Source organism: Stegastes partitus, unplaced genomic scaffold (genome assembly GCF_000690725.1).
Source record: "Stegastes partitus isolate 25-593 unplaced genomic scaffold, Stegastes_partitus-1.0.2 Scaffold166, whole genome shotgun sequence".
Lineage (NCBI taxonomy): Eukaryota > Metazoa > Chordata > Actinopteri > Pomacentridae > Stegastes > Stegastes partitus.
The window spans coordinates 310,445-454,623 of record NW_007577897.1 but is presented as its reverse complement, the minus strand read 5'-3'; the positions used below and the strand labels follow the sequence as shown (position 1 = coordinate 454,623).

General features: G+C 42.4%; 3 protein-coding genes across 6 annotated transcripts; 2 read left to right on the top strand and 1 right to left on the bottom strand.

Annotated features, from left to right (window-relative positions):
* The first annotated feature begins 10,590 nt into the window (after positions 1-10,590).
* On the top strand, positions 10,591-20,828 carry enpp5 (ectonucleotide pyrophosphatase/phosphodiesterase 5). Its single transcript, XM_008279623.1, has 4 exons — positions 10,591-10,733; positions 13,159-14,061; positions 15,413-15,589; positions 17,046-20,828. Exons 2-4 carry the CDS (start codon positions 13,182-13,184, stop codon positions 17,462-17,464), a joined length of 1,476 nt encoding a protein of 491 aa, XP_008277845.1. The 5' UTR covers positions 10,591-10,733; positions 13,159-13,181; the 3' UTR covers positions 17,465-20,828.
* Positions 20,829-33,998: 13,170 nt separating this feature from the next.
* clic5b (chloride intracellular channel 5b) lies at positions 33,999-44,989 on the top strand. The gene is made up of 6 exons (XM_008279622.1): positions 33,999-34,104; positions 39,968-40,077; positions 40,178-40,303; positions 40,890-40,996; positions 41,186-41,367; positions 44,184-44,989. Exons 1-6 carry the CDS (start codon positions 34,054-34,056, stop codon positions 44,346-44,348), a joined length of 741 nt encoding a protein of 246 aa, XP_008277844.1. The 5' UTR covers positions 33,999-34,053; the 3' UTR covers positions 44,349-44,989.
* A 10,059-nt stretch (positions 44,990-55,048) lies between these two features.
* Positions 55,049-101,136, bottom strand: runx2b (RUNX family transcription factor 2b). Of its 4 annotated transcripts, none has more exons than XM_008279619.1 (8): positions 100,589-101,136; positions 100,243-100,366; positions 82,586-82,848; positions 81,083-81,239; positions 79,295-79,399; positions 65,986-66,153; positions 61,837-61,998; positions 55,049-58,365 (listed from the first exon to the last, which is right to left on the bottom strand). In XM_008279619.1, the coding sequence occupies exons 2-8, from the start codon at positions 100,298-100,300 to the stop codon at positions 57,887-57,889; spliced, it is 1,392 nt and encodes a 463-aa protein (XP_008277841.1). In that variant the 5' UTR covers positions 100,301-100,366; positions 100,589-101,136; the 3' UTR covers positions 55,049-57,886. The 4 variants fall into 4 exon arrangements, with proteins under 4 accessions (XP_008277841.1, XP_008277840.1, XP_008277843.1 ...); XM_008279618.1 differs by having other exon boundaries at positions 100,593-101,136; XM_008279621.1 differs by lacking the exon at positions 61,837-61,998 and having other exon boundaries at positions 100,593-101,136.
* Positions 101,137-144,179: the final 43,043 nt, after the last annotated feature.

Genomic DNA, 144,179 nt, shown 5'->3' with positions numbered 1-144,179 from the left:
TACACATTAATGAGAATGAAGTTTTAATTCTGTTGCTTTTCTTGGAGGCAATGACCACAAATGTATGTCTTTGAAGCAGTTCTCTCATGTGCAAATGGGAAGAACACTCAGTGGACAAAGTGGATAAGTGGCTAAAGAAGTATTTAGATTATTTATTTAAGTAAAAGCACCAATACAGCACTGTAAAAATACTCAATTACAAGTAAAAGTGATGTATCATGAGTACAAAAGTGCATAGTGCTGTAGCAAATGTAGTCTTGGTTTGGTCCCTCTGACTGATATTATATCTGCCATCATTAGATTATTAATAGTGAAGCTGCTGCAGGTTTGAATTACTTTATATCCAGTTTTATGTACAGGAACAGCAGATAAATGTGAAGGCTCCAGTCCTGATTAATAGGATAGGAAAGAAGAAATGACAAGTTCTGATCCACAAATCTGGTTTTGGTTTTTCTCTAATCTTTGATATTTGCTGAGATCATTTAGACATTTGTTAAAACGAAACCATGTGAGAAGTTTAGAGGGATAAATCACTGCTTGGTGGAGCCGTTAACGACTCATAACATCAGAAATGTGACTCAGACTACGCGCTGGTTTAATCTTCGACAACGGGTCGTGTTTAGAAAGCTTGTTATGTTAATCACTTTGTCGAATCTTTGTCTTAAACGTGATTGTCGGATAAATGTAGAGGAGTTATAAAGCAGCAAGTACAAGTAAAATAGTGTCTAAAAACAGTACTTGAGTAAATGTGTTTAGTATCTTAGTCCTAAGATTTTAACTACTCCACAACAACCAGACAACCTCATCGGCTGATGAAGATCATGTGTTATAATAGAAAGATCCAGAACAGTTGATAAATGGACGTCAAGCTAAAACTATTTGTCAGCTGCAGTTACCAATCTCAACAAGAAACTCATTTTATTTACTCAGATATTCAAGTGTGACCCTCCAGTGTGTCCAAACCGTGTTTAGGTCGAGTACTTGAGTAAACGTACTGAGTTACTTTCCACGATTGTAAACTCTACCCGTACAAACCAAGGTCCCAATATTCAATGGAGCTTCCCCCTGCAGCCCAGAATAAATGAGTGCTTGTTATTGTGATTTCATTTGTCATTTCTGGTTTTGTATTTAGTTTTTTAAGCAGATTGGGACACTTCCATCCATTAAACTGTTCCCTCTGGAGCCACAGCCCAGATTACGTTTTGGTGAACTTTAGATGCCCCTAAAGGAGCCTCAAGTTCTTCTAGTAAAACTTAGTGGGCTCCAGGTCAGTCGAAATGTCCCAGTAGGTGGCCAAAACCAACTTCTGATGGCCACCAAGTACCAAAACTGCTTTTCTTCCAAGCTAGCAGGCAACATTCCCACAATAATAGTCAACCGACAATTTCTAATAAAGTGGTGTATAGATAATGGATGGATGGATGGATGGATGGATGGATGGACGGATGGACGGATATTAATCTAGTTCAAGAAGCATTTTAAGGGTATCTATCATTTCAAATAATGTTTGTATGAGGTTAACAATTAAGTCGGTTTAACTACAATGGTAGCTCAACAGTCTTTGGGCTGGGTTGGGTTCAGAAGGTCAGAAGATCAAACCCCAACGCTGCCATTGCTGAGCCCTTGAGCAAGGCCCTTAACCCTTCCTGTACCACGGCTGACCCTCTGCTCTGACTCAAACTGGGATATTTGGAAAAACAACATTTCATGATGCTGTAATGTATTTGTGACAGTAAAAGGCTTCTTCTACAACACTCAGAGGATGTTTGGATGACATTATGAGCTCCACAGATTGGGTTACATGATTTCAAAGGAAGCACAAACCAACATTCAAAAAATGTTCAAGATGTTATCGAGGCCTCAGATGACATGTTTTTTATATGACGTTATATTAACAAAGGGGGAACATTTTGCCAGCAATATTCAGAGGATAGTTTGAGGATGCTCTAAGGGCCAAAGATACACGATTACGAAGGAAGAATGTTCTCAAACCAACGTCAGAAAAATACTCAAATGACGGAATGCTTTAAGAATGGTACTTTAACAGACGGGGAACATTTCACCTACAATATCTGGACGTTTTGGGGATGTTGTCGGGGTAATAAATGGTGATGGAAGAATGTTCTCAAACCAACATTCAGAAAACCTTTTCAGTTGACCTGAACAACGTCTGAACGTTATGGGGACGTTGTCAGGGCCACAGATTATATTGCACGATTACGAAGGAAGAACGTTCTCAAAGCAACATTCAAAAAATGTTTTTAAGATGTTATCGGAGTGCCAAATGACAGAATGTTTTTTAAAATAATGTGTTACTCAAGGTGGAACATTCCCTGCAGCATTTAGAGGATGTTTTAGGAATGTTGCCTTGGCCATAGATTATGTTACATGATTACAAAGAAAGAACGTTCTCAAACCAACATTCAGAAAACGTTTTTAAGATGACGGTAACAATGGCGGAACATTTTACTTGCAGTGTATCAAGAACGTTTTGGGGACATTGTCAGGGCCACAGATTATGTTACACCATTACGAAGGAAGAACATTCTCAAACCAACATTCAGGAAACGTTTTTAAGATGTTGTCAAGGTGTCAGATAAAGGAATGTTTTTTGATAATGTTATAATAACAAAGGTGAAACATTTTGCAGATAATATTGTGAGGATGTTTTGGGGACGTTGACAGGGCCACAGATTATGTTACACAATTACAAAGAATGAACGTTCTCAAACCAACATCTGAACAATATTCTCAAAGTATTTTCAAGGCCTCAGATGACGTAACGTTTTAAAAATATAACAACAAAAGGTGAAACTTGTTTTCCTACAGCATTCTGAGGATAGTTTGAGGACACTGCCAGTTCATAGATTATGTTACATGACTACGAAGGAAGAATGTTCCCGAACTAGCTTTCAAAAAATGTTTTAAAGATGTCGTCAAGGCCTCAGATGATCTATTGTTTTAAAAATGTTATGATGAGAAAAGTGGAACATTTTCCCTGCAGTATTCTGAGGATGTTTTCGGGATGTTGTTGAGGTAACACAGTACGAGTTAGAACATGCCCACAATGTTACATGACAAAGGAAGAACGTTGTCAATGCAACATTTGGTTATAAGAAAGTTGGAACTTGTCTGACAATGTTATCCCACCTTTAAGAGGAACATTCTGGGAACTTAAAAGCATCCTAATGAAAACACTATTAGAGCTTTGTGGCACATTTTTTAGAACAACAACATTCTAGCAGGGTCAGTGTTATGACCAGCAGCTCTATGGGGGAAAATGAACCCCAAAGTCAGAATCCTGATGCTAATTTAACCCCTACTGTTTATGATTCTCTGTTAGAATCATTGAATACTTTAAAAAGACGACTGATAGAGGAGGAAATCTGAGGTCTACAGAATTTCCTTTGCTGAATCTGGATGGATGGGCCCCATAAAAAGCTCAATACTGTGCTGCTGGAACATATTCTTTCTCGATGTATGTGTTTGTGCTGATAACTAACACTTTGGCTCAGTTCCTGCTGTTCAATATATGCTAAGAGTGATTTAACTTGACTTCACTGTCAAAGCACTTTGTAAACTCTTGTGTTTGTTAAAGTGCTACATAAATAAATTGAGATACTATTATAGTTCTGTCCATAAAGCTTAAACAAAGGTGCACTTTTCTACCAAACTGACAATAATTTTCTCAACTTAGAGATGAGTTACTATAGACAGTTATGAGGGATGTATTTACATCCTTTACTTATGTAAAAGTATAAATATCACACTGTAAAAGTGCTGTTACAAGTATAAGTCCTGCATTGCAAATGTTAAGTAAAAATATGTAAGTTTACCAGGAAAGCATACTTAAAATATTGAACGTATTATCACAGAATAGTGAAAAGGCAAGATTTTACTGCTGTAGTTAATTAATGTGGAGCTTATTTTTAATCACTATATAGATGGATCTGCTGATTATGTTCTAATAATTGTTTGGGTTCTTAAGTTAAAAAAAACAAACATGAAATTTACATCTTATTTTCCTGTCAGTCGACTAATAATTTTAGCTGCACTTGTATAATCCGTTGGGTGGCTCAATTTATAAGAGAACACTGTATTTTATGAGTTCCTCCTGTGTTTTATCTTCAAAAATCCTAATTTGTAAAGTAATAAAGCTGTCAAATTCATGCTGTAGTGAAGTAAAAGCGACAATATTTCAGTGGAAGTATGAAGTAGCATGAAAAGTAAAGACTCAAGTGTAGTACAAGTAGTTTAGATTTGTGCTAAAGTACAGTATTTGAGTAAATATACTTAGTTACATTCGAATACTGGTGGTTGTCTGATAATGTCAATACTCAAAAGTGGCACTGACAGAGCCCAAAGTGATGTCTGCAAACGGTTCAAATCCAAAAGATATTCAATTTTCTGCATAATAACAACAAATCTTCAAGAGAAATTGTCACTCGTAAAAGTTTTTGTTTGCGAAACGATTAGAAATTAGCCACAAATCAATCTTCTGTTACTCAACCGATTGTTTCAGCGCTACTTAATAATTTAGCCGACCGTATTTTCTGCCTGCGAAAGGCTCAGTCATCCTCAAAAGTCTGGATAAATCTTGTTGTATCATAAATAACTGCTGCCACAACATGCTTATCTTTTTAAAACTCATTCATAACCAAAGGAATATGGTGCTATTTGCTCACACACAGCAATCGGTTCAACAGCGAACATCCAGAACCTCTCCTACGAAACAATGACTTTCCCTTATGTTGGATAATATTTCAACCTCACAGCATATATTACACCATTTTTAACCTACAATAAAAACAAAAAAAAAAATCAACTTCCACATTCTCATGTAACCTGACAATAGACAGAAGCAGAGAGACCGTCAGAGAGCTTTCCCGCCCGAACAAACAAAACCCGTCATTTCTGCGTGGACGTGAATACGCGACCGTTTCAGAACTTAACCCAGAACACACAGGAGCAGGTAGCTTCATGGCAGCTCCACTGTTCTCACAGATTCCCACCGTCAGCTAAACGGAGGACAAAGCACAATGAGGAACACCTACAGCACATACAGTACATACATGAAAGGCACGAAATGAAAGAAGGGGATTGAACAGGTGAACCGATGCTGTTCTGTTAAATTCATGCATTTTCTCATTTGTCACATCCTATGCGTGGACACTAGTTGTCTTTCTTTTGGATGCTTTTGCTTTGTAGGGTGTTTTTTTTTTTTTCATTTCTGTCTTCACACCTGAAACACTTTTGTTGACAGAGAGCATCCAAAAAATATGCACACGCGCACAAAAACGCACAATGCAATCGATAAAATCCTGCCAGTTCGGTCGACTGCACACGATACGGCATAGTTTAGCTTTTACGAGTGTCAGAATGTTGTTCATTGTGGCAGAAAAGTTCCTCAGTTGCACTTTGGAGTCAATATTCTAGAGTCTCTGTGACAAACGCTATTATTTTATTTCTCTTTCTCATTCAGCCAGTGTTCGCTTATGTCCTCTTTTTTTTTTTTTTAATTCTTGATGGTAGAACATAGATCCCCAATCACGTTAGACACAGTTTAGCTTGTAAAATTAAATATAACTTGTACATATCAGACCATCATCTAAGTGTCTTATTAAAGTTATAGGCCACTACTTTTTATTTTGTTATACAACATTGTGTTGAGATACAAATCCACAGGATCCCTTCCCTGCAGGGGTCAAGGGATCAGGTTTTTCCTTTAATTTGTCCCCCGCCTCTACAGCAGACCTGCTATGACACATGTCCAAAAAAATCCAGAGTAAAGATATGTTTCTATCCTATAAAGACACTGATTGTTTCCTATTGTGTCCATAACAGCCATGTTTCCTAATATCAAACATACTGGACTCCTCATCAATTATAGGAAGCAGCTTTTATTTTATGATGTTCAAAATGTGCTCTAAAATTTAACTCCAGATCCTAATCTGATATGAAGACTGTATAGTCAGTGATAACATGGTTTGAGTCTGTGTGTGCGCTCGCTGATGAAAACTCTAAGATATACAGATACGATAGGTGACGAACTGAAGGATAAACTGATCTAAATTAAACAACATGTGGCTCAAGAGATTCAGTGATTTTTCTGTGAAGGCATTTTTTTTTCTCTAATTTGTCATTTGTGTTTTAAATAAATACGATCATGAGGTCAGTCTAATAATCCAAATGCTCATTCTTGCTTTTTTTTTTTTTAGCGCCCTAACCTTTATTAGCACCATTGCTTTTTATCTCAAATAAAATTAGTTCAGTCGTGACCTTGGTAACGCTCGCTGACAAAACTATTCCAGCTCAAGGTCCCTTTATCTTTATCTGTTCCGGAGCTTTATATCACAACACATCTTGCAGTCGTGTAAATTTCCCTTTTTCTGGGCACTTTAAGGACTCGACAGAACGGGGATTTTACACAATGCATAAAATAACAAGCTGTTAAAATACAACACACTGTGAAGGATTAAGGCAGTAGACGTCTTCACTAAATGGTGCATCTTCCTTCGAAACACTTTATTTTTCCACCAAAGTTCAAATGATCAAAGATTAGAGAAAAACTTGTGCTCATGACCAGTAATCTTGTCATGAGCTCTCAAATTTATCGTCTGGCCTTGTATATAACAATGGGGTATTTGAACATTGCTGTATTGGTGCTTTTACTTCAGTAAATGATCTTCCACTCCTGACTTTCCATCTGTGTTCACGGCTAATTAGCTAATCTGTTTTTTGGAGGGGTTCTGTACGTATACGCTACATATAAAGTGTCTATTTAAACACATTACCAGGGACCCAAAAGGATTTTTTTGCACAGGGTCCATCTTACCAGATTAAACCAACCATGTCTTAAAATGTGAGCTTCTAAGTTCATACCTGACCTGTAAAAAAAGCAGCTAGCAAAACCATTAACCCCAGATCTTATTAATTAGCTTCAGATTTAAAATGGTGCATTCAAGCGTCCGTAAAGGAATCTGGCCCATCTGTACGGAGATGGAAGTGCTCGTCATGCTCATAAATAGTCTCACTATCACCACGCAGCGACATTACTGAGATGCCATTTCTCTTTACAACAGAAAGACAAACTCTGGCCTAAATATGGCTTCATTTAAAAGGACTTGAGTGACACCTTGTGGGTGCTTTTGGTCATGACTGTTGCAGGGCTGCGACTCCATCACACTGTTCCAACATCTGAGGGATTTATAGCAGCAGTACATTTGAATTTCGGCATTTCTAGTAACGTTATTGTTTTAGTTGTGATTGCAAAATCAATTGTTACATCCATCACAGTGATCTATTTCATCAGGCAAAACCATAGGGTTGTGCTTTAGACTATGTTCTTTGTAAGATTCTGGTGTTTTTGTACCTTCTTCCTCCACTAGCTTTCATCTTGTCCCTCAGTACCTTCATACAGTACAACAGAAGTGACTATACCCCTGTGCAGTATCACCTAAATGTCAAACGGATCAAAATAATATCACCTTTCAATAATCGCATCACTTCTAACTTGCCAAGTAGAGTATCCTTACTTAAGAATATAAACAACAAACATCGGTTCAATTTAATCCCAATTAATAACAGATACTCTACAAACACTCCTTTCAAAATACAAGCTCTAAAGTAGGAACTCAACGCAACAAAAGTGAATACACCCATGATCACTGACACACAAGTTAGAAAACCTTTGTTAATGAAACAAAACTAAATGAGCACAGCTGAGAGTTTCAGTCAGCCTGAATGCATGAATTATGGTTATAAAATGATCTTTGAACACCAAATGAACTGTGTCTATCTGCATATCTGCATCACGGCTCCGACTGGGAAAAGAATTTCCAGAGGAGCTGAAAACTCTGATTCACAAAGATGGAAATGGATACAAGAAGATCAGCGACCAACTAAAGATCAATGGACACGGCTGTAGCAGGAATCAGGAGGTAAAGAACGAACAATAGCACCACTAATCAGCGCCCCTGTGACCATCCTCCCTTAAAATGGCACCATGGACAGTCCACTATTTGTACACTCTAGCTCTGAAAAACAGACAAGCAAGTGCTTCAGATTTGGCACAGAGGTGGAAATCAGAGTGACAACTCACATAGTGTAAAGGACAGTTCATAAGGTCAGCTCCTGTGTCAAAGAAAAACAGCCCCGCTTGCTCTTTGGCACAAAACTGTAAGAGGAAACTTTACAGCAGAACTTAAGAACCCTGATGAATTTTGGGAGTGCATTCTTCGGAGACCAAGACAAATCTGTTTGGCTCCGATGGGGTCCAAAATGTTTGACGTAAACCTGGCCAGAGCTACAATAGTGAATGCATAGTTCTGTCAGCGAAGCACAGAGGTAGGAGTGAGTGAATTGAAAGGGTTTGCAGAAGTGCAAAAGGTGCTGGGGAGATAACATTTATAGATGCATCATGAAGGCCTGTGGGTACATGAAACTACTGGCTGACAAGATCCCATACTGAAATACTTTAGCATGATAATGATCATCACAAACACACTATTGTCCCTACAAAGCATGGAGGTGGCAGCGTCATGATGTTGGACTGCTTCTTGGCAGCAGGATCTAAAAGGTTTGTAAAGATAGATTGATAGAATGAATGACTCAGAGTATAGGTACAGTTTGTAAGACAGCCTGGTGTAATCTGGGGAAGATGTTCCTCTACCAGGCAAAGAAGCTCCTTCATCTTACTTCACAAGTCATTTTGACTGATACAAACATATTACTTATGTATGATATTAACGATATTGTCAAGTTTTGATGTTGCTCTGACTTTCACTGCAACATAAATGTTAGATAAAACTTACAGAAGTTATCTTTTGGATTTTTGAAAAACTGGTTAGCACTGCTGCCTCATAGCAAGAAGCTCGCCGGTTCGCGTCCCGCTGAGGACAGCCGGGATCTTTCTGTGTGGAGTTTGCATGTTCTCCCCGTGCAGCGTGGGTTCTCTCCGGGTTCTCCGGCTTCCTCCCACACAGTCCAAAAACATGTTGAGGTTAATTCTAAATTATCCGTAGGTGTGAATGTGAGTGTGCTTGGTTGTCTGTCTCTAAGTGTAGCCCTGTGATAGACTGGTTACCTGTCCAGGGTGTCTCCTGCCTTCACCCTGAGTCAGCTGGGATAGACTCCAGCTCCCCATGACCCTAGTGAGGATTAAGCGGTGTATAGATGATGGATGGATGGAATTTACAATTGCGGGGCCTATAGGACAAAACTTTTATTTCATTTATTACAATTTAGTGTCATTCACATTTAAATTCATGGCATTAAAACGATGCCAAATCAACACGAATGTTTAGTAACTAATTCAAGTTAGTGCATTATTAGCGTAACACACTATCAACTACTTAACTAGTGCTGCTGCAAACTAATAATGTGTAATGTATTAGCCTAAAATAAAGTCAGCTGGTTCCTCGTTAAGACAGATGTTTTTTTTTATTGCTGGTTAGCTATTGTGTTACTGTATTAGATTAGAACGTACTTAATTTATCAGAAATCTACCATTAGTACAGTATTCATGTGCATGGGGGGCTGTCTTCCCTTTAAAAGTAATACTCTTATATTATCACATATTACAGAAAAAGGTTAAGTTGTTTTTTGTTCAAAATAATGTGTAACCCTCTACACAACTATAACGTTAACAGTTAGACTTTACAACCAGCACTGCTCCCAGCAGACCCCTTGCAAAATCTGTTTTTCTTCATACACAACAATTTATGCTATTTAGTTCATTTTCTGTTTACATACAATCTGGGCAACAATAATACTCGGTTGGTATTTTTGCAACACCACTGATATGTGCAATAATATTATTTCTAGAACTACTACGTACATTCCTTATATATTTGCACCGTCTGTAACATTACAAATTTCCTCACTGTGGGATTAATAAAGGCTTATCTTAACTTAAAGAAAAGTTTGTATATGTATATTTTTACTAACAAAAGCCCCACAGAGGTTAAGTTGCTTGAATATTACTTAATATTATCTCAAAACCATTTGTTTTGACTTGCCCAAGACAGTAAAAAAAAAATAAAAAATTAATACTATTTAAAGATTACTAAGGCCACTATCGGCCAAGGAAAGACCTCAAATAAAAATGATAAATTCTACAGATAAAAAACAATGTGTAGTTAAAATTGGGTATGTTATTAATAGTTAGGTAGAGAGAGATATGAGTTTGTATTTTTAATTCATTGACATTACTTTGTGGAAATCTGTTTTCATTTTGACATTAAAGAGTCTTTTGTTGTAAATTCTTGGTCCCCAAAAAAGGTCAAATTAACCCAATTATGGCTCCATGTAGAAAAGGGGAAACTTGCAACCAGGATGAATACTTTTTATCCGTACTGGTGCACAGTTGGTACCAAAGACTAATATTTTTTCTCTGTAAATCAAAGTGAAAGCACCCTGACTGACACCAATATGTCTATTTATAACACCCCCCCACCCTCCTCCTCCTCTCCCACATTACGTCATTGGGACCCGTGCACTTGGTGAGTCCTGCAGCTCCTCATGAGGCGAAGCATGCAGCTGCAGGAGACACCGGACCGCCTTTTGTCTTCGTGTGATCCGGTTCGGTTCCATGTCAGTAAATAAGAAGCAGCAGCAGCAGAAACGCAGCAGCAGCAGCAGCAGCAGGTTAATAGGCGGGACTTCCTCCGAGCTGTGTGTTTATCAGCTGGGTGCAGCGCAGGGATCGAGCCAGTGCAGGATCTGATAACGAGGTAAGCTGCTTGTTGACACAACACTGTTTTTTTGCATTTTGAATTTGTGCATTTTTCTCCGCCGTGATGTCGCTTCGTCACTGCGAACCGGACTCGCTGCTGTTCGTTGGGTTTTTTTTTGTGTGTGTTGTTGCAGCCACAACTGCGCGTTTGAGCGGTTAGCACTGCAGCACAGATGCTACAACACGGTGTCAGTGTCAGAGACAGGGCTCACTTTAATTAATGTGTTTTTAAGTCGCTCCCGCACAGATGCACTGCGGTCTCTGCTCTATCACCAATGACATCATTGTCCTGAGCTGTCAGCGTCTTCACGGATGATGCGCTTTTGTGCCAAACTGCTGCGTAATGTACAGCTGGATACATCCAACTAATAACACCAATGTTGTGGTGGAAAACTGGTTATTAAGATCACTTAAACTCAACCTGCGCTTTGTTGTCACATCCGGGCTACTGTTTTTAATATTTTTTCATCTCTTCATTAGTTTTCTGATTAATAAATTAGTCTTAATTATGCTCCAAACCCAAAGATATTTAGTTTGAGAGGTGGAACAAGTACCTTAGATGTGTCACTTAGTACTACAAAGTGGAAATACTTCTAGAAGTAGAAGTCATTCAGTAAAAATAAAAATGGGTAAGCATGTAAATACACCCACTCATTAAGCAGAATATCATATTATTGGGTTGTAATTATGACTGTGTAACTCAGGGATCAGTAGTTTTATCTATAATATTACACCATGATAGATTTGTTGATTATATTTTTGTATATGGGCTGAGCTATTTAGGGAGAATGTCTTGTTGCATATTTTGTGACAGGAACTGCAATGTGATTTGCGATATTTATTTATTTTTAAATGTCAAGCTCCAATTCCAGATTCGCTGTGTGTTAGATTTAAAACGTGGTGGAGCATTATTACCTGAAACATCGCCCAAAATATCAACTGATCCATATTCAAGTGCAAAAATGAGAACTTCAAGGTGTGAATCTCTTGTATTTTGGGCTTAAAAAAAAAGTGGAATAAAACAGACTAATTATCATAACATCCATGATTGTGTTAAGTTAAAAATTAAACTATATTATTAAGAAAACAATGGACCCTTTTTGTAAACAATCTGACATTCAGGTAGGTAGGTCATTCATGTGTGGCTCAGGAGCAGCTTCTAAGTATTGCACATTTTGCAATCAATGTAAATAAAGAAATAGCACAAAACAAAGTATTTCACATAAGCTGCAGAATGCGTGTTCTAAATTGCAGCCTTTGTGATTTACAATTTGATTTTTTTTCTCAAATTGCAATTTTGATTTGAAACTAATTAACTTGAAGTCCTGTTTTCTATTATTAAATAAATGTAGAGGGGTAAAAAGTACGCCTGAATGGTACAACTCAAAATTACACTCAAGTACAGGACTGTCCACTGTTTGCTTTATAATAATGTAAAACAGAAATAAGCAGCAAATTCTGACATTTGAGACAGAAATGTCGCTGATTTTTTGCTTAATGACCAAATAGTTGTCAATTAACTTTCTATCCGTTTGTCAGCGAGTAGATTTATTGCCTCGGAGCCAATTAATATAAATGTCTTTAACCACCGAAATGATGAGTAGTTCCCCTAAAACAATTGTCACGTCATTGGTGCACTGCTATTAGAGAATAAATGGACACTATATCGCTAAAAGTATACGGACAGCTGATCAAGGAATGTAGAAGTTAGACCTGTATGTGATGACTGAACATCTCATTTCTTTCTCATGAGAAAGTATAAAGGGCATTCATGCTATGTTCTGGCCTTGCATTGACAAATAAAATCTATTATCTGTCAAGTGGAGTCACGTCAGCATCACTTGTATAGTACATTTGAAACGACAGATGTTGAGCTCAGGTGCTTTCTATAAGAAAACATAAGACTGACATTCTGGATTTACCTGACAAGTTTAAATATTAAGGCTAAGAGCCTACAGTATTATTTATTGAATAAATGTACCTGACTAAATTAAATATTAAGGTTAGGACCTTACAACGTCTGACATGGAAAAATGCCACAAATCTGAAAATTCTCTTTAGATTAAATTAATCTTAATTCACAACATGTCATCCAATAGCACTTCACATGTTCGAACCGTACAAGTTTTAAACAGAAAAACCCTGCAAACCTAAAGTTCCCTTTGAGCAAGCATACGGCAACAGTTTGAAGGAACAAAAAACATCCCCTTTTATCGGGAAGGACCCAAAAAAATAACAACTTCTGACAGAACCAGGATCAGGGAGGGGGCCATCTGCTTCCACCGGTTGGGGTGAGGATGGGGATCAGTCATTCAAAAACCTCTAAAGTGTGTTTAAAGCTGCTGCCGTAACTGGAGGCCATATAGTTTATTCTCCTGTATAAAAGCAGGTTCATCTTTAGTCATTTTTGTGTGTGTTTGTAGGTTGCGTCGTCTCCCGCCACACTATGCTGGGCCTCTTGCTGCGAGGAGGCTGCGGTCCTCTGCTCGGCCTGCTGGTCCTGCTGCTGCCTCTGGTTTCCCTCCATCGCCTCAACCACCACCAGCGCAGGGGGCAGAGCGCCAAGGACCGACCCAAGCTGCTGCTCGTGTCCTTTGACGGCTTCCGTTGGGATTACATCGACCGCGTCCCGACGCCCAACTTCCACAGCATCATGGATGAAGGGGTGCAGGTGGAGTACGTGGAGACCGCCTACATCACCAAAACCTTCCCCAACCACTACAGCCTGGTGACGGGGCTGTACGCCGAGACGCACGGCATCGTGGCCAACGAGATGTACGACCCCGTCATGAACATGTCCTTCTCCATGGAGACGGACAGCATTTACGATTCTCGGTGGTGGGAGGAAGCCGTGCCTCTCTGGGTGACCGTCCAGAAAGCTGGAGGCCGGAGCGGGGCGGCGATGTGGCCGGGCTCCGATGTGAAAATCCACGGCATGTTCCCCAATCAGTACCTCCAGTACAACGCCTCGGTCTCCTTCGAAACCAGAGTGGAACGGATTATCCAGTGGTTCTCCGCTCCTAAAGAGGAGGCGGTGGATTTTGGAGTTCTGTACTGGGAGGAGCCCGACGAGAGCGGCCACAATTTCGGGCCTCAGAGTTCCCTCATGGACGTCGTCATCGCCGGGGTCGACGAGAAGCTGGGCTTTCTCTTGAACGAGCTGAAGAAGGCCGGGCTGTACGAGAGCGTGAACCTCATAGTGACCAGCGACCACGGCATGGCGCAGCTTTCTGCCGACAACATCATAGAGCTGGATGAGTATGTGAGCAGAGACGCGTACACGTGGGTGGATAAGAGTCCAGTGGTGGGAGTCCTGCCCAAAGAAGGTAACAGACACTTGTTTCCTTACCAGCAGGCCAAGTTATACGAACTGGCTGCTTGCTGTAGCTTCAGATTGACCATACAGACAGAGAGCGGTACTGGTCTTTTTCTTTCTGAACCTTTTAGTTGACAGTTAATTGCCACAAAAACAATTGCAATTAATAACTTTTGACTTTTTCTTTTCATTTCATGCCTCCATTAGGTTATTTATTTAGCAAATCCAACAAATTGGCTCCTCCAAGTTACTAGGTTCTCCTTCTTTATTAGCTTGAAAAACAAAATTGCGCCTATAACTGTGCTACTAGATTCTTGAGTTACGCCAATAGAAGTTCATTAAAATGACTGTGGTTGAATATAAGGAGTGCCTTGAGGTAAACATTTTAAACCACAGCAGAAGAAGTGGGAAAATGTGGATATGTGGCATTTCTGTTAGTTTCAGCCAGCTGTTTTTATACAGGTGAATAGAAACGATTATGTAAAAGTGCAATCAGTAATAAATTCTAACAGGCTTACTGATTCTTTCATGTAACTCTCAACAAGACAGGAAAATCAGCTTATTCCTAAACTAGGCCGCTTGCCGTAGCTTCATATTTACTGTACAGAGATGATGGAACTGATATTTCTTCTTTTTAAACATATCACTTGACTTGTCACTCAAATAATTGCAATTAATGATTTGTCGTTTTCCGCTCACTTTATGCCTCAGTTAGTCTTAGATTAGCGCAAATCCAACAAATTGTCTCCTCCAAGTTTTTAGAGTTGCCTTTTTCCTTTAGCTAAAAAGCGGTCGCAACTAAATCCGCGTGTCAATAGACGCTCGTCGAAATGCATTCGGTCAAAAATGCGACGTTAAGCGCTTTGAGATGAACATTGGGCACCATTAAACCAAAGAGGGTACAGTGGAAACAGTTACTGATATGACATTTCTATTAGTTTTATCCAGCAGCTATATTTATACAGTTTAATGGAAGCGTAAAAGGACTGCAGTCAACTCAAATAACTTCAATCAGGCGATAATGTAATAATTGTAACGGGCTTACTGATCTTTTCATCATCTGAGTCTCGGCAAGACAGAAAAATCAGCTTATTAGTAAAAAGCCGAACCGTTCTTTAAATGTGCATTAAAGGGATGAGTTTGCAATCAGTACAATAAAAGAATTAAGCACAAGTGCATATTTAAATAGATTATTTTTTGCCATTATCTGGTAATTGAAGTTGGAGAATAGAGATTTCATCAAGAATAAAATGGGTTTTGTATAGATAGAGACTCCAAAATGTTGAATTTCTTGCTTATCCTGCTATATTATATTTGCATTTGCACTCATTTCCTACTGTTTCTTGTTATTCATCTTGCAGGGAAGTTCGACGAAGTGTATAACTCGCTGTTGGACGCAAACCCCAACATGGCGGTGTACAAGAAGGACGACATTCCCGAGCACTTCCACTATCAGCACAACGTCCGGATCATGCCCATCCTCCTGGAGGCCAAGGAGGGCTGGACCATCGTGCAGAACAGAACCGGACCCTTCATGTGTAGGTTCTCGTGAAGCTGCGCCGAGACAATAGCCTGCTTCAGGGCTGAACACATTAAACGAGAGCTGGTTTAAACAGCCTGCTTTTGTCTGCTCTAATAATAACTTCACAGGAGATTTATTTTAGTCGCTCAACCAAAGCTAGCTCATGTTATACCAGATGTAATTAACAAAGGAAGCCTGATTTGTTTTCCCGTAGGGGCGGCAGCAGGAATATGTGTGTGTGGGTTTGGAGGTTTTTGTCGCATTGCCTTTAAGTGCAGATATTCTTTTTTTAAATCCAATCCTAATCAAGCACCTTCTCTTTCTCTCCATCAGATAAATTGATTGCTTAATGCCTCCTCTCTCGTTAAAGGCTTGTTAATTAGTAAAATGATGAGGTGGAGTCTGCAGCTGGAAGGAAAACCTGTCAGTGTTCAGTGAGAATGTAATGCGAGCCTGCTTAGCTACATATGAGTGATATGATGTTATAAAGACGATCAAAAGCGGTAGTTTAATAGAGAGCAGCGCACCTCAATGACAAATTGTTACCGTCTAGCAGTGGGCCCCTTTGCCTCTTACAATAAAAATGTAGCACAAATAATGCTGTAGATCCATTTGTTGATAATTCTATTCGTACTTATTGATGATGATGTTTCAGGTCATGTAAAAATGGGTCTGCACTGGTGGCTGAAAATGGAAGTACTGCTAAATGAATCTTCACTTTTTACTCCTGCAGGATTTAATTGTACACAAGCAGATGTTATAGTGCATTATAGGGTTGGACATTTTGTTAAACTTAATTTAATTAGCAAAACAACCCCAAAGCAATGGACTCGGTCAGTCGTCAAAAGCCGATATATTCAGTCCAACCCTCCTGTATTATTATTTTTTTAAAACTTCCTTGCTTATTTCCCTCATCATAGATCTGCAGTTAGTGTTGAACCACTGGCAAAATGGATGCACATATGCCTGCCTGTGAGCATCCTCGTGCATGTTTCTGTTGAAAACTAGGTTCCTCTATTGTGCTACTGCCAATCAAAAAAGTCCACAAGGTATCTTTCAGGCACAGATTCATCATCTGAACCTGACTGGATGGTTGTTGCCGCCGTCACAGGCAGCTCTGATAAGCTGTATTGATTTTGCACACAGCACACTGAGAATCAGGTCAGGCACTCAGGAATATAATAGCACTGATATATATTTTAGGAGATGCAGTTAGTCTGTCGAAGCTTTCATCTAAAGTCTTTGTGCTTGTATTGTTTGATTTAATTCTCGGTTTTGTTTGTGATTGATTTGCTCGTATCCAGTCAGCTGGACCGAGCACTGATGGTAGTAAATCACCAGATAGAGCAGCGGCGCCAGATCCCATAACTATGTGAACAAACAGAGCTGCTGCAGATTAACAATGCAGGAATAATTAACTTCAAAGCATTGCACTGCCTCATGCAAATGTATTTCCTGTCTCTTCTCTGCAGTGGGAAACCACGGCTACGACAACACCTTACGCAGCATGCAGCCCGTGTTTGTGGCCCGAGGACCGGCCTTTCGACAGAATTACGTCAAAAGCTCCATGCGCTCCGTCGACCTTTACCCGCTCATGTGCCACATCCTGTCCATCCGCCCTCTACCGAACAACGGCTCCCTCTTGAACATTCAAGACCTCCTCTCCTCCCTACCGGCTCCTCCCACACCCATCCCAAACCACCCACCTACTCCTCCCAAGGCCGGCGGGTACTCCTACGCCCCCGTCGTGGGCTCGTTCCTCGGCGTGGTAATGGTGCTGGGCTTCCTGGTGGTCTACATCATACTAGTGACGCTCAAACAGCGGCCCTCGCTAAAACACAGAAGCTGGGAGATGTCGCAGCCCTTGCTGCAAGAGGACTTGCACCTGTAGCTACGAAAACAGAAAGGATGGCCGACATAAAAGAAGAGGAGTTATCGCTCCCCAAGGTACTACCGCTGTGTCCAGGAGCTTCCCCTAAACGCCTCCCTTACACCACCGAATGCAATTGCTCTTTTTATTGGATTGAGATCAAGGGAGTCTAATATAACCTCCAAATCATTTACATCAAGTGTAAGGGAAATGTCTCGGGCTTGCTCCTGGTGTAGGCTTAATCAAAATAATGAACCTTTACATGGGTTGTTTTTTTGGTTTTTGTTTTTTTATAGTGGCTTTGCTTTGATTGTGAATTTTACCTATTATCTTTAACATGTTCATCGTCACTTAATAGGAAAAGATTCAAAGCTAAGAGTGAAATTTTAGCCTGTGATTTTGACAAGTGTGACCTTTTGGTTGTCAAAAGTGTGATAATATGAAGGTGTCCGTATGTTCAAAACGCAAGTGTTCACTCCTGGGCAGGTTGGAAAGCTTGTAATCACAGAGAGAGGCGGGAAGCAATAATTGTTGAAATGCGGATAACTGCGCAAACCTTCAGACAATCTTTTACCTTGATGGCATTCATAGTGTTGCACTCATTTGTACATAGGAAAACTGCAGTAATGAAGTGTGAGGAGAAGTTCAAACCCTGCTTACTTTCTCACCTCCGCACGCCTGGATAGTAGCGGCGTGAAGTGAGCGTGAGTGAAAGTTGCGAAAGCTGTTATTCGATCTTTGGAAAAGCACTTTTCTTTGAAGCATACCGACACCTTCACACAGCAGCTGTGGTCTTAGATAGCAGCCAATTTGCTTTATTTGACATTTTCAAATCTATGCAAAACGGATTTGTGTGTCATAAAGTAAAGAAGAATCAAAGTCTTGTTAAGATTTTTCTTCCACCACTTGTTCTACTTGTGGTTTCGAGCACTGAATAAGATGTTACTTTGAACTTCAAACGCTGTGATTATTCTAAAGTATTTAAAACGCAGCTCGTTTCACGGGATTGGCGTTACTTTTGAATGTTACTTGAGCCGCGTTTCCACCGCAAAGTCGAGGAACCTTTGGCAGAACTTTCCACCGAAGCGACCAGGATCTAAACTAAGTTATGGAGACTATTATTATTACACCTCTGGGGGAGGGGTAGTACTTTCTAAAAGTTCTGGAACTTTTGGGGGTGGGTGTAGCATTAGACATTTCCGATTGGTCGAGTATTTGAAGTATTTTTTTTTAGGTGGTACATCTGAGGCTGGTGCTATATTTCGTAAATTTCGCCATCTCTCAAAAGTTTGCACAGATGCCCACGTGCAGTCCAGAATTTTTCTTCCATGCGGCTACAATATAAAGGCAGCATGTTCGGCGATAGCGTGTATGTACAACCTATTGCACATATATGGAATGGAGTCTTCCAAGTGGACTCCTGCAGTTATTATGCATCAGTCTGTGTCTAAAGCTGTCCATGTCCAAGTATAATCAATTCTTTGGTCATCTCATGGACCGTCTTTGCAGGAAGGCTTCCCTAATCGTACCTTTTCGCCTTTCTAATTCCATTGTGGTGTAAAATCTGACAACTTCGACTGCAGTGTCAACTTTGAGCGCACCAACATAATGACAAATAGTACTTAGTGAACATAACTCCAGTTCTATGAGCATGTAGGAAATAGGATTTGTTATGTGAGCCTATATGGCAGATCTTCCACTGTTGAGATGTTAAGAGAGAAGATAGCTACAGAATAAGGACATGAAGAGGACAGAACAAATTGTTGACCTCTCCGAGTTTAAGTAATCAGCATCTAGATTCGACAAACAGTTTTTCAGGAACTACCCTAGTGTAGGTACTTTGTTGACCCACCACAACAACCCTCAAAGAGGTTCTACAGGGGCGGTTCTTGCAGTTGGAATGCAATGTTTGGACCTGCAAGTTGTCTATTAGTAGCTCGTAAAATCAGTCTGCTGACTTGCATTTCAGGCATTTTTAATCCACTTTGCTCGTCTCTTTTCCTGCACTGACTCAGTAAGCCCATTTACAAAGCAGGGAATCCCGATTAAAAGTAGCACAACCTGAATCCCCTCGATGCTTCCAGTTGTTGCAGTGTCGCCTGTCCTTCGCGTTATATAGCCTCATTGCTGTCGTAAAGTCTTCAACATCACTGCCACCTGTTGGACTCGACTACAGCAGTTTTTTATACAGTAACTTGCAAAAATTACATTAAAACAAGAGTGTTTTTGGGTCTTTGGACTGCGGTGGAAACTCAAACAACCAATACCAATGGGAACCTTGACGTTCCTGGAAAAGGTTCCCAGGACTAAATGTTCTCTTAACTTAGGGTGGAAACGTGGCTTTGGAAGCAAATGTTCCACTAAAGACTCACTCAATGTGCCAAGCTACTGCTCATACTTGTGTGTCATTCCATGAGCTAATCACACCACAACCTTGCTCTTAAGTAGTCAGTTACCATTTGCCTTTTAACTTAACAGAGAACATCTCTTTAAGGTGTGCAATTGTTTGTGTGTCGGTCTGTTTTTTGTAGTTTGTGTAGGTAGGGCATTATTTCCTGTATAGCTGACTGTGTACTGCCCTCCTCCTCATATGTCATAACCATGGCCATTTGTTGGTGAACTGTGAAGTGCAATTGCTATTGGTCAGTATTTCGTCTTAGGGATTTAAGGGTTTCGTTGTTGTTTGGTTGAGAAGACTATATCGGTATGACTTGCAAGAACTGTTCCCCTAATTTGCACTACAGGATTGAAACGGAACAGAATGAAGGGGCAGTAGTTGGATGCATTCAAGTCATGTGTAAGTTGCACTTCTAGTCGGTAGTTGCTATTTGAAAGAGTAAATAGAGTTAGGTGCCTCTCGCCAAAAAGCTTTTTAATTAGCATAATCATAGAAAAAAAGTAGAAGACGTAGAATCCAAATCTGCAAATAAATTAGAAGAATATTTTTTCAGCATCTTTTGAGAAAGAATTGGTTCAATTTTCTCTTTTTGCTTTTTGATCCATTGACTAAATACCTGTGCCCAAAAATAATGACAGACATCACTGTGATATATACTTTTTACAAAAATTTAAATTCATAAATTGAAAGCATTTATATGGAAATTGTTAATTTTTCTGATAATTGTATGGTTTTATGAAAGAAAGGTGCTGTCTGATAATTTTCCCCTGACTTGTAAACAGAGACGTAAGATATATCCATGTTATATTTAAAAAAAGGTTCATTTGAAATTGCTAGAGAAGATGAATATTAGATGAGGTTTATCTCAGTTTATCTTAACTTGGATTTAAAATGTGGATATTTCATATGATTTACAAATTAACTATCTTTGCCATGTTGATGCATTTAAAGAGTCTTCTGAAAATAAAGGAACTTATGTGAAACAAACTGCCCTGTATTTTATTTGTGTGTGTGTGTGTGCAAGAAGTTTCCCCATTCTTATTTTATTCTCCATGAATAACAGATTAGCCGAGGAAATAGTTTATGTATGCAAACCTGTTGAGTTGATTGCTGACTTCTTGAGCAATTTGATGACTAAAATGCCTTTGTATAATCTGCTATATATATATATATATTGTATATACATATATATATAGCGCTTAACAAAATTATTAGACCGCCGCCACTGTAAGGTTTATGCCATAGCTGCCCTAAATTATTGTTAATCACCAAAATCATTTTTTATGTTTCTGTAACAATAATTAATTAATAAAGTTTTATTCTAATTCAAATTATACTTCTTCTAATGGTTAATACACCAGTATGTAACTGGTGTATATAGTATCATTTAACCAAAATGATATTTTTATTGCTAAAATATAGTTATTATTATATATTCTGAAATTTAAAATGTATTGTTTTATTAAAAAAAACTGAAAAAAACAGGAAAGCACATCATTATTTCTTGATTTAGATGTCAAATTGTAGTTATCTACTTGCATTACTCAACAGGAAAAAACAAGTTTTGTGGTTGAATGCCGTGCTTGATTAATTTTGTGGTCTAATAAATCAGTTTAAGCACCGCACATGCACGATACGGCGCGCATGTCCGCCCGTGTTCCGCCCGGACGCTTATTTCCGGTGCACAACGCGCTCACTTCCGCTTTTGAACGCGCATGCGAAGCGCGGAATCCAAAAATGGAGACAGACAGAGACGAAAGTGGCGAGTGGCAAGAAGAGCAAAACAACCCGCGGAGAAAACGACAGAAACTTTCCAAAGTGTGGGACCATTTTCAGTTAAACCGGAAGCAAAGCACAGTGCAATGCGTCTACTGCAAAACGGAGCTAGCTTACCACAACAGCACTTCTTCTATGCTGCAACACATGATCAGAAAACATCCGCTGTATGCGCCCATCAACAGGTAATGTCAACGTCATGACGTATTTCATTTAGATTACGGCTTGTAATTAACGTAGAAGTAGCTGAATAGTAGCTGATTAACAGGAGAAATAACTAGAGTGCCCAAAAGTGTATTACGTGTTATTAGAAGATGACACAGAAATTACAATTCTGCTGTTAATTTAACGCTTCATTCACGTTGTTATTATTGTGATTTAATTTGATTTATTGGTTTAGGTATGTTATATTAACTGGCAACATGTTGGGTTTATTAATTTCATTTGTACTGCAGTGAGTCGTTGTAGATCACCCTTCTCTATAATATGTACATTAGCCATTAATTTAGGCTTAGTAATCAATTAATAAATAACAAAACTAATTATACTTTTTTTTTTTTCCCCTCCAGTAAGTCGCCGAGCGGTACTTTGGACAGCTTCGTCCAGACGGCTCCATCATGTTCAACCGCTCAAGCTGCCGAGTTGACAGACAGCATTCTGAACATGATGGTCACAGACATGCGCCCGCTGTCCATGGTGGAGGACGAAGGCTTCCAGAAGATGATCTCCACTTTCAATCCAAAGTATGCGCTTCCTTCAAGAGCCCACTTCGCGAAAATGATGGAGAAAAAGTACGAGGACATTAAAGGCAAGTTAAAGAACACGCTGACAGAGATCGACGGCATCGCCCTCACAACTGACATCTGGACGAGCGTTGCCGCAGAAGCATATCTGGGCGTGACGTGCCACTTTCTAGGGGAGGATTGGGGAATGAAGTCCCACAGCCTGACAACAATGCCACTTGAAGAGAGACACAGCGCTGAAAATATTGCAGATGGCATTAAGGATGTTATTGCAAAGTTTGACATCCCACCAGAGAAAATCAAAGCTGTCGTCCATGATAATAGTGCTAGTGTTGTAGCAGCAGTGGAGATTTTGGCAGAAGAGCATGGATGGGCATCAGTGCGATGTGCAGGGCACACCCTGAACGTGGTGGTGCAGGACGCTCTGGAGAACAACCAGTCTATCTGTAAGTGTGTAGTTGCTGCAAGATGCCTTGTCGAGCACTTTAAGAAGAGCGAGCTAGCTTGCGCCAAACTAAAGGAAAAGCAGCAGCAAATGTGCACACCATTACACATGCTGGTGCACGATGTGAGTACTTGCTGGAACAGTACTTTCCACATGCTGTCCAGGCTGCAGGAACAGAGGTGGCCAGTAATTGCTGCATTATCTGACCCAGCAGTGACACCAAGAGGAAAACACGACCTTGACCTCAAGCCTGAACAGTGGAATGTGATTGAGGAGCTGAACCAGGCCCTCGAGCCATTTGAAGAAGCAGCTGTGTTTCTGAGCGGGCAAGAATACGTTACGCTCTCCGCACTTCCACAGCTCGTGCACAGCCTTAAGAAGTCCATAGAGACTCCAGCCTTTGAGACTGCACCAGTCAAGTCATACCAAACTGATGTGACAGGACAGATCACAGCAAGATGGCAAGGACTATCTGTGTTTCAACCTGAGTCGAACCATGCCCTACTCGCTGCTGCTTTAGATCCCAGGTTTAGGAAACTTAAGTTCCTGCCTCCTCAAGAAGTTTTCAAGGTCCAAATCACAGTACAAACCATGGCACTTGCTGCAAAAAAGGAAGCAAGGCAGAATAATGCAAGTGACATTGCTTCTCCTAACACGGCACAAAACAAGCCAGTGACACATCAGAAGGAGGCTAAATCATTGCTCGAAAAGATACTGGGTCCGTCATACTCAAGGACCAGTGAGGAAGAGGATGAGGAGCAGCAGCTGAGTCAAACCGTCCAGACAGAGGTGTTGATGTACTTTGGAGAACGTCCTCTAGCCACCATGCAGAATCCACTGTCGTGGTGGAAAGCGAACGCAGCGCGCTATCCAACACTGTCAAAGCTAGCAAAGTCCTTCCTGTGTATCCCGGCAACATCTACTCCATCAGAGCGCCTGTTCTCCGCAGCTGGGAACGATGCATCGATGCGCCGGGCGAGCCTCAGCTCTGAGCATGTTGATATGCTTACGTTCCTTCATTGCAACCACAGGCTCCTTTAAAGAGTGGAGCAGAGACATTTAATGTTTACTATTATACCTCAGTTTTATTTTTTTTACTTCTTAAAAAGTAATGTGAAATTACTGTCACTACATTTTGTTTACACTTTAGAAAAAACAAGAGCACTGTAATCTGGAAATATGTTTACGTATTATTGTCATCTTTTAAATTCCAGAATGACTCTTAAATGCAATCTGTTCTTTCTTTCCAGAAGCAGCTACCAGTGCACTTACCAAAGTCTGCCAATAAAAATGTTTATTTTAACAGGAACTGAATCCATTGTTCATTTAACTCACTTTTATTATTTTCTCTGTCATGTATTACTATTAAATTTAGCTAAAGTAATTTAATTAAATCGTTATTTTTAAAAAATCAGATTAATTGCCAGAATAATCAATAGAACACTCGATTAAAATAATTGATAGCTGCAGCCCTACATAGTTGTGCATTTACAGTCCTGTTTTCCTAGGACATATCCTGTTTTCATGTCCTGTCCTGGACGTCCTGGTTGTTTTTATAAAATGACAATTTTCTATAATTCTACAATTTCATTTAGCAGACGCTTTTATCCAAAGCGATGTAAATCTGAGAGCAGATGCAACACAAGCAAGGATCTAGTCAGGAGAAAACAATCTAGATAAGTGCCATAGAGCAAATTAGTGTGATAGGGCGTTCATACCAATAGCAGGCTGTGTGGGAGGTAATAGGATTATTTTATTTTTTGTTTGTTTTCAGCCTGTCAAGTGCGAAGGTGTTCAGTGAAGAGCTGGTCTTTGGTCTTAAAGACTGAGAGGGAGTCAGCAGATTGAACAGAGTTTGGTAACTCGTTCCACCACCAGGAACCACAGAGGAGAAGAGTCTAGCTATCAACCTTGGGCCCTGTTGTGGTGATTGTATTAGGAGGTTTTTGTTGGTTGAGTGTAGATCTGAATGAGAGAGTTCAGGTAGGAGGGAGCTGTTCTCATTGTGGTTTTATAAGCAAGTGTCAGGGTTTCAGGCAGCAACTGGAAGCCAGTGAAGCGATCTGAACAGCGAGGTGACATGCTGTTTTTGGCTGGTTGAAAACCAGACGTGCTGCTGGTTCTGGATCATCTGCAGAGGTTTGACCGTGGATGCAAGGAGGCCTGCTAGTAAGGAACTGCAGTAGTCGATGCATGATATTATGAGATCTTGTACCAGGAGTTGTGCTGCATGTTCAGACAGGAAAGGTCTGATCTTCCTGATGTTGTACAGGGTGAAACGACACGACCGAGCAACAGAGGCCACATGAGCCTATCCACACAGAGGAGGCATACTTTAAATGTCTTGACATTGTAAGGCATCTCATAGCCGGGCCGAGTGTCCTGGTTTTAGGTAAACAAAACATGGTCATCCTATTTACAGCAGCTAAACTGTATGCATCACGTTGCTACGAAACCCACATGCACTCAGTTGGTGATGCAGAAAATGCAAAAAATGTGTCTGTTTTACACTGCTGGTGCTGCAGCTAATCGTCTACTGGTAATAATCACAGAGAATATTCAGTCGGTTACATTAATTTCAATTAAATGGCCCAAAACATATCCTTCATGATGGGACAGTGTCAGACCTAAATGCACATCTTCAATATTATCTTGAAACATATGAAGTTTAAGAGCTCAAATGTGCAGCTGTCACATTACAAATAAGCATTTACATTGAGTTTTCACCAAGGGTTAATAAATATAACGACTTGTAGCATTAACAATGTTCAACCAGCATTTCTAGCTTGATGTTGTTGTAAATTTCTGATTTTTCACAGCTCTCCATTATAACAACTTGTTTCTTCTTGAGTGAAGTAGGCGGAACAACTCTTTTTTTGCAGAATAAGTCAAATTATTCATCAAACGAGTGTCAACAGAGCTTAATAAAAAAAAAAAAGAGAGATAACCGGGGCTGCATGAACCCATGTTTTCCACTGTGGACTAACCTGCTAGTTGTTTTCTTGAGTAATCGATTAGTTGTCGATTAATTTCTCAAAGCTTATTTTCAGTTTGCTGTCATCGAAGAGAACAGAAACCAGGAAATATTTCAAAAAGCTGAAATCTGAGAATTTAGACAAACCTAATATTCAGTGATCAGAATAGTTGGCAGGTAATGTAGTAGTTCATAACTAATAGATTAGCTGATTATTGGTTGCAGCTTTATGATTAATGAAGGAGGGACTTTTCATGCCTTCAGTTAGTCTGTCATCTGTGACTTTACTTTCCTCATGTGCAGAAAAAGGTCAAACATTATCATGATTTCTGCTTTTAAAGGCTGAAAAGCTACAAACAGAAACTGACCTGAATGAAGTTCACAGAAGTGAAAATTCTAAATTCTGACAATTGTTAATGAGTTCATGGGACTGAAAAAAAGTTGGAGAAACTCAAAAGGTCAGACTTTATTAAGCTGAATTGACTAACTTTTTGTTTTTAGTTTCTTAATATGTACTGGGGTTTTTTTTGGTTTTGTTTTGTTTTTTTAAATTAGTGGAAAAAGGTTGTTTTTAAATTAAACTAAAGCCTATCAGTGCACTTTAAAGGGGACTACCAGCTCTCCCTCTACGTCCTTGAAGGCTCAGGCCTCCTCTTCTGCTTCATTCACTCGTTAACTTTGCAGGATCAAAGGTCTTTTATGAGTTATCGCTGGAATTTGCCCGGACGCTCAGTCAGTCAGAGGCAGGCGGACTGTGCGCCACGACTTCCAGCTCTCCAGCACATTTACCACCAAAGTCTGCCCTCGCATAGAATTAAATACAAAACCAGCCAACATGGATCACATCTATGACACAATAGAGCCGGTAAATGCGCACGAAGAGCGCCGGGAAAGAGCCGACAGCCCCGATTCAGAGCCCAAATTCGAGAGCGCAGGTGAGCCGCTGTACAGCCAGGTGCAGGTCCACGCCTCCGCGGAGCCAGAGCGCAGCTCCCCGGACTACATGGCCATCACGAACGAGGACAAGCACAGCTCGTCTTCTTCTTCTTCCAGTGACGATGAGGAGGCTAAAGAGGAAGAAGTGAAAGTAGAAGTGACGGTGGAGGAGCCGCAGCCGGCGGTGGAAGAGGTGGAGACGCTGGAGGTGAGCGTCGAGACGCACGACGGATCCAGGCGCTCCTCGTCCTCCTCGGACTCCTCTGCCTCCCCCGGTGACCCGTGCGACGACCCACCGATCCAGCGGAGCATCCACGAGGAGGACAACGCCGAGGATGGGCTGCTGATGGCCTACACTCACACCGACATTGACCCGAAGCCGGCGGAGTCCGTCGACTACAGCCTCAAAACTCTGGAGAGTGTCAGTCTGGATGAGAGCAGCGCAGCGCCGGCCGATCCGAGCCAGCCTGACGTGGCCTTGTTCGTCAAGGTAAGACGAGGAAGTCCAAAAAGTCTCAGCAGGTTCGATCCAGATCAGAGTTTGTCTCAGAGTTCAACATGAGGCATCAGATCAGAGAAGTCGTTTCTTCACTTCTGTTACTGATGAAGTGATGCATTTTGGAAACAGTCTCCAAAAACCATGTGTTCAAAGTGTCTTACTTATTATGAAAAGCCATTAATTCTCATTTTAGTCAACTGTCATGTTCTGTATTTGTGGATAATAAATATACTGCTTGCATCCAGCCAATGACTGCCACAGAGGTGACTAATGAGGAGCTAATGTGGCAATAAAACATATCATTTGGCTTCTGTGCATTTAGGCTATAAATGATTTCAGCTGCAATAAACTTGTGGTATCTCACACTTATCTGACACATTAACTATGAGTGCACAATCATATGAGCATCCTAAAGTGTATTTCCGGCCTTCGTTTTGTTGCCTGATTTCTGTTGGAGCCATTTTTTTTAAAGGTCAAGGCTAAAAACATGATAAATCCCCACATTAACCTCATTATCGTATAGGATTATCTTGATGTGATGATTGCATAAGATAACGTGGAGCAGCACCAGCCCTGCATTATGATGCTAAAGGTAAAAATGTTGACCGCTTAATTACACACACGCTTTATTGCAGAAGCATAGCAAAATATACGGGTTCGTCTTGTGCAGAATGTGTCTGGAGTACTGATTTCAGAAGGAAGCAGCAACCTTTTTTTTTTCATCCCGAACCCTTGTCTGTGACTTTAATCTGGAGGCCGTCCGATTTAATAATTAACCTGTTTACTGTAGGGTCATAGAAACCAGGGGTGAACTCCACGCCTGAGCAAATCCATGTGTGTGTTTTGCTGCTTTTTGGCGATAGCCGGTCGGCGGTTTGTGCTATCAGCTCACGCACGGGTCACTTTGCTGATTGGGCTGCCCAGATTGAGTCGGCGGGTTTGACTCAAGGAGCCCCGTTAGGTAATGACGTCTGGGTTTTGGTAAATCTCTGGTAAATACTGACGTGTCCTTGTGTGGTGTCAGCAAAGGAAGTGGATTTAAAAGTGGGGGTAGACAATCAAAACAGACACAAATAAACCAAATGCAAACAATTCAACCTACAGAATAAGTTCTCAAAATCTATCTGATGAAAATAACACTTTTTACCTTGTTAACATGTCAATATGTCGTTAATTTTAGATGCTAGAACACATACCACGAGCAGTCAACACCATTGCTGAGCATTTCCACCTTCAAAATGCAGTGTACTGATGATGATCTCAGAAACACGGATTTACACTTCTGTGGTTTTACAAGCCACAAACTTGAGTTCTAGTCATATTTCACAGTTGGTTTCCGGGTTGAACATGCATGGCTGAATGAGCGATTTGTTATTGTGAAGCACAGAGTAGGTTTACAGTGTTTGAGCAGAGTCACAGGTAAGCCAGTGTGCTCGAGCTGCAACGAGTGGTGGAGTGGTAAATGGAGAAAGAGGCTTCACAGATCTGAAATTCTACAGGATGCCACAGCGTAGAGTCACATCAAAGTCATTTTAAGTCAGGAACGGATTATTTTCAAGGAAAAAGACTCCAAATTGGTAAATTTCTAACACAGATGAGTTTTTAGGGGTTTAATCAAAGACTTACTTAAAAACAGTCATGTTTGTATGTAGGCCTTGGCTAAAAATGGATGTATACAATCAGCACAGTGATTGCTTCAATCTCACCTGAATGATGAGGCCTTAGAACAATGGAGCGTCTTGGGAGTCGAATGGTTTCGCAACTGCAACTGGTTTGATTGCAGCTGGAGGCCAGTCAGAATCTTCTCTCTCAGCCCCATATTTCCTCTCCGAATCTTCACCATACAGGCGAATATCCTTCCTATAATGGACACTGGGACAGGAGTGACCCACAGGAGGGGTGTTAGTTTGCAAACATCTAATCATGTTTGGTTCTGAGAAACTTGGCTTCATTTCTCTGCTCTTTTCATTGTCGATTAATCTGTCTATTGTTTTTTCTAACCACTGATTAGTTGTTTGGCCTGTAAAATGTCCAAAAAGGTGAACAATGTCGAGCAGCATGTAAAGTTTTAACAATGGTATTCACCTTATACTTAAGTGGCAGCAGCAACGTAGCAGCAGAATGAAGAACAGCATCCAAACTTCAGCAAAACTTTGACTTTTACCAGATTCTGACACTTAAAACAAGTACACTTACACAGCATTGAGTGACAAAGGTTCCCCTTGACCCACAACCAAAACCAGAAAACAGTGCAATCCAACCAGGATGTAAAGGCTTCATTCTATACCATTCCTAAACAGGAAGAGGGGCCGTCTCGAAAAAAGACTACCGTTATTTTTCTTTATTATGTTCAATGATTTAAAGTTACCCCGGCACAGTTCTACCAAACAGAACATTCACTCCTCACTCAGACTAACTGATCCCACTTAAAACAGAAACGATAAACATAACAGAACAACTCATTCCCAAAATCCCCCTCTCTCCTCAGTCCACTTGGTTTGCTCCCATGAGGCTGATTGAAACCACCAGGCCTCCATGACACTGCTGATCCCTTAGAAATAACCTCAAGAAAGAGAGTCATCAGAAACAAGAACGCATGGCCAACTAAACAACTAATAAAAATAAAGTCAACTAATGTGTCAGTCAACTAAAGAGGTTTAATTATTAGCAGATCAACACATTGAAAAGCAATCATGAAACAGACTGAACATATTTAACTAAATTAATGTTCATTTGAGTGGATTGAGTGTCAGAACTTGTTCAGTGTCTGCAGCTGTTTTCACACAGTGTTTTATTAGATTATATATACATTATTTTATTTTATTTTAGCATTCGTCCATTTGTTGATTGCTTTCTCAACTAATCAATTCGTTTTTAAGACTATAAAATATCAGAAAATAGTCAAAAGTGTCGATCAGTGGTTCCCAAAGATAATAAATGTCTTGTTTTGTCCACAAACCACAGTTGAACTGTCACAGAAGAGACAAAAAAACTAGAAAATATTCACAATTAAGATGCTGGAATCAGATCATTTGGGCTGTTTTTTGTTTAAAAAAATACTCAGAAGTAGTTGCCGATGAATTTACTAGTTGATATCTAACTGATTAATAAGTGCAACTCTACTCCTTCCTCACCCTAACTGGTTGAGGTGGATATCAATCTTCTCTGAACCTGGTTAGGATTCTTCCCACTGCTGCCAATTCAAAGAAAATGGTTGTATTTCTCTCTATAATAAAATATTCTAAGGTGTTGAAATGACCAGGTGAAGAGCATAAATTATGTCCTGGATTGGTGCTATATAAATAAGTAGAACTGAACACTGCACAAAACACATTATGGATGAAGTAAAGCGTCCACGTTTTGCAGTATCGTCTATTTTCTTGATGATCTTGATGAGCATAGGTGGGCTTTGAGAATTCACCTCAGTCATGTAGTACCGCAGTTATGATACTCATCGACCATAGTTCACTGTGGAAATGACAACATCCTTTTCTCCCTGATGTAACATACTACTACGCCCTCGATGTCCCAACTGTTTAATCTTCAACGCTGCCATAAACCACACTGAGCTGTGCTATAAAACTAGGGAGGAGGGTTTGGAGATCATCTTTCTGTTCTGCATGCTTTGGTGACTCCTCCCGGTTGTTTGGGATAAAGGGGCCCAATATAGAACAGGATATCACTGCTATCAGTAAGAAGCATTTTCACATGGACGGCGTGTTTTTAGTGCTGCATGATAAGATAGCTCTTCCAGCAGTTGCTGAGGAAGTCAGGATGCCCATTTAGTCACATTCATCGGGATAATTTCCACCGATGGTTCACGTCAGGACCTAAACGTAAGATAATGCTCATAAGACTGTTTGGCTAACACATTTGGTGAGCATGTGTCAATACATGAGAGTTCAAACACCCCCCTTCACCTTGGCTCGGGGAAAGATACAGGTTTCTGTTACTGTTTGATGTTGATGGTGAATGATTAGCCCAGCAAGTCAGTGATTTGAGCTTCCTTTTGTCTTAAAGGGATACAAAAACCAAGGCCTTGCAAGAGAGGCCCCGAATGGTTTTATTATCATCATGTGTTGTGAAACCCTTCAAAGACAAGTTCAACATACTGGGATATTTATGTTTTTGCTGTTTTGTCAGAAGTAAGGTGATTAAAAATGGTGCAACTCTTGTGTTTGTTCACTGAAAATAAGGCGACAGTCAGCAACTGCGCGGTACAAAGGCTGGAAACAAGGAAACGGTTAATCTGGTTACTCTGTGCACAGCCTGTATGTAAAAGATGGATGTAGCCTCAGAGTCTGAAGAGTAAAGCCAAAGCGTCTTTCTGCTGCATTTTTTTCCTCACAGCTAGCAGAGGGTGACGAAAAAAAGTCTGATTGTATAGAAGTCAATGAGAAAATGACCCTACTTCTGACATGATGTGTTACCTCATTAAACATTTTCCAAATTAGTTTATGGTCTCACTTGCTAGTTTTCAGGTCTAACAGACAAAAAAGCAGCTTAGAATTTGGGTGTGTGGCTACATTATGATTGACAGTTCGCTACCTTATGAGCAGTTCCTTAAATGGCCACTAGAGGCTGGTTTAATAGAACCCCAATGTCCAGCTTTCCAGCAGAAATAAACATGATTGAACAGGACTAGTGGTGGGTCGAGAGGAGTCAGGCACTGCTGGAGCCAGCACTCCGAGCTTTGAAACTAATATTTGGGAAACCTACAGGTAGCAACACAGAGGGTTGATCCATCTTTATAGACAGTCAATGGTAACATCTTGGAGTTCTCAGTCAGATCAACACCTTGTTTGTCATGTCTGGTTTCAAAAGGCTAATATGACAATTGGCGTAGTTCCAAACTGGCTTCAAAATTGAAGTTCACAAACCAACGGAGGATGTCTCCGTGGCTATGTCCATCTTTTACATACAGTCTATATTCTAGTTCTGTTCTGTTTTTAAACTTGTTATCTGTCTTTTAACCAGTTTACGGGAGATTTTCAAGCTATTAGTAATAGTCTGGTGGTGGAAACAGTTCCTTAAAAGAGTAAATAATGGAACTATGAAAAAAGCTTTTGATATACCAGACTGTTTATTGGCATTTTGACAGAGCCATGTTTGCTGTTCCCAGTCGTTGAACTTTGCTAAGCTTCTCGCCTGCTGTTGTAACCATATATTCCACCATCAGATACGATATCGTGTCGATTTCCTCGTCCAAATCTCAAGAAAACATGCATCCATCCATTAGCTGTACCTCAGGGTCATGGGGGGTTGGAGGTAGGTGGTCACAAGTTCACCACATGGCTAACATGAAGACACAGAAGCTCACACCTACAACGAACCTACATTCCCCAGTTGACCTGCCATGCATTTTATAGACCGTGTGAGGAAGCTGTGGTATCTAGAGGTTCGAATCCAGAGCCTTTTGGTTGTGAAGAAACAATATTAAGCACTGTTGCATCATGCTGCTTGCATAAAAACAAATAAGAGTGTCTTAGGAAGTTGTCTTAAGAGGAGTTTATTCTGAGGTCTTCTTAGAAAGATGCTAAAACACGAAGCTTTTTCAAACCTGGTTCTACTTTTCTTTTAACGATTCCATATTTAGCAGCTGAAAAACTGTTAAATGCGATCCGAAGCCGAGGAGATGTTTGTGCTCCGCTCATTATCGTGTGTTGTTTTCATCACGTGGGTGCTGTTGTGGAGTTTTTAACTTTGCAAATTAACTCACCAAACCCCTAATAGAACACATTTGGAGCCTGCTCAACACTTTCCAACATGAACACCGATAATGAACACCTCTACTTCTTCCTCAGCGGCTCCTTAATTGGTCGGCGCTGCATGTCGGTGTGTCAGCCAGGAGAGGGAGCTGCTCTATAAATAGAAACAGTTCAAAAAATGTGCTCCAGCCACTCCATCTGTGTCCCTTTTTCTGTTTCATTTGACTTTCAGACGATGAGGCTATTTTTTCTGCCAGAATCTCTTCCAACAAGCCAATTTCTTTGCTTTGTGTGTGTGTGTGTGTGCCGAATGTACCTGCTTTTATTTGCTGTCCTACATAACTTCTCTTTGGAAATAAATGCTAATTCCTGCCTTAAAACCAAAGCCAAGCATCAATAATTCACAGAGGAATCTTCTCCAGGTCTGCTACTAGTGATCAAATATAACCTGCCAGAGTCAAACACATGTGCACATGAATTAAATATGAACGCCGCTGCTCCGCTACTCAAAAACTGACAGCTACAGAAACTAAAAGTGGCACAGATATCTCATTTTTGACAGTGGTATGGGATGTGATGCTATTTTTGATATGAGTTTGTGTGTTCTGGAAAGGCCTCATTGGACTTATTCTAATAGGCCACATGCAATTGTGAACAATAATAAAGCAAAATAAAAAAAGTGTGAGATTTGGGACAGATCAGAGGGTGAGTGGTGGCACTGATGCGTTTCAGTGGAGGTTTGGTTGCAGCGGTGGGAAGAGAGAGATGCGGCTCCTCCCCCCTGGTATGAACTGACACCTGTTTTGCACTTTGTGTCAGTGAGAGCTCGCTCTGCTCTCCATCTGTGTCTAAATCAGAGCGCAGGGCTCCAGCTGCCACCTGGACCGACTCTCAGCCTCACCTGGAGGATAGAAACGAGGGAGGAAACTGCTTCTAGAGGAGCAAACTGTGGTGAAAATCCTGAAAGTGAGCAGAATTTCCTCAGGTGTGAGCTGTCACTCCCACTGGAGAGAGGATAATCTTTTTTTTGTTTGTTTTGTTTTGTTTTTGTTTTTCTGGAGGATGTAGATCTCCACGAATAAAAAAAAAAAGGATTGAAGTTTTAAAAAAAACAAGACTTGAGGTGACGTCATGTCCACAAACGGTCAAGACAGAGACCCTGATATTGAACTTTTCGTAAAGGTAAGACACAGAATAAACTGCGATTACAGTATTTTTTTTTAAAGTTTAGAGTCAATATATGAGCAGAATTTTCAGCCGAGCATCACCGTGTGTTATGGAAAGCTCATGTAACCCAATAGTGGAGGTAGAGTTACAGCGGCACCGGCACACTGAGCTCTACGTTGACCTGGGATTTCTGTGACAGTGATACTGAAGCTGCTTGTTGAAGGTGGGAAGCTCGAGTCCAGGCGCTGTGCTGGTAACATTAATTCAGCTTTTCTACAGGCATTATGCAGTTTGCTGTTTTTAGATCACAGATATCGGGAGAATTCTCTCAAAAGTGAAAGAACTGGGTTTTTATTCACTTGTTATTCTCTCTTTCAAACACTGGTGTATTCACCGATGACTAGATGCACGTTAAGAGAAGCGCAAATGACAAAAGAGATGTTTTCAAAGTGCCACCTTCGCTCGTGTTTTGTTCTCGATAAAAACATGCCCTTCAGCTCCCCTGGGCGATGTTAGAGCCACATGAATTTACCTGAGGCAGGTGAGGTGGAAGCAGGATGCACTGACCCAATTAGCTGATGTGGCTTCATGCAGCCGCCTCCAAGGAAACAAGTCTGCTTAAAGTTCGCTGACATCGTCACCCTTAGGCTCTGCCGTTTACACTTTGGTACACAAAACTGTTATTTGTAGAAACACTGCAGCAAGATAGTATGATAGAGCTTTAAATAAATGTTGGTCTAAAGTCACTTTCGGCCAGTTTTGTGCACAAATGTATGACTACTAGAGGAAGAGAGTGGTTTCCATAGTAGCTGCCATCCTAATATTAGTTTTTTCCTCATGCTGTCATCTGAGATGTGACCTACATGGACAGAGACGAATCCTGCAATACCAGACGACAGCCCCACATAGAAGAAGAATTAGATTTGGGGGGTTATTGAAGCATTCTGTGCACGACAGGCCTGAATCATTGCTAATTTTAGTTTAAACTCCATTGCAGATGTGAGAAAATATGCAGGAAAGCATCACGATCACAGCCTGTGCCAGTAACTGTCAGTGCCCCAGTTATTAAAAACTCAGGATTGAGACACTTCTTGAGGCTTTACATAGTGATAAAAAGGGGCACCGCATTAGTTTTGCACATCAAAATCTGAATACTGAGGTCCATAAATGCACAAAAATGTAAAAAATAAAGAATGTTGAATGCTGAAATTAAAAAAGCAACATAACATTTATTCAAATTTCCAATCTGAGGCCAGAAAGCTGATATTTCTTAAGGAGGAAAGTGTATTTTTTTAGTCAAATTGACAGATTTAACAGCAGAATATTGCAATTTAAATTAATTATTTGCAGGAGAATTTTAAAAAGTAGTCAAACCAAGAGCTCCAAAACCCAGTTACAGTGCAGCGTGTACAGTACGTGATGGATTGTGTGAAGTAACTTTGCCTGATCGCATCGCTCAGCGGCTCCATACACTCGTGTACGCGTCCAGTTGTGTGTGACAGCTTTTGTCCTCCATGTTCTAGATGTTGATTGGCTATTATCTGCGGGCCCGTGTATTGTGTTACCGCCGTACGGCCGAGCCAGGCCACAACAATGCCCCGACAGAAGCATCACGTGCGCGAGTGCAGCACCGAGAGCATCAATGGCTGGCCTGCATACAGTCGGCTCAGCTACTTTCAGACCGACAGCTTTTTTTTTTTTTTCTGGTCTTTGCTCGTAGCTGTGTGGAAACAGACACATGGAGCGAACGGCAAAATGCTTCTTGGTGTTGCATCTTGTCCTGTGTAGTTATTTCTGGTGCTGCATCCAAGTTTATTTGTCATATTTACTATTTCAGGGCCCTAACTCAATGCTAGACATCGTAAAAGTGCACAAAATTCAAATCCTCTGCCTTTTTTTTTAAGGGTTAAGAGAGTTTATTGTCCAAATCATCCATCGTGCACTAACAAGGGAGGCTGATTCCTTGTGTCAGATCTCACCCCGCTGTCCACGAGGTCACTGCCCTCACTTCACTGTGTGCTGCTCAGTACGACTGCAGGCCTCGCGGGTCGGGTCCTGCACTCGGTGCCCCAGTGGCCACTGAACCAGATGATGGAATCACTATGTATAATTCAGCTGAACCAGTGGATCAGGTGTCAGCGTCGGTGCTCCGCTGCGCGTCCGCACATGCCGACACACGATATCACTGCATGCACGGCAGTTTGTAAAGGCAAAGAAGTGATTCTACGTCGTGTTTTCCTGTCAGGAGGTCAACATGCAGCTTTTATTTGTTTATTTTCACGCTCTTGTTCTGGAAAATTCTAAATTCTGGAGTGAGAAATCAAGCCGTCTCAAAATAATGTGGAGTTTTCTGTGTCAGCGGTGCTTAGCAAGGCTGTGCTGCTTCTCTTACGTCTCTGCATAGACACGAATTAGTATAAGAAGCTGTGTACACCTACTCAAGTGTAATATTTAGGAGCAATCTGAAGCCACTTTGCTTCATAATTCACTTGAACATTTTGATTTCATGTCATTTTATACATTTAACTGTCGACACTAAGAAGGCAAATACTTTACTTTTTACTTTACTGTTTCGCAACTTTTGTATCTTTGCAGATTTTAAAAGATTTTACACAGAAAATCTGATGAGCTTATACCATATGGTGCACCGTTATACGTCATGCCTTTAGGCAGGCCTGCACAGGTAATCAAAATATTAAAAGTAAAAGTAAAATGTGTTACAACATGCCATTATGCATGAAGGACTGTGGTGCTGCAGAGATGCTCCAGTCTATAAAGTATGTTTTCTAGATGTAAGAGAACATGTTCATTTGGTGCAAATCACAGAAAAATAGATCATTTTTATATTTGTCTCAATGAAAAAGAAATCCAATGAACTCGTGACACATATTGTAATATCGGTCAAAAAAACATGTACATACATATCGTACAGCTCTAACCTTAAGCCCTATTTTTTTGGGGCTATTTTTTGTTCAATCAACAACAGCTTCACAACTGTACGGTCAAAATCAGGTCAGCAGATAAGAGACACTCTTTCCGTCTGCATCACCGGAGTCAGATCAGATCAATGATCAAAACTGTAAAGAGCAAATAAGATCGTCGTAGCAGTAAAGTCAATGACATCGATGTTATTGAACCTCTTCTAAAAATTTCCAGCTGCAGCTCTGCCTCATACGAGGCAACAGAAGAGAGGCACAACAAAATGCTGCATCTATTTTAGTCTCGGTAGAATGCAAGAGTTCCACCTCGACCAGCTACAGCAGTCAGATGTTACCTGCACTGTGCTTTTTCTGGGGGTGACCCAGTAGCTGAGCTGTTGTGGCGAATAACACACGAGAGTCCCTTGTTCACTTCCTGTCTGGGGACCATTTGTTGGCTGTCTTCACATTTCTCTCCACTGTTGTATACCTGCAACTTTGGTTTATTTCTGACTATAAAGCTTCAAACAAAAGGCGATCGTGCCTTTGAAGTGGCGGCCCTACGCTGTGGAATGTCCTACCTATAGACCTTCGTCTTAATGCGTTTAAAAAGTAGCTAAAGACTTTGTCCCACCTATGATTTATGTTTATAATCCGTATGTTCTTTTTACATTAATATGACTATTTATCTGTTTATCTTGGATCTACCATTGATCTTTTTTATTTCCTCTTTTTGCAGTTTTTAAGGACTTATGTTGATTTTCTCTGTTAAGCACTTTGTGACTTTGTTAAAGGTTCTATTTTTAATAAAAAAAACCAACAACTAATATTGTAAACTAGACCTCTATGTAGCTTCATGTTTAGACACACTTGGTGCTTTTCTAATAATGCTTACTTCTACTGAACTTTCTGTGGCACATTTTACTATTTCTTCCAGATTCAGATTTTTTATAGATTTGCTCTGATTCTATCCTTTTTGTTACACAAATTTAAAGGTGGCACTTTTATTTGTGTTTATAATATTTAAATGTACAAAGTAAAACAAGAATGTGAACTACAGGAGTCAGGGGGAGCTTCCTTCCTCTGAATAAGACGTTAGCTCCACTAAAAACACGATTCGTGAAACTTTGGAGAGATCTCTGAAATATTGACAGTATGACTGATGTATGATTCATGTGTGACAGAGATTGATCACGAATTCACTTTAATAAATATACCAGCATGCATGCTATTCTCGCCATCCCTCTCCTAAACTCAAAAAAAAAATTCTTTCTGATGCCAAAGGCTGTAAAACAAAACAGAAGAGAAAAACTTCTGTGGTGCTGAAAGCAGGCAACGGCATCGACTTTTCATCTCTTTTCTCATCAGTGTTATTTATATTCTTATTAATTGCAATAGTAATGAATAAAACCTACAGTCAGCATGCTTTGTAAATGTCATTTCTATCATTTTTTGACTGTGAAAAAGTAAAAAAGTGTCCCTGAAGGCCACACTCAGTAAAACCCATGACTCCTCTCTGCACAACCATATTCCACAAACAGCGAGATAACAGCCGAGATAACCTCCCTCTAATCCTAATATGTATTTAATTATCAGCAGCAAGGTTGCAACCTTGTGAAGAAAAGACGTCACGTATTTAATTTTCACAGCATTAGTCTCTGTGAATACGGCGACAAGTAGGAGGTGTTTCCCCTGAACTCCAGCCTCTGACCTGCAGCGAGACATTTAATCCCTCTTAACCCTCAGAGTTCAAGGTCCTCCGTGCAGAACGGGAAGCATCTGGATACTTGGTTCTAGAGACAGAAATAGAGTAGTTCATAAAAAGAACACCTGCACTCTGTACTGCTGTCCTGCAGCGTTGTAGTAAATAAATACGAGTGCACTTTGGAAAATGTTGGAAAATGTTGAATTTTAAAGACCCCCTCCGGTGGAAATCTGGTATTTGTTATTTTTGTTTTTGTTTTAGCTTGTTAACGTGTCTATGTGTTGTTTTTTAAAAATCTGTTAGAACACATATTACGGCCAAAATAAACAGTTAGTGTACCTGCAGTCGTCTCAAAAACACAGATTCAGACTTCTGGGGTTTCATATGTAACAGATCTAAGGAATCAAGTCTTTCATCTTGCAGTTTGGGACTTTGTGTGTCATTCGTCTTCTTCAGAATTGGTTTCCAGGCCCAACATTTATGGATTATTACTCAAATGTCCACACAATTTGCCACTGTGCAGCGTATAGTATAGGAAACTACAGTGTGTGAGCAGAGTTGTAGATCGGTACATTCAAGAGGAAGCAACAGTATACAGTTAAATCTATGCCATTTTAAGGCAGGAAGAGATTATTTTCATGGAAATAAACTGCAGGGTGGAGCAGTTGGTAGCACTGTTGCCTCGCAGCAAGAAGGTTGCCGGTTCGCGTCCCGGTGGGGGCACCGGAATCTTTCTGCGTGGAGTTTGCATGTTCTCCCCGTGCAGCGTGGGTTCTCTCCGGGTTCTCCAGCTTCCTCCCACACAGTCCAAAAACATGTTGAGGTTAATTGGTGATTCTAAATTGTCCGTAGGTGTGAATGTGAGTGTGCTTGGTTGTCTGTCTCTAAGTGTAGCCCTGTGATAGACTGGTTACCTGTCCAGGGTGTCCCCTGCCTTCACCCTGAGTCAGCTGGGATAGACTCCAGCCCCCCATGACCCTAGTGAGGATTAAGCGGTGTATAGATAATGGATGGAAATAAACTTCTAAATATATCATTTTCATATACAGACATGAGTTTCTGGGGCTAAATCAACCACCATAGAGGGAATTTAAAGTTCACCTTTGCAAAGACTGAGCCACTTGGTCCTGTTTTCAACCATAGTACTACAGTCTGTTCCTGTTATTTCTTCATTCCACTGTCCACCTTTACAGGCTATGGTTTCACAGTATTATGTCAAAATGCACTGATCTGCTTTCTGTCACTTTGCGTGCAGGCGGGCAGCGATGGAGAAAGCATCGGCAACTGTCCCTTCTCTCAGCGTCTCTTCATGATCCTCTGGCTCAAAGGAGTCGTGTTCAACGTCACGACCGTCGACCTCAAGAGGTGGGGATGCAGAGACGCAAGATTTAAAAGGAAAAAAAAAACCCACCCACACCTCACTTTTGTTCTTCATGACGTTCTGCTGTTCCTGTGTTCTCTCCAGAAAGCCTGCGGATCTGCACAACCTGGCTCCAGGAACGCACCCTCCCTTCCTGACCTTCAACGGAGAGGTCAAGACAGATATCAACAAGATTGAGGAGTTTCTGGAGGAAACGCTCAGCCCCCCGAAGTAATTCAGCCAGAAAGTTTTACAACGCTTAGAGTGCGGTATCGGATTATACCGCTGACTGCACGCATCCTGCTTTTGGCTGGATTTATTTCACTTCAGCAACACAGTTGAAAGAAACAGGAAACTCTTTAGTCCAGTAAAAGAGTGCTGCATTTGATGAAGACTGACTGATATAACTATTTGTTGTTTATGGCGGCTGTAAATCTTTTTTTGAGTTTATACATACATATATATGTCTGTGTGTGTGCATGTATTTTTTATAAACATCAGCTTTAACTGTATGAACCCAACGATTCTTCGTCACAGTTTTCTGCCTAATTTCAGCAAAGTCAAGACGGTCTTTTTTGTCGCTGACATTCCAAAAAAACATCAGAGCCGGCGTGTGAGAGCGCTCGCAGAGAAAAACGTCAGATTAACTAAATCTTTCTTTTATTGCCTGTAAAGTTTTTAGTGTGAGAGAGCTTAAGGGGCGAGCGGCCAACTCGGTGTGTAACATGCTTTAAGTCTGAAGCTGAGTTCCAGTCCAGGTGTTAATGCCATCCAGATGTTTTGGGTCTGACTGCGTCTCCTGCCTCCGTCTGCTCAGGTATCCCAAGCTGGCTGCCAAGCAGAGAGAGTCCAATACAGCTGGAAACGACATCTTCGCCAAGTTCTCAGCCTACATCAAGAACACCAAACCAGAAGCCAACGCCGGTGGGCCGCTCGCACAACAGAACAAGATGAAAAAAAACACATGACAGTCACTATTTCGTTCCTCCACTAGGTCGTAGCAGAGGCCAGTGTTTGAGGGCTTCGCTCATGTGGTCTGCTCTGCTGCCACCTAGCGAGGCTGCACGAGTTCTGGCCTTTTTTTTTTTAACAGGGCTGTGTTTGTGCATGCAGTTCTGGAGAAAGGTTTAACCAGAGCCCTGAAGAAGCTGGATGATTACCTGAACAGCCCCCTGCCGGACGAGATCGATGCCGACAGCATGGAGGAGGAGAAGGGCTCCAACCGAGGCTTCCTGGACGGGAACGAGCTCACGCTGGCAGACTGCAACCTGCTGCCCAAACTGCACATAGTCAAGGTAAAGAAGGAGGAAAATAGTGCTTGATTATCGAAGAAAAAAAAAACTATACATAAGGAGCAAATAATATTTATCTCCAGAATCCGAATCAGTTTTATTTCCAAGCAGGTTTTCACAGTGCATCACACTAAACACTGACAGGAGATGATTTTAAAAAAGGATTAGGCGATTAAAAAAACCCCAAATGCAAGTCAACAGACAGTTAATGTTACAAGTCCAAGATTTATAAACTAATAAAAAGTACAGTGAGCAGGACAAATGATTCGCCCTGTGCAAAATGACATAGTGTGTGATTTAATACGTTTAAAATGTTCAAATATTATTAATGAGAAAAATATTGACTCATTTATTAGCCTTTAAGGTTTTTAGTTTCGTCCTGTTTAACTTCCATCTGCTCTTGTTTTAGTCGATTTTTTATTTTTATTTTTAACTTGAATGCAACAATTGCTAACTTTGACTTTTAATATTTTATTTTAGTTTATTTGTTAGCAGACATTGTTCTCAAACCCGGGTATGTTGTAAATGAGGCCTTCATACCTCAGTGTACACAGAGTTTAAGAAAAAGGTTGAAAAAAAGTGAATGAAGTAACGAATAATATTCTCATTTTAAAGGCTGTGTATTAAAGAAATGACTCACCATTTACAGATGAGGATGGTGGGAGAGAGTGTAACTGGGGGCCTTCTTAAAGATTTTATGTTATTTAAAAAAAAAAAGTACAAGACGCAAAATGTAAACAACATAATGTCGCAATGAAACACTTCTAGTATGAATATTTAATTCATGAAAACCAAATTTTGGGTATGTCCCTCAGAACTGAAGAAAAATGAGTTACTTTCTGCAGTCGTGCATTTCTGATTATGCTGGTATCATAAGCACAAAATCTGATTTTTTTTGTTGCCAAACTATCAGCAACAACATTTTGCTCCTCACTGAAGTATTTCAACATCTTTGGTGGTTTTTCATTGACTTTTCCTCTGGTGCCCCCTGCAGGTGTAGGACCAGATAGCTGAGACACAAATTACCATAAACTTCAGCCACTGGTTCCTCTTTCACAGGCTGTTTAAAGCGTGACCGCTTTGCCTTTATTCCACCTCGCTGGTCTGTATGTACGGTTCAGAGACAGAATGGAGCGACTTTGTTGTTGGTTTTAAGCCGGCAGCGGTTGTCAAATCGACATCTGTCTGAAAGGTAGAGCTGCCAAGGCCGAGCACGCGAATGCTGTTGTGTTCCGCGTCATGTCACTGTTACAGCGTCATGCTGCATGAGAGCAAACAACAGAGTAACAGTGATGTATTAAAGGGGCCTTCTTGGCATCATTACTGCACAATCTATGTGTGAAAGGGGACGATACTTGCTCTTAGAACAAATCTGCAAGTGTCAGTGGGCAATAAACGAAGTGGACGAACGTGAGAGGAGAACCCAGAGAAAATAGGAGACGTACAAACTCCATCCTAAACACTCCATCACTGTGGTGCTCTAAGCCTAGTGCTAAAGCTAGAGTGTGAACAGAGACATGAACATCAGTTATGTTCAAGCCCTCAACAAGTGAGTTCACACCAAGTCGATTAAGCCCAAAAGAACCAGATACATTTCTGTATTTGGCAGTATACAGAACATATACACACATTTCTATGGTGACATTCCTGCGCTGGTGAACTGGTTGTGTAACGTTTAGCTTGAATCAGCCATGATTGGTTTGCCAGAGCTGAAAAAGGGAGAAACTGTAGTGAAAAGGAACTGCACTCTAAAAAATACTGCTGGGTTGCAACAACATGAAAAAAATTGTAAAAACAGTTTGCATCAATCTTCTAATGAAGTTGTGTCGACCTAACAAACTACCGTGAGTAATTAGTTTATCCTCAACAAACAAATTTATTTATTTATTTTTTATTTCTTCTTATGTAATGATTGATAGCACAAACACAAGTTTATAAGTTAATTAAACAGTTGTTTAATTTCCACATTATTTACAAGAAAACTGTCTGTGTTCTATGTTTAAGTTTTTAAGTTGGTAACTGGAAAAAAATTAAGTTGCTTCAACTACATTTTTTTTCAGTAGTTTTTGGCTTTTTCATGTTTTTGTTCGTGTGGTGGCTTTTAAGAACAAAAATTGTTTGCAGTCAACTTTTTTTTTTTTTTTTTTTAATTCCGAACTGCAGTTTTGTATTTTGGTACTTAAATCTTGAAAACAACAAATTTGAGTTTCAATTGCACACAATATTGAGTTGATGCAACTACACATTTTAGGTCAATCCAAGCAATCAAAGTAACATTTTAAAACTTGTAAAGCACTTTTATCTTGCAACTTTGCATTTATTAAAAGGATAAAGCCATCTAAATTGCTTTTTTTTTTGAGTGTGTAACAGCTAGAAGTATGGTGGAGGCCATGGAGGAAAAACCTAGAAAGGATGCAGGAAAACTTTTTTGTGATCCAGTAAAGAAAAGGAAACTTTAGTGGAAGGACAACAGACTAAAAAAAAGGAAGCAATTTGATGCGTTGACAGTTTTTGTGTAATTCCTCTCATTGCCAGAAGGGGGAGACAAAAGTTCCATCTCGCTTGCTTAACTTAACAGACTTTCAGTGTTGCTGCTCAGCACAGAGGAGACCCAGGGGCATTGTTGAAGGTCAGTTATTCCGACATTTATGAGCTGAAAAAGCAGTAAAAGAGGCAGGTTTGAGGAGGGAATGCAGGTTACGAGGAGGTAGATTTTGCAGCATCTCATCAAAAAAAAAAAAAAAAACCCTCCTGGAAATGAAATGATGCTGGAGGACGAGGTTTAGCTCACTCGGTTACAACTTTGCCTCCTCTTCTAGGTTGTCGCTAAGAAGTACCGCAACTACGACATCCCCTCCGACATGACGGGGGTGTGGCGGTATCTGAAGAACGCCTACACCCGAGACGAGTTCACTAACACCTGCGCCGCCGACTCCGAGATCGAGACCGCCTACAAAGACGTGGCGAGGAGGCTGGCCAAGTAACCCAGCAGCTGACCCAAGAAAATAAACTAACAACACACAACATGTCAAAAAAAAAAACAACAAAAAACCCAAAAAACAATCACAAACCCTCCATGTGTCCCCCTTGAGTCTCCTTCGGTTTCATTTACAGAAACTCAAGATTACTTTGTCTGTTATAGCAAAACAGGTCAGATGTCTGTGTTGTGGAGTCGCTCGTGGTGCTTTGCAGCTCCAGACTTGATGGATTTCAGAAAATTTCAGTGTGCGTATGGTATTTCAATCACACAAGCAGACATTGCAAAACAGAAGTGGAGCAGGAGATAAATCAAACACGTTTAACTTGATTCGCAGTTCAAAAACCGGGGGTTCGTATTTTTGCTGCCGTGAAACTTCTGACATAACTCTTTTTTTTTTTTTTTTCGCTCAAACATGATTGTGTCTGTCTGTATTTATTCCTCATAACACAAAGCTCTCTTTCATACGTTCTCCAGCGCGCGGCCAAACATTTTACTAGCTGCTGATGTCAAGGTCGTTCGCTTTATTTATTCCCGAGCCCACAGAAGTCTAGTCTGACTCCAGTGTTTATTATCAAGCTCTGGCTCCTGCAGAGACACCTTGATTCATCTGTGACCGATGATTGATGCTAATTGTTCGCCCAATGTGACTGTTCCAATCTGCAGTTTCAATCCCGTCGTCACTCATTCCTGCGGGTGTTGCTGCTGTAAGTTTTTTTTTTTGTTTCCCCTCCCGAGCTTCTGCGCCTGTTTAGATTCCCTCCCGCTTCTGAAAGCTTGATTTTAAGGGGAAAAAAAAAATTATTAGAACAAAATTTAGCTTTAGAACAAAGCTTACTCCTGAATCGCTTGCATGCTGGAATGAATCTGTTTTAGCATTTAAACCTGATATCGAGCCTTTTTCAATTATGTGCCTTGTTATTTGGAAGAATCAGAAATCCACGCCAATGTCACTGATGGATTCATTCTGAAAAAAAAAAAAAAAAAAAATGTATCGCAGCCAGAGCCGAGACACATTTGTTTCGCCTCTAGCTGTTAGTGTTCGGTCGATGGTATTGATTTTGTCTTGAGTTACACACGATATTATAAATGGAGAGAGTATTTATTTAGCAGCCCCAATCAGGCCTGATTAGCTCGAGCCATTAGCGCCGCGATGAAAAGCGTCTTCCAGGGCCAGGTCCGCGATGGTCAGGAGCCCTGCCCTCCAGCCCCTTCATCAGAAAGACATTTCCGATCAACATCCGCAGCCTAAAAAGTTAAAGTTCAAAAGTTTCATTGTCCGCGCAGGAGGAGGAGGAGGAGGAGGAGGATGGAAATTTGTCTTGGGGCTTATCGTCTTTGGCTTGTTGTCAGGCTGCAGCTACAGCAAGACTTCCTTGAAGAACCATAAGGCTCTTGTGTGGTTTTGGACAAACATGTGATATGAAATTGGAGCATGATGACTGAGAGGCTTGCACACTGCGAAGCTCTACAAATAAAATAATATTTTCACAGATCTGCTTCTGCCTTTTTTCTTTCTCTTTTCCAGCGTGGTGATCAATCAACGCCGATGCTTGCAGGTATTGTCTGGGCGAACAAAAAAAAAACAAGGTGGACTGGTTCTTCCGAAAAAGGTTTTAGACCGAGCTGATCAACTCCAGTGGCGCAGGTCTGCTTCTCCATCCATAACAGAGAGAAAGAAGCAGAAAGAGGGGGAAAGAGAGAGAGAGTGATGACCGTTGACAGGCTTAAATAGAGGCTTCCATGCCAGGGATCAAACGCCATCCCTCTTCTCCACTCTCTCATTAAGACGGAAAACCCGAGCGCCGCCATCCGATCTGTCTCCATTTTTCCTCAAAGGAGTCTAACTTGAAAGATCTGCGCCTGTCGGATTTACAATGGTGGGCGAGCGGTGTTTACTGAGACGCAGCCTTGCCAGAAACAACAGTCAAAGAAAATAAATGGAGCCTGCCTAGTGTTTCCACAGGAGTAAGGAAATATGGAGCGAGACTTGTGCCTTGCTGTTTGGTAATTAGTACCTAAACATCCCCTGTCCTTGGATCCCATCGCTCACATCCAACATTTCTGCAAGCTGGATAATATACAGTGGAGCATTAGCGTCAAACACGTCTGGTCATGGGGGCCTGGCACGCCACATTAATCTGCTATTACACTCCCAGTGGATCTACCAGTCGCTGGCCTTGGCTCGGCCACCGTCGGTCCGTATAGGCTGACAGCGACTCACACACACGGTGCACATTCGTAGCCAGCTTCAGTAAACCTCCTCAGCTCAGGCATAAATTGTGTAAATTGAGTCTCGCTTTGAGACCCGAGCTGATTAAAACAAACTGGTGCGTTTGACGTGTGAGGACCCACCAGAAACAGACCTGTGATCCAATTAAAGGCCCGGACCCATAGTTTAAGAAATACTGCCACACAGGCCTCCGAAAGAACAAGTCGAATTTAGCTTATTGTAGATATTGCACCCGCGAGAGAAAGACGTGCCGTATATGTTTCAGCCTGAGGTGAAGTTCAGTTTCCTCCGTCTCCTGTCTTTTTCAGCAGAGGGCTGCATGTTTTAAAACTGCGGCAGTCGAGGAAAGGGGGTTCGTTTGGTGCGTTATCTCAAACGATTCGGACTGTTTCGCTTTGGATTTTTCACTTATTACAGTCAAGTCAGAGAGTTAAGCATCCTTTATTTCTAAATCCTTAAATAAAGAATGAAAAAATAGCCTAAAACATGCACAAACTCCTCTATTTATGCACATTTTAGCTTGTTTCCTGAGTTGCTTCTTCATAATTCACAGACAAAGGTGGCGCCCGCAATCTCCTTGGTGAATAAATATTTTTCTTATGTCATTTTTGGGCCTAACCGGGTCATCACTTGCGAATAGATTAAAGGAGGTCTTTATTTAGTTTGCAAAAACACTGAATATTTTTATCCAGTTGGGTGGAAGAGGCTTTGAATTGTGGAAATGCCTTCGGAGCAGAACAGTCGCGACTTTTGTTTAAAAAAATGACCTTCAGTGGTGAAAGAAGGATTCAGATCCTGAAGCAAAAGTAGTAAAGCAGAAGTGGAAAAATACTCTGTTGTAAGTTGCAATCGTACTTAAGTAGAAAAAACTGGAGTACAAGCAGCAGTTAGAGTATGAAAGTAGAAGTCCTCTGACTGACATATTGTTATATCTGCCATCATTAGATGATTAATATTGAAGCATCAATGTGTCGGCAGCATGTCACTGCAGGTGGAACTGGTTCGAACTACTTTACACCCAGTTTTACACATAAAGACGGCAGATAAATCCGAGGCCTCCGAACATGATCGATGAGTTAATACGTTCTGATGCGCAAATCTGTTTTCAGTTCTTCTCTAATCTTTGATTTCTGGTGAGATGTTGGATCACTGCAGCATTTATGGAAATGAAGCCATGTGAGAAGTTTGGAGGGAAAAATCACTTTTTGGTGGAGCTGTTAACAACTCGTAGACGTCTGAAATGTGACTCAGACTTCACACTGCTCTCCGTAAGGAGCCAGAAAGGTTGGAAAACAGCGTGTTGTATTTTAAAACCCTCATTTTATTATCCATTATGTGTGAAATCTTAATCCTGAAAGTAACTAAAGCTGTCAGATAAATGTAGTGGAGCAGAAAGCGCCGTATTTCTTTCTGAAATGCAGCACAGTGGAAGTATGAAGTAGCGTAAAGTGGAAATACTCAAGAAAAGCACCTCAAACACAGTACTTGAGTAAATGTACTTAGTTACTTTTCACCACTGATGACTTTCTGCACTGTAGGAAGTGGGTTCGAGCTGTGGTTTAGGTAGAGTAGTGTTTCAAATGAACCTTTTAGGTGACTTTAATGGATTCTAGCAACTTGAAATTTCTCTTAGTCCCTTTCTAGCTTCATTTTTCTAATGCAGCTGTTTTCTCCTGTAGGATTACAGAGTAAAATAAAGGAAAGGACACCAAATCTAACGACAACATTGGGTTTTACGATTTACTTCTGAGTAAAGCAAATACTCAAATTGAAGAAATTGCAAACTTTAAGTTCCTTAAAGTTAGGTTGCAGCAAAACAAACTGTTCATTTGAGAGAAGTAAAATTATTCAAGTAAATCTGACTTAAGCTGATGGTTTGAGTTCCTGCTCTTGTGGCGTTGAGCATCTGACGTCATGACATTTACTCTTCTTCATTTTTTGTTGCAACTTCACCACTATTTTTATTTTTGTAGTAGGTTCACAGTGACAGAGATATAAAAACAGAAAAGAAAAGCTAATCTAACGACAACATTGTGTTTTACATGCAGATATTTGAGTTGGATATATCGCAAACTTCAGGTTGACGCATGTTAAAATTGAGTTGCAGTGACGCAAATTGTTCTTTTAGGCCTACTAGAATTACTTTAGTAGCTCCAACTTAAACCAGTGTTTTAAGTTCCTGCTCCTCAACTCAAAAAAACATTTTCTGACAACAGTTTGAGGAGAAAGAAACATCAGCAAATCAAATGATAAATTCCATGTTGTACATATTGCTTTTGAAAGAAGCAAATACTTAAGTTAACAAAACTGGAAACTTCAAGTTAATTTTCCTTAAAATTAAGTTGCAGCAACGCAAAAGGTTGCGTTGAGAGGAATCAAAATATTTTAGTAGATCTAAACAACTGGTTTAAGTTGCTGCTCTTCTAGCGTTGTGCGTCCACATTCCTTTATTTTTACGCTGCAGCTTACCCACTATTTTCCTTTTGTAGGTTTACAGAAGAAAGAAAAGGAAAGAACAGCAAATCTAATGAGAAAATGCTGTTTATGTTTTGCATTTGGGAGAAGCAGATATTTGGAGAAATGGAAACTTCCAGTTGGCCTTCTTTAAAAGTAGTTTGCAGAAACACAAACAGCTCATTTGCGATGAAACAAACGGTTTAACTCAAACTAGCGGCATTAGTATTATTAGTTGGATGAACTTAATTCTATTATGTACAACCAACTAAAGCTTTAAGTTGGTCCAACTGCTCTGTCTTCTCAAAGAGCAACAGGTTTAGAAAAACAGATTCTATGATTTCATTGTAATGATAATACAAGAGAGACACAAGTTAGACCAGACACACACACACACACACACACATACACACACACACGCACAGATGAAGAATGTTCAGCCTGTTTTTTCTACTAAACTCCTGCTTCCATTCGCCGTCCTCGTGCCGCTTAATGACTGACATGTGACGTCCAGCATCGACCCGTTTAGAAGGTGAGAGCTGAGGTCTTTCAGGCCCGAGAAAGGAAGCGTCTAATCAGAGCACAGGAACACGGTGTCGTAACAGGAGATCATGTTTAAAGAAGAGAGACAGGGCTGCCGAAGACGAGTCCTCGTCTCTTCCACTCGGAGACGGAGAGCATCTCGGAGAGTATCGGATTCCCAGCAGGTCCCCCAAACCCTCCTCTGCTCGCCTGCCCTCCGAGCTTTGACTGACTTGTGGTGAGGCTTGATGGGGATTATTGATCTGCCCGGCGCGCGCCTGCGGTTTCGGCGTAAGACTTGACGACCTCACCAGAGAGAGTTCTTGGCACTCGCCGGCTGCTGTCTTAGATCAGTTGCGTCGAGGAGGGAACGGGACAGGCCTGTCGTGGCCTGAAAGTGTGGACTGTTTGAGCTCGGAGCCAGGTGATCAAGACATTTTTCTCTGTATTTAAATAATCAGGCCTTGAATTCGGGCAGAAGATAACAATAAACAGATCTGATTGGGTTTTTGGAGACGAGTCGCTGAAGTGAGTAACCATGTCTGCAGACAGCAGAGCCCGGGGGTATTTATGCTCTTGGTTAGATTTACTGGTTAGGGTTTCAGTTCCAGTTGCGAACCACATGAAATAATCCTCGGTCACTGGAGAAGGATGTGGACACTGTGCTAATTATGTGAGATGATGATGTCAGGTATTGATACCTTCTAGTGAGCCAGAACTTTTCCCTCTGTGCCCCGTTCCAACGTATATAACCGCACTGTGGTGGCCACACTCGCCATGCGACCACACTCGCATCCACATGTCGGACATGTCTGGATCCTCGGCAGCCCTCACACATCCGCACTGTCAGGCAGGCGCTCACTTTATCATTCATAGTTGTAAATCATCGCTTTGCCTGCAGGAAACGCGCAGCATTTTATTTTCCAGTCATAAACCATAAAACCTGCCTCTAACACGAGTTATGATCCTTGGAGACAGAGAGGATGAATGTCTAAAGCAGAACCAGACACGATGGCGGGCATCCTTCATCCCCCTTCTCTCTCTGTTTTTTTTCTTTCTGCCTGGCATCCCCACATGATCATGGTCATATGGTGGATTTTCTAAAAAAGCCCCAACACGATCTAAATGTCACCAGAGTTGTAAGTCACTCAGCCGTGAACTGGATCATTGTGACTGCTCTGAATTACCAGTCCATTAGTTCTCAATTAACACTCGCCTGATAAAGTTTTAACAGCCCTTCATCTGACACAGTGAGCACATAGAGCTCCTTCATGCCCGGATTCAGGCGAAGATGGGGCCCCTGCCCAAATTTTTGAAATTTTATTGCCTGGCTGAAACCTATGGAAAAGGCCTGTTTTGCATGAATATTTGGCACCAAGCGGAGGTTTATCCTGTCTTATGTTCTGTACACTCAGTCGTGCTGCAACAGTTTGCCATTTTTTGACAGTTGAGATGGTGTATAATTTGAAACACTGACATGAAGCGAAGGCTTTGGACAAAGAGGCCTTTTGTTTGTGTGTTTGGTCGCTCTCCATGGTCCTGACACTCGCATTTTCACCGTAATTCCTCCTTTTTTTTTTTTTTGTCAGGCGGTGTGGCCAGTATCAAATTGCATAATCTGAACTGGCAGAAGTCATTAAATGTAGGCATTTTAAGGTTTCATAAGTGCACTTTCTTTGAGTTGTGTTTCACTTAGCAGCAAAATGGTTTCATGGAATCGAATGTTTCCAGAGCGGGCTAAAGACACAGGCATGCTTTAATCTAGTGATGAATGGATTCTGGTGCAGGATGTCAGGCTGCCTTACAACCTAGCATGTCTGCGAGGTTCTGGGCTGCTGCCTGGATGCAGCTCGCCTGCCAGTTGATCATTTCTTTTATTACAGGTCAAAAGACAAGTTGTCTTTTACAGGCCCCTCTCTGCGAGGGTGAACAGCTTCTCATATCTGGCTTTCATTTGTGCGGAGGAAAAGCTCGAGACTGCACAGGCGAAATGTGGGGTGCTGGAAGTGCAGCAAATAGTCTCGCTAACATAATAAGTCTGGCTACATGAGGCATGTATGGAGCACCGTATACAGTAGGTGGGCCTCTCACCCCGGTCTCCGTGGTGAAATTATAAAAAAAAAAAAGCCACTAGAGTGCGCCAAAGTACACAGTTATTGTTATCGCGGGGCTGAAAATCTCAAGAGCCCCGAGCAGGGGGGGTGAGCGGGTGGGTGGCTTTAAAATCAGAGCGAATTAAATTCATCGCTGAGCTCCAAGACGATCTTCCTCATCAGATAACTGCGGTTCAGGGAGGTCAAGGCTTCCAGTCGAGAGGCCACGCTGCAGAGCTCATTGCTTTGAGTTTATCCAGGGAAGCAAACGAGAAATCAAGATGCGGCGATTCCTGTTTAAGGGCCGACACACACTCACACACACTCACACACACACACTCAGGCCTGTTAGTGGAGACGGAAACATAGGAAGAGATATACAGCTCTGCGAGCGGTATGAGACCCCTGAGGATCACTTCCCGCCTGAGCTGCTCCTCTGAAACGTTTGTAGAGGTCAAGTAAACAGTTTGTATTGGGCTGTCAGCTGTACGCTCGCTCGAACCGAGTGGTTTTGTCTCCTCATAAACTCTTGTTTGTACTCCTCTCTGCTGATTGCATAATACGAGGAAGGAAAAGCGCAGTCTTTGCTTTGTGCTGCTGCTGCAAAACTACTCGCAACCTGGTATAAAAATCAAGAGTACATCATCGCTGGCATCATGTTCAACCACCAATTTTAGCAGAAAAAAAAAAAAAAAACTCCATATACCAAACCCTCTTTAAATGAGTCTGCTGTCTCTCCCGTGCATGCAGGACATTATGCTAATTTCCCTGGGTGTCTGGGTCCCGCTGCTCCTCCGGAGTTCATTATTATAATTGCTAGACATGGCTGAGAACGCTGAGAATGTGAACCTGAAACCAGCGGGAGCTTTCTTTTTTTTTTCCACGCAATCTATATTCAGGGAAATCCCGAGAATGTTCCCAATCTAAAAAACCTTAAAAAAACACATGGGGATGGTGTAGATCTCCCTCTCTCTCTTTTCTGTGTTTCAACGTGTGTGTGTGTGTGTGTGTGTGTGTGTGTGTGTGTGTGTGTGTGTGTGCACTTAGATTGGCTCTATTATGTCTTGGAATAATGTAAAACAGCTTCTCCTCGGCTCTCCCTGTCTCTGCTCCTGTCTCCATCTCTTTGGTTTTCTCTGCGTACCTTTGAAATGCAGCCATGGCAGTGGCAGTAGTAGTAGTAGAAGAAGTCTGGCCGGGGCGTGCAGGAGGCCCCAGCCTGCCTCAGTCCCCCGTCCAAAGACAATGTTGGTGCAGACGAAGTGGCAGACCAGAGATGACACCATGAAATGTGCTTCCTACGCTCAGCGCGCTCAGAGATGTGCTTGTTAAGCGTTTCGGAGGAGATTAAACGAGTGATGACTGCTAAATGTTCCTGGAGGATCTCAGACAGTTGTGGCGCTGTACGAAAATATAGAAATACTCCGTTTACTTCCAAAGCAAGTATGAGAAGATGTATTTGAAGTATTGAAAGTAAAGGTTTGGAGCCTCTGACTGATATTTTATTATATACACGGATCAGTCACGTTAAATTAAAACCAAACGAGTAACACTGATCATCTTGTTACGCTGCGATGTTCTGCTGGGAAACTTGGCATTCGTGTGGACTTTGACATGTACCAGCCTCTTAAATAGAACCCTCCAATCACAAAAGCAGCTCCTGACAGCAGCAGCTTCTCCCAGCAGGACAATGTGAAGCGCCACATTGCAAGAACTGCTCGAGGAACACGACCTAGAGCTCAGCTTCCAAACCCTCCAATCTAGTCAAGCATCAGTGAGATAAACAAGGTGGATCTACTCCCAACATCTCGGTACCAGACACCACTGGACCATCTCAGAGCTGTTTGACTCACATAAATGCGATCTACGCAATATCATGTAGGGGGTTTTAATGTTTTGGCTGAACTGATCATCTATTAAAAGTTTAATCCAAATGGTGGATATCTAAACCTTTTCAGCCTAAACCTCCGCTATAAACAAGCTCAGCTACACAGCTATATCTTTCCATTCAGTGTGTGTTGCAATATTGGACAACTAGTGGCTTTGTAATGTCACAAATTTATGGTCCTACATCAACGTGTTCACCTCAGATTTAAGGTGAGAAACGTTTCCTCCCTCAGGCACGAAAATGTAAAAACAGCCTTCTGGCGTCAACCCAGTACATCACACATTAAATAACACTCAGCAGAGAAGAGCTGTAGCAGCCAGTAGTGTAATAATGTACTGAAAATACAATAATATATGCATTTAACTTCATCGGAAATGTGATAAAAACCCAATAACGTGATGAAATGTCCCGACTGATTTTGTAATAAAGTGTTTTACATTTTAGGTGGGTCATTTTTGATGCAATAATTTAAACAGATTATGTTTTTTTTCCTCTCTCTGAAATCACGAGGTAGTGTTTTGTAGGAAATCTGTTGTAAAGTGACCTCACAACCTCATGTGACCTGGAATTCTGGACCTATTCAGAACCAGGATCTTGTTGAATGTCCCTGAAAATGTGATTATACTGAGCTCAAAGTCCGCACTTCAATGGAACAATTATTCTTTGACTTCAAATCCAATTCATACAACTCTAAAATTCTATAAAAAATTCACATATTATTGCAGCGTCTGCCAAAATTATTACATTATCGGTTTGATTTAAAAAAAAAAAAAAAAGAAAACGGAAAAGAAAGAAAGAAAGAAAAAGGTCTCGCCTGAAAGGTGCCACATTACCCGTAAAAATGTTATTACAGTATCAATGAGGACATTTTATTACATTATTGGGCTTTATTGCATTTCTGGTCAAGTTAAGTGCACATTTAATTACATTTCCAGCAATTTATTAGATTTTTAAGGCGCTACTGGGACTGTAAATTAATCTAAAGCGCAAGGCTGTCACACTATCAGATTTAATGTGGCCAGAAGTATTCATGGTAATTAAATTATTGCAATATCTGTTGAAAATTTTAAATTTTTCTTACCTTTTTTTTTTTTTTTTTAAATAAACAGAAGAGAAAGAAATATGGGAAAGAGAAGAAGGGAATAACATGCAGCAGAGGTCCGGGTGGGCCGGGAATCGAACCGGGGACCCTGACCTTTCGGGTATTGGCCACAATCTAGAAAATTAAAAAGAAATCTATAAAAATTTGGGTGTGGGTAGAGTTTTGCGTCAACATACTGAGTAGCTTGTTAGCGTCTTTTTTCTGTTTTCTGCTAAGTGCTGCTGGATTATCATATGTGCATTATTAATATCATATCAATATTTTATTTATTATTAGTGAGGTTATTATGATTATTGCTGCTTCGTGACACCTCTACTTAATACCCAGAGTTACATGTGGTCTTTTAAAATCAACATAAAAAACCCCAGAAACTGTGATTTCAGTGCAGAGATGAGATTAAGACGGGAAAAAAAAGTTAAGTTACAAAATTCCTATTTTATTCTTAAAATAAACAAAATGTACAATCACAATGCCAATTTCACTCACTGTTGTCAGGTCTGTTTGTCCCTTTAAAAAACAAAAAGAAAAAAACAAAAAGAAAAACAAAACAAAACAAAACAAAAAACCCCTTATGATCTTTATGAAACGTACCAGCAAAATCTAACAGAGTCTCCATCAGATTCAGTTTCCTGACAAGTGTTCATGAGAAGAAGCATAGCAATAGAAATAACAAGTAAACTTTACATAAGAGCAAAGGTAAAGTACAATTCCTGGATATCATACATGTTGATCATTAAATAATACAAGGTTTGTAATGACAGTTTGTACGCAACATTTGAACCAAAAAAAAAAAGAGTTTGTCTGAGGAAGAAGAAAAAAAAAACAACACAAACAAAAGCAGATGAGGACAGAACGGGATGTCAGTGCTGCGTTGGTGTGTAAACAGTTTCTCCTGTTCGAAGTTTGAAAAGAAAAGAAGGTTAAATAAATTCCAACAGATGTGCATAGTTGCTATGGAGACACTGGATATAATTGTCTTTAGGAAAATGCTATAAAAATCACAACAATCTGAAAGGTTTTTATTTGTTTTCTTACTGTAGCAGCAAAAAAAAAAAAAAACCTTTACTTTTGGGCCGGAGCAGTCGGGGAAATGTAGTGCGACATGTTCAATTCCATTAACCGAGTTCAGAACATCCTCTGCAGAGACTGCGTGCAAACCTTCAATGAAAAGCTTGAAGTCTGATCCTTGGACAGGGCCGTGTTTTTCTCAGCTTTTTCAAATTGGGTTATTATATTACCTACATGCACTGAATATCATATTGTACCAAAAGCAAAAAAAAGAAAAAAGAAAAGCTTTTTTCAAACAAATACCAACTGCCTTGTGAGATCAGATTCAGCTCCAATGTAAATGGCTTGTTTGGCCAAGTGTTATCCATTCTGTGTGTGTAGATGTGGATGTGTGTGTGTGTGTGTGTGCGACTCCAGTGGCGTTATATCTGCACTGAGGACCAAAACCACGAGCCCTGCTGGCAGCCAGCCGCAAGTGCTGCTAGAAATAAAACAAGAAATAAGTGCTCTATGAAACAAACATACACAAGTCTCCCATATTTTTTGGTTCCCAGTTTGCTGCCAGCAGCTGAATCCAATCACGTCGGTTTTTTTGCACTTTTTTTTCCTTTCACTCCAACACTTTTTAGAATCTCACATAGTAAATTCAGACTCTCCTCGGCCACAGAGTGATTTTTAGGCTGCGACATGAGTCTGCGAGGAGGGTACAAATCCATCTGGTAAACCGAGCCAACGAAAGCGACAAAATAAATAAACGTCTGAAGGAATGTCACAGTCTCTTCTGTCTATAACTGTGAGATTTTCCTTTTCAATCTCAAAGACTGAAAGAGGGAAAAAGAAAAAAAAAAACAGACCTGTGTGTGTCACACACTAAGACAAACTTTTTCAAAGCTATCTTTTCCACGTGATATGAAAGCTATAATAGAGTTGGCATGTTGAAGCTATAATCTGCACAGAGCTTTCAGCCAGGCTGGATATGAAAAAAGAAATGCAGATACAGCAAATCTGTGGGATCATCCGAGGATCATTCCAGTCCTGAGGAGTTCATGTATCACAAAATAACTGAACCTGAAAGTCTGACCTGCTGCTATAAAGTGCACCACGAGGCGTGGCACCGCTCTAATCATCTTTGGGCTGAGCGTCAATTCGTCTGTAAATATACCATTTCTTATTTGGACGAAAGGAATACATCAGTATATCTGTGTGCATGTCAGACGAGACAGAGTAAAGAAATCAAGCAGAATTTCCCCAAACGGATAATTATTTTTCCCCCATTGAAGCTCTCTTTCATGGTATGTTGCCAAGAGGCACAATACGAGTTATTGCTCAATAAATACCAAAGGTTTAATTCGGAGCCAAATGTGTGTCAACGCCTAGCGAGGATGTTGGGCGCTTAACGTGTAGAGCAGTTAAACTGAAAGTTACACCAGAAGAAACATGTTGCAATACTCTTTGGAAATTACATTTCATACTCGAAACGATTTAAATCTTTGGGTGCTACCAAAAAAAAAAAAAAAAAAGTTAAACCTCTTACTCTCTTAAATTACCTATCAAAAAAAACCAAAACATTTTTAACTTAGTCATATAGATGCATCAAAAATATTCAGATTACACTTCTTTGACTCAAGTTTCAAATACAATACATAATTTATGGCTTTATAAGTTAAAACTAAGAAAACGCCTCAATCTACATCAACGTTTCACCCACAATATACAAGTTAAATTAATCGGTTTAAAGCAAATTTACTGTCCACACCACTTTAAGGTAACATATGTGTTACTCTTATCTTGCTACTCAGTGCTTAACTTGCATCTTGATATTGTCGTAGTACAAAAACATGCTCTGCAAAAAAGCCGTAATGAAATACAAACACTATACAAAAGAGGCAGTCTTTTACAAATATTGTGTGTTGAAGCATCCCTTAGCTCGTGGACTAGAATAAAACTGAAATAAAGTCTCATCCACTTGGGCCTAGTAAACCAAAAAAAAAAAAAAATCGTCTTTCTCATTATTGCTGTGAGAATGACTCCCTTTGTAGTGCCTTTGGTCAAAAACACATTCCAGGAAGACAAGTTCATACAAGTCTGGTCTTTTTAAAAAAAAAATCTCAACCTTAATTTCCAAGTAAAAGGTAGAGACAGCTGATGAGAGCTCAAAAATCCCCTTTTTTCACTATAAAAAAAGGTTTTGTGCTTTCAAACCATGACATCAGTTGACTTCCTATCCCTCCTCCGTCCTCCTTCTTCAATATGGCCTCCACACCGCTTCATCCATGCGGCCTCCGGGGTTGAGAACAGTCGGGGAGTTACTGTGGCTCCCGTCGCCGTCCACGCCTCCCTCCGTCTGGCTGGGCAGGTTGGGGTTGACCAGGGAGGTGCCGGTGGAGGCGCTAGTGCAAGGCGGGATCATCCGGGAGGGCGAGCGGTCGCCGCCGGGAACCATGGAGAACTGGTACGAGTTGGACGAGGCGCCGTAGTAGAGATAGGGCGTGCTGCTGGTCTGGAAGGGGCCGCTCTGGCTCTGGGTGGAGCCCGGGTACGGAGGCGGAAGGTAGGTGTGGTAGTGGGCGCTGCCCAGCGACATGGCCGAGGTGACGGGCGGCGTGTAGGTGAAGGTGGCCGGGTAGTGCATGCGGGGGCTGGAGAAGCGGCTCTCCGTCAGAGAGGAGAGGCCCGGGAACTGGCGCTCGAACTGACCGGGGAATGGACTCAGGTCGGATGAACCTGGAAGAAACACACAAATACATCCATTTAAGATAAAGTAAGATAAGATCAGATAAGCTGAGAAGAGGAACGTACATGTTACAGCCACTAGATACGGATGAAGCATGGAAAAATGACAAGAATTACAATAAGACCACAAATAAACATATAATAAAGGTTTCATGAAGACAATGTACAAGGCATGACGAATTTACATCTGTGAATGTAGAGATATGACATGGTGAATATACATATGTTCACATATGACATGGTGAGTTTACATACGGATACATACTGCTATAACATGATGAATTTAGATTAGAAGCTATGACATGGTGAATTTGCATCTGGATATGTAGGTATGACTGGATGAATGTACATATGAATGTGTACAGGTATGATGTGGTGAATTACATCTGGATATGTGAACTGTTATGACATGATGAAATTACATATTTAAGGTATGACACAGTGAATTCACATCTGGATATGTAGAGGCATGACAGGGTGAATTTGCATCTGGATATGTGCAGATATGACATGGTGAATTTACATATGGATATATATACATATGACTTGATGAATTTACACATAAATATGTACAGGTATGACATAGTGAATTACATCTGATATCTACTGTTATAACATGGTGACCTCACATCTGGATATGTAGAGGTATGACATGGTGAACTACATCTGGATATGTAGAGGTATGACATGGTGAACTACATCTGGATATGTAGAGGTATGACATGATACATTCACATCTGGATATGTACTGTTATGACATGGTGAATTACATCTGGATATGTGCAGATATGACATGATGAATTTGCATCTTGATAGGTATTGTTATGACATGATTAATTTAAATCTGGTCATGTATGGTATGACATGGTGAATTTACACATGTACCGTTATGACATGGTGAATTCACATATGGATTTATACATATGACATGATGAATTTACACATGAACATGTGCAGGTATGACATGGTAAGTCACATCTGGATATGTACTGTTATGACATGATGAATTTAAACCTGGATATGTGCAGGTATGGCTTGATGAATTTACACATGTACTGTTATGACATGGTGAATTTACAGGCATGATATGGAGGAGAATGTTCCCACATTTCTGTTATTGCAGCCAAAAACGTCGCTGATACAAAAGACCAGTGTTAACACGATGTTATAACACATGTTAGAGAACACTGTTATACGTTATTGATCGATATGGAAGAGCAGCTACCTGCACAGGTACGCACCAACATTTCTGTTACTGCTGTTATTTAGAATGAATTTCTTCAACATTTTCCGACACCAACGGCACAGATATCAGCGCGAACGCCAAATATTGACATATCCTTTAACCGCTTTGTCAGTTTTGATTATGTGGCTTGGACTCTTCAACTATTTAGCACTTTGTTTTTTAGACTAATTGAATTGAGCAAATAAGCCTCTTGAGAGATGAATCATTCCAAGGCCAGATATGTGTATTATCAAACAGCATTTATCTCTAATACAGCACTTTTTTTTCTCCCGCTCGATAAAGCGCCGAAAGTCCCCTCCCGTACGCATGCATAATGTGTTTACACCTCTGCATATTTATGTGTGCGTCGCCGCATGTTTATGTGTGTGCAACTGTTTATGCATGCAAATGTGTGTGTGCGAATAGTGGAGGGAGGGGGGGGGGTGCAGCGTATGTGTGTGTGTGTGAATACTGTATGCACATAAAAAAAAAAAAAGCAGTTGGGATGAATCAGGAGCTGCACATGTGGAAACACTTTGAGCCGAAACAGTTTCCATGAGATCCATAATGAGGCAGGGCTGAGCTCTGATGTGGCTCCTCTCCTCGCCTCCCATCGGCTCCAGCGTCAGTGTGTATGTGTGTGTCCGCCAGCGAGTGTGCGAGGCAGAAAGAGAGAGAAAAAGAAAAAGAGAGAGAGAGAGAGAGAGAGAGAGAGGGAGAGAGAGGGAGTCGAGAAGGAGTTGCTCCATCTCACCCTTCGTTCCTCTTTTCGCTCTCTCACTAACACGATCCAATAAAGGCACAAAGGCCAAAAAACAAAAAAAAAAAAAAAACGAAAACCACTAACTGGCTGCGGCGAGCTTCGCGCTGGGCGAAGAGTTTAAGGAGAATAGGAGGTCCTCCCCTCCCCTCCCCTCCCGTCTCCTCTCGGTGGTTTAGTCCAGCCATGGCGCTCTTATCATAAATCACCAGGCGTCTTCCGTGTCACCATGTCTGCTGCGAGAGGACAGGGGGTTTGGTGGGGAAGAGGAGGGAGTGTTTATGTGCAGGCGGGGAGGGGAATTGCGAAGCCGGGGGTTTGTCGCTAGCGTCAGATAGCATATGCTGCCAATTAAGGCCTTTTAAACTTCCTCTTTCCACGAGGAGCCGTTTGATTCTAATAGAAATAGTAGGTGATTGGCTCCGTCTCGCTGCGGAGATGCAGCGCGATCAATAAAACGTTGGGTTGTCTGCGATGATGAGCCGCATCGAACTTTCAGAGTTGGACAAACTCCGCAGCATCACTTCCAAGTTAGCAGCGTTTCAACAAGCATCCATATCAGCTTCTGCTCGGTATGTTCTGCGGTGGGATACGGTTACAGAGCGGCCCAGGCGAGGTGTCAACATGATCTCCGGAGATCTGAGAGCCTTAGTCACATCACTTAGGAGGCATTAAGCGCTCGAGGTGCGCGAGTGGGGAGAAGAAAAAAAAAAAAAAGGCGGGAGGTTTTTCTGGTCTTCGTACACGTGTCGCCTTTTGGAGAACAAAAGCCCCGACGAGATGAAAGCTGAAGAAGGGGGGAAAGGACCGAACCAATCAAGGCTGACAAGGCAGCTGGCTGGATTTTTTAAACCCTTTTCTAATGCAGAGTCACACGGCTGCATCGCTTAATCGCTCGGCCCTCCGCTCGGGGCGAGGAGGGAGGCAGGGTGTGTTAGCACAAGGGGGGGAGAGAAAACCGAAAGAAAAAGTAGAAAAAAGTGCTCACATGGCAGCGAGTCAAACAGGTGTACGGGGGAGAGAAACTCGTCTGGCAGCGTGGAGGGGTTTTAAAGGAGCTTTCACGTTAGGAGGGGTAAAAAAACACAGGACAAATTGGAACACAGATGCTGCCGTTACTGCAAACAGACTGGCTAATGCAATTACCCAGAATGCCTTTGGAGAGTGGCGTATCGCTGTAAAGACACTTTATTTGTCAGTCACGAGCCTGTTATTATCCCTGGGCCTGTTATTACCCATACTCCTCTGGGATCAAAGGCTTAGAGCGAGGAGAGGAAAAAAAAAAAAAAAAGAGGAAACAATCGCTTTTTCTTTTTTTCTTTCCTCCGCTGTTTGAAAAACTGTCCTCTGGAGAGACTCTGACAACAACATGCTCCGATTTCCTCGCGTTCAATCCCAGTGTGTGTTTCTGCGTTCTGAGTGTGAAGCTGTGTGAATCATCTGACGGCACGAGGAGGCTGTGGTGGGTTTTTCTAACCTGGCAATCGTCGAGGCACGTCACTGATGGCAGGCAGGCCCGTGCCTCGGCTGGAAGAGAGGGGGGTGGTGGAGTGGACTGAGGGGGACGCCATGGGACTCAGGTAGGATGGATACGTCTGTTCGTATGACCAGGGAGGAGAGGACTGGGACTGACGAGGGTCTGATGGGGAGAAACGGAGCGAGGGAAGGAGAAACAAGAGGTCCAGAAAGAGAGAAGAAAGAAAGAATAATTACCAAGAGGCCTGAAGGCTGCTTCAATATGTTTTTTTGGTGCTGAAATTGGACAATAACATTCACAACAACTCTGTCTTGACATTATTAGCGTGTGCGTTCAGGGGCCAAAGTATCAGTTGGGCGCGTTATGCAACATCCTCCATAATGACACATCTAATGTTTACCTCCGAAGAGAAGATCTTCCTGTTTGCCTTATAAAACACTGAGCTCGCAGCTGAGGCACAGAGAGCCTCGCTGGCACTCGCCCAGGCTGTAAACACACCAGCAGACAACCGCACCGCACTTTATCATTGTGTCTGTGCAGCGGCGAGAGCAGAGCGTGGAGGCTGGTCGAGACGGGATTATGTGTCATATATATATATGTATGTATAGGTACAAGATAAGATCAGGATCTATTAATCCCACAGCGGGAAGTTTTGAAGTAGAAAAATCATCAGCAGAATAATAAAATTGAAGATATAAACAAGAAATATACTGAAGTGCTTTTGGTATTGTCCAGATTCTTCTTTATTTTTTTGCGCACATTCCTTTAAAAGTGGTGCACAGGGTTATCCTATATGTAGAAAGACACTGGGATGTCACAGATTCTTCTATTTGTAGCCCAGGTTTATATATTGAATGTGCAGAGTATTCACAGGTTTAAATGCGCTGATGTTGCACCAGAGTGAAGTATGGCAGTCTGAATGTTTGTGGGAGGAGTAGGCGGAGTGCTGGTTGTAAATATATATAAATATGACATGCAATGCGATGCTCTGCCATAAATTTCGCTTTTACATCAACATCCCTAAGTGGGGCGGAATATTATCAACACGTTTAATGGAGTCCGGTGCACCTCCACCACTCGCTGCAACCAAAAAGAAGCTCAGATTGGAGTCGGCAGCTTCTCGGGCTGAACAGTTAATTGATTTCAAATTGTTTCTATGTGCAGCAACTATCAAAAGCTGCAATTAAGGATCGGCAAAGTGTGGCTATTTACACATGAGTTATATTTAATTTGAGCAGACTGAAGCTTTCAGCGGTTGTTTATACTGTATGTGGTTCAGGTATACACACTGTGGTTTGACTGGCAGGAGCCCAGCGTCACTATTTATTAGCCGCACCTCTTAAAACCTCAAACACGACCGTCACAGGCTTTAAACTGTCATGTCATCTCTGGGAATCTCTGTTGTCACATGTGGTGAAGCTCCATCACACGCTGAAATTCATCACACAGTGAACGACGCACTGAAGCTTGACTGCAAAATGTCATTTTGAAAATCAAATTGCAATATTTTCCTCAAATCATTCAGCCCGATGTCAAGTAAAAATGAAAGCGTAGAAGCTTCGTAAAAGCAGGATTAATAGCAGCGTTGGATTGTGTTCACAGGTTTACACAATAAAGCAGCTGGTGTGTATGTATGCAGATGATATTTATGTGTTATGATGATCTTTCTTATGCTATGTAATGTGTGGGTCAACTGGGGAGAAATACATAGAAGACATAGAAGAGTTAGCTGCATCCTCTGGGATTGTTGTATACAAGAGTGCATGGGAGGAATAGAGAAGTATTGCTAAAAACAATGGCTACAAGGTTGCGATAGCTTAAAATAATGATTACAGAGTTGAGAATTTTGCGCTTTAAAGTGATGGATGGTTGCACTGAAGAGCTACATGAGTTAGGATGTGGTGAAAACAGCTAAACGTAATGGAAAAATGGTTAAAGCCACTAAACGTACTCATGGATACGTGGCTGTTTTTATTGTAAAATCAGTTGAAGACATCCGCAGTGTGACACCTGATGTACATAAAGGGTCATTTAAGTTCACCTGACTGGTCTGTGGATGCGCGTCAGACTGAAAATCATTAAGGCTGCACTTCTGCAAAACGTGCACGGTTCAATCATCTCTACGCTGTTCAACCATCCCTCAAACGATCCGCTAAGCAGCACCCGCCAGAGAGCCACGCCAGGGAATAACTCAGAGCTAAATGACGACGTGTGACGAGCCTCCAGAGGCGATCGGGTGGCAGCGTGAGAGATGGTGTTACCCTCCGAGATGGAGATTGATAAGAGCGACGGGGCGGAGAAAGACAAGACGAGAAGGAGGCCGCGCTGCGACGGGAGTTTCGTGGCTCAAACGCCGGTCCTGGCTCGAGTTGGGGTTTGATATTTCACCTTTATGTTCGGTTCGTGACTCTGCTCGCTTGTTTAATCGGTTCAGGGCACTAAATAAAAGAAGCGTGATGCACATTCTGGATCCGCAGTGAATTCGGGGCTTTTTTTTCTTGGTTATTAAATGAAAAAATAAACATTTCTGACTGCAGATTGGAAATGTAATTCTGAATAATCTGTCTAGAATCAGTTTTGCAGTCCTACTAAGAACATTTTCTTTAATATCATAACACATAATGACATATACAGCCATGAAATCTAATCTTCAAAGCCACGATCCGCGCTCTGTTGTGGCGCACTACGTCAGACGAAACTCTTCGCAAATGTCAAACGGTAATTGTGGTGACTCATTTTGGTTCTTTTTAAAATTACAATTTGGTGTCGTTCAGTTTGACAACTTAATTTTGCAATATGACAAAACAATGTGATCACGTTAGAAAAACAATAATGGGAGTGGAGAGAATATGTAATCGGCAAATTCACGAATTCAGTCTCTGCATCAGTCACGTTTTTCTCGTCTGTATTTGAGTATTGACGGCTTGATTTATTTCTACTCTTTGACACTGGCATTTGTTAATTAATGTTGGCTTCGCTGACCCTCTACATTCCAAGGAGCGCAGCGTCTTAAGGTTAAATTTGCACTCGGTTCTAAGCTCTACGACTGCCTCTAAATATTAACAACTAGATTATGTCCTGTTTGCATGTTTACTATTTGCCCGCTGCTGCTTTGATGTCATAATTGTATTACATTGTGTTTTATAACACTGAACTCCAACAACATGTCCACTGTCCTCCAAATGTCAAACAAATGTCTTGTGACCTTCAGGCTAATCTTGAATTTAATCTGTTTTGGGATTAATGGGTTTTCACCGCAAACCTCAACACTGTCCCTGTGTCTCTTTGGAGTTAACGATGACTAATAGTTAGTTCTCTAACCCAAATACTAGAAACCCTTTCTAACTTTTAACCTCTTTGGTTATGCAAATAATTTTGTTGCTTATTGAACCAGATCCTCGACCTCATTCTGAAAACTGACAGAATCAAATATTACCAGGTGTTAGCCTAAACTTTTAAAGGTTTGTCTCTTTATTTGGCAAATATCTTCCTTTGCTTTAGAGCTGAAACATATACAGGAAGTGTTCCTTAAAGATTAGGAAATGTGCTAGAGTTATGATGTAAGTCCACTTGTTTAGTCAATCTGATATGTAAAGCCAAAAGTTATTTTCATTTTGGATGGTTCAGGGTTGTATCGTGTGCGACGCCTCTCCCACACAAGGCCACACAAAGTGACTTTTAACCACCTGCAAAGGTTGTGCAGCGGAAGACGATTTCCAACAACCCACGTGATGCTTTTCATGATGCTAACTTGTGCTTCCTCACGTTGACTCTCCTCAACCTTCCAGTTACACCTTGAGGAGACCAGGAGAGGAGCTCAGGGAAAAGAATCATAGGTGTGTCCTATGAAAGTGTTTTTTGTGGCGTGATAAACAAATGCTGCACCTTCAGGTGTCACTTTCATTTCATCTAACAGGCTGTGCGGCACACCTTAAACGTCTGATGCTATGGAACCGTGGTTTTTCTCATTTGGCTGCTCACGTTGTTTCACATCCTCGTTGGGAGGAGCTAAGACGTGAGTATGGAAATACATTAGCACAATGAAAAGCACCTCGTGTAGTCCCAGAGGTCAAGATGGGCTCGTGGGCTCACAGAGACTCTGTGTGGATCTTTGTGCTGCTCCTCCATCGCCTCCATCATTGAGCTCACCTGTTATCTGCGTCTGTCCCTGCGGGTTGAAGGAGTTGGCCGCCGTGTTGAGAGTCGGCCGGGGGGCTTGGGTTGGCACCGAGACCCTCACCCTCATCCTCTCGAGCTCGCTGAGGCGGTCCGAGAACAGGCCGGTCTTGGGGGGATCCTCGAGCTTTTGACGATGCCCTGCAGGAGAAACGATAAAAACCCAATCTTATTCAACCATTACAGTCGCCATGTTGCATGCAAACCATATTTTCGTCGCCGCAACATCAAACGCGCTCCGTGGATGTTTGCTGTTCTCTTGGCATGAAGTTTGCCAGTTACCAACGCAGTGACTCAGTTCTTCTGTCTAACTCAGTAAACAGTCTGAGCTCCAAAACAAAGACGAGGCTTTCTGGAAAGGGATCCTACATCCTGCTAATTAACTTATTAGGCAAATATCTCCCATCACCTTCCACGAGAGAAAAAGAAAGATGTACTCAATAGATAGAGAGAGAAGCTGCATGTATGTTTGGTTTTCTAACCTGAGGCTTCTTCCTCAGGTAAACAGCAGCTCTCACGCCATTCCTCCATTATCCCCACAGGAGTCGTAAACCGATGCCAAATATGTTATGCTCGCTTTTTTTTGTTTTCATTCCTGCATTCCTTTGCCGATAATTTTACACCCTTTATATCCCTGATTCTATTCTCATCGCTCTCTCAGGCCGGTAACTCGACACTCCTCCAATCCACCAACACATGCAAACACGTAAACTGCGCACACAAACACAACACAGTGTGTGTCTGTCTGAGCCCATCCCGGCAGCCTTATCGGCCCCGCGGAGGGAACCAAATCAAAACCTGCCCGAAGGCCCCAGGTGGAGGCTATAGTTTAGCAAAGGTGGAGCAGAAATATAGGCCTGTGCACACACAGTTCTTTTCAACACTGACATAGGACTGTGTCAGTGCGTCTGTCTGGTCTTGCACTAGTTCCCCTGTAAAGGCGGTAAAGTAAATATCAAACAGAGGAGAGTAGAAACTCCTGCTGTGCTTGGCAGCGCTCCAGCTGGCTCGGGCAGAAATAGCGAGCTACTTCAGAATCCTGCCCAACCTGCCTGCTGCCTGGGCTGGGAACAAAGGCCTGGCACTACACCTAGAACACTGGGTGTCGAGAGGACGAGAGAGAAGAGAGGGAGAAAAAAAAAAAAACCCCTTTGTAAAGGATCGTCATTTGAAAGCATCATTATAAAGATCAAAGACAGTCTCCTAGCGTAACCTGTGCATTAACAACATCCCCGCTGAGGAGCCCTGTTGCATGTCATGCCCGCTTTTCTGTCTTTTCTGCAAACAAATGCAACATGACAAAGAGAAAAATTCTTCGCAAACCGCTCGTAACGGCTTAAAATGTCTCCACCGCTGCAACAAAACATTATTTCTGCATGCTATTGCAAACCATCTGACTCTTCACAACAAATTCATTTACTCTGGGCGCAACTGTTTGGAATTTTAATACCAAAACACTGCTGCCATGAAATGAGACTCGAGAATGGCGGCAGTGAAAAGTCAGCCCGTGACAGTCAGACAGACCATGATTTTTTATTACAATGACGTTACCCGACTGGCATCATCCGGCTCAGAATAAACAGACAATCTCATCATCGGCTTCGTCTAGTTGCCTTTGAAATGGAGAATAATATTAGCTACTTAAAAAAAACCTCAGCTTATTGAGGACTTTTCGAACATAATTCACGTCCACATTTCATTAATAACGTTTCCCCCCGTCGCTCCTTGCGGATAATTTGTGCCTCTCGTTGGCGTTTCTCGTCTCTCTCTCTCCGCGCGAGCTTTGCCCAGTCAATCATAGCGTTTCCATTTTCAACAGACCGAATTTCTATTCTAAAAAAGCCTCGGGACACAGTGCAGGCTTTGTGCGCGGGCTGTCTCCTAGTGATGGGAATAAATAGCAATGGGAGACCGAGGGGAGACAGACATAAGTGAGGAGGAGGCTCGCGGAGAAGAAGAGACCCCGATGACCAGTAAATTAAAAGCGCTGGATGATCCAGTCAGGCGACACAGGCCGAGTGCTGAATGGTGAAATAGTTAGAGAGGATTTCAACATCTTGGAGGAGGATCCAAAAATACATTCTTAGATGTATGTTTAAGAAGTTCGGATACTGGTAGCTTAAATTCACAACATCAGGAACTCGCAGCTTCCATCCCGGGCCGCCGTATTGTTCAGAAAATCTATGTATACAAAGTGTTTTTTCTCGTATAGGAATGCAGCAAGTCAACCACCACATTAAGGTCCAATTTACACTCCAAACAGCCAGACCTCAAGTCCATTAGTTTAGCAGGGCCTGACAGTAAATACAGTTTTTCATGAGTTAATTACACCTTTTAGAGGACAACTGTTGCCAAACACAAGACGTCTCAGCTGTTTTATCGGAACCCTAGCAGGGCGGAGGAATGAGCCGGGGGTATTTAAAGGAGCGGGAAAGGCGGATGATTTCACTGCCGTAGGGAAAGTCCCTGAGATTCCCATCATCCCTGTGAAAACAGCGGAGATTTTCGATAGCGCCTGCCACTTCCCTGCCCAGCCAGCGGCCGGAAACATGGACAGATTCAGACCAGATGTGAGCAACTTGCACAGAAACGCACAAAAAAAAAAAAAAAGAAATAAAAGGACGTATGGAAACACGGTCCTGCACACGCAATCATGCACACTGCCCCCCTCGCATACACACTCCAAAAAAAAAGATTAATAATGATTAGATAACACCTCTATAGATAGCATCTCAAATCACACAGTTGCCACTGATCCTAGAATAGTATTATTTCAGCCGTCCCAGAGACATAAGTCTGGATTCAGCTCACCCCTGCTGATCTGATAACAGTTAGTAAGAGCAAGTAGGTAAACAGAATATAAGTCCTCTGTAATTAATGGCAGCATTAGATTGAATCTGAGCTCTGAGCGCCGAGATCTTAGACGAACGCTTCCCCTCACATGTCCCGGCTGAAAATATCCCTCAAATACCCCATAGTTCTCCTCGCGAAGGAATGATTTGTGTCGGGATTTCACATGACAAGGGTATCAATGTACTTTTTAAAATCTTAAGTGGCTCCAAAATATTATGAATAGTGAATGAATTTTGTGATATATGCGTATTCGCTTTCTTTCCAAGAGTCGGACGGGAAGATTTATACCTCGCTCACGTCTGCACGGCAAAAAAATTAACATACTAAATACGAAGCTGCAGCCAGCGACCGGCTGAGTAAGCTTAGCAAAGACAAGGAACAGGGGAGGGCAGCTTCTAGCTTGTCTAAAGTTAATATTATTCAGATTTCGTACAGGATGCAGGGGTTAGAGCTGTCGCCTCATAGATGGAAGGTTCGAAGCGGCTGCTCGGTCTCGGGGTTTGCATGAGCGCTGGATGCTCCGAGTTCTTCATAACAAAGAGAGTAAGTACTGGTTCTAAATTGGCCATAAGCACGACTGTGAACGTGAAAGACCGTGGCTGCTGTCCAAGCTGCATACAGTTTATCATTTTAAGTACTGTTTACAGCTGCCCCAGCGAAGTATGTACAGTTCCATGCAATATGCAATTGGAACATTCTACTCCATCAAAATATTGTGCTTTCAGTGTCGACTGTCGCAGCCTGTTGTGCGAAACACACTGGAGCATGACAGTGATGCAGCTACGCAGGACTGTGAGTTGGAATGGCCAGAAAAAAACATGCTGGCTTGCAAATTGCAAAATTCGGTCGAATATCGGAGGACGTCCCGGGATACTACATTTGACACACGATGCATTAAGACACACTACATGTTGTTCTGGCTTACTATATACTGTGGTAGTATGGATATTGGAACGCTGTCTCTTTGTGTTAGTCTTGGACTGGGTAACTCTCCAGGGTCCCCACTGTCTCCCAAAAATCATGTTTCAATAAAAACTAAAGCGCATTCTCAATTACGTTTTGAGGGATTTCCTGTCAGGTTGTTTGTGACGTATGAAAAACGCAACACATCTTTGTCATGTATTTTACTCCTCTACTGTTGCTCCTTCTCATCCAGTTAGGTTGGGTGGGTAACCCAGAAAATGGTGAAAAAGCTTTAAATATGTAGAATATGTAGAAAGAAAGGAAGGTACTTTGATGCAAAACCATGATATTTTTCCAAACCTAACCAAGTAGTTTTGGTGCCTTAACTCAATCTTTTACATGTTGCTGTTATTGTGAAAGTGTCCATAACCCTTAACCCTGTTCAGGACTTTTGGGGTCTTTTGGACTCCAGGCCATTTGTTTTAGGTGACAGGTATTGTTTTTATTCTTTTAAATATAAAAAGAGGGGCATTTGGAACCAAAAATACATCAACTTCTCAGAAAATGTATTTAACATAGTTTAGAAATCTATCATGAATACCAACAAATATTTTGCACATATTCTTTCTTGGGGTCTAATGGACCTTTCATGGCAACATGAAAGTCCTGAATAGGGTTAAGAATACATGGTGTGGTGGTTGACCGACCCTTCCATCCTCCCCAGCAGCCTCCTTACTCTTTCAAACTGAGAGCCTTTACTACCTCCACGTAAGCGTTAAAATATGTTTGTTTCATGAGAAAATCATGTTTTCTTAAGAATGAGGATGAGGTTTAGTTGTAGAAGAGCATTGTTTTGTGGAGACAGGGTTTACCCCCTGCAATTCCCAACAAGCTAAAGCAGGTTTATCTAATGAATGGATTTTCTACAGATTAAACAAAAAAAAGTTAATTAGTCAGTTTAGAGATGCTGCTATTTGCATTTTGTAACTATTGCACAGAGCCCCACTCTCTGTTTCCAGTCTTCATGCTAAGCTAAGCTAACATCTCCCGTCCGCAGCTTCCTTTCAACCTGAGAGTGACAAATATAAAAGCATTTCCAGACGGTTTGATCTGCTCATCCAGAGATCCTCCCCCTTCTTCGTCCTCAAACACATCGACAGACGCATCAGTAGGAAACTCTCCTGCCTGACTAAGTAACATGTGAGGAAAATGCCGAGCGCCAGAAAAAATCCTGAATAAATGGGATAATTTATAAATTTGCTGTCACGTCATGCCCTCTAAGCCCTTCAGTCTGGTTTATGATCACCGAGTGGATGAATGTATCTTTGGGGCTGATTCAGAAACAACCCCCCCCTACCCCCCACCACCCGGTCCTCCTCCAACATGCTCGTGGAGCCTGGGTTGAATCAGTCAGTCTGTATTTGTGTGTGTGTGCGTCAGTCATCTCACGGTGGAACAGTAAAGTCGATGAATGAATACACTGGGTCCATATTTCACTTTTTTATTTGGAGCCCTCACAGTGGCCGTGTTGTTTTTTTTTTTTTTTTTGGGTGCGAGCGGTCAGAAACAATGAATTATTTCAGGTGGCGATCCTGAAGCTGGCGGTCTAACATACGTGTGGAGGGGGGGGATTTGGTATAAAAGTGCGAAAGAAAAGAGAGTTAAAAAACAGAATTTGGAGAAGGAGAAGAAAAGAGAGAAAGAGGGGAGGTGTGGGAGACGAGGCAGCGAGCGAAAGGGGGAGCCGGGCTGTCGTGGAGCTCTGCCAGCCGTCTGTGTGGTCCATGAGTTCCAGCCTGGAGGAAGCTCGCCAGGCAAAGGGAAGGGCACACACACACTCACACACACACAGAGGCAGACATACACAACAATCCCCAAAGGCAATACATTTATTGAACGCACTTTCCACACTTTATACACATTTGTACAATACTGTGCAAAGTTTAAAGACTCTTTGGCGTGCGTGTGGTTTTTCAGGCAGCACCTCTCGGCTCGCATTAAACTGTTTTGATTCACTCCCTCTGCTGTTTTTTTTTTTTTTTTTGCCGCCGACCAAATCCAGACTTTGTCTCTTTATCTCGTTTTATGATTCACTTTCTGCCTCCCCGTTCTCGCTCTTTAGTCCTCCGTCTTCCTCTTTGTCTCTCCCTCCCACTGAATGATTTTGTGTTTTTGCGTTGCAGAGGCCTTGGCACCTCTTCAAGCAACTTCATAAGACATTCAAGTGACTGTCTGCCTCTGGAAAAGCCTGAAGTCTTCTTTTTTTTTTTCTTCCTTTTTTTTTTCCCCCCTCCCTCTCTTTTCTCTTTTCTTTCCTCCTGATGTTTGGGTGAGTTTTATTTGTCCGGCTCCCATTGTTAAAAGCCGCTTCAAGCGAGGCAGCAGCAGAAAGGTGAATTTTCCGAAATCCTCTTTAATTACCTGGATGCCGAACAAAAAAAAAAAGTTTGCTCTATTTTTGGGGCGGGTTGCTCGAGGCGGTTACCGACAGATAAAAAGAGGGCTCGTTCCTGTACATAATTCAAGAAAATGAAACGGCAGCTGGCTGACATCATCTAAATATCGGTTTAATTAGAATCTGTGAGGCTTTTAGCATTTAGCACTGAGCTTAAATGGCTGTTGTGAGAAACAAAGCCCGGGCCTTAGAGCAGGTAATAGTAGCCTAGAAGCACATGTAAAGGCATATGTGTGGTTGTGAGCGCGATGACACCGAGGCCCTTTGGTGTCATCATGACCGACGTTAATGAAGGCAGCTCACTTACTCATATTGTTTCCAGGCAAGCAGTGCTGGAAGTGGCAGCTTGTTTTTTTTTCTTTAAGGTTTTTTTTTTAAAGGCTGTAACTCAGCAACCACTACAATAAAGGTTGTTTATAGGGGTGGGAATTCTCAACCAACCTTCCAGCTCCATTTGATTCTATTTTTTGGTATCATGATCAATTTGAAATAATTATTGGTCAACGGGAAAATTAACCAAACGCAGATGTAACCAAAAAACTGCAGTTCCTCAAACGGCCACATGGGGCCAGCTCCAAAAGCGAGTCAGTCCCTACAGACGACCATGTTAAACTGTCCAACGTGCAAGCAGAAAAAAACATGTTTACACCCAGGAATAAAAAATGGTTATGATCTCGATAGTCATTCATGATGACTGTGCAGGTGGTGAACTGTTACATAACTCATCCACTTAAATCGTATTAAGGCTTAAAGTTATGCATAATTAAGTAAGTGACACATGGCCCACCTCAGCTCCCATCAAGCTCCACCCCTTTGCTAATTTTTTTTAATTCAGCGGAAGTTAGGGGGAGTCAGGCATTGCTAAAATGGCCAACACCACAACACTGAGCTTCAAAGCTAATCCTCATGGGTAACACCATAGAGGCTTTCCACCTTTATATTAAAGGTCGACCAATTATCGGTCCAGAAAGTAATCAGATCCAATATTCAGCATGTTTTTTTTGGTTTATCTTTGTCGTTTTTTAAACTGACTCCCGATAAAATAAGACTATTTAAAATTGTGCTACTTCGGCTTTGACCAGTCTTTGAACTGTTGCAATGTTCCAACCGCAGTGCAATCTGATTGGTTGCACATCATGAGTAATAGCCTATCAACACTGAGGGACAAATGTTGGAAAGTTCTCTTTTAGTAAAACACATGTAAGACACAAACAAATAAATATGCTGGAGTTTTCGTGCGTGTCGGTTCCAAACGTCGCTCATCGCTCTTCTCGATTACTAATCATCAGTATTGGTAATGGTCCTGAAAGCCCAGATCGGCTGACCCCTACATTATATACAGTCCTTGTTATTGACTCAATAAAAAGCCACTATATTTTGGCTCCGACGCACAGTTCGCTGTGCGCCAAACCACTGACTCCTGTCTTTTGCCCACTGAGCTGCAAATGAAACATAACTGACAGCGAAGCCAACTGGTTCTGATGAGACTCGTTGTCTGACTAACAGAAAAAGGAAAAAAAAAAAAGTAGAGACGGTGAGTGTGCGGCGTTTTTTACTGGCGGGGGTCTCCTGTGTCCCGGTTAGTAACTCAAGGTGACAGGGAGGGAAGGAGGGAAATTTACTGCGTCTATGTCAATGCTTAAGTCCCCCTGGCATAAATTGTCATGCTCATAATTTCCAGCATCTTCAAGTGTAATTTGCCATTTTACTATATTTAGGGTTGAAACCCTGAAGGGGTAGAACCCTGTTGAGTCTGTGCCAGTATATTATTATTGTTATTTTCCTTTTTATGCCAAGGCTCAAATTGCCGTGAGCTGGAATGAGCAAGAAACATGAAACTTGGCCCAATAACTGGAAATGATGTGCAAAAGCTTCCAAAGAAACACGAGCCCAATCCGCCTCATGGTGGCGCTGTAATTAAGGTTCAAAGATGTAATTTTTTGAAAGGCAATGCTCCTCATACTGTAAGCCTGATTGACTTGAAATTTGACACACGAGCTGAGCTCAGTGTGCTCTTCAAAGCCAACTGGACCTTAAAAGTCCAGCATGACTGATGTTTTTGCTAATAAGGGGGCATCCGCTCTTTGGATCTGTACTTGTAGCACCAAATTTGGTACACAGCATTGCAGGAATAAGCCACACAATTCCACTAACTATCACAAAGGTCGCCGCTTAGTGGGGACACTAATCAAATCATCATAAATCTTGGTAGATATTTTCAAAACAGGTCTACTACCAACCCACAGAGGATGACACAAATGCCACAAACGTCACAAAAACATCAAAACCCAGTGAAAAGGATTTCACCAATTATGGCGCACATGATCCTCAGGCGAGTCTCAACCCAAATCTGAAACACCATATTTATTGAATTAGATGTGGACGATAAAACGGTACCGATATGTACCAGTGATGGACACTTCATTATTAACAAGAGGAAAATTGCTCCAAGAAATGCCGAATAGTTTCAGTTAAACGCATTAGTTGCAAACTGCCCAGAAAGCACATGACAGCAATACAAAATTTGCACGGATGCTCTCTGTTTGGTTCAGAAACAGCCTGTTACATCCTTTTATTTGTGTTTCTTCTTGTTCTGTTAACGTTCAAATTATCACCTGTCTACTTGGATAAACAGGCTAAAGTGGTCAAATTGAAATTACGCCTGCTTTATGAGAAGAGGTCATCTGTAATTATTGATAAAGTTCAAACCTGGTAAAACTTGTACACTTTCTCTTGCACACTGCGGCTCAGTTTGGCTTCTCCAAACCCAAAACTTTCTCATGGCCTTTAATTGTGTGCACTTTAAATGCTTCCTCCTCTTGAACCCAAACCTGCAAATTGCCACTTGCGACTACATTTTCCTTTTTGTCATCATATTAGAGTATTTTAAAGCTTCATTTTCACACATATTCTTGCCTTAAATCTTGCCTTCTGTGAAGCTCTTTGTAACTACAAACAAAGCCGCCACTATGGTGAAAATATAGAGGCGCGTAGCTGCATATGTAAGTATCATGTGAGTACATGTGTGTGTGTGTCGCAAGAGTTTGGCTTGGCAGACAGGTCTCCCGAACCACTAATATTGTCTGCAGGCTTGTAAGTAACCAGGGCCTCTTCACCAGACTTGTTAACACCCTGACCAAAACCGAACCAAAACACGACCCCGTCCCCAAGCCCAGAACCCCCCGAGTACCCGCCTGCTTCAAACACCAGCGAGCGGAGACGGGGTCTGACCACTAACCTCCACAGCTGACACACAACGCACACACACTCCTCAGTTATGCAGAATAACCACTGCAATATGCCACAGCGAGACCCAGTGTGTATATGTGTGTGTGTGTGTGTGTGACGCCACAATGGTTTTTGTCACCTTCCATGTTTGTCTGTCATCAATTAACTCTAATGAGAACAGTGGGTTTGGACAGAAAGCCTTGTATATTGTGTTATTACGCCTCGGCTATTATCGCTCAGGAAGTTTGTCTCAGTCGGCCACCGTCAGGAGCAGCTGAAAGGAGACAGAGCCACCTATAAAAGCATATTGGTTTAAACAGCCACTCCCTGTCTATTAGCTCAAAATGACATTTAATGAGGCCTATTAGCTCTGCTCCAAATCAGCACTGTGGCTACGCTAGACTAATGATACCAATAACACACGCTTCTCTCTCTGCACAACATGTCATGTGGGTGCACACATGCAGACACACACACACACATTTGCAAATCATATCTGCATCAGCAAACAGACACGCATGGACACACACACACACACACCCGGCGAGTTGTTGGTGCAGCGGCAAACCACAGGGTAACCGAGAGCTGTCAAGCGATTAAGCACAATGCGAGCCGCAGAAACCGAGTTAGCCTCCCGCTAATAACACGGCGGCCAGAGGGACCTGACTAACCGCTCACCAAACCCCGCACACACACACACGAGCGCGCGGCTGTAAAACCTCGGAGGGAAATCACACCGCAGATCTCTAAACTGGGCCCCCGCCGATATTCGTCACTCTGACCACGCAATTAATTAACCGGGGGCTTGGGCTCCACAGCTGAGAGATACGAGGCCCACTCGTTCACGGGTGGTCCCGCTTTTATTCTGATATTAGACGAGGAGCCGCCGGGGAAATGACATCCCTCAAGAAGACTCATATGGCTACCATAAGACCCATCAAACACACAATATCCTTCCTGAAAAAGAGAGAGAGAGAGAAAGAGAGCGAGAGAGACACCCACCAGCACTGCCGGGCGAGGCTTTAACAAGGAGAAGAAATGCCAATAAAACTGTGGAAGGTGTTAAAAAATAATCAGCGCAGAGAATGTTCTTATTGGCCTTTATTGTCAGCTTCTTTCTCCAGAAACAACACGGCGGCGTTTTTACCGCGGAGAGCCACAGAGTGCCAGTGTGTGTCAACTTTAAGACAGCCTACTGTTCCCTTCTCCACCTCCCTGCAGGGGCCCGGTGCACGGCAGGCCTCCTAATTACCCACTCGTTTAACACAAAATAGAGCTGTAATGGCCGACAAAGCCCCCCATGTCTCAATGAAGCGTTCACACAGATAGAATCGCAGCTCTGGAGACAGCCGGTGCTCTCAGCTCGGAGTCTCTGAAAAACCTGGAGGAGGGGGGGAGGTTTTCGGCGGAGAGGGCACATGTGTGTTTTGCCACCCTTCGACCTCGGCTTAATGACCCCTGAGAGGGAGACGTGTTCTGGCTGTAGTTTCTGGGTAAATTATACCACCACTGTAATTCTGACCACTTAACAGCAAAGGAAAGAGGTTCAGGGGTTATGTATGATGACATAGTCTTTATTGCTTAAATTACTATCCTGAGACTGAGGTTAGAACGTGCAAACTTTAGCTTTTTTTTTTTTTTTTAGAGGCGCAAATTGAGCCAACAGAAAGAAAAACAACAAGTCGTGTAATTGCGCCAGAATCTCCTCACCTGACGTCAGGTAGAGTCGGATACGTCTATCGCGTGGTGGCTCGGGCCGTCCAGCGAGGCGCTTTGGACGCAAATCCGAGAGAGCAAAACTTTTGTTGAGACCAAATTGAGCTTTTCTAAACAAACTCGGTTCCGGCTCCCATCTGCTCGCCACCAAATAACAGGACTTGTTTGAAAGTCATCTGACGGGGGACAGCAGATGCACAGGAAATGCTTTTGATCAAACAAGATGGCTCGAGAGTGAGAACGGATGGCGGTGTGGGGGGAAAAGAAGAAAAAAAAGAAAAGGAAAAAAAAAAAAAAAAGAAAGTGGGTGTGATTGCGAGTACATGTGCGTTTGAAGGAAAGCATATGCCTTTGTTTTCAAGGGGCGCATGTTGATGAGCGCCGAATGTCGAGGCAATTTTTTTGGCACCACAGGCAGGTTTCCTACAACCCAGAGTGATGGTGGTACTAATCTTACTGTCTCCCGGCTCCTCGGCGTCTCCTGCGTGTCCTGGTGCCATATGTGACGGGGCAGGCGGGTGGGTGGGTTGTTTGTGATGTGATATTGTTCATTGAGACGCCACGAGATGAGAATATGTTTTTTTTTTTTTTTTTTATGAATAGGGAGGAGGGTTGTGGAAACAGCTGCATGCCAGACCAGTTGGCACTGATGGCTATAGTAAAGTTTTTTTTTCCTCCTCAGTTGTTTTTATATGGCCCATTAAAATGAGCTGATGCTAGCACTCTGCTACCCAGTGTACCCTCGCAGGAATACTTTGCCTCACATTTCATTCCTCGTCTTTCTCTCAAACCGTCACGCGACAGACTGATCTGCTTTGTCTCAGAGGTTATCTTTAATTCCGTCTATTTGCTAATTACCACAATTTTTTTTCCAGTAAAACCTCTCTTTTTTTTTTTTTTTTGTTCATCTCAATTATTCCTTATCATTTTAGCTGGCTGTGATTGGCTGGCTGCACAGTGAGCCACGCCCACAGCTTATTTAAAGGGCCACTCCGCCAAATTTGCACATCAAACCACATTGCGGCTGTGGTGAGTAAATAACTCAGATAATATTGCCAGAAATCTGATCTCAAATCAGATCCCGCGTCACGAACTACAGGGTGGAATCTAGTGAGGTGCCTTATGGGAAATGTAGGATTTGGAGCTCAAAAGTTCGCCTATTTTGTGCTCTTCTGCTTCCATTCTCTGTCTTGTGACTCCCCAATATTTCATAAGTTCAACTCTAAATCACCGGTGGATCCATTTAATCACAAATTAACCCTCTTAACCCCAAGCAGGCGGGCGTTATTTGCTCACGGTGGGCTCATTTTTCACTGCAATATAAAGTCCTGCACCTCTATCTAAACAACACCATCATGACTAGAAGTCGAGAGAACTCAAAGATGCCGTCTGTGCAGTATGACACACTTATCACGCCATAGATAATAAAAAAAGAAAAAAATATATCTTCGATTATTCGTATTACAAAAATAAAAAAAACCTGGCATCAATATGTACAACATTTTCCACACGTATTGACAAAACTGGAAAGTAATTGGTGGCTCTACATACTAGACATATTCAACTATTTGTAGTTTAAATTTTTACAGCCTCTACTAACTTTTCCACTCTACTCTGCACGTCAGCTCTAGAAAGCTGTTTCACCATGCTGAATGTATCCTCCAACAACTTGCTCCTCTGTTCACCAATTTTGAGACATTTGGTTTCTTTCTCGAGTACGTTTATGTTCCTCTCAACCTCTCCGGCAATGTGAAGACACTGCCTGCAGTTCAGCCAAATAGTCCACAAAGTATCGTCCCGTGTTGGTTGCAGCATAGTCAGTCATTGGGTCGTAGAGTTTTAGTTTTTTAAAGAACTTGATGCAAAGGGTTTATTTTTGTGTGATTGCTTTTAAACGAAACAGCTAGAATAAAGTGACTTTGATGAAATATAATATAATTTTAAACTAAGATTTGGTTATTTTTTCTGCTTAGGACCATTTGAAAGTTGACTCTGTCTGTTCTTCTCTGCCTTTGAAACTCGTCGGCGTGTTTCGGTGTGAGACAGGGATAAAAGAGGAATGACGTTGTTTGCTGTGTGCGTAAGCATAGTCAACACGGTGCTGCATGTGCGTGCGTTGGTACTCACTCCTGGGCTCACGTGGTCCGTCCACGGTGACCTTTATGGCTCGGTGGTAAGTGGCCACTTGTGGTGGGTTGGTGAATACTGTGATTGTCAGTGTGAAGCTCTTGCCTGTGGTGACATCAAACAACATCAAATGACATACCATCCGTGTAGACAATGACCGGTATTCATCTCTAAACCATCCCCAAGTCACAAGTGTGGTTGTGATCGCATAATACACAATACAAACTGGAGGGGGGGACATCGACTTTAAGAGGATTAACGACACACAACATTGGCTGTTTGAGAGGATCTATTTAGACTTTTTGGCAGCGCCTAAATGGAAGATTGACTGCAGGAGCCAGTATCTTGTTATCCAGAATTTTTAATGCAGCGTGAGGGGGCGAGAGGCATTTTAATAGTCACTTCCTTTCTCGATAATCCCCGGCAGTTGCTGCCTCGGGGTTGAGTGTTTGTCTGTGCAAGTGTGTACGTTCTTATGTGCATGCACGAGGAATGCTGTGAATCAGAGCGCAACAGCCAAGTCAGCAGCAACACTAACGACTGAGGTATGCAGACGCGTCACGTCGCCATGGCTACGCGCAGGAAACAGGAAGAAAAGGGGGCAGCAACTCATCTGAGCAGCTGTCCTGCTCAGACGTCCACCCGTGCGTGTCCTCCCCTCTTCCGCCGCAGCTCATTACAAACACGCTTTTCAAAGGGGGCGATAAGATGGGAGATATCAGGGCGCAGATGCAACAGGTGTCCCACATACCTGACCTGAGGTGCATGTGGGTGAAGCACAGCCACCATCCTGCTTCTCTGCTGCCGTCTAATTCGTGCTTAGCGTGGAGGGGAAGCCTGTACGACACCATCAACCCCATCAGCAGTGTCTGATTCCTCTCTAAAATTAGCCGTCCGACGCATCCATGCCGCTATCAAGCAGTTTCATCCCTGCACCTATCAGTCCCCTCCTTTGGCTCCGTCCTCCTCTGTGTGCACGACTTTTAGCTATCTAACATCCTATCAGTTCGCTCTGCTTGTACTTATCTGTCACTGCGGGGTATCCATTTCAGACACCTCGTAGTCCGATCCACCCTGGCTCCTATGTCACTTCCGTTTACCGGATTTCGTGTCACATTAAAGGGACGCATGCGAGGTCTCTGTGGCAACCGGCCCGTCCGCCATCCCCACCTTCACACCGTCATCCCTCCCTCGCCTTCCTCTGCTTTCCGACAACGGAGCAGGAAGCTAAGAAGTCGACGGTGAAGCTGCTGACAGCGTTTATCGCCGTCAACTTATTGTAAAATATAAGAAAATTGTTCCAGAGGGTGAGAGGGGGAACGTCGTCAATAAGATGATTTAGTAACACGACGGTAAATGATGCAAAGAGTCGAGTTGGTGATGCCAAACATTTGGAGAATGCCACATGACTCAATAGTCTCTGCATTTTTTAGCGTGACAGCCTGGAGATATGTGCGGAGAGCGATGAGCCGTGGGGCTTCAGCACCACCCAACATGTTTATGAGCCTGAGCGGAGCTGGGTCACGTCAGGTGAACGTTAAAGGAAAAGGTGGAAAAAAATGCAGCTGAGGTCCAAAGATCTGTGTGTCATCTGGCTTTAAAAGATTTCAAACGTATTAAAGGGCCTCATATTAAGGCAAGGGGAGAGGGGGAAGCAGCCACTCAGACTTTAGGGGAGATGGGCGGTGGGGTTTAGAGTGATCATTATGTGGTTGCCATGTTGGGAATGTGGCCACTAATCCACACCACTGAACCTAATCGCTCCCACAGAGAGCTCCAGAGCCTCACCTCTGCCACTGCGGCCCACGAAGCGAAGGTCGTTGAAACGTGCTACTTGGTTCTTCATCACACCTGAGGCGTTCCGCAGCTCGGCCGAGTAGTTCTCGTCGTTGCCCGCCATTACCGTGACAACGGTCCCGTCGGGTATGTCTCCCAGGGCGACCACCTGTCAGGGGTCAGAGGGCAGAAATTCAAGAGGTGTTTTAAGGGAACACAAAACTTTTACTCCCTTGTCCCTTTGTGTAATTAGAACCATATTTCGCTCGTCTGAGCTTCACAAAAAGATTCAGAACTCTCTGCTGCAGCTCATCCGTACTCATGGCTCTAAATCATGCCATCCTCCTCCAAATTATCTTGATAAATGGGTTTAATTTTATCCCCCCGAAGCAGTTTGATACATCATGATAAATGCGATTACGTGAATCATCTCAAATGCCGTGTCTTCGAACAAAAGCGCAGAGGCCTCCTCGTGTTATCATTTAGATTCTTGGATGCAGATAAAAGAGGATGAGCAGGCCTACAGAGCTGCAGTAATTACAGAGCCGTAGCGCTAAGAATGGTTAAATAACACTTATATTTTATAAAGTGTCACATTTGATTTGGAGCCAGAGCTACAGCTACAAATTTCCCACTTTGGAGTGTCTTTGATGCATCCTTTAAATAATGTCTGTCGAGTAATTAATAGGGCCTTTCCTGTGAAATATCATGGGAGCCGAAGAGAAAAAAAAAAAATGTCGAGGTTTCAAAAACAGCTGAAGAGGCCAGAAATATGTGAAGCGTTTTTCTCTGCTGGATTTAAAAATATCGTTTTTTGTGCATTTCAGCAAATTTAAAGCTCAGTGAAACCCTACAAGTAAACACCTATTACAATAATTTGGTATAATCACCACAATAATTTTTTACAACAAAGCAAAATGTGGTTGTGGCACGTAAATACAACACGCTGTAGAATTTGTTAAATCATTTTCACATTTAGGAATTTACCACCTTCAGTGTAATGTTGCTCAATTCACTGGATGGAGGTAAATGAGCTTATATAATTCTGAACATTTTCCAGTTGTTAGAAATAAATACAATATTGAGAAAATGGAAAAAGAAAACAGTGTTAACATACATGTGAGTCCTCCTCCTCCTTCTTTTTTTTTTTTAACATGTTGACATGAAAACCTTCAAATGAAAGCCCTTTAAACTTCACGTGGACTATTTTTTCCAAATTAATTTCATTTAAAACAATCATTTTCAGACTATAATTTGCTCGTAATGTCACAACAATAAGCTCCGGATGACAACATGCACGTCAACAATAAGTTCAGGTGAGAAAAATGTCAAGTTGGACATGAAGGAAGAAAAAAAAAAAAAACAGAAGAGGACATTCAATAAGTTAAAAATAAATTAATTTGAGGGTATTTCTTTTTAGTAAAAATCCATTTTGGGTTTCATTTAGTGTCTGTTTTCCCTGCAGTAGCTGGTCCACTTTTTCATTTAGCTGCTCTTCGCTGCGTCGGGACTCACCTTAAAAGCGACAGGCAGCGTCTTGTTGCACCGCCAGTGGGAGGGCAGGACCGAGCACAGAAAGTTGGGGCTGTCGGTCCGGACCAGCTCGGCCGGGTGGTCGGCAATGATCTCGGCCATGCTGCGGTTTTCGTGGGGACGCAGTCTTGGCACCGCCGCCGCTGCGTCCGGCTGCCCGGTCGGGGAGCTCACATCGTTCATCTTCCCTGGGACCGGCTGGAGGCTACTGGACGGCGGACTGAACCTCCGACTGGCGCTGGGATCTACGGGAATTCGCATCACAACAGCGTGGATTATCAGAAAAAAAGGCACCAAAGGCTCTCCAGCTCCTCTCTGTCTGTCTGACTCTCTGTCTGGCTTGCTTTCTCTCTCACACACTCAGGGAGAAACTCGGAGAGTGCGCCGCTGCTCGCTGAACCTCAGCGCGCCTGCCAATGGAAAATGGGACTTGGTGAGCGCACACCGCGTTTCAAAAACCCTCTCCACTACAAACTTTAGTGGTCGCCTTCAAACGACATAAAATAGACTTCTCCGGCAAGAAAAACAACCCTTGAAAACTTGATGATGTTTTAAATGACAAGCTCTCGCTTTTTTTTTTCTGTTCAAACTTCTCGGGGGAAGAGTCCATGTGCCATAACGCAGGCGTAGTTGCTCATGTGCGGATATAAATAACATCAAATAAATGTCCGAGCGCGTAATAGGCTATACAATTACAGAAAAGCAGGTCTGAAATGGAACAGTCGACCCAGATGCTCAAAAAAAAAAAAAAGTTTTTGTCTGTCTTCCTTTAGTGAGAAGTCAAAAGCGCTGCTCCAGGTGCGTCATTGAAGTCTTTGTGCCAAACTGAAAAGGCTCTCTGGAAGCCCGCAGGCTATGTACACACACAAAAAAAGTTTTCAAAGTCAAAGGAATAAGCTTTAACAATACTTAACAGGGCTATTTATAATCCCACGACGCCTGCAAATTGTGCGTATTTTAGTGGAAAGTCTTCCGGCCGAGACGCAGGTTTTTGTATAGGGTTAAAAAAGGTTGATGAAGTCAGGAAGAAAAAAAAAGAAAAAAAAGAAAAGAAAATCATCGCCGGTGAGATGAAGGGAGGCGGAAAAACGAATCCCGTTTTTGTAGCCGTAAATGTGGTTAGTGTTTGGAGGCCGGGGTTTCCCGTGCTCAGGCTTTTTGTGGTTTATATAGCTCGGGCGCCCAGCAATTATTGCGCTGATGCGACTCCAACACGTGGTGTCTGGAGTCAGATCCATTCCCTCCGCCATAATCTATCACGCCTATATAGAGTGCCGGACAGCTCCCCGTGTAATGTCTATACCTTCATGAAACACACATGGGGCTACACCTCACGCCGTTTTCTCTCCGTCGTTATTCACACTTTTACGCACAGCCCCCCCGCCGTACATACCGACATGTTACCGCTCCCCGGTTCCGTCCGCACGCTCCTAACTCTGGAGGTGGTCATTTCCAGACATCAGTCCGTCAGACCGTGTTCCGTTACCGCTACGTCCCGACAATGTTGCGGCTCACGGCAGCGTCTAACAGAGCGCTGCCTCGGGTGTAGAAGTGAGTTACGCTGCCATAAGGTTGGAGTGAGTGAGTCACCGGAGAGCGGTGAGTCAGGTACAAGGCGCAGGAGTAGAGTTTCAGTCGGGCGCAGGGGAGAGCTGTTGTGCAGGTGTACAGGTATTCTACTTCACACGGGCTTTAATTTATGTTCACCCACCCATGTGGCAGTCTCCTGATCCGAGGGCGCTTTTACTGAAGTCGTTTATATGAAACCCAACTTCACCATTTTCTTTTTGTGCCTCATAATACTTGTTAAATTTACTACATAGCTGTTTCACTGAAAGTAAATTAAACCAAACAGCACCGACGGATGGATCAGTTGGACTATGCGTAATTACGCACGACTTGCAAACAATTTATTTTGTTTAAATAAAAATAACAGAGGTAGACTAAGCACACATTTGAGACACACTACTGACATTTAACTTGAATATTTACATTTCATGCAACTTTGCATTACTTGCACAAACAAAAAAACACACTGTTCCACAACATTTATCTAATTCCTGGATTTTCTTTCTTTAAAATATAAATTTTGGGCAGATTTCTTCAAATTTTACACAAAACATATGTCAAGTTTGTAAAATATGAGGGATTCCTGTAAAATAATCTATTCAGGCTTTTATAAAATGGTGAAAATTACAACTATGGCAACCACTTACAACAGTAAACTGCTACTTATAGCTGATCTGGAATAATAATGTAAGATGGAACACTCACAGAAGCTGTTTTTCTGCAGGAGGAATGATTGTATTTCCAGTTTCAGTTTAATTTTAAATAAAACAGATGTATTTTTATTTAATTTTATACTTGAATTTGTGTAACACTGCAAAAAAATGTATCTTGAAAATTGTACAATTTAAAAAGTGTGGCAAAAACACAAAAAATCATATATTATCATGAAAAACTACTTTAAAAAGCATGAATTTCAAATTCATACTCATGTACCAAAGCAACACTACGAGGAAAAAAATATTTTAGGTGAAGAAAACAAAAGATTATTTAATGCTTCAGTTTTTACTGCTGAAATATTCAGAGTGGATTCTGCTCTGAAAGCTCAAAGTGGAAAGGCCTCCTCCGCCTGCCCCTCCTGTGTCTACTGTAGAGGGCATCATCTACCCTCTGTGAGACTCCATATCTCAGCCGGCTCTCATCACCCACCCCACCCTCGGCCCTGATTACCCATCAGTCTCCCGATGAGACTTTTCTGAGTGCCACATCACACAGCAGCATGTGTGTTGCCACTCTGTGTTCCTTTTTTTTCCATTACTCCCAAACAGGATTTTTTATTGCCGCGACTCTTTAAGACAAAGGTCTTTGATACTCCAAGGCCTGCTTCAAAATAAATGGCAGTGACTGGGAGGGCACAGCTGTCGGGGTTATTTGGATCCTGTCGGGGCTTTTTTTGTAGCTTGTTTTTTAAGCTGTAAAGTTACTTTTTTACCAAAAAGATTCCTGTGCAGCGACAGGGGGAGAAAAGAAAAAAAAACAGCGTTTACTCTCTGTACTGCAGCACTTGAAATAACTCGACTTCTTATGTTTCATAAGTATGTACGTACGTGTGTGTGCACATGCATGCACGTCTGTTAGCATGTGTGCGAGTGTGAGGATGTGGGAGGGATATATATAAAGTCTGAAAGCACTGACACGCATCTGGCACCTCGTCATGTGGATGGGGTGGTGGAGGGGAGGAAGAAGAAGAAGAAGAAGAAAAAAAAAAAAAGAGTGATTGAGTTACACTTCCCTTCTGTGTGCCCCAAACACCAGAAATATGGTTCACATTGTCCAACATTCTCAAAGATCAACTAACAATTCATGGATGGATAAATGCGAATTGTAGTAATTAAATCTGTAATAGCGATAAACATGGCCTTGCAGGAACCGTGGAGCCGGTTATTCCAACAGAGTTAAATTTCAGCTCCGATAATATTGTCTCTTTTTTTTTTTTTTGGAATACATGTGGAATAATGTGGAAAACATCCTAAATGTTGAATTTAATTTAGGAAATGTTAGGGATGAAATAACATGCCAGCAGCCTAATCAGCCCTATTACTTTTAATTCTGACTCAAATTTGAAATGGAATTTAATTTAAGAGCTGTCTACTTGCATTTGTGCAGTGTAGGAACTCACCAACTTTTTATTTTTTTTATTTTAAGGCAAACTAATCAGTCTCAAAATTTGGATTTGTCCCATCTAGAGGCAACATATTTTCCCCAGGCCCCCCAAAAACACTCCCCTCTTCCTCAACCGTAGTCGTGACTTAAACCCTGACAAGCTCTGCTCATCAAAGAGTGTTTGTCCCATCTGACTCCGCTTTCCTTCACCGCTGCACATCCAGCATCTGTCTTGCAGCTCCCTACAGGATACGTTCGTACCGCCGGGGCCCTCGCTGTCTGGCTCTATGTCATTCAGAGGTACTGGGCCCGAACTCTGCCCAAAAAAAAATAAGAAATCCACCGTTTGATGTCGCTTAGATGTGAAGGAGACAGCAAGAGAAGGCGTTAATGTGCCAGAAAACGCTGTTCAATCAGAAAAAAAAAAACCCACTTCCCCGCCTCAATGTCGCGGATTTATTCCAACTCCCCTCCAAAATATTACATTTTGATTAAATGTGAACGCTTGGAACATTTGGACTTTTTTTTCGGATACGCGACCGATCCTGCTCCGTATTAGCAGATTTAATATGATGTAGTAATGAATCTAGCATAAAGCTGTTTAGCTATCCAGCGGGGTCTGCTGCTCGCCTGGTGCACAGCTGGATCGTCTCTCTCAGCTCTGGTATTATTCATCTACTGTGTTACACTGGCTTGGAGTCATTGCACAGTAGGAGAAGTCACTAACAGTGAAGAACCACAGCGTACCACATTGAGCAGGATGTGCGTTTTATGATTTATGGTAATATTGTATTTCTGCCGCTCAGTTTCAATTATTTGTTTTCAATAAAAATCAAACTCGGCTGACATTCTCCGGCTAATTTTCCCTGTCGAGATATCAAGCGCGTAATAAAAGTTTCTGTTCTCATTCCCACTTGGAATGACAAAGACTGCGCGAACCGCTAATATGTACGCCGTCTGTAATGTTGTCAGCGAACTGGAAAACGTGCAGAAATCTGTGTGTGTCTTGTGCAGCAGTTTGACGTGCACAGATACGAGCAACACCTCGTCAGAGAGCTCAGAGCTAAAGCTGAAAAATCAACAGTTTAGGCAGGACCTGAATTCGGGCTCTTGTGAATGCTTTAATTTTTAAGCTACATTAGCGTCTCTTCCTCGCTCCTTCTCTCCACGAGCCGTGCTCTCATCATTCAAGAAGAAAAGTACAGCCACTTAAGGCTCAGGATTAAGGCTCCATTTCACAGTGGTGCATTTTTCAAGACACTTAATTATAGCTTTCTAGAGGAGTGCACTGACGAGGCCCAGGCTTTTTCAGCTCTAACGGGATGTTTCCATGTTTGGCAGGCCACCAGGCGGACGCGCGGCCTGCCAGCAAGCCAATCAGCGATGGCCCACCGGGCTCGACGGACGAAAACCGGCCAAAGACCCCGGTCTGCTCGCCAATCAACCGAGGAGCCGCAGAACCAGCTAGGCCGGTTAGCGGACCAATTAGTGAATCAGCAAGCCAGGAGAGAAGGAGGAGGAGGAGGATGACGACGGGCAAGAAACTTTACTCCTCCTGACCTCATCGACTCGCATCCACGCACTTGAATCCCAGATCACAGCTAAGACCTTAATGACTGTTTGCGATCGAGCCCCGTGACATCACCGTGAACTGCCGGGACGAGGCCGGCACGTTCTGCGGTGCGTTCGAATGCGCGCGCAGTCCGAGCTGCATCAGGGCGGCTGCAGCGTCCTCGTGCCTGCAGACTTTAATATATTTCAGCAGGAGATGCAGAAAGAGTTTGCCTGATATTTCACTCTGGGTTTTTTTTTTTTTTTTTTTCGAGAGCTGCATGGAAAGAGATGGAGGGGGCGGCTGCTCGCTGCTTGTGGCAGGAGGGTAAAAGAGAGAGGGAGGGAGGGAGGGAGGGAGGAGGGGTATAAAGACAATTTCCTCTCTGCTCTTATTGCTCTGACTGTCTGCCGCCTACTGCCTTCATGGAGGTCCCTAATTGAGATCACTTGTACTTAAAAATAGGAACAAAAAAGGAACTTCTGTGGGCTGGGAGATGGAGAGGAGAAAATAAAGCAGTAATATGTGACGAAGGCTGCCATTAAAGAGTCCCAATGATAGATCTGAGGGGGGCACGGAGCTGAGAGCCGGTTCCGTGTCTGCCAGGGAACCTTCAGATGTTGACGTGTCACGCACCACCTGCTGTCACTGACTGGATTTGCAGCGTTTCTTTGTGTGTGCGGCTCTTTGATGGGGTCGGGTGACAGTGCCGGGACCGCGGCCAGAAACATGCCAGAAAAGTTCCACTCGGTGCACGCGTGTGTTTGTATGTCCTTTACATAGCTGCAACAGAATACCTTTAAAGCCATCGAGCAGTGCCATTAGCTATGCTATTATTAGTCCTTCACTTTAATTCATCCGTTCCACCAATCAAAGCCTCCCCGGGGCCGCCTCTCCCAGCCTCGCTCCCAGAGCGTCCCTAAAGTCGAGCTGGTTTTCCCTTCAAAGCCATCTATCACTCAATCAGGGCAGATCGAGCTATTAATCACACAATGAGCCCCCCTCCTCGGAGACCAGTTTGAAGGATTGGCTTGAAGGAAACGCAGCGTATCCAGGAGTGGTACCGGACCACGGCTGGGAACAGGAACCCTGTAAAGAGCGTTTTTCTTGGACCGAGACTCTCTGTAGGTGCTAAAGACAATACAGACACTCGGGCTAGGCCAACATTCCACTTTACACTTTTCCCTTCCTCTGTGTATTTCACTGGTCTACTTCCCCTCTGCAAACTAGCCGGCTAGTATCAAAATATTTATAGTACATCTGCAAGACATGCTGTTCTCATGTATCCAGGACCGTTTAGCCCTGTGTTCATTATGCGAGGTAAAACTAATACCAGATTTACGGGGGGATATTTCTCTCTGTTCTGCCTGTCCGTGCGGTGCGATTGAGGATGATTTATGTGAGGCGAGGACGCACAGGCGAGATAGATAGAGTGGCTGAGCGGCGAGAGGCGAAAACAGGCAGCGGCCCAGACGAGCGCTCGCAGGGGGGCTATCGGCTATCGCTCGGCCCCCGTTTCCACCGCTCCCAGACTGGGGAGGAAGGCAGGGAAGGACAGGCAGCGGCTGGAGGAAAAGGAAGGAGACAGGAGGCATGGATGTATATATGTGTATGCATATGCATGGAGGGGCAGGGAGGAGGAATGTCAAAGTGCACCGGGTCCAAATCGATGAATGTAGAAGAGGGGCCAGATGGAGCGGGGAAAAAAGTCTGTCATGGATGCTCAATTGCACACAGACATAAACATTTAACCATACATGGAGTAAACCCACGTCTGGAAATGTCTCATATAGGTTTTTTATTTTGGAGCCATTTGTATTTGTATTAAATATACCGTGTGTTTTGTTTGGCTGTTATCTCAGAGCGGGCATCCTGAACGGACTTTTACAGCACATAGGAAAGCTTAAGCCCTGGCACCGCTCAGCCGCTTGGTTTCTGGGGGGTAATCGCATCAAAACTGTCAGTCAGTGAAGTGTCCAGCGCTGAAACAACAGCCAATCAGATAAATAGAAGAGGAAGAAAAAAAAAAAAGCAGCACTGGGCAGGCAGCACGAGCAGCCACCGCAGCGGGCGTGCATCGAGAAACTTCACAGCGTTTTGGATCTTTTCTCTTTTTCCTGATCTCTTCCTGATCGCCGTCCAGCTCGGAGCGGCTCCAAAAGCACTGAGAATGAACTCTGCAACCTGGAGCCACACATACTAGTTAGAATTCCAAACCCATTTAGACGTCAAAATGGCACCAGGAAGCCTCGGACGTTTTTCGAGAGGCTGCACGTGTAAGCGTCTGAGTGCCGAACGAGTTAAAGAGTTAAGCCGAGTTTTGCTCACTCGGAGATGGGCCTTCGCCTTAAAACCTTAGCCTGTAATTACACTGAGCCTATTAGGCTACTGGTCAGAAATGACTCACAACAAGGTGGGGGTGTAGAGAAAGGAGACGGGATGGATGGAGTTCACTTTCATAGCTTCCAGCCCGAGATGTCCTCAGACGAAATCAGCCCCGGCCAACTTCGGAAAAGCGAGTCGAATGAAAGGAAACATCATCAAAGTGGAGGGAAAACATGATTTCACGGCAGATAAATGACTATTGTCTGATTATGCGACCTATGACCCTGTATTTTCCACTCAGAAGTCGCTGGTTATTCCAGGACAAGTCTTTTTCTCGTGTAGCGTCTGCTCTGCCGCTGAGCTGAGCCACGGATGACGCCAGCTTTATAGAGCCTAAACGAGTCCTGAGCAGAGACTCATCGACTGCTGGCTCCCACAGGGAACATCAATTACGTTGTGAAACGCTGTCCTTCAAACACAATCTACTCTGTGGTGTTGCATTATGGCAAAGCTGAGAATTTGAGTGTCACACATATAAAAAAAAAAAAAAAAACTCTCTCTGGCAACGGGGTTGTTGGGATGTGGTCTCGCGCTGACAATTAAATTGTCCGCTCGGAATACGCTGTCACTCCGGGAGCGGGAGATTTACGGCGAATAATTTTGCGAGAACTGATCACCCTAAATATTTTAACTGGATTTTATGGCACCATAGATCACTCTGATATGTTCCTGCGTCCTCCGGGGACTGAAAACTGTCCCCAGTAGTTGCAGAACTCATTTACAGACAATTAAAGAAGCTCTACACAATCCAACTTCATTGTTCCTGCAGAGGAGGCAAACATTTGACGTCTTACGGGACCGCAAAGCCTCATCGTGTGTCTCCCCCCATCTTTCGGGCGACTTATACCAGCAAAAGAATCATAAAAACAGAGGGTTAGAAGCTGTAAACACGAAACCTGTGTTTACCTTGCGAGGGGCTTCTTTTTCATCAGTAATAGTCTCACACTGTGAGCCTGATGATTGGGTAATATTTATTATGGGCCCTGAGGGTGTGCTTCCCTCTTAGTCGCTCTTATGTCTATAAAACCTTTTACCCTTTGCTCAACTGTGGCACACACGAGCTCCCATTAGAACTCGATTGTATATGTGCTTTTAAAGTGTGCCTCTATAGTGCCTTTAATGTGCATATGTGTGTGTGTGCATATATGCATGTGTGGGTGTGTATGTACAGTAAATGTGTGTAGCAGTAAAGGGGCTGGCTCTGAGACTTTGGTTAACCAGACTATAATTTGGAGGCCCAGCGAAGACTCCCAGCAGCCTCTCACTGTTTGTTTACCAGAGAGACCAACTCTACTGTTTCTGCTGCATCTGCAGGGTCCTTGCAGGAAAAGGGTGTGTGTGTCTGTCTGACTATGCGTGCACAGAGAGAGAGTGTGTAGGTGTAATCCGGTGCAGGATGCATGTGAAAGTGGCATTTTGCGGAGATTAAGTGAAGAAAAATGCATCTGTGTCGCTTTAATTAACATGTTTTTTAAGGAGCCAGTTGTTCTGTTTTTGCTCATGCGTCTCCAGTAAATCAAGGTTGCAATATCCATACTCTGTCCCGAAATGGTAGCTTTGTCATAAATAAGAAAACACAAACTTCACACCCTCGCATTTAAAAAAAAAAAAAAAAAGTGTTTGTCAGCAAAAAATGACTGCTATTTTTGTTTGTGCTGAGAGTAATTCTCCCGAGACTCGCCTGCTCGCTTTCTGTCCCAATTGGGGCTTTTTCTTTTTCTTTTTCTTTCTCACCAAATCCTCCTTCTCCCGAGCAGGAATAAAAAGAAAACAATGCGATTCAAAAGACCGGAGCTCCCAGCCTGTCATTTAGCTGTAACTTTGAATTGCCTTTTTGCTCTGCGTGAGCTGTTTTCTTTCACACAGACAGAAATGTTGCAGCATCCTAAAATTCCATCACGAGAGAGGAAGAAAGACACAGGAGGAGGAGGAGGAGGAGGAGGAGGAGGAGAGGAACTTTCAAAATATCACTCTAATAAAATATTCCTGCTCCTCTGGGATCCTCCTTTGCTCATTCAGCATCAGGAGAAGTGAAGTGGAAAAAGGGCCCGTTATTGGTCTCTGTCCAAAAAAAGGGAGAAAAGAGAGAGACCTATTTCTTAAGGGGGGAAAGACGCAAAATAGGATGAACAGAGCAACAGTTGAAGGAAAAACTTTTAACTGCGACAACAAAAAATGAACTACAGACGACTGTAAGGCAGCAGCTGTCTGGGTGAGTGACAGGATTTCGACTCCCTGACTGAAAGCCGGCTCCAGTGAGGATCAGACAGAACGTATGTATATAGGCTTTGATCAGGCCGAGCTGCCTGTCGGAGGAGTGTGACTGGATGTGTGTAAACTGGAACAGCTCTGGGGATCAACATAAAAACAACAGCTAAGTTCTCCAAAGGATGTCACAGGAACACAACTTTGAAACAGCCTGAAATGTAACGTAGGGGAAAATTTCTTATTATTATTTTTTGCAACTTTGCAACATTGCTGCTCAAGCAGAAATTGTTCGAAACTTTTTTTTTTCCTCAAGCGGGAGTCGTGCAGACTTGAGAAAATTTGCAGCAAAGTTGCAAAGACAGAAAAAAACTAAACTGCGACTTTATGTCATCCCCCTGTTTAGCACTTTTCCCTCCTTTAACAAGTTTAACCAGCAAAACTTCTGTATGTTGTCCGTTTTTCTAAACTTCCTCTCCTTCCAGTTCATCAGATTTCCCCCTTAATGTCACAATAAGTCTCGTTGCACACATTAATCACATATTTAGAGAGTTTTCAACTGCATGTAGAACAGAAAATATCATCATTCCAATGAGAAGGGATCAAGAAACAGAGAAACTAGGAAGAGTTTTCTCCACGTTTGGTCTCCTTTGTTCAAAGGTGTGTTCAAATCCATCCAAAAAAAACAATCATGCAGGTCTATGTGTTCACCTGAGAGTGTATTTTCTAATTTTAACAAACACATACAGCTTCTGATGCCTCCTGTGAAGCTATAGGTGGAAGCAATTATGGCTGTAAAAGCTGTGACGTCTTGCTTTTAAAGGGTCACGGTTCTGGCAAAACTCCAAGTGTGACGGATGGGAAAGACTTTTTTTTTGGGAGGGGATTTTTCAATAAGCATCAAAAACATGGATCCAGAATGTGGAGAGTTTGGGGTAAAACCCAAATGTATGCATAAAATCTGCAGGTTGGCCTTTATATTGAGGACGTTATAATATACGCCTGCCATATTTGTGTTGGTTACATAGTCAGCATTTGCAAAAAATAGGTTAATAAATGGTTTATAACACGCTATAGTGCAAATATAAAGTTGGTGCAAACAAATGTAAGGGGTATTTTGGTTGTGTTTGTCAACAACATGCACACAAGTATACGCTAAAGCACATTCTGCCTCATTACATTTACTTACTGTTTGTTTAAAGCTTATTTTTCACTTGTTTGCTCATTTTGTATTTACGTATGATACACACAGAGGTTAGACGTCTACAGTCAGCCTCGAGGAGTTTCCTTTTCTCACCTGCTTGTGCTGTGTTTTTGCTGCTTTGTTAGATTGTTAGAAAAAAAAAGGTGCCTTAACCCTGGTTTACTTAAACGCAAGTCTAGCTCTGATGGTGTTTATTCAGCATCACTTCAGGTGTCTCATTTGTTCAAGACATGCAGCGGAAATGTGAAAAACCTGAGAATGTAATTCTTGAATTAAGATTTGTTTGTATTTTTTCTTTAGTCTAAGGTCAAGAGTGATTCTTCATTTATGATCACAGCAATCACATACAGACTGGTGACAAATTAAAGGAAAAACCTGAACCTCTGACCCCTACACCGACGAAATCTGGAGGCACTGTGTGACTTCACATCAATACAAAGTTGTTCTGAGTTATCACCTTTATTCTGGAATGAAACATGTCTATCCTGAGGTCTGGGGTCACTGAATGTTTGATGAAAATTACCTGAATTACATGCTGTGGCCTTTACAGTCACCTGATCTCATCTAAACTGAACACCTTTCCAACGGCGCTCTCCACTCACCAAAACACAGAACGAGGAAGAGTGGTGTTCTGTATCTCCAGTAGAGTTACACAAGCTTGGAAAGTCAAAGCGAACTAAAGCTGTTCTGGTTTCATATTGTGGCTCAACACCTTACTTAAATACTTTATGTTGGTTTTTCCTTTAATTTGTCACCAACCTGGACGATGTTTTACACACCAATTATGGCTGCTGCATAGGAAAAGTCCTGCTTTCTGGCAAAAAAACCATCTACAAACAACAAAAATGTGCATTTACAGTAGTCTGAACTACATACCACTTCTTACAAATGCCAAACAGGAGGGTTAAGTCAAGCTTTACCCTCTTACATGTGTTTATCCCGATCATCTGCTCGCTTCTCTCTCTCTCTGGAGGCCACTTTACAAATGAGAGCCACCTTCTCCAGCTTCCCTCCTCTTCCCCTGAGACTTGTCAATATCAGCTACACGCACTACTCAGAGTTCAAAGACTCACATCCCACCTACACACACTACTCCTGCCTCCCCACCCCTCTTGTGTTGTCTCCGGGGCATATTTCATTTCGGTGTCTGAATTAGCGCTCGTGTTTGTGTCACAGGTGGCACAGTGCCGGTGACTCTGATTATTGACCAAAGCGCTGCCGCCCCATCACATGTGTCATCACCCCCCTGTTCCTGAAAGCGTGGGTGGGAGGGGAAGGATGAAGGGAAGGGGAAGGAGGGGAAGGCGAGCGGGGCAGATGATGGTAAACGGCCACCCCCACAGCGCCATATGGGAGGTGGTTTTGAAGGAGTCAGTTGCTCTTACTGGATGCCTCGCGAGCGCAAACTGATCCTCCCCTTTGTATCTCTTTTTTTTTCTTTCCTGCCTTTCGGTGTTTCTTTCTCCAATTTTCTCACATTTTCCTGAACATGAAAGGATCAAACATGCGACCCCTCTCTCCATAAAAGGCCAGCGTGGGCGTTGCCGAGTGGGTGGGCTCTCTGATTTTCAGGTGCATTTGATCTGTTGTGTTCACACCTCGGCGCTGGCAGGGGGCCCGGTGTGTGTGGGCAGGTAATTTGAGCAAATTAGGAGATGGGGCCTGTGCGCTGCTATTAATGACACCCCATACCTTCCACTGCACGTCCACCTATTGTTCCGCGCACCTTTCTTTCTCTTCCGCTCCCCCCCATCTGCACCTCCTCCGGCTCGACACCCACCCGGAGTCCCTCTAAGGGCTGCAGTGTGTGGAATGCACGTGAACATAGAGTGCACGTGGGGGCGGCGGGAGGAGGAGGAGGAGGAGGATGAAGAGGAGGAGGAGGGGATTGGTTCCAGGTGCCAGTTTGAGTGAGAGCATTAATCAAGCAGGCAGATCTTCTTGTCACCGTTAATGCGCGCGACGCTTGCATCCTGCTAACTCCGCTGTCATCGTTGCCGTGACGATGCCACATACCAAAATTTAAAGTTCAAGTGTCTGCCGAGTGATAAACGATCAGAGGGAAAGTCAGCGCTGATGCACCGTCTGAAGACGCGTCGCAACAAGGTGCGCTTATCCCCTCTCAGAAGTGCTGCCAACCTATTGATCGCATCTCTTTTGATGCTTCGCCTTCTCCTCAAAAGAAACACAATCTATGTCACAAGGGAGCGCAATTCAAAAATGCTGCTCTTTTCAGGATCTGTCGGAAAGTAAGCTTATATATTTATATATATATATATATATTTGGGCCTGACTCAGAGGGGATACCGCATTCCTTAAAGATTAAACTAACAAGGCGAAAAACCTGCCCTTTTCTCCGGGCGTGCTGCAGAACAGGTAAGGCCTTGTGTAGGTTTGCTGTGGCCACGCTCTCGCTCACGTCGTTACAGGCTGAACCCAAACATCCAGAATGCTCGACACTCCATATTTCCCCCTTATAGAAGAAACACCTCGCCTCGGCCGTTTTTTTTTCTTTTTTTTTTGGAGGAAGGCGGCTAAACAATCATCTTGCGGTTCACTGTATCAGCTCTGCTTCTTACCAGAATTTAAAAAAAAAAAAAAAAAAAGAAAGGGACATGACACAGAAGGAGCGGAGTGGGTTATAATACTGGTGTTGTGTTTCATTAGGGTGAACCGGTTCCAAGATAGACCAATTTTCAAAGTGTTAGGTAGTTACTTCCTCTCTGAGGGCTTATATCGGATAACGGTAATTCGCCCAGCGTGATGCTATTGAAATGGATGAGGGGCTGCAGGATCTTGTTAAGTGTGAAAATAGCACAGCGCTGCATTAAAAGCTTCACTGCGATGGCGTTAAAGCTACCTGGTAATTACGCGAAAGAAAAGCATCGAAGCTACGCGTGGCGGGAGTTTGCGAGAGATTCGACGTTTGCGATGATTTACAAGAAGCTTGATTAAAAAGCGAAGATGTTGCAGCGCTCAACAAACGCTGCTGAGTCTATTATCAACACTTTGAACAGGCGAAACTCGACAGTGAGCGCAGTTAACTGGCAGGTAGCCTTATCATAATAGTGTAATTAGCCCCGCAGCTACTGAATATGTGGATGAAACGAGGGATAACACGCACCGAGTCCTCCATTTGTTGTTGCAGTCTCAATATTACAGGCCTGAGCGTAATCTCATCTCATTCCAACAACTTTTCGCCACTTTATTTAGACTGAAGAGACGCTGCGCAAGGAGTCAGGAGTTGGATGAGCGCGGCAGGAAAGACAGACAGCGGACCTCGTGTGAAATTACATGTTTTCTCAGGAGTTGATTAAACTATTTTTAACATATTTAAACGTCCTTGAAGGCTCGAGGGAAGATGTATTTCCAGTCCATTAAAATCACAGGTTATAGTATTCCCTCGGCGCCCTCGTTTAGAGCTATTTTTGGCCACGATCAGCCCCCGTACGTTTACCGCGAGCGAAACTGCAGACCAATTAATCTATCTCTGATTAAACACTGATCACATTAACACTCGTCGGCTCCCCTGATTACCCCGAGGGATCACGCGGGCTAATGCGAACCGCCGGCGCTAATAAGTCCTAATAGCCGGCGCAGCTCGCAAACACAAACAGCACCATTTTGCTCCATCAATACGACCCTGCTGGGATTAAATAACATGTTTGCCTCAGAGGTACAATTAAGCGACGCTTAAATAGAGTTCCTTTGAGCCCCGGAGTTAAAGGGGAAGAGTCTTCAAGCTGCACAGTAGCAGCCAGTGAAGCGCTCGGATTTTTTTTCTATTTTTTTTTTTTTTCTTCTCTCCCCTCCTTCTGGCATTTTCAAATTACCTATTGATGAGTGGGCTTCACGTCTCTCCCTGGCTAGGAGGGGGAAGAGGAGGAGGAGGAGAGAGAGGGAGAGGAGGGAGGATGTCTGGTTCACTTTTAAGATGTCTCCAAGAAGCAGGCCTGTGGTTAGATCTAAAGGCAACACTTATGCAACAGAAGCTGCCTTTCTCAAATACATATACGGTTTCCCTTGCAAATTATCTGAGATTTTCTTTTTGGGGGAAAGTTTTCCGCCTGGAGTCTTCAGATATTTACCCGCGTCTCTTTTGATCGGGGGGCTCTGTCTTTGTAAGCACTTTTTTCTCGCTGCTGCTGCTACTACGACTTTTTACTGAACGATAATTGCTCCCACGACTTAATTGTCTATATGTAATTAAGTTTGTAATAGAGAAAATAGGCACTTAAATGTTCCCCAGAGAGACCTCGGTGGTTGTGTGGGTGCCACACATGTTGAGGATTATTCTGCCCCTCTCCATCAGGGTTATAAAAAAAAAAAAAAATGTATTTGAAGCAATTAAAGGAGAAGTTGCTTGATGTAAATGCCAAGACAAATTTTAATGAGGCCCCCTTTTTTTTTCTCAATTTGGAATATTTGCCCCGCTCCCTCAAGTCAGCTCAATTTATCGCTGGGAACGTACGCTCCGTTCTAAATTAAAAGTGTCCTTAATAAACACAAATATATGGACGGAACGGAGCGATGTGGCTTTCTAACTAGCAAAACAATATTTTGTAGCTCAGCGAACTCGCTGACGCCACAAGAAAGCCATCCAGGAGAAACATGGGAGGCAGGGCAACCTCGGGGATGTTTAACAAGTGGATTTAAATCGAGGGCTGATTCTTCCAAATTCACGGAAATGCATTTTAAAAATGATAGACTCGAGCTCTCGTTCCAGTTTAATGAACTCAGCAAACCCGGGTTCCTTCTCTGTCTGACCGGAGCAAAAACACTCACAATGCCAACCCCTGATTTTTTGACAGAGAACAGCAACACTGCATTTATTTATCCAGAATTATAAATACAACAGAACGAGCTGGTGGTCTTTTGCAAACTGCGCCGTCAGGAGGGGCTTTTTGTGGTCAACACCGATAGATTTACTGCCCCAGATGTTCATAAACAGGGGCAGCGTCAACGAGCTCGAGGCTCAGTGTCAATCGCTTTACGAGAATCGATGGGCGATTATCTCCCCCTCTGAGCCTCTCCACCTGAACATCTGCGCACATCTGCTCCTCCCCTGTCCACTTCCACGCTGCGGCATGCTTTCAATTTCCTTCGCGGCGCTGCGCTCTTCTCTCCTCGCGACCCCCGAGACACGCCGGGAGGTCAGGGGGTTAACGTGGTAATAGGTGGTGGTGATTGGTAGAGGACGCTCACTCTCTCCCAGCTTTCAGAGCGCATTAAGAGGAGCCACCCTCGCTTCTGTGGCCCAGAACAGCTGTGTCTGACCACGGAGCAACTTCTTAAAAACATCTTTTAAACATTTGATTTGGACAAGAGAGCAGCGGGGAGAAGGCTGTGGACCGGAGCAAAGAGGGGCGGGTGGGGAAAGGAAAGGCGGGTGGGGTCTATTAAACCCGTGTTCTGCTCCTCGTGTCGCACGGGAATGTTTGTTTAAATTTTGAAAATTCATCTGGTAAACCTAAAACATCATTTATTCTGCTGATTAAATTAGACTGTGTAGAGAAGCTGTCACAATAGGATACAGCAAACCCAAAACAGAGGCCCGCGAAAGTGGAAGCATGAAAAAGTTGGCCTTCACAGGTAGTTGGAAATCATTAAGCTGTCACTGCTACTGTTTGCAGGTCCTGGATTTTTATTTATTTCTTATAGATCCTCTCTGGGAACGAGCTCGAACATGCACAAATAGAATAAATATTTAAAAATATGAACTTTTCTAAGAAGTGCAATTCAACAGTTTATTGCAAACCACAAAAAAAATAAAAAAAATAAATCACATTTTATGTTTTTTGTTATTTGTGTGGAAGCGGCAATTCAGAACAAAGTGATTATTTTTAAGTTCAAATTAAATATTACAGGCTTCGGTTCTGAATTCTGAGCATGAGAGTCGACATGGATCAACTTCCCATTGAACGTGGATTTATGTCTGCGGATTAAACGCTCCCCGGAGGCTGCAGAAATCGACACTGATTAATTAATGGCAGCAGCGTGACTGAACAATTTCAGGAAGCGATTACAGATCTTTTCTTGGCAAAGCGATCGATACACTTCTTTTTCTCCACGCAACAGCCGAGAGACACCCAGCGCACACAGCCCCAGTAATCCCCACATCTTGTTTCAATGCTCAACTGTAAACTCTCTTGTGCAGCGTCTGTTTACGTCTGTCAAAAATATCACCCCGTGCTTTTGTTTTCTGGTTCCGCAATGGCATCGGCTTTGTAAATCTAAGGGCACGTTGCACAAACATGTCATCTCCCTCTTTCAGAAGTATTTATAAACATCACATAGAGTAAATACTGGAATTTCTAAGAGCAAGAAACCTTTTTCTTTTTTTAAGAAAAAGAAATACTTTTTTGCGGATTTCGCGCACCACAAAAAGCCTTGATGATAGTTGGGTCTTTCCTCCGCCACAAAAGCTTGGATTTTGATATCAAGGGTCCTCAATGACCTCGGCTGATCTCCTCTCTGTCTCAGCTGGACCCAAAACCTTCAATCAGAACCAAGATCTTCAGTCCCTCCGCTGGAACACCTGAACACCTGACCCCGAGTCCTCCCGGTGACCCGAGCCCTCTTTACCCCAGACACAACAAGCGTAGCATCAAGATCAGTACTCACCCCAGAAGAAGTTTTGTTGACATGGTGTCACTGTGCTGAAAAGGCTGTTAGATGCCATAGCTGCCTCTGGTCGCAGCAAGCCCCACTTTTGTTCCTCTGTGGTTTCCGTGACCCTTGACACGTCCTAAACCAAGAGCACGCAGCGTGTCATGAGGGGGAAAAAATGGAAAAGCCATCCACAAGACATGCTTTTACGTATCAACTATTCAGATGACCACAAGTAACAACCAGGTCTGGTTTTATAGAGTAAAAAAAAAAAAAAAAAAAAAAGGAGGCAAATATCGCCTTTGCGGATAGATCAGATGGTGTCGGACTTGCTTGCTTGGCGAGTGTGGTTGGAACGTACTTACTCGCTTAGCGCCGTCCTTGTGACTGGTGCTGGCCCGCGACGATTAACCATTTACACTCCGGGTCGCCCTCAAACACCAACCCCGAGCCGCACGTCTGTGGTTCTGTGGTTGTTTGGGAGGCGAGCAGAGCCCTCACACAACCCAAAAGGCACCAGCTTTAAAACTCGTCTCTTTCCTGCCCTCCATGTGCCGTCACTGGAGAGCCTGGGTCACATGCCCTCTGACGTCATCACGGCACAGCAGTCGAGCGGGACAGCCTACCGTTGTGGCTTACTCTCCTCCGACTTTTTTCTCTCTCTCCTCCTTCCTTCTCCCCTTTTTGGTTCGTTTCCAGGCTCTCTCTGGGGATCGACGCTCCCATGAGTCAGGAGGCTTCAGTGGGGGCAGCTCGTTTAGCCGCCCATGCCCTTCTTCCTCAGCATATGGGGAACAGTGCTCTCTCTGCTTTGCTTCACTCTTTCATCCCCCTCCTCCCTTCTCTCTCTCTCTCTCTCTCTCTCTCTCTCTCTCTCTCGCCGACTCCCGACTGCCGCTGCTCCTTCCCTCAAACTCCTTTAACAGGCTGCCGTGCTGCTCCTGTCTGCCTCTGAGCAGGGAGAGCTGAGCTCGGTAAGATTTGAGGGTGTGAGTGAGGAGCGAATGGCTGGCTGGCTGGTGTGAGACTGGGTGTGTGTCACTGTGCTTGCGTGCAGAAAGAATTGGGAAAGAGAGCAAAAGCTGGAGTGTGTGGCGGGAAAGCGGAGGTGGTGTGACACTAATTAACTGTGAATCCCGTCTCGCACTTTGTTGCAGACAGTTAGCGGTGTTAATGGCTGTGCATGTGCATGCAACGAACCCAATCCAGAGCTTTTACTGGCTCCCGTGGAAGCGGCAGACGTGGGCGATTCCTGCAAAAAAGGCCGTAGATCACCTGTCTCTCTGCAAACACAGACGCCCCGGCGAGAATAACCTGAAAGCAGGAGCAGCGGCAGCAGCAGAAGCAGAGCAGGCAGGTCATGACAATCTGCAATGAATCACATGCATATTCCCACACACGCTGCTGCTGCTGCACACACCCTCACACACCTCAGCGCTCTTTGATCACGCCATCGCAGGTGTTTGTTACAACAGATCAAAAAACGCGGCACCGGCGGCGCAGGAATGAACGGAATGAAGCCGGGAGTTCAGTCAGGTTGGAAAGCGTTAAAGCATCCCAGCTATCTTGTTGTCACGAGCCGACTGTGACTAAGCAGTAAAGAGTAGAGCAACCCTCGGGTGTCTTTCTGACGATTGTGTTGCTGCCAGTTGAAACGGTCTTCATTTAAATCAGTCATTTGCATATAACTTTCTTCTCAGTTTAATTTAGGGTTGGATCAAAAGAAAACATAACCTACTTACTCGCTCACAAGATGGAATCCACCCATGCAGGTAAGGATGTCCTTCAAGAACACGTGCACTGAACTGCAACAGAGATCTCATAACCAAACATGTAAACATCTTTCTAAGCACAATATTGGCGCTTGTGGTTCATGTTTTTATGCAGTTTGCAATATCGCATGAGACAGAATTGGTGGGAACGGCAAAGTTTGAAAAGCGTACCCTAGCTTTACAAAAAATCTTGTTTGAGGCGGTTTTTGACTTCCGAAAAGCAGTTAATGCGCCTCAGTGGTGACAAACGGACCTTTTTAAACTAACATTCGACATAGTGAACATCTACATCACATGACTGATCAGCTGTTTCACTCCTTTTGTCGTCTCCGCACTGCATGAAGACGTAATTTCAATTTCCGCGATTGAGAACAGTTCCTCATTTTTCTCACATAAATGGCCAAAGTTTTGCTTCTTCTTCTTCTTCCTTTTGGAGTAGTTCAGCAGTTCTCAAACAAGGGGTTTGCTTCTAGCTTTAACCTTTACCTCCACTTTCTAAGTGCTTAATGGAAACAAACATTTTGTTTTGCGACATTTCAAAAAAGTTTGCTTCTAATTCGCTTATCAGTTACTGTTATGACCATTATGTCCACTACAGAGAATGCACCAACAGCTTTTATTACTTCTTGGTAGAAAAGAATAAAAAACAGTCGCTCCAATGAAACCTCTTCATGCTATGATCTGGACTATTCATGCAGCTTGGAGAAACACCATGAACTTCTTCTGTTTTCAGAGACTCAAATGCGGTCACAGGTAAGTAAGAAAAAACGTTTTTCATAATTTGTTTTAACCGTTTACATCGACCACCTGTTGCATAATACACGAAAACGAAGCGTTTCTATGTAAAAGTAGGATTTGATAATTCTCCGAAAGTGCCTCAGACTGTTTACAGTAAAGGGTTAGGGTTAGTTAATAATGAAGGAGACCAATATTTGAAACTGAGACACACATGCGGTGAAAATGAAAATCCTGTCTTCAAACTTCAGAATAACCCAAAGTTCAGCACGAAAGTTTGGCTGAATTTCGAATATGCTGATTCGATATTCTGTCGGTTCTTAGTTAATGTAAAATACAACAATTTAAATAAAAAAAGAGGCATGAGCAGCAACATAACAAGAAAAAAGCAACATATAAAATCACTGTGCATCAGTGTTGTGCAGTTTCCTGCATTTAATCCAACTGAGGTCAATAAACACATTAGAAGCTGTAACCTGTGTTTGCACACTCAACATGATGAAAATTTGTCTTAGAAATGTAGTAAAAACAAACTAAATACGGCCACTGTCTGCTTAAATGTTAAAGCATGTACTTGAGCAATAGAGTCTGAATCCCTTTTTCTTTCTAATACTACTGATCTTAATATAGGTGTTGAAAAAAAAAACCTGTGAATAAACCCCCCCAACCCCCTTCCCCCCCAAGTCCCCGAATTCTGCGGCACAACAGCATTTCCACAAGTCTTTGCCACCTACCTTATTTTTGTGCAGTGAAACATTTTCCTTGGCTCGCTGCTTTGTAAATATTTGCCATCTAAAACAAGAACATGCCTCTTGAGTTGCAGCGCATGTTACAGAATCCTTAGGGAAGGGCTACTCGAATCCGGCACTGAGCATCCCAGAACGTACGTGGCACCTATTTCCATTCACAGATTTAATCGATCATGTCACACGTTCACTTTAAATATTAAAAAAAAAAAAGAAGCCCTCCTCAGCAGCATGCGTTAATATAACTGTTCTGGATCGGCGGCGCAACAGCAAAAGAGGAGCTGTACATACGGATTAGTTTGATACTCGATGCTGAAGTATTTCAAGAATAATATTTAAGGTCACGTATAAACATTTTTAAGGTTACTGCAAATGGATGCTTTTCTGTCAGAACCATTAAACTTTAGGACAGAGTCCAGCAGCGCTCCGAGTTCCGCTGAGCCACAGTAAATTACATGCAGTCTGATGGGGATATAATTTGCACATCGTGATTGAATCTAAAACATGGAATGAAAAATAAAGCATAAATGTCAAACCCCGGCTCGTACGGCAGGAAACATAACTTCTTGGGTGGCACGGCATGTGATAAACAACCTTGATGGCGAAAATCCGAACCGTGATGATGTTGTAGTCTCGGGTATCTCTGCGTGAATTCTTCAAGATTGCAGCTAGAATAAGCGCTGGATGTTTCCCCCCCACCACCTCGTCTGATACGGTAACAAAGTTTAGTTAAAGTTGGCCAAATATTGTTTTACTTGCCCGGCTCTCGGTCAGGTCGGCGGTTCAGGCACCTTAAGAGAAACCGCAAACAGACTTTTCGCTGCTCTTCCCTGTAAGCAAGGCTGAAGACAACTTTAGCCCTTCCAGAAAACATGAAAATTAAAGCTTTTAACAAGGGGGGTAATGTTTTCGGAACATCTGACAAATCATCTTGGAAAAGAAAAAAAGGTATTTATCGAATTTATTCCAGCTTGATTGGAAAGATTTATGGAAATCATGCGGGAAGACGAGTCGAGCAACGCTGATGCTTTAATGGTTTTAACATATCTAATCATATATGTATATAAAAAAACCACTTGAGGCCTTTACCGCCAGCTTGGAAGCTCCGTTTTGCTGCAGAGACAATTTTGTAATATATGTACTCCTTGCTGTCAAAAAAAAAAAAAAAAACATGCTTTTATGTGTAGGTAATAATGTTAAAGGCTGGGATATGATGTGGAATATAATATTTCATTCAGTGCCGGTTCTCCACTGGTGGCCGTATACTACACTTGCTATACTTGAAGAGCTTGGCCATAGCTCTGAGCTCTGGCCAAGGTCTGCCCCGAGGACTGTGGTTGAAGGCCCACCCTGCCAGACACTTTCACTCTCTCTTCTACCACTCAGGACCACACACCTTCAAATGGACTCGCTTTGTTATCACAAGCTCTCAAAGAAACATAATAGACGTATCATGTGTTGGAGTTACACGTGCTATTAGGACGTTCGCCGCTTCCTCGTCTTTTTTTTTTTTTTTTATGTCGCAACGGATGACCTTCGAGTGTTTTTGCGAGTATTTCTGGAAAAAATATTGGAGGATAATGACACCTAAGATGGGTTAAAATTAACTCAGACGGAGGCTGAGAGGGCCGTCTGTGTTCGCGTCTCTTCTCCTGAGAAAGCTAAAAACGACGTGACATAATTAGCTCCGGAGCAGACATGACACACGTGGAGGGATTACAGTATTAGAAAAGGAAGGGCTTATTAATAGCCCCTTTTTGGCTCGTGTTGTGTACTCTCTCTGGCAGGGCATCAGAACGGCCCCCGGTTGGGGGGCAAACAGGCAGGTACAGTGATTCACTTTAACAGGCGACATCTGTAAAACGCCAAGGTAGTTTACACTGCGGCCGAGCCCGAATTAACGTGCTTTCATTGGAAACAAACACCACTTGCAATCAGCTCCTGTTGGCCCGCTGGTGTGAACGTAAATATCTCTCCTCGCGGGGCTGCACGACGCCCGACCGGCAGCCGTAGAACGAAGCCGCCGAGAGGTTCGCTTCAACGCCGTCCAAGACTCATTGGAAGCGCGGAAACTTAATCCGTGACGCCGCGTCGCCAAAAGAGGATGTTGATGTTCTTATGTGAATTGTTTGGTGAAGTACGGTATGGGTATAATCTTAATGAAAAGTAGATATTTTTCTTCTGGAGTCCAGCGGTGGTATCTACATCTTCCAGTGACTTAAGGCCCCTTTCTTGTGGTGTCTGGACAGCTGTTTTTGGAGTCACAGCTTTGAGGGAAAATAAAGTCGGCCTTTAAGTAATAAGGGGAAATGTTTAATATCGAATGGCGCGCGCACAACCTAAACACACATTAAAAATAGCTCTTGGAGTTGTGATTACATAAAATCGCTAAAAAAAAAAAAAGAAAAGAAGGGGGGAAAGTCAGATCATTGGTGGAGGCTGTGGCTGACCACCGAGAGCCATTTCTTTTTTTTTTTTTTTTCCTCGATTCCTCATTTTAATCATGGGTCCGCTCCAGGATAAACAGTGCCTACCTACACTGCAGTTCAAACAGCGAGGCCCGCTGAGACCCAAGCGATGATTTCTAAATGTTCACTGACAAGTTGGTTTAATTTGTGTGCTAAGTAGATGGAGTCGGACTTATATATATCTTCCATGCTTTGGCAAGGCGCTCGTCTCCTGCTATTTCTCCACCTCTGTATGAAAAAGCCTCCACGAGGAGTCCTGCTGTCTGGTTTATGTATGCCATGCTGCGTTAAAGGTGAGGACAGGTCCGGCCGCCGAGACCCCGAGCTGAAACCTACGGCGGCTAAAAGGACCTCGGAGATGCTCCTCGCTGGTTTTACAGCGCCCGTCCAGTCGGGCTGGTACAGTAGAGCCGCGGCCGGCTTCAAACCCTGTCATTGTGTGGTCAGCCGTCAACAGCTGGGAGATTTTTCACAATAGCAGCTCGGGCCGAGGTCAACGCAGTTCAAGCTGCCGAACTGCAAAGTCAGCATCGTAATTACACCGATGATACAACTCCACTACAGAGAGGTCACATGACACCCCCCGCCACCTCGGTCACATGGTGCCGTCACCCTGCGCCAAATGTCAATAACAGAAATGACAGTGTTTGCGAGAATACATTAACTCTGCGCTGGCCGTGACTCAAACGTGGGGGTCACGGGCAGCCAATCAACAACCTGAACGAGCTTATAGATAAGCCGCCCCATTATGTGTCTGAGAAAAAAAACCCTGGTTTACTCGCAGAGGAGAACAAAGTGTGCCTGATAAAGGCAGACAGCTCACTGGAGAAACAAGCTATTATGAGGAGGAGTTCGGCCCTGTGTCACTGACAATGGGGCAAACAAAAGGCTCTGTTGTCTCCTCCAGTCGGTGGGTTATTTTTTATTTTTTTCTGTGGGGCTTTTGTGATGGATAATTGCCCTCCTCACATGATTTCATAACGCTGTGACTCGTCTTTCAGTCCCTGTGTAACACAATAACAAGATAAAAAAAAAAAAAGACGAGGAAGGAGGAGGAGGAGGGAGGTGAGGGGGGGATCTAAATCTGAATTTTTGACAATGTTTAGAAGTGGCCGCTTTTCTTCATTGTGGTGTATAATTTTAGAAAGATGTATGAGCAGGACGCTGACTTGAACCAGTCATAATACAGCCTGGAGCGCAGGCAGGCAGGCAGGCATTCAGGCAGGCCAGCTCCCAGAGTTCACTGGCTGCATTGTCTTTGGATAATCATTGGAGAGAAGAGAAAAAAAAAAGAGCAACTCCACCACAGTTTATGGCTTTATATCTTATTCCTGTCTGAATATCAGATTCAAATCAGATGGGAATTCTCCAAGTCAACTCGGATTTATCCACAATAAAGCAAAAAGGAAGCAGTGTTTTCGCATTGTACAAGTATATTAGCCCGGTATGAAAACAGCGGAACAATTAATTCGGCTTGTTTGAGTCGATGTTTATCACCTGCACGTCTTGTAAAATTAATGTTTCTCCCTCGCCGACACACTGAAGTCTGCAGAAAACACCGTACAAATGAGCGTCTGTGTTTCTTACCCCAAGGACTGGGCTGAACTGTAAACATTGTTCTGCACACAAAGTCGTGCACAGAGGTAAACCCCGCGGGCATTGTCTATTAGATGCTCGGTAGGTGCGCAATCTTTCCTCTGAGTCAGCAGAGATCAATCCGGGACAAGCCAGCCGAGGAATGTATTTACTCCTCCAAACTTCAAACAGAATCATGTTCAAATGTATGTTGGAAATTTGACTTCTCCAACTTCTCAGTAGGACGAGCGTTCGTTTACGGCGCTGTATAGCCGGGCGGCGCGGCGCTGAAGGCATTCCAATATGTGCTGTTGAAAAATGCATGCAAATTAAATTTTCATGTTAAAAATTAGAGTGCAGATGGGAGAGAGACACTCGAAATTCCAGCGAAACAAAGGTGGGTGTTCCGTGTTGTTGCAAAACGTGGCACGGGAGAAATATTTGAATCTGCACGCGTACCTGAAGGAAATTTTGCGAACATTTCTCTATCAGTAGATTTTTCCATAGTGGAAGCAGTACATCCCATACTTAGATTAATAATGTTAAATACTCCAATACAAGTAAAATTAATGGACGAAAAATGATAAAGAACAGAGATGTTATCATCAAAATGTGTAAATTATCGAGTGGTGTATTTGCATGTGAAGGCTTAATGTGCAAAAATATTCAAAGTAGTAGTTGTCAGGTTAATGTAGTGGAGTAACAAGTCGTAAATGCGTTTAAATTGAAGTAAAATGTTATTTACGTAGGTAATACTCAATTGAATATATACAATATAAATATTGTAGTAGTACAGTCTACACCTGGGGGTCTTTTCTTATCACTGTGTCTTCATCAATCATTTTTAAAATATTATTTTAAAACAGTTTTTCAGGAATAAGATTGCATTACAAGATAAAATGTAGCTGAATGGAACATATTTCAGTGTGAACTACTTGACCCTGCATTAAAGTGAATGCATTTTAAGCAATCCTACTAATATTCTGATCAAATTTACTAATTCTAGAATGAAAAACTCCAATAAAGCATCTCCAAGTACCCTTTCCAGTGGCTCAAGATGATAATTAATAAGCTCATACTGCATAAACTTCACTACATGTGTTTACTCGTGGAAGTTGGTTCCACTTGTGAGCTGAACTGTAGCAGGAAAAATCATTCATGACTTACAAGCTGGCAAAAAAAAACACACACAAAACAACCCTGATGCAGTTCCAGTAACTGTGGCCTTCTAATAACACGTCTCGCTGTAATAAGTCGTATTTCTAAACAGCGTACAAACTTCTGTACAAACAGTCCCGGAGAGGACGAAAAGAGCACATGTGCAGCTAAATGACTTCTCCTAATATGTGGGGCTTTGAACAGCACAGTCACATATTGTTGCCTCTTCCAACACTATTTCACAGATGGTGGTTTTGGGATGTGTAGTTGTGAATTACAATGACTCTCCTTTTTTTACTCTCAAAACATTCCTGCAGCCTGCGAGATGAAATGCTGGAATCCGAGGCATGATGCTAATTTGAAGACAGAATAAATCTATAAATCTGACTTAGTCTCTCGCCCCGGGGATATACAGCCATGATAATTACAGGTTGACTTTACAGACATGCAGACATCTCTCATCTGTATTGCTAATAGTATAACCAGCAGGCTGCTACGTGCTCGCTCGCTGTCTAGCGGCAGGGGTGAGCAGAGGTAAGCTGTAACAATGATATCATTATAGAGCAGGAACGGGTTTGGCTCGGGTTGCGTGTTGTTATGACAAAGATTTACTGCAGTTTAAAAAGAATTATCTGTTTGTCGTTACACTGTGCGTCGGCCACATTAATGAATAATTCTGAAGTCGCACATGGAAAAAAACATATCCAGAAATGCAAAGCCAGATGTGCGGCCTGTGCCATGGCGTTAGCTGGCAGCCAGAATTAGAGCATATTTGCGAACGCTTTGATTGTCCCTCGCCAACAAACAAACAGGCATCCTCGTCTACTGGCAGCGTGGCTATCTGAGGAAGATCTGACACAAAGCATAACAGATGATCTGGGAGGACAGTGCTGCATCTGGTTGCAGTTAAATCCTTGTTTTGCTGTGTCCTTCAGACTTGGTGCCATAGGCCCAACTGCTCAAGCAAGTAAGAGTTCATAAGAACACAAAACCAACATGTGGTGCCTGGAAGACTCCCCACAGAGGTCAGCTCCAGGACTCACCGGGCCCAGGAGACAATGGATCAGGACAGGGTGGATTGGATTCCTGGTGCAGGCGATGAAGAAAAAAAAAAACACTAGAAAGACATAAAATAGATCATAGGCCACATGGGGAGCTTTACTGAGCTAGAATTCTGGAGACGAGGCAAAACGTAGGCCTGCTCAGATTTAATCTCAGAAATGTATTCTTTTCCTGTTTCTCATTTTATTTCCCCGCGAAGTTTTGGGTTTTGTCGGCCGACTGGGTGGGCTGGACGAGTTCCACGTTGGTGGCGAATCAGGACAGGTGAGCGTTTTTTCATCCAAACTGTCTCGTTTTCTAATACATGACGGATTTTCTGTGCCCTCTCCGCTGACAGCAGTTCCACACTCGGACCAGCTCGGCCTTTTTTTTTTTTTTTCTGCCTCTCCTCCTGCATTTTCGTAGGAGTTCATCAGAGGCAGTTATATTGTTTTTGCATGGTCAGACTTTTTCCGGGTATTTTTGCGGCCTCCTGTTTGCACACCTGGCGGAATTGTGAAAGTTTGTCTTGGGTCATGTGTGTTTACCCACCCCAGGCCCCAGAGGTGACCCCATCACGCCACCGACAGGGAGGCCAGCACTTGCGTGTGGCGATTTCCAAAGTGGCCAGGCTTGGAGATGAGCCACGCTGCCTGTGCTGCCTTTCAGCAATCCGGCCCCGCTCTGGCTGCTCCGGGGGTGAGGCGGCGGCGGGAGGAGGGGAGAGGGGGGGAGACTTGTTGGCAGGGCCCTGCAATGTTTTCAGAAGCACAGACTTCTGGCAGCATCGCTCAATATGATGGAGAAAAATGCCTGCTGCTAATGAAAGCCAGCAGTGTCTCTCCAATTGGACTACAACCCAAAAGGCATTATGTAACTGAGATACCGTAAACATTTCAAAATTGTCTCTCAACAAATTATCAGTGTTTATTTTTTCCACATTATATCTGATATTTTTGAAACAGTTTGTAATTGAAGCAAAAGCTCCGAGTGTGGACTAAGTTTCTTTTGAAACCAAGGACATTTAGTCTGCAATTATTTTTCTATTTCATTATCAAATAGTAGTTCAGCCGGCAGATTTCAGGAGGGCGAGCACCAGGCGTAGTTTCTAGATGTTATTTGTAAGGAACTAATTTGTAGCAATAAGCAATCAAAATACAAAGCCCGACTTTGTGGCTTTGGGTCAGCGTTCAATGTTTTATTTAGGGGGTATAATTTGAGTTGAGTCACTCTAACAAAATCAAGATCCCGCCTTATCAGAGACGTGCAAACACTGCATCTGCAATAATCAGCGGCCGGTGAATGCTCCTCTTTCACTCGTGTTTTGATAGTGGTGTTTCTGGCCCGAGCCCAGTTGCTGCAACCTACAGTATGTATTAGTCAAATATTTATCTTGTCCAGAAATACGTGGCTATATTGAGATGGGAATAGGGGCATGATGATTTAATGGGCACACCAGAGGACCTTCTCGGGTGCCAAAGTTTTTGCAGTTTTGGTGGTCCTCTCCCCGAGATCAGACACCCAAAGGGTCGTTTAGGAGACCACGAGATGCCGTGATTCAAGACCCACCGAGGGGACATGAAAGTGTGCAGATGATGGAAGGGTCTGGATCGCAATTACTGCTCATCAAGGCAGATTTCAAAGGGTGACTAAATTGCTGAAAGTCTTGCACATGAAGGATTTACAGTTTTTCCCCTTGGTGTCTTCCCTAAAGAGTCGGGGTGGGGAAGCAGCATTTTTATGTCTGCGCAGACATCATCGCAACGCAATTAACTGTAAGCTCTTCCTCACTGCAGGAGATTTTTTAAAGCTTAGGAAGTTAATCAAAACTTAAAGTGCAGAGAGACATTCCAGCTTGTCCAACTTACATATTTGCTGTACTGTTTACTGACTCGAGGAAAGTGTAACCATGTGATCCCGCTGCAATAACAGGAACGAGACATTAAAGACAAAATCTGTCTCCGTCTTTATTTGGAATTCTAAATCTTCCCCTCGCTGACTTTTATGCTGCAGACCAGCATAGAAAATGTGATTTTCCAGTATATTAAATGAACCAACTTTCACTCAAAATAGATTGAAGGAACACTTCATCCTTAAAGCTGTTTCCTCTGGAAGATTCCTCGCCGTATTTGAGAACTGAAGAAGTTTCTAACTTACACATTGCACTTCATATATCACAGTTACTGTCAACTGTCATAAACTTAAAAATAATATTTGTCTTGTTGTATTTTTCTCCGTGTCATGAAATTTGATGAAATGTTCTTAAGTGTCTCTTTGTGTTGTTCTTTGGATAACCAACCACAGGAATAGATATTTCCAGAAGGCACTACTAAAGTTTCAGCATGAGGGGAATGAATCAATACACCCAGGTTCTGCTTTTTCACTTTAAAATGTAGTAACACTTAAACACTGTACAGTTCTTGGTCGAAAAGCACAGAAAGTACTTGTGAGTTCTGCCATGAAAAGCTAATTTATGCAATAATGCAGACCTAATCTGCTCCACTTTAGAGGCCAAATCAGTTTCACACACTGCGCTTCTTTTTTTTTAGAACTACATCATTTATTGTTAAACACAAATATGTCTAGAAATGTAACACGTACACAGTGTTTTACTTACATGTATGTATATTTTTGGAGTGTTTTATGTCTAAAATTAGTCATGTAAAGTCTGAGAGGTGGTCAAAAGCATCCAATAATTATTTTTTCTTTAGTCATTTTCCCATTAAGAGGAACAAAAAGCAGTATTGCTAAAACTGTTCACATGTTGAGCACTACAAATACTGTGAGAATTTTTAAACCGACATATTCTATTAGACATACACTCTCTCTCCACTTAATTATGTACACCTCTAATTTAAAAGCAATGCAGTACAATAAAACTGCCACTTAGGCAGTAAAATGATAATTATCATTATACAAATTATTATTTACAAGTTATTGGACTGCATTGCATTGAAATGCGTTTCTAATATTGCTCCCACACATGGGAGTGCAACTTTTAATCACACCAAAGATTGTATGGCGGGAAAAAAAACAACATAAACTATTTTTAAAAAAAGGTCAACGGGTGATCAATAGTGTGTATCTGGTGCTTCTTATTTAGGTAATACAGTTATTTCACACAAAGTATGTTTCACTTATCATTTTTATAGCTGCATTACAGGGAAATTATGAAGGCATTAAGTTAAATAATGGTGAGTATCAAGGCGTTGAGTTCTGGTGATAAAAAAAAAAACTGAGCTCATCTCAATTAAACCTGTTGACGGCTCTCAGTCTCTCCTTTGGCCCATGTTGTGTTTCACAGCATGACAGGGCAAGTTGCTGCTCAACTCTCATGATTAAAAGTCTTAGATTAAAGTGATCAAAATATTTCAGTTATGTGCCTAAAAGGAGCCGAAGGAGCCGGCCTGCTGATGAGTCAACAGTCAACTGCTATCCAGGTAACATTTATTTGGCTGTAAAATGACGTGGACAGGCTGCTAATGCCTCACTGTCTGCGCACGGACAGACTTCTTCGCTGCAAAACATAACAATTGTTGCCGACAGTGTTAGATGTGAAAATGATAAAGGGTGGCAATTCTTTCCATAGTGAACTGTCTTTGCCGTGACACCAGGTGTGCAGGTACCGGCTTGCGTGTTCCAACAATTTTCGTGTTGTCATTAGAGGGTGTAGGTCGGTCCAAACATTGCTTTGGATGGCAAAATATCGCTCAATATTTGTAAAGGAGGTGGAACTTGTAGTAAACAATGAGACTGGTTAACCATCTATGTAAGAACAACATTGACTCGACACTGACAGAAGACATGGTTCGATTTATATTTTTTGATTAAAGTTATTGGTAGGTACAATACGGACTACTGACGATACGTAACGATGGACGGTTGAACCCTCCATGACGTTACCTGTAGTTTTCCCAAGGAGCAGTTGTGAAGTTCAATGTCATAGCTCCGGGAGTCGCCATCTTGGCAGTGTTTGACTCCGGGCTAATCCAAAAGTTAAACAAGAGGTGAAGTTTGACTAGAGCCAGGGCAGCTCATGGACTGTCATGTTACATCTGTCCCTGAAAGTGGCCACACCTTTAACTATACACAACTCTCAGCCTCAATACAATTTGAAAGGGTGATTTTTTATATAAATTCATCCCTTCTAATGTTGTCACGAATGGTGAGAGCAGCCATAGAGACCAAAACCATGTTTTGTTCCAGGCTGTGAACATGTTTGTTTCTGCTTTAAAGTTATGCATTTTACCATGAGGGTCAATGGGGATTGACTCGCTTTTGGTGTCAGCCTCAAGTGGACATTTGAGGAATTGCACTTTGTAGCATGCTTAATATTTCAGGATTTGCTGCTTTCTAGGCAGAAATTCAACACCTTTGAGTTGGCTAGCTCAAAACATCACGTCAGCTGACAACAGCTGGTGAATTGTAAACACTAATAGCCTGCAGCTAGCACTGATCCACGATTTTCAATGTGCAACTGGATGCACGAAGGACATTTTAGGATTCGTCAGTGGCAGCCTTAAGCCCTGGTCCTTCAGTGTTTATCTTCATTGCATGTGTGATTTCTCCCACCGCTGCAAAACTGCACATGTAGCTCAAATTTGCAGTATTTACACAGGATCCTACTATAGAAAGCCAAATTCTAAATTCAACAAAGCCAAGCATAATAAAAAAATGTTTACCCACTTTATGACATCTATTCTTTCTTCCATTTTTTACCATTTCAGAACTCTCGTGTTTGTTCAAGAGAAGAACTCATGTCGCATTTTGATAATCCTCTGTGAACCTTAAGGTTTCGTAACACGGAGAAACTTGGGTGGCCGTGATAAATGACATTTGACATTTAGAACTGCTTGCATTCATAACACTCATTACATCAGTGTTCCCTAATGGTGGTTCTTATTTTAATGGGCAGGATTATATGAAAGTCCGTGACGTTTATATTGAATCTGTTGCACCTAATTAGAGCGGAATGGTGGATGGAAGGGTCTGCTTATTCACAGGCACAAACCGCCCGATTCACAAATATCCGTTCCCCTAATACGACCGCAATGCTTTTGTGTTGTTTCAGGTACAGTATCCCCTCGTTTCATTTAGCTCAGCAAACCTCAAACTGAATGAGGAAATACTTGTTGTATTATTCAAGCGTAAAGTCTAATTCGGCGAGACATGAATTTCTCTTGGATGGTCTAATTTTGCACAATACTCCAGGGCGTCGGGGAGTTCGGGTTTCAGAGTATCAGGGCTCTGAAATTGACATTGTCTTTTGTTGTGAGAGTTAAAATGCCACAGGGGAGCCATCTGAGGCCCAGTGTGAACTGCTATTACAAGGTCTGTAAGCAGCAGCAGTTATCTGCCCTGACCTTCTCTCATAACCAGGGCCAGGTTTCCCTAAAGCATCCCTGCGCTACAGTAAGTTTCACTGTAAGCAAACGGGATCCCGGCGCAAAATGCTTTTCAGGCCGAGTGCCCTCATGGCACATGCTGCTTTAAACAGGACTACATGTTTTACACAGAACATATATAAACCGTTACTCTGGCCTCAGATAAACTCACTCGGCAAAAACAGGCCTCAAGGGAACAAAGTGACAGGTCCCACCCACTCGCTTTCTCAGCTGGAGAACAGAGAGACAGACCATAGCAGATGCTCTGTGTGTGTGTGTGTAATGTGCCTGTATGATATACAAGTGACTCATCCCTCTTTAACAAATGCCTTCATTTTAATTTCAATTTATTGTCATGACAGCTGCAAGATAAAATATCACCAGTGCAGATATCGCCGCTCACAGAGCCGAATCTGAAAACTCGATGACTACCCACCTATTGAAGGCATGACTGAATCTCAGGGCTGCTGCCAAGGGAGGGAGATCCCCTGCTAAACAATATGATATCACTTAATCCGGCTCCTATTCCCCGAGCAGTCAAGCCCACATAGGCTTTCCACTCTGTAGTGATGACTGGGCTCTCTACTGATGAAAGAAAGCAGAGGCCCATTAAACCTTAGGACTCATCGGCTCATCTGAGTAATCTGGAACAGGCACAGAGTGGGGAGGGGGCTTGAAAAGAGACATATAATAGAGAGACAAACAACTGAATTACATATATTGGATTTCTACAGTTTTTTATGGTTCATTTGGTAAAGCTGAACTGCGAACAAAATAATTTTTTTAACAAATAAATTAGTCTATATATAATATATTGTAGTATATATAGTGCCTGTAAAAAGCATTCACCCCCCTTAGAAGTTTCCCCCTTTTCTTGTCTTTCAACATTGGCTGTTTTGACAAGAATTTCCAAAAATAGACACTTTCATGTCAAAGTAAAAACAGATTTCCACAAAGTAATGTCATTAATTAAAAATATAAAACCTAAAGTAAGTGATTGCGTGAGCATTCACCCCCCTTTAAAGTGACTCACCTAATTCAACACAGGTGCAGCCAATTGGTGCTGTAAGTCACACAATTAGTCAAAATGGAGATCAACTGAGTGCAGTGAATGTCTCTAAAGTGCTTGTAGTAAAAAGACACCTGTATCTGGAAGGTCCAGTCACTGGTGAATCAGTTCTCCTGGCTGTAGCTCTACCGTAAACACTAGAGAGCGTTTCAAGCAGCTCTGTGAAAAGGTTATTAAAAATCAGAAGTCAGGGAATGGATATTAAAAAAAAATTCCAAGGCAGTGAATATCCCTTGGAGCACAGTTAAAGCCATCATTAGGAAATTAAAGTATCACGGCACATGCGTAAATCAAACTACAGAAGGCCAGTCTCAAAAACCGAGTGGCTGTGTCAGAAAGACCCTAACCCTACAGGGAGGCCACCAGGACACCTATGACTCCTCTGCAAGAGTTACAAGCATCAGTAGCTGAGGTGGGAGCAACTTCACATACAACTGCTGCCTGTTCACTCATATTATAGCTTGACCAGAGTTCACCAGAGGGCATGTGAGAGATTCTGAAGTCAACTGGAAAAATGTTCTTTTGGTCTAATGAGACCAAAAATGAGCTTTCTGGCCATAAGACTAGATGCTATGTTTAGTAGACACCAAACACTCCACATAATCACAAACACCTATGTCCACCATGAAGCATGGAGGTGGCAGCATCATGATGTGGGAATGCTTCTTGGCAGAAGGCCCTCAAAGGCTTGTAACAGTAGAGGGTAAAATGAATGCAGCAAAGTATACAAAAATCCTGGAGAACAACCTGATGAAGAAGTGCAATTTAGGAAAAGATTTTATTTTTGTTTCAAGGGCATCAAGCGCCATTGGCAACATGCCCTGGGACTCCTCTACTGTCAGAACAGTGACCCACTGCGTATATGCAACATGCCACGGTTTAGGTCACCAAATGTTTTCCCTTCAACGTTTTAGGATGTTGCGGCAGAACTCGTCGCTGACAGTCTGACTCTGAGCAACAAGTTCATGATGCACAACAACATGAATATTGAAGAAAACGACGACCCGTTTGGTGCGCACCTGACCTGAGGCACCTTCATTTTGGACACTGCTGGCACTTCCACTGGAAAGGCTGCGGTTTGAACTCTGGGTTGTAGCTGCAGACCTAACGCCCATCACCACTGACGGTTCTCAACATGAAGGTCGGGCCAGTTTGGGCCTCTTGATGGACATCTTTGCAGATTTTGACTCAGCGCCGGCCTGCAAAAGGTCACATAAACACTTGTAGCTAAGATACCAATGCTGAAAGCGCGACGAAAAAAACTGGTTCTGAACTTTTGATTGGACCTCACAGTGGAACAAAAACAACACTGAAAATTGCATCATGCGGGTGTTTCATAAACTCTTAGCTGGAGTCCCCGTCAACTACAGCGAGCTACGCTAACTAGCTCTTACTTTCTATGTAAAATTTAAACCTAACTGCACAATGGGAGCTGCTGCTGCTGCTGTTAATGTTGTAAATGGGTAATAGCCAGTGGTTTCAGGGGATGCCTTTTATTAGTGTTTGTAGGCTATTCAGGGGTATGACGTTCTCCAGTGAGTTGTGTACCACAGATGTTGACAGTGTGTCTCCTTGCAACGCCAGCTTTCAGATGTCAGTCAGCTGCTGCCATGGGAAATGTTCAGGCTTGTAGCTTAAACACATTTTCCACACATATGTCCATAAACAGTTTTATCCTCGCTATACAAATGGAAGAATATGAAAAATAGCTGCAGAATGGGGCACCCTGGTGGTAAATTCTCCTCTCTGGCCTCGGGGTTAGCTCATTGACCATAAACTGCATCCGGCTGGGACCTTTGTTTCAAGTACTTTCCAAACTTTTTCGCCGCTCATTTCCTGCGTTCTGTTCTACCTAAAATAAAGTCGGTATCCTTTCAGTTAATATTTATAAGGGTCACGAGAAGTCATATTTCAGTATAGATTTAAATGAAACGACAAACTTTTCGCTAGATTCGATGACCCCATCCTGCAACACAGCTTGAGGAATTAAACTCACTTGTATCGGCTTTATTGAAATTCCAAATGTGCAGTACAGAGCATCTACTGTGGCTCATTTAAAAGTTGAAAGACTTGTTTCAGCCTGCAGTTTCTCCAACTTCCGGACTATATAGGTCAGGGAAACCTGCCAAAAGCCTTCCTGCATATTGGGCACACGTGTTATGCCACACATCAATGACTGACATTTGATGTTTTCTACCTATCCACTTCCACTCCTCTCATCACTCCTCCCTCCTCTCACCTCCCTGTTCTGCTCTCCTCCACTTTTTTTTTTTTTTCCTTCTCTTCTCTCTCTCGTCTTCTCTTCCTTTGGGTAGTGATTGTGATGGAGAGGTTAATCCGGCCGGCATATGGTTGCCATCGGCGGCAGATCTCCCCATAATGGTGGACGGGACAGTGCAGGCTAATCACGATCTTTGATCCTCCACGAAACCCTCAGCTCGCGTGGCTCTGATTTCCCCGCATCGCTGCCACGCTGAAATGAGGAGGCCTGCCGCTCTGGAAGTCATTTTGGGCTTATTACTTAAGCCTCAGCGTATCCCCATTGTCTTTGCAAGCATTGGAAATGACTAGAGGCTGTGCTTCTGTGCAGTCAGCGGTGCGGGTATTTCCTCTAACTGCGCTGCTTTGTTGGCCAACTTTGTGCCTTCTCGCCCTCTTTCCACGGCAGCCAACTTTTGATGAGAGCTTTAATTTGATGTTGTTAAGGTTGTATGGTTTCAACTTTGCCATTTCTTTGGCTTATAACAGTCGAGGTTTTTTTTTTTTTTTTCCCCCCATGCATGAGCCTTTTGGGCGACGTCCTAAAATGGCCTCCAGATTTATTGGTGAGCTTTTTTGCAATCCGAGCCAAAGCGAGAACATTACTCAGCAGCAATTATTACGGCAGTTGACAGGGTCGCCGCTCGCCACAACCTACGCACATCCAAACGTCAAGGTGTGTAGTGATTGAGCGGTGCAGCGCTTTTTGAAAACGCACAATTACAGCTTACGGACTCTGGTTTTTTGTGACAGTGTCATCTTGGCCAGGCTGTAACAGCACACCGGCCGAGCTCAGGATTGTCACCGGGGCAATCACCGACACCTCAGCGGTAATTAGAGTAAGTCTTAGAGAGGGCATCAGTCACGTCCGTGTTCCAGTGACTCATGACCCCCTCAGTGGAGTAACACAACCACACACACACACACAACACAGACAAGTCAGTGCCGCCTGCACACACGTGGAACCAGTCAGCGGACACTGAGCCTGGGCTGGTCTTAAGTAAAACGTAGAAGCTTTTGAATGGATGATCTGTTTACAGGGAGAAGAAAGCCAGGCTATCGGGTTGCCAGATCTGGAAGGCATTGATCTTGATGCTACTCCCATTGTCAGATGAAACTGTGGATCTATTTGATATACAACAGATGATTCACAGAGATATACACAAATACTCCCAACAAGCTTACAGGGGGGGAGATTCAGATCTGCGAACGAGCATAGGACTTGCTCGATTTCATTGCTGCCGTTGCTGTTTATTTCAAACTGGCACGGCTAATTAAAGGACCAATTTCAAGTCAATATTTAGACCATAAATTCTCCTGCAAATAAAAGCCCCAGCAGATGTAAAACTCTATAACTTATTTGTTGCATGAGGCAAAGTTTTCCATCAAGATTAAATTAAAAATTTTTTGACAGCTTCGGTCCAAGTCACTGCCCCCTTTTCATCCGGTGGCCTCCTGAAAAAAAAAAAAAAGCCCTGGCAGATACACTCACCCCCAAGAACTAGAAACAGGAGGGATATTTGACACAGCTAGAGTGACGGCGTGTGTCAGCTTTTCTATTTCAGCCCGGTTTGAGGCGCACCTTTGTGTGTTGCTGCGAAGTAAGTGGATATTTTCCTCAAGGATACCTCACAGCAGAGTTTGTGTGTTCACCAGGAGCTTTCAGTGCGTGGTTGGAAGACAGACTACGCTGCAGACAGATCTCTGGTTTAGCTCTGGGTTTGCCTTCTCCCCCCCCCCTTGCTCCAGGCCAAAACTATGCAGATGAAAGTTTGGAGTGTAACAAAGTGATTAACAGCGGTGCAGCATGAATGGCTGAGGTTTGCCATATTTCTCCTGCTGGGTGGTAACCTAATGGCCATATTAACATTAATTCAATTTTCTCCCATCCTGTCTTTTTAGAGAGCTGCTTCATTATGGCTGGGACATTCCTGATTTTTACAACACGAGAGTGGGAAAAACAGCAGTCTGCACGGTTCGAGAGGAAAAAAAGATTTCACAAAGCTTTAAGCGACACAGCAAAAAGTTTCCCAGGAAATGGGCGGCTGCTCTGTGACTCTTTGTCTTTTTTTTTTTTTTTTTTTTTTTAATCAAACAGAAGCTCCAGCGTTTTATTTTAAAGAGCTGTTTGTGCACATTTTCAAAATGAGAAATGCAGACCATATCCTGTTATTGAAGGCCTGGGTGTCTTTATTGCCTGGTGAGGCAGCGGCAGCAGCACATGGTAGTGTCCCTCTCTGCATATCAGGGCAGCTCGGTGAAGGGGCAGCATGTTTAGTCATACATTAGGGCGAAGGACACTTAAGTGCTACCTGATGTTAGCGGGAGTGCATGTGGACACAGTGGGGTTTTTTAGGCGTGCCTCAGAAAGTATGCACAATAATTTTGCCATTTACTGCGGTCTTGTGATGGTGCACTGCCGCTGTTATATTGGTTTGGAATGTACCATTCTATTTTTGAGCGAGCCCACTCAGTGGGTTGTGGGCCACTACGGCCACTGGCCCACTCGCGACTTTTAAAACAAAGCCCGGCGATTGGATCCGAACCAGCCGACGAAGCTGCAAGGTTTGACGCAGAACATTTTTGAGGTGATTGTGTCAACATTTCTGCAGCGCAGCATCCTTTATAAAGAAATATGAGTGACAGAGCGGACGTTGAAATTCACCACAGTGTTTTCCCAAATTCTATCCAACAAATTGCCCTTTTGGGATTTCCACGGTTTTTCTTGCTAAATTCTCAAGCAAAGATTGATACAAAAAAAAAGGATGACTAATACGATGAGGGGAAATTATCTCTTTTCCCTTTCTGATTGCAGCTTGACCACAATTTGTTATACGTCTTAGGATCTTCTTAAGAACAATTCTCATTCTGTGGCTGCGCGTCCCAATCATCTGTGTGAATGGAGCTGGTAATTACAGAGCAGAGCAGTTGTGTTTAAATGGCAATCCAGTTTGCAGTTTTTCACATAAACTGTCAGAAGCTTGAATCTGAAACGAAGCAAAATAAGCAATATTTCTGCGGAGAGTCCCTGCCAATAGCCCGAACAAAATAACAACTCCCCATCCAGGCCAACTGCTGTGGCTGCCCTGTTTATTTTTCTGGACAGAGTTCATCGATGGAATTTCAGAATTAACTGACAGACGTAAAAATATTTATTGAAAGGGCACCGTAGCAAAAATGAACATCAGAAAAAAAAAAAGAAGAATCAAAAAGCATCCATCATCACCGTACGGGGAAGTATGTGAGAGTGGTACAGCTGTCATTTCATTTCCACTCGCGCTTGATTAAATAAAGAGTGAATTGCAAAAAAGAAAAAAAATCTTTCTGAAAAATGTCTCTGTACTCTGGAGGCTCCAGTCCTCTGGCGCTCCTTTTGACTGACCGCTTGTCAAACTGAGAATGATAAAAGGTAACCTGCAATCATGACTTGCCACAAGACAGAGCAGTTATCAATTATAATAAAATGTGAAAAAAAAAAGATATTTTATCTTGATCACTAGAGCCTAATTAGTTCGGAAACACAAACATATTAATATTGAAGTTTCCCCACAGGTCTGGATTATTGATCCATCATGCAGCCTCGGTAATAGTAGCTGCAGTAGTTGCACCAGTGGTATAGTTAAGCTTTAAACCTCAAAAGCATTTCATATGTGAGCTGGCTTTGATTTGGAGCCCGAATGGGGGAATAATGGGAGGCAGACAAGCTGGGGGAGCGCAGCCACACAAAGGCACCGTGCCTCTGTAAGGGGTCTGGCTGCCTGGCTGTCTCAGGGCCCTGGGCTGAGGTTGAGACTGAGGCTGTACGGTTGGGGTTTCATGGAAGATGGAGCTGCATGGGGATTAGTAATGAAAGGCCCTGGATGGATGAGGAGAGTCAGAGGCGTGTCATCCTCTCCTGCAGCCTGACCCTCACCTCCGAGATTATTTTATCACAGAGAAGCATCGGCGGAGCTTTGCGAGCGCAGCTCCGGGGAGGCAGGAGTGGGAGGGCTGGAGGTGCTCCGGGGTGAGATGGGATGCAGCCGGGGTGGGGTGACTTGGGGTTGTGGCGGCTCCTTTCTAAACAGCGCTCCTCAAAATAGATCCCTCCAACTATTTGAGCGTTCTGTCACGAAAGAACCGTGAAAGGGTTTTCTTTTTAAGCGAATTTAATGCAAGATTAAAGTTTGAAAAAGGGGGGTAAACACGGAATTTTCCACTTCTCCCGGAACAAAGTGACATTACTGGGAACTAGCTGTTGCACCTTTAGCACATCTGAATGGCCAAACGGGAGCTATTGCTCAGGAATAAAAGAATATTTGCAGTATGTGAGAGGGATGACGCAGTCTAATACAGCTGCAATAAAGTTAGAACATCAACTGTGGCTGATTTATTTGAAGTGGAAGGGAAGTGTTTAATATGAGACACATGGTTTCAATAGATAGCTGAAGTTCCATGCTACGGATTGCAGAAAGATGTAAAACGGGCTCTATTGGAATTGGTCAGTGATAAGTACATGATATAAGACAGACGCAGAGTGATGCCATATGAGTCCATTCTCATTCTGACTCTTCACTTTCATTTTAGCAAAGCAATGCTGACTTTCACGAGAGATTTAAAACAATTCAGATGTTTTTACATCTCAGAACTTTACAGGAGTCGTCTTCGCTGCTTTTGACAAACTTATTTTAAGTCCTCGTCCCATATGGGAGTTTGCATCTTTCTCGGTTATATCTATAGAGACAGACGGGTGCAAACAAATATATACCGCAATGCGCTTCAGGGCCTCTACTGTACACAAGTGAGGATGTCCAAATATACCATCTCCCACACCAAATCTACGGTCTTTGTTCAGTGTCTTGAACTAACACTCGGTGCCTCCATTGCCAGAAAAATAAACACGGTCACCCAAGACTGGGAGATGAATCTGAAATAGTGTCTGGCGCAGAGCAGCAGCTGGGCAGCAATGTCAATCCAAACATCTTTGAGTGAAATCAGGAATATTACAGTCATAAAACCTGCACTTTCAAGGAAATATCAACATTTACTGACTGTAAGAGGCAGTCATCACTTTTGCTCGAGTTTTAATTATTCAAAGCTGAAGTCATTTTAGTTGTTTTTGTCAGAGAGAGAAAAAGAGGCAAAATCTGGGGCTGAAGAATGAAGCCAACAAAAGCTGCAGTTCCTCAAATGGCCACTTGAGGTTGAATCCAAAAACAATTCCCAGTGGCCCCCATGTTAAAGACCCCCTGTTATTAAAACCAAATGCTGATTTTTTTGGGGTGTTTTTATATGCTGGAAGACACATCAAGAGAAAAACCTACAGTTATTGCCTTGTTTGGCTTCAGTTTTTAACCAATCAACTTTCTGGGTGCAACTTTCTGTGTAATTTTTCTTCTTCAGTGTCAGTTTTCCAATTCGAACATCCATCCATCCATCCATTATCTATACACTGCTTGATCCTCACTAGGGTCGCTGGGGGGCTGGAGTCTATCCCAGCCGACTTAGGGTGAAGGCAGGAGACACCCTGGACAGGTCACCAGTCCATCACAGGGCTACACTTAGAGACAGACAACCAAGCACACTCACATTCACACCTACAGACAATTTAGAATCACCAATTACCCTCAGCATGTTTTTGGAATGTGTGGGAGGAAGCTGGAGAACCCGGAGAGAACCCACGTTGCACGGGGAGAACATGCAAACTCCACACAGAAAGATCCCGGTGCCCCCACCGGGACGCGAACCAGCGACCTTCTTGCTGCGAGGCAACAGTGCTAACCAACTGCGCCACCTTGCAGCCCCAATTCGAACATGTACACCTGAATCACTCCAATATTACAACCTTCCACTGAGTAGTTTTGCAGTGTTTGAGCAGAGCTGCAGGTGAGCTGGTGTGCTGGAGACAGAGGCAGAAACTTTACAGATTTGCACATTCTAGAAGGAGCAATGGTGTGAAGTGACAGCTCTGCCATTATAAGGAGCACAGGGATAATCCTCGTGTAAAACATTCTAAATATGTAATTTTGAGAAACTGAGAAGCATTTTTCGTGGTTTAATTGGTGACTGAGGAGGAGCTTTAAATCATCCAGCTTTACAGAAGAAATAAACATGTTTATAGCCTTGCACCGAAAAAATGGTTTTGGGCCCAATTGCTTCAGTAATTTCTTCCTTCATGACAACTGTATGGGGGTGAATGTTAATAAAAGTCACATGTTTTAACCATATGAAGCCATAAATAGGACAGTCTATGGCCCACAGTTGTTTGTATGGCCTGCCTCAGCTTCACTCCTCGTCCAACTCATTTTTGGATTAGCTTTGAGTTCGGAGAAGTCAGGCTCTGCCAAGACGTCCACGGCCGAAGTGAACATAGCGAACCTCAAAACTGCTCCTCAGGAAACCTATGGGTGACGTAACGGAGGCTTTGTCCATCTTTATTCACAGTCAATGGTGAGAAAGTGTGAGGCCACAACTGTTGATGTTGTTCATGTTTACAGCTACCATGGTTACGGCCGCTGTTTCTTGTTACAAATGTCATTCCAAAAACGCAAGCAGTTCATTCACTGGGGTTAGGATTGGGTTGCTCGGTCAGCATTAATGCACCCACCGGTGCTTTACACTCCAAAGTACATGCTGTGTATTTACTTGTTCGCTGAAGTCTAGTGTTGGCTTGAGACAACGTTAAAGATGTTGCACTTTTTTCTCCCCCTCCTTTCCTTCAGTTTTAGTAAAAGCAATGCCGAGTTACTAAACCTACACAAAAAAAAATATTTTCTCCTACAGAAAACACTACTTTCTACCTGCAACGCCTCATTTACAGTTCAGCTTTCTTCTGTTACTTAATGATGTCATCATGTAACACACTTGCATAACGCCTGCCTCGCAGCTTGTCTGGCCCTCAAACAAAAGATAAGCAGCTTCCTTGCAGTCTGTCATTGTTTTCTTACAAGTGAGACACTTTTGCTAGGGGGGCTAACTGACCAATCAGAGTGCACTGGGCTTTTCAGGAGGGTTGCCTTAGAAAGACTTATCTTAATACAGCTGCAGTAAAGTTAGCAAGTGCCTTAAAGTTTTTCTGAAAGAGGTTGAGAAAGGATGCTGCAGGAATGTATAGTCTTAGAAAAATAACGTGCTTTTGGGACTTTAAAGCATGTAAACATATTCTAGAAGACCCCCAAAATAAAATTATGAATCTTTAAGTGTGCCTAATACAGACTCTTTAACAAGTTTGACAGTTGACAGCTGCTATTTTTTTTAGCATAACAACTCAAGCAGCTACATCAGCCTCTGACAATTAGGTTGTTGGAGGTAGCGGGATGCTGTCTTACCAATAAGGAGGATATAAAGTGTGGTTCTGCATGGAGAATAGTTATTAAGATGTGTTTGAAAAAGTTTTGAAAAGTCACACCGGCTACTTTATTAGTTATTCTTTCCATCTTTCTACATTATCACAAATTTTTCCTGAAGTCTTACAAAGTTTAAAAATGCATTTTTTTGTCAGATTTTCTGTCAATGTTTCATGAACGAAATTAACACCTATCTTAAGCTTTTCTTTTTCTGAGCACAAGTCAACACAGCACACATGCCCTTTCTCAGCTGCCACATTTGCACAGTTACACACGTTCACACCTGGTAGCTGCGAAAATATCTTAAGTCATCAACTACTGGCCACAAAGCTGCTCTACCAGAATGGACAAGCGTTACATGCGCTGGACGAGGCAGCCCGACTGCCATTCCAGCCTTTCAGCAACTCTCCCGTCACAAATCAGCGTCTTTGACCTTTAGGCTGCAGCGAACGGCCAGTTTCCTGCGACACTGTCTGCGTGCGGGACAGCTGCTAAATCAAACACGTCTTTCTCACAGCTTAGCATTATGTTGCGGCGCTGAGGCTTCAATTCACAGACTTTTAGTGGATGTTTTTTCTTCTGCTTGTTTATGGGCATGTGTGTTTTTTTGCGAGTTGAGAGCGAAGAATCCAAAAGGGAGGGAGAGAGCTGCGAGAGCGAGTGGGAGTCCTGAGATGAAACGCTGACATGGAGTTTCCTTATGATGCAGAAACGGCCCGTGAGTTTCGGAGGCGTTGTTGAGACTACAGAGAAACGTTTTCCCCGTTTTTTGCTCCGGAGGAACTGACTGATCGGCGGCCAGTCTGCTCGCTTTTTCGAAAGACAGTTGTCTCTGATCCGGACCAAAGCCCTTTGTGACTAAACAAATGGAATAAATTACCCAACTGGAGTGAATTATAGATTTTCCCCCTAGAAGTTGCTGGCATTTATTATATTACAAATGCCTTTATGTTAGGAGCAGAAATTAAATGGGGAAGTCGTAAAAGCGCACTCCCAGACTTATGGCAACAGCCTCCATTATACTGTTAAACAGAAACGCTCCTCTGGAAGGGTCAAGCATTTATACTTCTGTATATGTTTATACCATTTTGAGGATCCCAGTTATTAGTTCAACCTGGTGACCCTGCAGTCGCTTTTCCTTCTGTCAGAGACGACATTTCCTACAGTGTCAAATGGGCTCCAGGCTTAAGCCTTTGAGCTCGGCTGCTACATCTGCTCTACATATTCATCCCAGGGCCTCTTTAATTCTTGCCCTGCGCCCACACACACACTATCCCGCACACAAACAACACACACACACACACCTTCCTACACACAAATGCACACTCGCAGCTTTGTGCACAAGCAAAGGGTGAGCGTACATATGAAAGTACATGTAAAGGAAGCAAAAAAAAAAGATTTATCACCGCAGTTTTCAAAGAGGAAACATGGAGTCATCTTCATTTTAAACAAGTTCTTAATAAGCTGTGACTATTTCAAACAACCCACTCTGTGAATACGCAACCGGTCGGCAACTTCTACAAATAACTGTCGGAAAGTTTTAATGAATATTCAGGAGCAGCCAGCTACTGGATTTATGGACACAATTATAATTCATTGTAGCTGAATATTATGTCGCAACGCCAGATTGGTGCTGAAATCAATAGCTATTTAATTAATTAATCAATAAAAAAGAAAATTATGGTCAGTGCATCCACGAGGAGCAATTGATTAAATTAATGTGATTCATTGCGTCCCTCTGGCTCGCTGCTATATTAAGAATGTTGGATCTCAGTTGTGGCGAACTCAAGTTCTGTCAAACAGTTCGACAGCTGAAAGCTCCAGCTAATGACGCTTATGACCTGACAAAAGTTTGGCGTCAGCTTTGCCGGGCATTCAGGCTGAAGGACAAGGTGAGATGGTGGAATAAAACGGCTGGTTTGAGATGCTGAACAGTCTTATATGATAGCACAGACACAATTTTGTGTTTTATAGTTGGTAGGTGGAAATCCACATTGTGTATTCAGTTGAAGACATACTGTAAACAATCACTTCACATGGGAAGGTCTTAAAATGTTTGAGAACCACAATAAGTCCAACAACTCCTTTTTCAGAACAGTGGGAACAAAAAAAGTCCCTTTTAACAAGAACAAACCTCGGTAGAACCAGGAAGGGTGAACATCTGCCTCGACCAGTTAGGGTGAAGGTAAAGTGCACAGAGATGGAAGGGTAGCAAAGACAAACATATTTATGTAATCTAGAGCACCTTTTAACACATTAAAGTCTGAACCGAGGTTAAGGTTTTTGTTATGTTATATTAATTCGATCCAGCTAGTTTTGGTTGCATTGATGCGAGCACACTCAGAACTTTACATAATACGCCGCCTGTGTCCTGTCGTCATCTCCTTGGTGGGCTGCGTCTCCCTATATTTAGCCAGACTGGTTTATAGACAAGTTCCTAGAGAGCTATCCAGATCATTATAAAAGGGAAATTTTCATCTTATTGGTCGATGATCTAATTTATCTTCAGATGGCATTACTTTCCCCCGTCCTCCCATATTCTCTCTTTCTAATTCGCTCCGAAAATATCTGGAAAATATCCGTGTTTTTGTTGGTTTTTCCCAGTTTACTTTTTATAATGTTTCAGTTAAAAACTCGGTTTCATCCTCTCTCCATGTGCTACTGCAGCTTATTTTTTTCTTTTTCCACTCCTAATGATAGCTTCCTGTAATTGGTTCAAACCATCAGAAGACATTTTTCACACTAGGAACAAACCGCTCCATGATTCAGTTTGATCCAGACCAAGACCACCTTTTTCACAACTGGGGTTTTTTAAATTTGAGTTCAGATCTAGTGTGGTTATAAGCCCGTCTTTTCCACCTACCATTTTCAATATCACCTTCGCTACGGGAAACAACAACAACCCCTAAGCAGAAACCTACACGCTGAAAACAGACAGCTTTGAAAAATGAATTGTGCAATAAGACAAGTTTGCTTGGTTTTTTCAGTGAAATAGCCTATTTAATGACAATGCTCACCTCCCAGCGTGCAAATGTTCCAACATAAGTTCTCCCGACACTATTTTGTCGGGGCACCATCACTCCATCCCGGGCTTACCAAGACAGTTGTGACTGAACCTTTATTTGACCCTACAGCAGAATGATTACAGGGTGCAGTCAGACCACTCTGAAGTGCTGACGCAGTCCTGTGGAGATAAATCTGGCTGTGTGAGACTATTTCATAACAAACTGAAAAGTCTGAATGTCAGGGCCAAACATGTTGGATGTGAAAGGGCTCTAAATGTACTCTTGAAATGTTTTTTCTCTTTTTGTACGGATACCTGGCTATTGCTCGACTGTACTTGACAAGCCCACTTCCCACCTCCAATATCTATCTGCTGTGTCATTTCCCTCTCAGTGCAGCTTAAAAAAAAGAAGGCAAACAGTGGGTTGATGTCTGACATTTAGACGCCAACCTAATTTTCCAACTTTCCAGTTTAACTTCAATCTCAGTGTTTAAAGTGCTGAGATGCTGACTTATGGTTAGCAGAGAACAGCGAGCCCATGTTTCTGTTGAATCCCTACCTAGCTCTGGAGTCAGCCATCCAGCAGATAATTATTAACTTCTGCATATTAAATCTGCAAAACCTCATGGCTTGGAACAGACACTCTCATCTCGTGTTGTGTAGCGTTGATACGAAGCAGATGACATCAGTGCATGGATACAAGCTTTAGGTTGGCAGTGAGTGAGTGCAGCTGAGTGTGCTGGAGCAGCAGTGTACAGTAAACTGTGAAACAGGAGCTCGGCAGTTCAGATTAAATAACAGCACGGAGAACAGTGAGAAAAACTGTCAAATAAATCCGTTACACCGAGTTTAAATATTCCTCTGTTTATTAAGTGTGTTGAGAAATGTGTGTGTGACTACCTGTCTGGGGTGTCACAAACTCACATTGAATTTCCCATGAGGCCAAAATACAGTAAAGGGAAATAACGATGTGAATAGGCCATGTGCATGACAATGTTAGTATATGGGAGTCTGCACTGAGCCAGAACCCAATGAATAAGTCTAAAAAATAAAGTCAAAGACTACTTTTGAGTTTCAAATAACTGGAATTGTGGCTTCGCGTTTGTGCTGCCAGTCTAAACTAGCTGCCATTTCTCACTCCACTTAGTCTTAAGAAAATTTCAGCATTGATTTCTTGTTTAAAAATGGATGATATTTGGTCTAACACCTATTTTCAGCAAGCTAAAATGTGGTTACAACATCATCAAAACACAAATTTGTTTAATTGTTTAGATTTTTTTCCAGTTGTAGGATAAAAGAAGGATGATACTGATTATTGTGAGAGTCAGATTGCTCCGGTGGGCAAAATGTAGAGTTTACACAAGGCGTAAATTCATCGCATTTCATGTAAAATGTAATAAATGTATAATTACATAGGCTGTGCACAAGAAGCTTCCAAACAAATTCCATTTACTGCTGTAAAATGCATGCGCAGGTGCAGCCATGAAGGTAGAACATGCCCCTCTGCCCTTTCAGTATAAAAACATGCAAGATTGGTTCGCTAAGTAGTATAGCACATATAGGGTTAGCTGGTCTGACGAAAGCAAGGCAATGCTGGCTTGGTAGATCTATGGGAAACGCAGCAGACTGCAAGAAATCTGTTCATTCTTTGTTTTAGGTCATACTAACTGTGAGACAGACATTATGGTCTAACATGGTGATGTAGATAAGTAGCGGAAGAAAAGCCTGGACGTCAAACAAGGTGCTGCAAGCTGGTAATTAGAGATTTCTGTGGGAGAGAATAAGTCCTTTTGGCGTGGACGATGTAAGTTTGCAGACCTTTTACATGCACAATAAAGCAGCTCTATAACACGCCTGAAGGGAACGGAAACCCCCTAAAAGCATAATATAATATCTTTAACATACAAAATCGTGCTGTTGACCAATTTAAGACCAACTTGACAAAAAGAAAGCGTTGGGGGGGTTTGAAGTGGAGACAGCTGTCATATTAGCAATGTTGCACGATTTACAGGCATCCGGAAGCATCCAGCCAGCACTGCATATTTCTCGACAAAGCAGAAAGAAAACAGTATCACCATCAGTGCATTTAGTTATTCTTCATCCATGAGCTGTATTCTTCTACGTCACTGTATTTACGTTGAAACACTTGCTGGGAACTCCACACGTATTTGCACTTCTTCAAACAAGCGTTTTGTTTGTGTCAGCTTCTCCTCAGAACGTTGGTGGGTTTTAGAAGTCAGCCTTTCCTTGGTGTGTTTCAGAGGTTATGAAAATGAACACGGGTCATGTGCAGCATTTTGTCAGCACAACGCTGCAGGCTGTGAGCTACTGTTTTCCTAGAGATGGAGCGATAGAGTGCCGTTTGCCAGCGCGTCATGGTTTGTTAACAAGTTTCTGACTACCTGCATGCAAATAAATCAGCCAGGTTCCAGCCACATGGCTTTGTTATTGGTTATTTTTAGTGTTTTTATACGAGAAGCCATAACTCTCTCAACAGAGAGCCTGCTGGTTTGAATCCCCCACAATGCTCTGTTTGAGGGAAGAAAAAAAAAAAAATCAGCAACCTGCGGGACAAATTGCTCCCGAGGAATAATAATAAAAAAAACAAAACTCCTGAACTTGTTACACAAAACAAATGGACAAAATCAGTATGGCATTCAAACAAAGTCTCTTCCTCTCTCATGTGTCTACCAATCTTTTTCTCCCGTCTGCCAATCTCGTCTCTGTACTCCCACTGAGTCATATTATTTCCATATTTACGTCGGCAGCCGCCCCTCAGCTTTGATCTCGAGGCCTTTTTCAGAGGCTGATCCTGTTATGGCTTGTTCCTGTAAATACTTTGAAGTGCTCCAGGATTAGAAGATTGTGGACCCAATGAAAAAACAAACAGCTCTTTACACAGATTCATTTATAAGGCCCCTTAAAACACGACAAAAATCATTTGGTAACTGTAGATGGAAGTTTACTCTGTAATTGTTGGTAATTGTGGAGCCACTGTTTATGGGTTCTGACAGAGTAAGATTCTGAGTGATTGAACTCGGAGAGGATTTAGCCTTTGAAACTTGACGGCAGCTGAGGTTTGCGCACAGCAACCGTCTTTCTGCTGACCGTTTGCTCCATGTGGGCGAGGCTACAAACTTAAGTGAACAGGATAACACTAAGCATGCCCACATCTTATACACAAAACATACCAACAGGCCTGGACTCAGTTCTTCAGCCATTCTCACGGCTCATTACTATACTTGGGCATAGAGGTGCTTAATGCCAACTGCTCAGCTCCTCATAATGACAATGCCAAGCAGTTAAAGGATGAAGCTAATGTGAGAGGTGTCAAAAACTGTAGTTCCTTGAATGGCCACTTGAGGCTTGCTCCAACACTGAGTCAATTCCCATCGACCCCCATGTTAAAATGACAAGCTTTACAACAGGAATACACATGTTTACAGCGTGGTGCAAAAAAACGATTTTTGCCTCTGTAGCCAACTTGCCTGTTAAAGACAACTATACAGGGGAGATTTATTTTCTCAACTCAGCAGTTTAAATTATATAAAAGGTGAAAGTTAAGCATGATTAACAGCCACTTTGAGGGATGTTTGACTGCTGTCAGAGAACTGTTTATGATCAAGAGACTTTCGCAAGGCTCGTTCATGTTTTGAAAAAGCAGCAGAAGGTGAAGAACTTCAAAACAGCTCTTCAGGACACCTTAGGGTGATGTTATGAAGTGCATTTTTACATACAGTTAATGGACAATGCTCACATGCTAATCCTAAAATGTTCATTAGTTTGGTCTAGTGCAGGGGTTGGCAACCTTAACCACTCAAAGAGCCATTTGGACCTGTTTCCCACAGAAAAGAAAACACCAGGAGCCACAAAAAACCCTTCCGACATAAAAAATGAAGATAATACTGCATATATCGTTTTTACCTTTATGCTATGTACATTAAAAAAAACTACAGTGTGTTGCATTTACGAAATCAATGAACTGCTACAGAGAAAACAAAACTTTGTTTTTGTATACAACAAAAACATTTTGATCTAAAAACAAAAACAAAAACAAACGCTTGGTTGAAGGTTATTTTGAAATAAAATACTCAACGTCTATTTGAACTCTCTTTGTATGTATGAAACAAAAAGCTGATCTTAAATTATGCACCTGCAGGAAAGTAAAATTGACGTCTGGTTGTCCTGCTGACTGCAGCTGGGACTGCTGACCAGACTCCTGACCGCCTGTGAGCGCTTTGGGACGGGAGGAGCTCACGGCAGCTACTCCATGAGGACAGTAACTGCAATATGATATGTGTTTTCACGATTGATTGGTCGCTAGTCACTTTTGACGAATAAAAAAAGTCGCCAAGAGGATTTGGAAAGTCGCCACATTTATCGAGAAAGCCGCCTAGTTGGCAACACTGAGGGTGTCGCATATCGGTGGTTGTGACACATTTTGAGCAACAAAAAATTAAACACGTTTTATTTTAATGTTACAAGATCACAAAAATCTTCAAATTTAGAATAACATTTTAAAAACTACCAAACTAAAATAAAATATATTTAAATTAAAATACTCATCATTTATTTTTCAAATCCATAAGGAGCCGCAGCAGAGGTATAAAAGAGCCACATGTGGCTCCGGAGCCGCGGGTTGCCGACCCCTGGTCTAGTGTGCTAGCATGTTAACATTTGTCCTATTTCGCACAAAACCCAGGATAAAGCCAAAGCTGATGAGACTGTCATTAGTTTGACTGGAATATGGTCACAAAACAAACTATTAGACAAATACATAATGTTGACATACTCCTGTCACTATAGTCGAAGTGACTGGGCAGTGAAATGACCATGTATGGCAAACTCCATCACAATCTATGCCAGGAGTTGACGAGATAGTTCATCAAAATGACAAATTTTATGAGGACATTCCCATGGAGGAAAAGTCACAGCATTATCTAAGTCATTGGGATTCATGCTCTGACACCAAGAATATCTGGAGCAATTCTAATGGTAACATCTCCTCATACTTTTAAACTTTCTATGGATGCTTCCTCCATAGGCTCCTTCACACTCCGAGTTACTGTAGACCACTCCGCCCTCCTTTTGAGCTACAGCAAACCAGTCATTGCTGGTTCACATAAAAGGCCTCGCTGCAAGTGTGCCAGCATAAAAATGTCACCACAAAAGGTAGATTCAAAGCTCTGGTATACTAGGAAACAGAGAGATTGACCAAGTGCTTATAGTCTTATCAGCATGTGTGAACTTTTAGGGTAAGGGTTTCAATATAACAGACGCCATAAAGTCTAGCTTTGAGGTTAATGTTATACTTTCCGCAACCGCCAATATGCGAGGATCCGCTAGGATTCGCACGGACACTTCTCAGACGGTTCACGTGCAACTTAAAATTTATATACGCGCAGTGACTCCACTGTAAGGGCAGTAGTGTATATATGCAGACTACGTAGATGCCAATCTGCTGTGCATGAACAAAAATCTTCTAGCAACTAGAAAGCAGCACAACAACATTTACACATCTGTAGCGTCTGCAGCTGTTTCTGCTGCAGATATTGTTTCTGTACGCATCTGCAAGGGAGTACAATCGAGGCCTTACACATGTTACTTAAAACCAAAATCCTGCTGTTCGGGCAAGAGGAAACGTCAGCAGGATTCCTCCTCTGGGAACAAGGAGCATATAAATGTCTGTGTCATATATCATGGTAGTCCATCTAATAGCTGTTAAGATATTAGTCTAGACTTAATTGGGTGACTGACCAAAAGACCAACACTGCCGTCCAAAGAACCACAACAAAAAAACACGCACAGACACACTTTAATGCTTACAAGGGGAAAGAGTCTATGTTTTACGATATTCTGGGCAAATGACTTGAGTAAGCACAGGTGCGCTCTGATCCTCTGCATCAGCCCTCTGAATCACCCATCCTAAAAAAAGAAAGAAAAGAAAAGAAAAAAAAAAAAAATCAATGACACCCAACTATAGTTTTCCACCCTGAGAACAAAGCCGCCCTGATCCTTTTAAGTGTCTGAGAGCCGAGAATAAAAACAGAACGCCAACTAAAAGAGGAATGCGTGGTGGCTCCTGCTCCACATCCACTTGTACTTGTCAAGATATGTGAAGAGTTTCTTCTCTTCCCTCTTTTATGAAAGCCTGTTAACTGTTGCACAAGTAGTGACCGCAGCTGTTTCGTGACATTTATTTTCTTGTCGTTTTTTTTTTTTTTTTTTTTTTTCCCGTCATTCTCTAATTGGCTTCTGTTTGTGTCCTCTCATGTGGTCTCTCTCTACACTCAGATTAAATGAATGTACACGCAGGCTGGCTTTAAGAAGGGAGAAAAAGAAAGAAAAAAAAAAAAAAAACGAGACTTGTATAAGTTTTTCAGTGGTGGCGGCATAAATGTTGTAGGTCACACAAATTATTATCTTTAATTCTGAGGCTGCGAGTCTCTTGATTTTCGGTTTTGCAGCGTGTGGGTGACCTCATCCACTTCATTGCACATTTCATCGCATATTTCCTGTCCTTTTGCCACTTGGTCTGTGGTCTATCGCCCTTCATCGTGTGGTCCCCCTTCTGACCAAATCACCAAGCTGTGTAAATTGCACATTGGGGCAGACAAAAGAGTAGGGTATCATTTTGCCTACTGTACGCTGTGGCACAGTATTAAATGAATGAAGTGCCGTCTGTGAATGGAGTATATTTAACTGTAGTAGGCCAGAAACACACACACCGCCTGTTTAGTTTGCATGTTTAGCCTCCCTCTGAAGTGCCTCCAGTCCTTTGATATTCTAGAGTCTGTCTTTTGACGTCACCAGAGCCTCCAAAATTGCTTTTCTTTGCTCTTTTTTTTTTTTTTTTATAATAATCTTATATAATAGAAATTAGCCCTCTTATTTTAATTGGCGGGCTGCAGGGTGGCACTGTTGCCTCGCAGCAAGAAGGTTGCCGGTTCGCGTCCTGGTGGGGGCACCGGAATCTTTCTGCGTGGAGTTTGCATGTTCTCCTCGTGCAGCGTGGGTTCTCTCTGGGTTCTCCAGCTTCCTCCCACACAGTCCAAAAACATGTTGAGGTTAATTGGTGATTCTAAATTGTCCGTAGGTGTGAATGTGAGTGTGCTTGGTTGTCTGTCTCTAAGTGTAGCCCTGTGATAGACTGGTGACCTGTCCAGGGTGTCCCCTGCCTTTACCCTGAGTCAGCTGGGATAGACTCCAGCCCCCCATGACCCTAGTGAGGATTAAGCGGTGTATAGATGATGGATGGATGGATTTTTTTTGGTTGGGGTGGTTGATTAAAAAAAAGAAAAAGATTGTACTTCATCAACAGCAATAGGAAAATTGAATGTAAATTCGCTTAAATGCATGAAATGCAAACTGGTTTACGCTGACGTTGTCCCCGTACCACGATAGATGCTTCCTCGTGGTGCCTGTGAGTTTTTTGTTTTTTTCTTAGTTTCTTTTTTAAAGTTATTTTTTTGGCCTTTGTGCCTTTATTCGATAGTGATAGTGAGAGAGAGACAGGAAAGTAGGGGAGAAGAATGGGGGAAGGACATGTGGGAAAGAGTCATGAGCGGGATTCAAACCCATGACCTCCACAGTGGGACAGTAGCCCTGTACATGGGACGCCAGCTCAACCAGGTGAGCTATAGTGGCGCCCGTTTTCTTAATTTCTTAAAAGCTTTTTTATCCTTATTTAGTTTCATCCTTGTGTGTTTTTCATTGTGGCGTTTACATTAAAATGACTATTTGTGCACCTTAATTGATATGTAAGTCAAAGCAACGTGGTTAAACTTTACAACTTAATTAAGCGTCTTTCATCTGGTTTACATTTTAAATAGGCAACCAGATATTATCAGTAATTATTGATATCAAACACCTTATCATGATAAGTTTTTCCAGCTATGCCGCTCAGCCCTGATTCGACTGGTTCTTCAACTTTATCACAAAAAGATCATTACATCTTATTTACAATATCATTATTGCAATAAACAGAACCCAACACACATATTCCCTAACTTGTAAAATCAGTTTTATCGTAAAACAATAAAAACGGCTGAACGCAGAAGCGCAATACTGTAGTCATTCACCGCAACAGGCCACAGAAGCTAACCATCTTTATGTAGCAACCATGTGAATAAGCCAAATAAATGGGTCCTGCATAGTCCAGAGGTTGCACATAGGAAGTGAAACCAGCAGACTTTTTATTGTGTTCTTTGGACATGTGTGACTTTACATTCCAGTTCGCTACCCGAGGCTTGTAAAGATAGTATAACGACAAACACAGACAGCAACCGGAATAAAAACAAGCCTCCCTTAAAGCACACACACACACACACATATAACACGCTTACTGGAAGAGTGACAGAGCATTGCGATGGGAGAGAAAAAAACACAGAGAGAGAAAAACAAGTGGGCAAAACCACTTGGGGAAAAAAACACCCTATATTATCAGGGGTGGAGATCTGCCACAAGCACATTCCTGATTCAATACTCACTTCATCCCAAGCTATTTCAATATTGGTAAATACTGTAGCGTATCCACAGGCCGGGGACTGCTGCGCTCCCGGCAGACACAACACCTCATGGGCGAGACGTGATACTAAAACAGTAACTGATAATAAAAAAACTCAAATAACTGCAGTAGCATCTATCTCTCCATCTATCTTTAGTATACAACAAAGGTGTGGCAATAAACTGAAAGGATTCAAACTGCATTTATCTACATTAGCCAGCAGCTATTTGTCAAAATACAGACGCTGCAGTTGAGTTCGCACACCTTTCATTACTGAGATTCAAATCTTGTTTTTCTCTTTTCAATACTTCATGTGTCCACTGTCATTTTTGATGATGGATGTTCTGCCACTGTTCAGATTTTTTTTTTTCCAGTTGTTTCCTTGAGGCGTTGCCTTGCTCCACCTTTCTCCTTAAAATATCTCAAAGGTGATTCAAGTCAGCCAACATACTTGGCCAGGTTGTAGTTTTCACTTTATTCTTCTTGAGAAACTCTTGTGTGAATTTGGCAGTGTGCTTTGGATCGTTATTATGCTGCAGTATTCTTCTTCTGCCAAACGTCTGAAGATTGGGAGTCATCTTGTCAGCCAGTACTTTGATATGTCCACGGGCGTTCGCGGTGGTGCCATCTATAAATGTTATCTCTCCAACACCTTTTGCTACTCCATAAATCATGCTTCCACCTCCGTGCCTCACTGTCAGGACTATCCATGCAAAACGTTTTTACCAGCAAGCTTACGTTAGTCCCTTTTGACTAAAGAAGGATTTCATCAGGCTTCTTTGGACTGTACAGCAAGAAAGGGTTTTTTTCTTGAATACTGTCCATCGAGGTTGATTTCATTTCTTTATACTGTCTGAGCTGTAACAGAAAATACCTCCTGTGCCAAGTCTGAAGCACCTGTCTTTTCTCCAGAGCTAGATCGTGAAAGCAGTGCACCGTCTGTGGCATCATTTTAGGACCACTGCATTAGTGACACTGAGGCTCGTTCTTTAACTTCTGATCACTGCTTCTGCTTGTTTTTTTTTTACTTGGTCGCTGATCTTACTGTATACTTTTCCATCTTTGTGAACTCCCACAATCAGATTATTCAGCTCCTCTGGCAGTTGATTTCCCTGTGGAGCCATGATGCAGACATGCAAAGCCCATAGGTCCAAACCTCAGAATGTTCTGCTCATTCTATAACCGTATTCATGCCGCTCATGCGATTGGGCTAATTGGAAATAATTGGTGCACTCTATCTATCTATCTATCTATCTATCTATCTATCTATCTATCTATCTATCTATCATCCAGAGGGTTTCTGCAAAGCACTGAACAACAAATCAGTCTGACGGCAGAGACAGCGGCTGTTATTTGGCCACTGAAAGCAATAATATGAGTTTTTTTTCTTGCCAAGACTTAGACGAGAAAATCAATCCCACCCTCATATCTGTACGATAAATCCAGGGGCTGCAGCCAGCAGCTCCGAAAACTGGAACTCTTGCTTTAATCCATGACTTGAATCCTGGACTGATAACCTGCAGTACCTCAGGTTACAGATAAAATGGAAACAGCTTGATTCGGGCGGTTGTGCGGAGCAAACTTGAGAGCAACAAAACATTTGTGCATAACAAATGAAGTGTGTGTCCCGGTGTTGTGTATTTGCAATTCTTCTCAAGCAATGCAAGCAGCAATTTTGTCAGACTGTAGAATGCAGCTTTGGAAGCCTGCCTGGCCAAAATAGAAGCTCAATACATTTTGATTACACAGAAGAAGAAAAAAAAAAAAAAGAAGAGACATTTGAAATGGAAAGTTAATGAATCAGTAACGAGAGAGTCCAAAATTGCGGACAGCAAGACGGAGCATCATTAAGTGGAACCGGGGGGGAGGAAAGAAGTGGTGGGCGTGCAGGGGTGGGGGGGTTAATGGCGGGAGGAAGCGATAGATAGTGCAGGAAAGAAGAGGCAGGAAAATAAAGCACTCAGGGGGTGAAAGGTCGCGACTCTGACACGTGTAGCCAGTTGAACCTTTCACTTTTAGTGAAGGTCACCGCTGGGAGGCCTGGAGGGGAAGTGCTTTATTGTTCTGGGTTACAAGCTGCTCGCCAGCACTGTTAGGAGCTCCTAAATCACAGACACACACTCTGCGGGTCATTCGGGGCTGCCTGAGCCAGATACCGCCTGGCCTGAGCACATTTTTCCCCTGGTAAAGTCTTTATCCGAGACGCCTCACCAGTCTATTCCTAGAGGCTGCTGAAATGGAAAAGACGAGGTGGGTTTTATTTGGGACCATTTTATGATACGAACTAATGTATATGAAAAGACATCACCTCATAAACCAATGGAGTTCCCTTGCTCGTGCACCTACTTAATGCACCACACAAGATATTTCGCATGAAACATGAGAGCTGCAAAATCCATTGAGATAATGACAACGACCTGTGAATATGGAACATTGGTTTGCGTGATTACAGACCTGGAGCTGAAACAATTAGTCAAAAAACTGATTAGATGATTTATAAAAAGTGATATTTATCGGTTGATGTGGAATAGGTGGAGGTTCTGTTTGAATACTGGGGGTCTGAATTTGGCCCCAGAGGAAATTCTGAGCATCAAACACTTAATTTCCTGCATTCTGGTGAATGTTTATGTAGCAATTTGTGCCTTTTTCTGCATCAATTTGTGCCTTTTTCTACATCAATTTGTGGTCTAAATGTCTTTATTTGTTTGAAGGAATTCTAATATACAAATATGATTTAATATGTATGAATCTGGTTGCATGAGCTCATAATTCCTACCTTAGGGATAAAAAAATAAGAAGAAAGTTGGATGTAATGTGGTACTTTGGATCCTATGTTTGGCTGGAGCTTCTCAAAGGTGAGGATTTGCAGGTGTTGTTTGTCATATATGGGTTTAAAATTGAATAACTTTAGGTTGAAGTAATCAAGAAAATTCTTAGCAGGTAATGATAACTGGTTGCATCCTAACATTTAATGCATAATCTGCCTTATACACACTGAAATAAACTTGTTTTTAGTGTTGGAAAATACATTTGCGTCAGTATTTCCTTCAATACAAGTTTGAGCAACTTGCATGCTACTTATTAAATTGTACTACAAAACTATTTCATTAGTCAGATGAAGATTTTACACTAAAACCATGTGATTATCAAATACAAAACTATCTAACTTTACATACAGTAACATAAAAAAAAAAGTCGGCTCCACTACAATCAGTCACAAAAACACGATCCAAGTCGTGCATTGATGCATCAACACTGACAGCCTGTTAACGTTCTGGACCCAAAAACCTGTTGGCAGGTTCGAAACGCATGTTGTCTTTTTTTGAAAATCGCTGAAATTACACCATTTATCAGAGCCAGAAAACTGTACGAATTGCTGAATTTGCAACTTTCCAACAATCCTTAAACACATCATGCTTGACAAGCATCAAATTTAAAGTTTAAAATCATTACATTTCATCAAACTCACTTTATTCTACATGTCTCATTTGAAAATATGTTTCCGCAGAGGTGCAGAAGATCATATTTTAGGGGAAAATAGAGCCCGCAGTGAGTAAAAAAAAGCGCCATGAGAAAAAAATGTGCTGAAAACTGTACAATTTTGAGGGACTTGCATGCTGCTTTTTATTTCTATTGCATAACCACTTCATTGGCTGCTTTAAGACTTTACAGTAAAATAATATGGTTATCAATTACAATATGATGTTACAGTTCACACTACCTGATTTTAGGTAACATAAAGAATTAAAATAAAAACGTGTGCATAGGTGCATAATAATGTAATATATAGGAAGATATTGTTAATAAGATGCCATTTTTGTAGCAGAACAAACAATCTGACGCTTTCATACTTTGACTTAAGAGAGATTTTGGTGTTCTTTTTTTCCACCAAAGTTTTTTTCGCCTTTGTTTTTTTTGTTTGTGGTTGTTTTTTTTTTTTTTTTCTTTTTTTGATGTTAGATTTTGTGGTGGTCCTGTGTGCTGTTGTGCTGTGGGGGTCTAGTTTTGTTTTTCTGTGTGTGTCTGTGGGGGTCTGGGGGGGGCCTATATCTCTGCGCTCTCTCTCTTTTTCTCTCTTTCATTCATTCTGACCGGGTTTCCTTTGTTTTTTTGTTTCTGCCCCCCTTCCCTTTCCTTCCGTTCACTCATTCACACCCACACTACTGATAATCACACGCCACACTTATTACTATTTGTTCAATAGTTTGCTTTTGGTGATAATAACTATCCTTATTTTGAGTTAAATCTGTGTTCCTTGCCATATTCGTTACAACCCACGAGCCAGGTTATGACAGGATGAAGAGAAAAAACACGAGTAAAAAAAAAGCAGGAAACTGAAACCTATTGTGTTCAGCTAATATTCAAATGTGAAATTTCAGCGCTTCCAAAGCAACGCCCTTGAACTTTCAACAAACTTCACAAAACATGTGCTGTCTCAGTGTGTCTAATTCAAACCTGCAAAACCAGAATCAAATCTAACGCGACCATAATCTGGGGCCTGAACGGTAGGTGTTCCTCATTGATTTATTATAAACTCTGCTAAGTGTCAGTGTGAGAGGTAGCAGAGAGGAGTGTGATGATGATAACCTCAAATGAATTCTCCTCTCTCCACCCTCCTCCACAGTTTATTAGTTTAGGCCAGAGGCCACTTGTAGCCTTGCAGAGTGGACGGTAATTGTGTGCGTGCTCCTTAAGCACCGACCGCAGCAATAATAGACTGAATTATACAATAAATTCCCTCCAGATGTGCTCCCTCCACTCCCACCCACCTACTCCAATTTGACAGTTCGCACACCCACAATCTGCGCGAGGAGGCCTCCGTCCACACTCAGCCAGCTTGCAAATGCACACACACTCACATACACACACACACGCGGTGGCTTAGTTGCAGTGTTTGCATTGTCAGATTGTTTCCATACTGGTGTTAGCTCGCTGCGTTTCCTCACTGCTGGTGTAATTACAGGTCGTATTAGCTGATAGTGTTTTGCTAACCTCCTAATAGATGTCCTCCTGCCTCGGAAAACCTCACAGAGAGTCCATTCAATAATAAGCAGCCTTTCTAATACCCAACACTGTTTGACACGCGCGTATACACAAAGCGATGCTTGGAAGCTACACACGTCCTTCTCGCTGGACAACAAAAACACACACACATGCAGCTCCCCGTCCGATGCACGTTTCTCTTTGGGATTATAAATGCAGCGGAGTGAAAGTACATCCTGCGTAAAAAACAAGAGCCACCCTGCATGGGAATCTGCCCGTCTATTTCTGTCTTATAGAGGCGGCAGGAAATGAGGAGGATAAGGACGAGAAGAGGAGAGAGAAGGAAAAGAGTGGTCAGGCTAATTATTATGTACACTGCTGCTGAAATGTGAGTCAGTTTTCTGGAGGGGGCCGTTTCTTCCAAAATGTTTTCATTCCAGATTTTTTTGTGTACCTCAGCCTACCGTCATAGAAACAGGGTTTCATATTTTTCTTACGGCTAAATATTGCCCAGCTCTCGGCCCCGGCGTTGTGCTGATGCAGGAGGATGGTGAGAGAGAGGACCACCGGCTTGACTGGCTGCTACACTTTCTCTCCCTGTTTGCTGGTGAGCTGCTGTCAAGGCTCCGGCACCAGCCTGCACAGTGCCACCCAGTGTTCAACCGCAGGCCGTAGACGCTGCAGAAAGCGGATCAACAAATGTGCGCCGTAATGTGAATTATAGCATCGATCCGTAGTGGAACGAGTGTTCAAATCCATAAAAGTAGCAACATCTTACTATAAAAACACTTCATTGCAAGTAAAAGTCGTGCATTTACAAGCTTTACATAATATTCACTGTGTAGAATGGGGCCTTGCGACTAATAAAATATGATTTTAATGACTATATAGAAATCATGTGTAAGCTGCATGTTGATGCTGCAGCTGATCTGATGGTTCTGCTATTGTATATTGAGTTCAGCTGAATACAAATTATAATTAGCTTTAAATGTATGCAGTGTTTTGTATGTAGAATTTGTAAAAATAATTCAGTAACATGTACAATGGCAAGAAGTGCAGTGGAACAGATGTATGACGTTGCAGACAATAGATAGAAAGTGCCAAACAAGGGCTTCAAAATTATGTATTATTAGGTAATACCACCTCTATAATCAATAGAAAATACAATCTTATTTTTTTTTTTAAAAGAAAAAAAAAGGTGTATACTAGTTCATTTATATAAAGTTAATTTAGTAAAAATGTAATTTTCCTCTGAAGAAAAAGAGAGAATAAGTTGGAAAATACTTTAAAGGTCTTTTGCAAGCTATCGTCTACTTGTGCAAAATAATATTAAGTGAAAATATAGTTGAACATGTCACAGTTAGTGATCCAAATGTAGAAGAAGTGTTTCAGAAAAGGCTGCTGAAAGTGAATTAGAGATCTCATGACAAATGCTAAATGTAAGTTACTTAAAGGCCTTGTTGCCACATGCAGCAATAAATGAGTTATCAGTGCAATAAAATTCTTAGTTCTGTGTCTCTGCCTGTTCACCTATTTGTCTACACATTACATATATATATATTTGTAATGAACAGTGCAAATATGTACAGAGAAACTGTAGGGTGCAGAAAAGTTAAGATCTGTTCATGTGCACTGGTAAAAGTAATGTCAGATTTACAAAGTACAGTTCATACATGAAAAAAAAGGCATGTGCAATGTTTTATGGTGCAAAGGTCAAAGCATGCAAAAAAATATCCAGTCAGAACATTTACGGAGCACTACAGTCCCTGGTTTCATGTTTTTCTAGGAAACCGACTATTAGTTCATCTGAAAAAATGTTTTCTGGAGCTCGTAAACACTTTTTAAATCACATTTAAATCACATTTGTTTTTAAAAAAAAGAAGGAATCTGCTTCTGTTTTCAATTAGCATCCACTGAGAAATGCACC

Bases quoted from the DNA above. Each gene is read 5' to 3' on its own strand.
- clic5b (XM_008279622.1), top strand. From the start codon at position 34,054: ATGTCCACAAACGGTCAAGACAGAGACCCTGATATTGAACTTTTCGTA. The intron at 40,078-40,177 runs GTGGGGATGCAG...TGTTCTCTCCAG, and splicing joins ACGACCGTCGACCTCAAGAG to AAAGCCTGCGGATCTGCACA. The intron at 40,997-41,185 runs GTGGGCCGCTCG...TTGTGCATGCAG, and splicing joins CAAACCAGAAGCCAACGCCG to TTCTGGAGAAAGGTTTAACC.
- runx2b (XM_008279619.1), bottom strand. From the start codon at position 100,300: ATGGCATCTAACAGCCTTTTCAGCACAGTGACACCATGTCAACAAAAC. The intron at 81,240-82,585 runs GTGAGTCCCGAC...GACCCCTGACAG, and splicing joins CGCTGCCTGTCGCTTTTAAG to GTGGTCGCCCTGGGAGACAT. The intron at 66,154-79,294 runs GTGAGTACCAAC...TTTCTCCTGCAG, and splicing joins CGGACCACGTGAGCCCAGGA to GGCATCGTCAAAAGCTCGAG.
- enpp5 (XM_008279623.1), top strand. From the start codon at position 13,182: ATGCTGGGCCTCTTGCTGCGAGGAGGCTGCGGTCCTCTGCTCGGCCTG. The intron at 14,062-15,412 runs GTAACAGACACT...TTCATCTTGCAG, and splicing joins GGGAGTCCTGCCCAAAGAAG to GGAAGTTCGACGAAGTGTAT. The intron at 15,590-17,045 runs GTAGGTTCTCGT...TCTTCTCTGCAG, and splicing joins CAGAACCGGACCCTTCATGT to TGGGAAACCACGGCTACGAC.